This window comes from Lipophrys pholis, assembly GCF_963383615.2.
Source record: "Lipophrys pholis genome assembly, chromosome: 17".
NCBI classification, from domain to species: Eukaryota; Metazoa; Chordata; class Actinopteri; order Blenniiformes; family Blenniidae; genus Lipophrys; species Lipophrys pholis.
Window position 1 is genome coordinate 23,170,980 of NC_137643.1, and position 141,979 is coordinate 23,312,958.

General features: G+C 46.5%; 7 protein-coding genes across 12 annotated transcripts; 6 read left to right on the forward strand and 1 right to left on the reverse strand.

The window, feature by feature from the left end:
• The first annotated feature begins 1,815 nt into the window (after window positions 1-1,815).
• LOC308123072 (tenascin-R-like) lies at window positions 1,816-38,221 on the forward strand. 2 transcript variants are annotated; one of them, XM_080485330.1, is made up of 20 exons: window positions 1,858-1,874; window positions 5,740-6,025; window positions 7,191-7,248; window positions 7,333-7,557; window positions 7,967-9,148; window positions 13,727-13,842; window positions 18,991-19,144; window positions 20,011-20,280; window positions 21,497-25,750; window positions 28,318-28,440; window positions 29,897-30,040; window positions 31,294-31,413; window positions 32,774-32,926; window positions 33,814-33,956; window positions 35,745-35,877; window positions 36,012-36,163; window positions 36,829-36,925; window positions 37,161-37,316; window positions 37,459-37,622; window positions 37,741-38,221. In XM_080485330.1, the coding sequence occupies exons 2-20, from the start codon at window positions 5,891-5,893 to the stop codon at window positions 37,837-37,839; spliced, it is 7,878 nt and encodes a 2,625-aa protein (XP_080341456.1). In that variant the 5' UTR covers window positions 1,858-1,874; window positions 5,740-5,890; the 3' UTR covers window positions 37,840-38,221. The 2 variants fall into 2 exon arrangements, with proteins under 2 accessions (XP_080341457.1, XP_080341456.1); XM_080485331.1 differs by lacking the exon at window positions 21,497-25,750 and having other exon boundaries at window positions 1,816-1,874.
• A 4,381-nt stretch (window positions 38,222-42,602) lies between these two features.
• On the forward strand, window positions 42,603-48,287 carry LOC308122976 (LIM/homeobox protein Lhx9-like; the record flags this gene model as incomplete). The annotated part of the gene is made up of 7 exons (XM_080485159.1): window positions 42,603-42,755; window positions 45,797-45,996; window positions 46,187-46,295; window positions 46,520-46,676; window positions 46,735-47,096; window positions 47,181-47,408; window positions 47,898-48,287. 7 exons carry the CDS (start codon window positions 42,603-42,605, stop codon window positions 48,285-48,287), a joined length of 1,599 nt encoding a protein of 532 aa, XP_080341285.1.
• Window positions 48,288-54,331: 6,044 nt separating this feature from the next.
• Window positions 54,332-62,613, forward strand: LOC308123078 (patr class I histocompatibility antigen, alpha chain E-like). The gene is made up of 11 exons (XM_080485341.1): window positions 54,332-54,606; window positions 57,091-57,363; window positions 58,158-58,448; window positions 58,815-59,099; window positions 59,772-59,918; window positions 60,167-60,190; window positions 60,326-60,352; window positions 60,622-60,645; window positions 60,777-60,812; window positions 61,048-61,092; window positions 61,588-62,613. Exons 1-11 carry the CDS (start codon window positions 54,552-54,554, stop codon window positions 61,644-61,646), a joined length of 1,266 nt encoding a protein of 421 aa, XP_080341467.1. The 5' UTR covers window positions 54,332-54,551; the 3' UTR covers window positions 61,647-62,613.
• A 138-nt stretch (window positions 62,614-62,751) lies between these two features.
• LOC308123077 (uncharacterized protein) lies at window positions 62,752-67,805 on the reverse strand. 2 transcript variants are annotated; one of them, XM_080485339.1, is made up of 5 exons: window positions 67,426-67,805; window positions 65,212-65,540; window positions 65,031-65,111; window positions 64,756-64,912; window positions 62,752-64,649 (listed from the first exon to the last, which is right to left on the reverse strand). In XM_080485339.1, exons 2-5 carry the CDS (start codon window positions 65,524-65,526, stop codon window positions 63,343-63,345), a joined length of 1,860 nt encoding a protein of 619 aa, XP_080341465.1. In that variant the 5' UTR covers window positions 65,527-65,540; window positions 67,426-67,805; the 3' UTR covers window positions 62,752-63,342. The 2 variants fall into 2 exon arrangements, with proteins under 2 accessions (XP_080341465.1, XP_080341466.1); XM_080485340.1 differs by having other exon boundaries at window positions 65,212-65,529; window positions 67,426-67,793.
• A 6,125-nt stretch (window positions 67,806-73,930) lies between these two features.
• On the forward strand, window positions 73,931-78,486 carry mat2b (methionine adenosyltransferase 2 non-catalytic beta subunit methionine). Of its 4 annotated transcripts, none has more exons than XM_080485344.1 (8): window positions 73,931-74,178; window positions 74,285-74,439; window positions 75,364-75,573; window positions 75,853-75,967; window positions 77,406-77,558; window positions 77,665-77,858; window positions 77,943-78,056; window positions 78,146-78,486. In XM_080485344.1, the coding sequence occupies exons 2-8, from the start codon at window positions 74,410-74,412 to the stop codon at window positions 78,317-78,319; spliced, it is 990 nt and encodes a 329-aa protein (XP_080341470.1). In that variant the 5' UTR covers window positions 73,931-74,178; window positions 74,285-74,409; the 3' UTR covers window positions 78,320-78,486. The 4 variants fall into 4 exon arrangements, with proteins under 4 accessions (XP_080341470.1, XP_080341471.1, XP_080341468.1 ...); XM_080485345.1 differs by having other exon boundaries at window positions 74,064-74,178; window positions 74,359-74,439; XM_080485342.1 differs by lacking the exon at window positions 73,931-74,178 and having other exon boundaries at window positions 74,394-74,825.
• A 2,677-nt stretch (window positions 78,487-81,163) lies between these two features.
• LOC308123073 (ATPase family AAA domain-containing protein 2-like) lies at window positions 81,164-101,742 on the forward strand. Its single transcript, XM_080485332.1, has 28 exons — window positions 81,164-81,247; window positions 81,901-81,971; window positions 82,258-82,286; window positions 85,058-85,145; window positions 85,223-85,262; window positions 87,367-87,433; window positions 87,511-87,603; window positions 88,314-88,380; window positions 88,557-88,625; window positions 90,434-90,530; window positions 91,211-91,326; window positions 91,456-91,630; window positions 91,858-91,946; window positions 92,012-92,171; window positions 92,680-92,770; window positions 93,313-93,627; window positions 93,699-93,804; window positions 93,991-94,177; window positions 94,409-94,594; window positions 94,785-94,917; window positions 94,993-95,174; window positions 95,273-95,426; window positions 95,917-96,039; window positions 96,668-96,727; window positions 96,989-97,306; window positions 100,655-100,758; window positions 101,008-101,136; window positions 101,298-101,742. The coding sequence occupies exons 2-28, from the start codon at window positions 81,967-81,969 to the stop codon at window positions 101,328-101,330; spliced, it is 3,216 nt and encodes a 1,071-aa protein (XP_080341458.1). The 5' UTR covers window positions 81,164-81,247; window positions 81,901-81,966; the 3' UTR covers window positions 101,331-101,742.
• Window positions 101,743-103,107: 1,365 nt separating this feature from the next.
• On the forward strand, window positions 103,108-112,340 carry LOC308123103 (zinc fingers and homeoboxes protein 1-like). Its single transcript, XM_080485380.1, has 8 exons — window positions 103,108-103,394; window positions 104,051-104,371; window positions 104,564-105,205; window positions 105,384-105,510; window positions 105,628-106,842; window positions 107,768-107,899; window positions 110,022-110,415; window positions 110,760-112,340. The coding sequence occupies exons 2-7, from the start codon at window positions 104,106-104,108 to the stop codon at window positions 110,409-110,411; spliced, it is 2,772 nt and encodes a 923-aa protein (XP_080341506.1). The 5' UTR covers window positions 103,108-103,394; window positions 104,051-104,105; the 3' UTR covers window positions 110,412-110,415; window positions 110,760-112,340.
• Window positions 112,341-141,979: the final 29,639 nt, after the last annotated feature.

Consider the following 141,979-nt stretch of genomic DNA (forward strand, 5'->3'; position numbering starts at 1 on the left):
CTACCCACCGCCTATTTACCTACCTACCTACCTACCTACCTACCTACCTACCTACCCACCACCTACCTACCCACCGTCTACCTACAGTACCTACCTACCTACCGACCTACCACCTACCTACCAACCACCTATTTACCTACCTACCGACCTACCGACCTACCACCTACCTACCCACCACCTATTTACCTACCTACCTACCTACCTACCTACCTACCTACCTACCTACCTACCTACCTACCTACCTACCTACCTACAGTACCTACCTGCCTACCTACCCACCCACCACCTACCTACCCACCGCCTACCTACCTACCTACCTACCTACCTACCTACCTACCTACCTACCTACCTACCTACCTACCTACCTACCTACCTACCTACCGACCTACCACCTACCTACCCACCACCTATTTACCATACTACCTACCTACCTACCTACCTACCTACCTACCTACCTAACTAACTATCTACCTGGGCCAGATGAGTTGATAGGTGATCCTTTGTGTTGTGGTGTCAGGTGAACACTACTAGTAAATAACTGATTCTCAAAGCAAAAAGCAGATGAGAAGCTGGACTTGGATGCAAATGAGTTTTATTCCCAACAACAGGCGAAGCTCAGAGTCTCCGACCGGTCCAAAACTGATTTTTCTTTGTGTGACATTGCCTTTTATACATTTTCTGGTTCATCTCACCACCACATACAACCACCCATTTGTATTTTGGAACACCCGTCACACATCCGGAAATAATCGTGTCCATAGAAAGTCCCGTTTGGGGGTCTCCTGCCACAATTATTGCTGTTACAGGTATTTTAATTTTTAATGGTATCTCATTTGAAGGCATCTCTGGAACTCCCCGCTCCTGTTAGGTTTCTACTCGTTTATTCCCATCATGTGGCCTATCTAACTGTTTGTCACACAACATGTGTTTTTTAACCAACAAACCACATTTCAGGGGCCTCTTCCCCCTGCAGGCTCACACCTGTTCATCCCATGGCCATTTCTGTCCTTCCAGGCCCTGCTGTCTCAACCCTATGATAATCTCTAGATTCACAAAAACACTTCATGCTTTTTATTTTCCCCAACACTACCGACCTACCTACCCACCTACTTACCTACTCACCTACTTACCTACTCACCTACCCACCTACTCACCTACCTGTCTACCCACCTACCTACCCACCTACCTACCTACCTACCTACCTGCCTACCTACCTACCTACCTACCTACCTACCTACCTACCTACCTACCTACCTACCTACCTACCTACCTACCTACCTACCTACCCACCTACCTGTCTACCCACCTACCTACCCATCTACCCACCTACCTACCTACCTACCCACCTACCCACCTACCTACCTACCTACCTACCTACCTACCTACCTACCCACCTACCCACCTACCCACCTACCCACCTACCTGTCTACCCACCTACCTACCTACCTACCTACCTACCCACCTACCCACCTACCCACCCACCATTCGTCCGCCCACCCGCAGCTCTGAGAAAACAGACACCTATCAAACCACTGCACGAGGTTCCAGACCCCCGACAGAGTGGTGCTCCAAGAAGACAGAGACCTTCAGACCACCGCATGACGTTCCAGGCCCCCGTGTTCCCTCTCAAAAAAACATCCACCATTCAGATGTTTTCCATGCAATCCTCCGCCCAGCGGGGACCAGTAAAACTCACAGAATTACATCAGAGACGGCGAGAGGGAGGAAAAATTCTTCAAGTATGAGAAAACTTTATTGCTCTCCTCCTCCTCCTCCTCTTTCTTTTTCCTCCCTCCTCTTCATCCCTCCATCTCTGCGTCTTGTCCTGCTGGTCAGTTGCTCCTTGCTTCAGAGGAAACCGCTCGTCCACTCAGGTAAGATGCTCCTTCAGCCTCTTTAATCACTTTCATTCATTCATCTGGAGGACGTCTGATGTTTTTCCTCGTGCTGCATCACTGTGTTTGGAGCTGAGAAATGTGTTATTCTTCTGAACGGAGTCTCATCTGCAGTGTTTGTGATTTCATCAGCGTTCACTCTTTCATCACGCGCACTTTGCATGTTTTCCCTGTGAATATTGTGGAAGTGTGAATATTTTTGTGTTTCTTACCGTCAGCTGTGAAAAAAACATTTAGTGATTTTTGCTTAAAATTAATTATCATATAGATGTAGCTTGTAAAACAATCATTTAATGTGATTGCATCTCTGAATGTGCAAAGATCTGTTGTTTATATTATTGAATATCAGAGTGAATTCTTGAGATATTTGGAAGTTTCTTGTGGATTTGGTCCAGTTTGTGGGTGTTTTTAATCTTCAATGACACAAACAATCAGAGAAACCAAAGAACTTAACGCAGAACTCCAATAAGAAACAACACAAAATTCATTTTGAACTCATCATCTTTCAAAATCAGAGAAGAAATAAAGTGAATTTAAAGAGCAGTCAGAAAATGTATAAAAACAGAAAACATTCCAAGAAGGATTTTTCCAGTCGTCTCAGAGTTTCATGTTTCTGATGCTGAAAGATAAACTGAATGTTTTCACTGTTTATTGGCTAAACTCTTCAGAACACGAAATTTTAAGATAAAAGATGAAGGAGGGAGGATGAAGACGGAGGATGAAGGAGGGAGGATGAAGACGGAGGATGAAGGAGGGAGGATAAAAACGGGAGGATGAAGGAAGGAGGATGAAGGAGGGAGGATGAAGGCGGAGGATGAAGGAGGGAGGATGAAGGAGGGAGGATGAAGACGGGAGGATGAAGGAAGGAGGCTGAAGGAAGGAGGCTGAAGGAAGGAGGATGAAGGAAGGAGGATGAAGGAGGGAGGATGAAGGAAGGAGGATGAAGGAAGGAGGATGAAGACGGGAGGATGAAGGAGGGAGGATGAAGGAGGGAGGATGAAGGAAGGAGGATGAAGGAAGGAGGATGAAGGAGGGAGGATGAAGGAAGGAGGATGAAGGAAGGAGGATGAAGGAAGGAGGATGAAGGAGGGAGGATGAAGGAAGGAGGATGAAGGAAGGAGGATGAAGACGGGAGGATGAAGGAGGGAGGATGAAGGAGGGAGGATGAAGGAAGGAGGATGAAGGAGGGAGGATGAAGGAAGGAGGATGAAGGAGGGAGGATGAAGGAAGGAGGATGAAGGAAGGAGGATGAAGGAGGGAGGATGAAGGAAGGAGGATGAAGGAAGGAGGATGAAGGAGGGAGGATGAAGGAAGGAGGATGAAGGAGGGAGGATGAAGGACGAAAGCTTCAACTTCTCATAAACACCAAGAAACCAACAGAACATCAACACGAGCTGAGAAAAATTATTGTTTCTGATGAATTCACTGTAAACTCAACCTCAAACAACAAATTTTCCTCCTCTGAACCTGGTTCTGCAGGTTTCCCCTCCTCTGAGTCTGGTTCCACAGGCTCCTCCTCTGATTCTGTTTCTGCTGGTTCTTCCTCCTACTCTGGTTGTACAGGTTCCTCCTCCTCTGAGTCTGGTTCTGCAGGTTCCTCCTCCTCCGAGTCTGGTTCTGCAGGTTGCCCCTCCTCTGATTCTGTTTCTGCTGGTGCCTCCTCCTCTGATTCTGTTTCTGCTGGTGCCTCCTCCTCCTCCTCTGGTTCTACAGGTTCCTCCTCCTCTCAGTCTGGTTCTGCAGGCTCCTCCTCCTCTCAGTCTGGTTCAGCAGGTTGCCCCTCCTCCGATTCTGTTTCTGCTGGTGCCTCCTCCTCTGAGTCTGGTTCTGCAGGTTCCTCCTCCTCTCAGTCTGGTTCTGCAGGTTGCCCCCCCTCTGATTCTGTTTCTGCTGGTTCTTCCTCCTCTGATTCTGTTTCTGCAGGTTCCTGCACCCCTATGTCTGTTTCTGCCAGTTCCTCCTCTGATTCTGTTTCTACAGGTTCCTCCTCTCAGTCTGGTTCTGCAGGTTCCTCCTCTAGTCTGGTTCTGCAGGTTTCTCCTCTCAGTCTGGTTCTTGAATTCTGAATTCACCTATTTTGGCTCTGTTGTCTGAGTCTGTACGGCTGCACGTCTGGTTCTGCTCCTTACCTGGTCACACTGGTTCATTAGTGGAACCGCTGTCCGTTCTCATCTGAGGGTTTCTCCTCCAGAGTGTCTGGAGGAGCTCCGTGTGTCTGAACATCTGAACATCTGAACATCGACGCGTCACAACTGAAAATGAAGGGAGAAAAAAAAGAGTGGCGAGCCGAGCAGACACTGAAGCGTCTTTGTTGGGAGAGTCTGAGGCCTCCTGAGGTCCAGCTGGAGCAGCTGCCAGACTGGTATTTACAAGAACGGACTGCTGAGGAGGAGGAGGAGGAGGAAGAGGAAGATGAGATCAGGATCTGGATCATTTTGAATCTTTCTGGATCAGTGGGGATCTTTCTGGATCTGAGTCAGCTGTTGCTCAGTAGCAGGAGGAAGTGTCTGTCCTGCTCATCTGATGGGCGTTTTGGACACTTTTATCTTTTGAAGCTCCTCCAGAGAAACATCTGTAGATGTTGCAGGAATGTGATTTTAATTCTTTTAAGATCACAAACATGAAGGTTTGGAGGTTTTTATTATGTAAACACGCGACGAACAGGCTTCTAGTTTATCCAGCGTTCGAACGTCCACGTCTGAATTCGATTCTCTCTTCGAGGGTTCTTTAGAGGATGCTAACAGACGGTGAGCAGCGCTTATTCAACGTTAGCATTAGCATTAGCTTGAACCAAAGTACTTAGCTGATGGTCATGCTAGCAGTTTATTTTGCGAGATTGACGGAGGTGAAATGTTGTTAGCTTCGCCAATGAAAGTTGGAGTGACGGTTTTGTTTTCGTTTGCGTGTATTTATTGGTTTGTGTGAATGTATGTTGCCAACTTTTCGCAAAAACTGTTGACCCCAACATTTTCAGAGATGATTTGCGTTCATCTCAAGATGGTTTCATAAATATTTGAGAGTGATTGGGTCAAAGGTCAAGATCTAGGTCACGAAAAATTCCAAAATATATTATATATATATATATATATATATATATTTGTCATAATGCGGTCAGTTTTTAAAAGTTCCTCCACCAGAATCCACACGGAGAAAACCAAAATATTTAGACCCCGGTTTTAGTTGTTGATGTACATCTCTAATACGTTGTCGATACCTTTATGAAGGAAATTCCTCATTACACTCATACAAACACGTATTTCCAGCATTTAAAATTTGCATAACATACCAGGCTTGTTGGCATCTTCGCGTTGTTCATCCCATGTTTGTTCATCAGTGTCAAATGGAGGGAGTGGTGTGGTGGATCAAATAACCTTGTAATCCTTTGGTTTCTATGGTGACAAATATGGCGTTGACGACACGCTCATAAGCTGCTAACGGCTAACAGACTCATTAACTTCTAATGGCTAATGGATTCGTAAACTGCTAAAGGCTAACATGTAAGTTGCTCATGGGCTCCTAAGCTGCTAACGGTTAACGGACTCTTAAACTGCTAACAGCTAATGGACTCATTTGCTGCTAACGGAATTGTAAACTGCTAGCTGCTAATGGTCTCGTAAACTGCTAACATCTAATGGACTCGTAAAATGCTAATGGTTAACAGACTCTCAAGCTGCTAACAGACTCATAAACCACTAACGGCTAATGGACTCGTAAAATGCTAATAGCTAACAGACTCTCAAGCTGCTAATGGACTCGTAACGGCCGCAGTCGCAGCGCAATACGGCCAAAGCAGAATTTGCTAAGGAGATACGAGACGAGTAACTATGTGACTGTGTCTCTTGAGGAGGACGAAGCTGAGAGGACGTAGACGACATCGGCCAGCAGCTCCGTCAGGTGGCAGCTCTGTCAGAACTTCACCTGCTGCTTCTCCAGAAACCTCCTGGATAGAACCCCTTGGACCGCTCCGGAGCACGAGACCCGGTCGGAGTCCAGCGATGGTTCCCGTCATCACTCCGCTGCTCCTCGCCCTCCTGCTGCCCCGCCCGGCCCTACCCAGCCCATCAGCCTCCACAGGGTTAGAGCTCAGAGGTCAAAGGTCACCCAGAGACACCCAGCAGAACTCCATCAAGGTGACTCATTTTGGGGCTCAGCACTTTAGTTACATTATCGACCAGTTATTACATTTTGGGTTTTATGACACCATATTTTATTACAGCTCGGGTCATTGTTACATTTTGGGTCGTTGTTATGTATCAGGCTCTTACGGCAAATTTTTAAATCATTTGAACAACTTAAACAGGAATTTAATTGACCAAATAATGATTTCTATAGATACTTACAGTTGAGACATTACCTTCAGAAACATGACGAAAGGGAAAGAATAAGCAAAGAACCAACCAAAGTTGAAGAATTGTTCATGTTATTTACAGACGATGGCTCAAAAAAGGACTTATTTCAAAACTATATAAAGAACTACAATATGAATCCAATGATAATAATATAGATGTTAAGGAAAGATGGGAGCTGCAAGCAAATGTTATAATAACTGATGATGACTGGGAAGAGACATTCTGATCTGGACACAAATTAACCAACAGTCCAACATTGTGGGAGTTCGAGTGGAAAGTGACGATGCACTACTTTAATCTACCACCTCAAAATATAGTACAACACCAGAATTATTTTGGAGGAATTGTGGGATGGTGGGTGACTTCACGCACATACTCTGGGATCGCCCAGTGATCATAGACTTTTGGAAATCAGTGAAACCTGGCGCAGTAAAAACTGTTGTTTTTATGGAAAAAACTACTGCAAGACTGCAACTGAAACTAGAGAAATTTGAGAGAAGATGGAAACCAAAATTTCTTTTCTTTTCTTTTCTTTTCTTTTCTTTTCTTTTCTTGCTATTCTATATTTTAATGTATTTGGTTGCCAACATCTGTTTGAGTTTTGTAATTACACTCTTCTATTCTGTTTGACTATTTGAGAAAAGTCAGAACTCAGTGAACGTCTATGATGTCAGTTTAAAATATATGTGATTGTGACGTTGGATTTATCTCTAACTTTACTGATAGGTTGTATGTAGCAGTATAGGTAATGGGATTTCTATTGTGTTGATTATAAATTGATTTTTATAGTACATCTTCATTTGTTTATATTGACTATATAAAAACTGAAAAAAATATCTATATATACTATATATCGAACATTCCACAGAGATGTTCTCAGATGTGAGGAGAAGAGAGCATAGAATACCCCGGACTAAAGCTCTGTGTCTGTGTTTCCTGTGTTCAGGTGATCATTTCAGAAGGTTGCTCCTCTGCAGGAGACTCTTCTGATTCCAGCCAAGCAGGTAAAGATCCGTCTGCAGAATAGTCCTGATGTGAGGTTTGTGCTGTGAGTCTGGACGTCAGCTGCTCGCTGCTGCTCCTCACAGGTAAAGAGATCGACCTTTCACCCGGATCTCCCCTGGTCCTCACGCACAAGATCAAGCTGGTCCAGTCCGGTCCGGGGTCCGGGTCCGGGTCCGGGCCATGTGGCTGTGAGGCCGACTTTGCCGCCCTCCGAGAGCGTGTGGAGAATCTGGAGCGGGAGGTGTCGGCGCTGAGGGAGAAATGTGGAGGACCTGAAGGAAACTGCTGCACCTCCAAGGAGAGCAAAGGTGAATTTGCTGCCGGCAGATGAAACCTTTCTATGACTGTTCAGGAGGAAACGTTTGTACGACTGTTCAGGAGGTACTCAGCCTCCATTGTGGATTTACGAGATTTTTAACACGTAAAACCTTTAAAAGGAGTTTAAAAACTCAATGCAGTGAGAGTTTCAGCTGGTGGAGACCGAAAACAGATAAATGAAGGAAAACATTCAACCCAGACTGTAAAAACACTGTGTTGCTCTGCAGCTGATTGTTCCAACAGCAAACATGAGGACAGAAAGTAACAAACTCAAATCAGAAATCAGATGAAACATTGAAAAGACATCAAATAAACATTTAAAGATGACCAGCATGAGATTGGAGATGTTCAGGATCGTCCAAGGTGAATCGTTTTCTCTTATCGTCTTCGTCTTTTCAGGCGCCGGCTGCTCCATCAAACCGGATCCTGGCGATTGTCCGAACGAGTGCAGCGACCAGGGCCGCTGCGTGGACAGCCGCTGCGTCTGCTTCCCTGGGTTCACTGGGCCGGACTGCAGCGAGTCCAACTGCCCCGGGAACTGCAACAACAGGGGGCGCTGCGTGAACGGACAGTGCCTGTGTGACCCCGGCTTCATCGGCGACGACTGCTCCTCGACCACCTGCCCTGACAGCTGCGGAGCTCACGGCCGCTGTGTGGACGGCAGGTGTGTGTGTGATGCCGGGTTCTCGGGTCCCAGCTGCTCGGACGAGTCCTGCCCCGGGAACTGCAACAGAAGGGGGCGCTGCGTCAACGGTCATTGCGTCTGCAACCCCGGATTCACCGGACCCAACTGCTCAACCAAGGCCTGTCCAGATAACTGCAACGACCGCGGCCGCTGCATTAACGGTAAATGTGTGTGCGATAGCGGGTTCTCCGGCGCCGACTGCTCCGACGAGTCCTGCCCTGGGAACTGCAACAACAGGGGGCGCTGCGTTAACGGGCAGTGTGTCTGCAAGGATGGGTTCATCGGAGCCGACTGCTCCGAACAAACGTGTCCAGATAACTGCAACGACCGCGGCCGCTGCGTTAACGGTAAATGTGTGTGCGATAGCGGGTTCTCCGGGGCCGACTGCTCCGACAAGTCCTGCCCTGGGAACTGCAACAACAGGGGGCGCTGCATTAACGGGCAGTGTGTCTGCAAGAATGGGTTCATCGGAGCCGACTGCTCCGAACAAACGTGTCCAGATAACTGCAACGACCGCGGCCGCTGCGTTAACGGTAAATGTGTGTGCGATAGCGGGTTCTCCGGGGCCGACTGCTCCGACGAGTCCTGCCCCGGGAACTGCAACAACAGGGGGCGCTGCGTTAACGGGCAGTGCGTCTGCGATGACGGGTTCACCGGAAAGGACTGCTCGGAGAAAGCTTGTCCGAACAACTGCAGCAACCGCGGGAAGTGTGAGAACGGGAAGTGTGTCTGCGAGGTTGGGTTCTCCGGACCGGACTGCGCATCTAGAGGCTGTCCCAACAACTGCAACGGGAGGGGGCGCTGCATCAAGGGGAGCTGCGTGTGCCGGCGGAGCTTCACTGGACCAGACTGCAGCCAGTGTCAGGACGGGAGGACCGGACCCAACTGTGACACCGGTGAGTCAGAAAGACCCAAAACACCACAAAGGCTTCAGATCTTTGTTTTTCTCATACAGCTTTGATTAGAACAATAACAAGCAAAAACACAATAACTTTCATAATTTCTGCTGATGATACTTCAATGTACGATACATCCAAAAATCTCTTTCGCCACTGAGTCATTGAGATATCATACGGAAGCTTCCGCTGGTGGACTACGATGATCTTGGCTGCAGCTTCCTCCGTGAGGGAAAGACGACGATCATCACGTAGTGGGTGTTCAGCAGGCAGTGTCCTTCCATTTAGACCTGAAAGAGTATAAGGCCCCGTTACACCTGGACAGGTGGGGACCGGAGAGGACAGGTCTCCTGTTCATCCCAAGAAAAAGCAAAGAGTACATTTGAATTGAAGAAAAGAAAATCATGTAACTTTTTTTCCTTCTGATGAATTCAAGATAAACTCAGCAGTTTGACTCAGTTTCTTTCCAGGAAGGATTCTTCTTTTGGCTTGGATGACTTTATTTCCACGTTTCTATTTGCTTTAACTTGCACGTTCCCATCTTGCCTCCTGAAACTCACTCCTGCCTCCACCCTGATGCTACTGGAGGGTGCTGTGTGTCAATGTTTCAACCTTTCACACACTCCTGCCTCAACCTTGATGGTGTCATTAGCACCGCAGCCACTGGAGGGTGCTGTTTCTCTTTCATCTGTGTGACGTTTCAAACGGACGTGGTGTTTGAACCTTTGTCTCTCAGCAGCAGCGCAGCTTTTGTTTTGCTTCCGTCGGTGTGGTGTGAGAGCAGAGCTCTGGATCCAGATGCTCTGGTGTTTTCTCTTCATCCAGGACGATTCAAACACGCGACAGCAGACAGATTCTCATGACTCATTCTTCATGTATTTCACTGATCTCAGTGTTTCTCCAAACCTTAACTTCATTAAACACAATGTTTGAGCTGCTTCTCACCGTCTGCATTCCTGTTCCCACTGGCGGTGGTTGTTTTAGTTGTTGTTGTTTCTGCTGTTGTCATTGTGACTTCTGCTGCTGTTGTTTTGGTTGTTGTTGTAGTTGCGGTTTTTGCTGTTGTTACTGCTGTCTCTTTGTTATCATTGTTGTTGTTGTTGTTGTTGTTGTTGTTGTGGTGGTGGTGGTGGTGGTTGTTGTGGCTGTGGTTGTGGTTGTGGTTGTGGTTGTGGTTGTGGTTGTGGTTGTTGTGGTTGTGGTTGTGGTTGTGGTTGTGGTTGTGGTTGTGGTTGTGGTTGTGGTTGTGGCTGCGGTTGTGGCTGCGGTTGTAGTTGTTAGGGTTTTGTTGTTATTAGCAGTGTTTATACAATTTTTCGTCGTTCAGGATGTTTTTGTTGATGCAAGCTACGATCTTGTGAACGACGTTGGACTTTTGTTGTTTCTGGTGTAACTTCAAGCGGTTTTGTTTGCAGGGTTGTTGTTGATGTTGCTTGTAATGCTTTGTTGTTGATAGCATGGTTGTTTGTGTTGTGGTTTGTGTTGTTAAGGAGCTGCTGTGACACCGTTGAGGAAATATTTTCATTATGAGGCCGAAATCCAGAAACTCTCCCAACCGCTGACTCATGGTGTTTGTGCGTGTGTGCGTGCGTGCTAACGATTCTCTTTCTGTGAAGAAAAAGAGTCAGAAATCAATTTTCCACAATACTTTTTCTTTTTTAGTGTCTCTGATCCTCATCAACAAGAAAGTAAAACTAAGTACCATTCATGTTTAAAAATTAGTTGTTGTCATTACATTTAAACATCCATCCATCCATCCATCCATCCATCCATCCATCCATCCTTTTTCTCACTTAAGGGGTCTTGTGGCAGTATGGAGAGCTAAGAAATCCAAGCATCTCTGTCCCCTGCAACTTCCTCCAGCTCTTCTGGAGGAACTCCGAGGCACTCCCAGACCAAGCCAGAGATATAGAGGCCGTTTTCCAATTCTTAGAACGCCAGTGTGTACTCGCATACGTCATGAGTAACTACTTGCAGGGCGGCCCGTGGAAGTGCGGATCCCCTCCTCTATCTCTTGGCAAATGCATTATGGGTCATTTGTCTTCCCAAGCCTACACAGGTCCAGTGTCGATGCATCCTCGATAAAGTGGGCAGAGCGAAAATACATCCGGGTATTCCATGCGTACTCGGTGAGAAAAGGCCTTAGTATTGGGTCAGTACTTGGTCTCCCACTAATGTACTGTTTCACGGGTACATGGCCTATCTCTCCAGAGTCCTGGGCTGACCTCGGCGCTTCTTTCCAGTTGGACTTGCCTGGTAGCCCTCTAAAGGGAGGCCACCAGGGGGCATCCTAATCAGATGAAACACCTCAACTGGCTCCTCTCAATGCAGCGGAGCAGCAGTTTGACTTTGAGTCTCTCCTGGATGCCTGAGCTTCTCACTCTGTTATGAAGAGTGACGCCTCCACCCCACAGAGAAAACTCATTTTCGGTACTTGTACCTGTGATCTCATTCTTTTGTTCATGACCCAGAGTTCATGACCACTGGCGAAGGGGATGTTGACCGACCGTTAATCGGGAGCTTGGCTTTATAGCTCAGCTCCCACTTCACCACAACGGTCCAGTACAGTGACTGCATTACTGTAGCCACCTGTCTGAACCTGTGGCTGATCTCACAATCCCTCATCCCATCATTCACGATAAAAACCCTGAGATACTTAAACTCCTCCACCTTGGGAAGGTCCAACCCCCCTACCTGGAGAGGGCATGCTATCCTTTTCCATGAGAAGACCATGGACTCAGATTTGGAGGTGCTGGTCCGCATCCCAACCGCTTCACATGCAGCTGTGAACCGTTCCAGTGAGCGCTGGAGGCTCTCATGCGCCGCCGCCAGAAGGACAACGTCATCTGCAAGGAGCAGAAGCATCACCCTCCGGCCCCCCCACATGATGCCCTCCTGCACCTGGCTGCGCCTTGACACCCTGTCCATGAATATCATGAACAAAAGGGGTGACAAGGCAGAGCCCTGGCGGAGTCCAATGCCCACCATGAAGTCTGTCTTAATGCCAATATACGGACGCAGCTCCTACACTGGGAGTACAAAACCGGATTGCCCGCAGCAGTGGTGCTCCATACTCTCTTAGCACCTCCCACGAGACATCTCGAGGGACACGATCAATAATCATGGATTGGCAAACTCCCATGCCCTTTTAATAATCTATGAGAGTGGGAAGAGCTGCTCCGTTGTTCCACGGCCAGGATGGAATCCGCATTGCTCCTCCTTTACCTGAGGTTCGACTATCGGTCGGACTCTCTTTTCAAGTACCCCCCCATAGACTTACCCAGGGAGGCTGAGAAGTGTGATGCCCCGATAATTGGCACATGGGGACCACCACCACGGTCTGCCAGTCAGATGGTACTGTACCCGAGGTCCATGCGATCCTGTAGAGGCATATTAACCAGGACAGCCCCACAATATCCAGGGCAGCTCAAGGTGTATCTCGTCCACTCCAGGGGCCTTGCCACCAAGGAGTTCTTTGACCACCCTGGTGACTTCCACCAGGGAAATGGACAAGTCCTCACCGGAGATCTCAGGCCCCGCCTCCTGTAAGGAAAGCATGTCCAGTTGGTTCAGTAAATCTTCAAGTGTTCCTTTCACAAGTGGAGGATGTGCTCATTGGTGGTCAGAAGATGTCCATTCTTGCTGTGCACAATGTGAGATCGACCCCTCCGACCCCTCCTGAGCATCCAAATGGTGCCCCAAAACCTCTTTGAGGCCAACCAAAAAGGCCTCTCTGTGGCCTCACTGAACTCCTCCCATTCTGCAGACTCTGCTTCCGCAAACGCTGCAGCTGCAGCCCTCTTCGCCTGCCGATACCTGTCTGCCGAGTCCAGTTCCCCTGAGCTAACCAGGTTCTAAAGGCCTCCTTCTTCAGCTTGATAGCTTTCCGGACCACTGGTGTTCATCAGTGTGTCCTTGGGTTTCTGTCATGTCAGGCACCGACGAACTTCCGGCCACAGCTGCACATATCCGCCTCCACAATGGAGGTGTTGCTCATTCACTGTGCGTTTGGGTCTGCCAGGTCTGGCCCACAGTCTTCCCTGCCACCTGCTCCAACTCACCGCCAGGTGGTGGTCAGTTGACGGCTCTTCACCGCTCTTCACTCGAGTGCCCAGAGGCCTGTACTATGACACTGGATTTTCTCTTTTGGAGATAACTTCAAGGACTAACCGTACTACAACGCTCATTCACTTCTCACTGGGCTCAATCACCCCCGCAACTTAAGCTGAATGACTAACCTGCTCCAGAGCAGGTTACGTTCTCGATAAGATGACAGTGAGTGCTTCACCTCCTGACCAATCAGATCTCTTGGAAAATGACCTGCCCATTTTTAATGATCAAAAAAGTGCACCTCTGTGTTTCAGTCACTTTCGTGTTTCAAACCATTTCCTCCATGTTTTAGGCAGTGTCCTCTTTTTTGAGTCAGTTTCTCAGTGTTTCAGTTTCCTCTGTGTTTCAGTCAGTTAATCTTTATTCAGTATTCTCTGTGTTTCAATGAATTTCCTCTGTTTCTCAGACCATTTCCTATGCGTTTCAGTCAGGTTCCTCTGTGTTTCAGTCAGTTTCTCTGTGTTTCAGTCATGTCGGGAGTTTCTCAGCTGAGTCCCCAGGATGTCACAGAGACGTCGGTCAAGCTGGTCTGGACGCCGCCTGCCGTTCTGTACGACACTTATCAAATTACCTTCACGAGCCAGGTAAGTTCGTCTGCGCTTCAGACTGTGTCACTAGATTTTATCCACGCTTCACTGTCATGACTGGAAACGCTCCTGTTGCTCTGTATTGACAGGAAACGCTACTGTTGCCCTGACATGACAGTCAATGCTGCTGTTGCTCTGCAGTGACTGGAAACGTTCCTGTTGCTCTGTCGTGACAGGAAACGCTGCTGTTGCTCTCTATTGACAGGAAACACTCCTGTTGCTCTGTCGTGACAGGAAACGCTGCTGTTGCTCTCTATTGACAGGAAACACTCCTGTTGCTCTGTCGTGACAGGAAACGCTGCTGTTGCTCTGTATTGACAATAAACGCTGCTGTTGCTCTGCAGTGACTGGAAACGCCCCTGTTGCTCTGTAATGATAGTAGAAACACAGTAGAAAACGTTCCTCTTGTTACTCAGGTTTGTTCGTCACCGTAAATTTTTAAGATTTACCAGCTTTCTACTGTATTGACTTTAAACTTTCCCATATTTCTTTGCTATAGCTATAAGAATAATTTACAAGCTCCAGAAAATGAGTTAATCAAATCAAAAGAAGCACAAGGAGACCTGGAAGACCTGGAGGACCTGGAGAACCTGAGGGGTACAGGTCTGAACCAGGTCCTGTTCTCACGATCTTCAGTCAGTTTGAAAAGAGTCAGTAGAGAAAATGAAATCTGCAGGCGAGTCGTAAAAACAAGCGTCGACCTGAAATGACTCGATGGTCCGACTGGTTTAGAACTCAAACCGACGTCTGAACCTTACAAAGTGTTTCTGTGTCTTCGGACCGTTTGAGCCTCAGTGAGTCTCTGAAGCTCGTTCAGACGAGTGAAGCAAACTGATCAGAAGTCACGTCGAGAGGCCGGCGTGGCGACGAGTGAAAACAAAAACCACCAAAGAAGAACTGCGTTTCATCATGAAGATACCAGCAAAAATCATTTCCTGTGTGTATTCTCCTAGTGTCACAACTTTATTTAATTTCCTCTACGGAGCTTTTAATTGTGACGTGTGCGTGAGTGAGTGTGTGTGTGTGTGTGTGTGTGTGTGTGTGTGTGTGTGTGTGTGTGTGTGTGTGTGTGTGTGTGTGTGTGTGTGTGTGTGTGTGTGTGTGTGTGTGTGTGTGTGTGTGTGTGTGTGTGTGTGTGTGTGTGTGTGTGTGTGTGTGTGTGTGTGTGGTCTTATAGCCTTGACTTCAGGCATGTGCGATTAATCTGCAACATTAAAGAAAAGGGAGATTACTGATTGTGTTGGTATTTGAGTTCTCACACACACACACACACACACACACACACACACACACACACACACACACACACACACACACACACACACACACACACACACACACACACACACACACACACACGCACGCACGCACAATAATCCAATGATGTCATCAAGGGAGTGGGACCGAACTGTTTTTTGAATACAAAGAGAGAAACATGATGATGATGATGATGATGATGATGATGATGATGATGACGATGATGATGAGGAGGAGGAGGAGGAGGATGTTGACGACCCTCTCATGCCGTTCAATAAAGTCAGCTTGCTGAAAACAAACAGAGTTCAGAGACAGTGCAGGCGAACAGGGAAAACTCCAGAGGTCCAGAAGAAGATGCAGATGTGGGGGATGGATGCTTGTTGGTATGGAAACCTGTAAACACGGCAAAAACATGGCTGCTGCCAATGATGACATCACTGCTCACCACAGCTGCTGCACAGAGAGAGACGGAGAGATGGAGAGTGGAGAAATGGAGGATGGAGAGATGGAGGATGGAGGGATGGAAGACAGAGAGATGGGGGACGGAGGGATGAGGATGATAGCAGGGGGATGGAGAGATGGAGGATGAGAGATGGACGATGGGGTGATAGGGGATGGAGAAATGGAGGATGGAAGACAGTCCTGCAGCCACTCAGCGGAGCAATGACCAGCACAAGCCGAGCTTCTCAGAACTAAATCTAAAATTGAAAAACATTGAAATTGTGATGAGAACTATTTACTGAAATGTATAAGAAAGATGGAATCAGACCAAACTCCTGCAGCAGGAGTTCACGTTACAGTGACCTCTAGTGGGCAAAGTGATCGTGAAGCAGCTGTGTGGTGTTTAACCGTTCAAGGTTATTTAGTCTTTCTTCATTAAAATGTTGCTGTGATCATCTGATGAAGGAATGAACGAGCCAACGGCTCCAACTGAAGTCAAGAATCCCTGTCTGGTTCTCATCTCGTCGCTCTGGTCTCCCTCATCTATCCCAAAAACTCTACTTCCAGAAATGTTTCTATGTTTTCATGTGTGTTGTTTTTCAACCCTCATACTAAATAAATACATGTTGTCTACTTATTAGTTCATATGACATTAGTTTAAATCCTTCAGTGTTTGGGTTTCCTATATGTCCCTGAATGCCCCACGTACTGGGTCTTTTTTTAGGACCTTATTTCATGATGTCACCATCATTGACGTGGAAATGGGTGAGAGCGTTTTTGACACCAGGACACCAGCAGATCCGTCACCCGGCAACCAGAAGTAGCCACTAGAATAGCAACCAATGTAGCAACTAGATAGCAACCAGCATAGCAACCAGCATAGCAACCGGCAGACTCCCATGATCAAACTTGATGCACTGACGAGATTGGCCAGCAGAGGGCACCAACAGCTCCACTGCACAGCTCCGGAAAATAACCTCACGTCCTCACGAGAAACAGCTGCGTCCACGTGACCAGTGTTGCCACGGTTACCTTGAAAAAGTAATCTGATTACTAGTTTCTCCTTTAAATATAATTTAGTTACTTTACTGATTACTTGTTTTAATGGTGACTAAGTTAGATTACAAGTAACTTTTTAGTTACCTTCAACAGATGCAGACACCGCCCCACCGTCTCAAAATATAAAGTAAAACTTGTTTTGCCACAAAGTGAGTTCTTCCCCTGCCTGACCTCCTGCTGATACATGTTTAACCTCTGACCTTCATTCTTTGTTGTATTTATATCTGAGTCACAGTTTTATTATCACATTTTTACTGTTACTGTTATTTATTTACCCGGTGACGTAGTTGTAGTCTGTTGTTGCATTATTTATCTATTTATGTATTTCTATATATGAACTATCTGCTCTATATGACCTTTTAATTACCCCCCTCCGGAACAAATAAAGTATTTGATTGATTGATTGATTGATTGATTGACTGATTGACTGATTGATTGACTGATTGACTGATTGATTGATTGATTGATTGATTGATTGATTGATTGATTGATTGATTGAAAAAGAAAACAATTACAAAAACAGTTCAACATCTCTGCAGTTGCGTTATTGTTGCATTGATATGGTTTAGTGTTGACATTTCTGGGTTCCAATTCTTTTGTGACACCTGTTGATCTGTGATTGGCTGAGAGTGGAGAGGGGGCGGGTCAGGTCGGACTGCACGCAACGAGCATGCGTGTCAGTTTTCTAGTGGAAAGGAGTAGCAGCCGGTTCAGTTTAATAATAAAGCCGCTTTACAGACAAGAAAGTCCTCCTGTTGGATGCTACAACAGTAAAGCACAGTGACTTGGAGAAGTAAGTTTAATCTGATTACTGTTTTGGAAATAGTAACGCGTTAGATTACTTGTTACCAGGGGCGACTGGTCATTGGGGGCCATGGGGGCTGAGCGCCACCCAGTGTCATCAGAAAGGACTGCATGTAAAGTATGCTATTAATTCTTTAAGAATATCTACAGTATTTTCTTGTCTGAATAAATCTTCCTCCTATATAGCCCATAAGTACTATGTGAGGACTGTCCTCCCTGGTTCTTGGTCTCCTCTTGCGGTTACATTACATTACATTAGTGTAGCTCGCCCCTCTCTCACCATGCAGTGTGTATTACATTAGTGTAGCTCGCCCCTCTCTCACCATGCAGTGTGTATTACATTAGTGTAGCTCGCCCCTGTCTCACCGTGCAGTGTGTATTACATTAGTGTAGCTCGCCCCTCTCTCACCATGCAGTGTGTATTACATTAGTGTAGCTCGCCCCTCTCTCACCATGCAGTGTGTATTACATTAGTGTAGCTCGCCCCTCTCTCACCGTGCAGTGTGTATTACATTAGTGTAGCTCGCCCCTCTCTCACCATGCAGTGTGTATTACATTAGTGTAGCTTGCCCCTCTCTCACCATGCAGTGTGTATTGCATTAGTGTAGCTCGCCCCTCTCTCACCATGCAGTGTGTATTGCATTAGTGTAGCTCGCCCCTCTCTCACCATGCAGTGTGTATTGGATGCAGTAAAGTGTTCATGCTCAGGCTGTGGCTCCGTTCATTCAGTTCACGTGATTTTAATTCCTCATGGGGCTTGAAGCCCGAAGCCCCACTAACAACGTCATTAGATGCTCAGAGCTGATTGGCTGGTGCTGATTGAGGCGGAGCTTCACAGAACCGGAGCGAGTCGTCATTAATACCAGCTTGTTAGCAGCTAAAGCTAACAAACAGTTAAGAATCAAAATATATTAGTTTGATTATTTATGAGAATGAGTTTGAAAGGCTTCGTTTAGCAGAAACAATTAAAGTAAGTAGTGTGACACGGTGAGGAATACTTTTTAAGAATCTCATCAATTTGCACCTTTTCCATTGGTCGAGTGGCAGAGTTGTCGTCATTGAAACATTATGACCTGGTTCAAACCTCATCATTGATGTGTTTTTTAATTAAATTTTATTTATTTATTTTTCTTTTGATCGCCTTTTTCCAAGGCTCAACATTGACTTGTGACACCATGAAACCTACTCAAAATGCTGCAGTACATATGATAGGCAAATAGGGGGCCCTGTAAGTCTGCCATAGAAATACACCAAAACTGCAGAAGAAGACACGGTGCATGAAGAAATCCTGGTATTGGAGAAATCATGCTCTGGCCTTATTAAAGCGACATGCATCAGTAGCTTCTGCAGCTCCATCTGGAGCAGGTAGTCCGTCGTTGTTGTTGACAGGCCATTCATGGACCTGAACCCCCCCCCCCCCCCCCCCCCCCCCCCCCCCCCCCCCCCCCCCCCCCCCCCCCCCCCCCCCCCCCCCCCCCCCCCCCCCCCCCCCCCCAACATTCAGTTTTTGTTAGTGTCCTGCTAAACCACTCACTGAGTCTGTTCTGTCTCTCTCTCCCTCTCTCTGTGGTTCTGACCCGACAGAAGGAGAGCGACCATCTGATCCCGGTCCAGGTGGACGGCGGCCTGTCGTCCTTCACTCAGACAGGTCTGGCAGCGGGCCAGGAGTACAGTGTCAGCATGGTGGGCGAGCTGGACGGGCGGAGAGGAGCAGAGACCTCCACCACTTTCAGGACCCGTGAGATTAATCCTGCGTTCTTAATCCTAATCCGACCTGCAGCTGGATTCCTCACAGACCCAAAAGGCCAGAGTTGTAAACCAATGTCTCGTCATTTGATTTGAACTTTGTCAGATATTAGCAGTCATTAAACGGTTGGAAAACACAGAAACAATGCATTCAGAATTAAACAAATATGGAAATCATAATTTTTTTTAAATCAAATATATTTGAAAGGAAATGTTAAAAAATGGTTGAATGGTTGGTTGGTTGGTTAGTTGGTCAGTTGGTTGATTAGTTGTTCGTTTGGCTGGTCTGTTGGTCAGTTCATTGTTTGGTTTGTTAGTTTATTTTGAAGGTGCCAACTTCAATCTTTTATCGTACGTGGTTCATGCTCGCGGGAGCTTCACCCATTTTTTCTAATATTAACAATCACCATCATTTGACAGAGCAAGAAAGAAATACAAAGAATTAATACAAAGACAGCGACTCCTGCAGAGCAGCATCTGTAGTTTGAAACCGTGTTTGATAATTCATGTTGATTTTAATTGAGACATACATTCATATCAAGCAGAATTACGACCGATCGCCTGGCGATCCACAGCAGTCCTGCGTCTGGCTGTCTTCTTCTCAGGAAGATGAACTGGCCACCCCAGAGCCGAGAGCCTGCTGGGCGGCTCTGAAGGGGAACATCGTCCGTCAGCTGTGGCAGATACAGGAAGTGGAGAGTTTTATCTTCAGATGCAAAATGTGTCTGTGCCATGTTGGTACATGTGAGCAGTTCAGGTCTCCAAACTTGCAGCGAGAATGAAACATCCGCTGTTCCTCCAGACGAAGTTTGAGTCTAGAAAACCTCAAAACTGAAACTCCTTGAACTGTTCCCGCAGTCATCGCTGGCCCCTCCAACCTCCATGTGGTCAAGACCACCTCCACCTCCGCCGTGGTGCAGTGGGAGGAGTCCCGGGCCGTTATTGACAGGTACCTGTTGACGGTCACACCCAGCGACGGACGGGGGAGGAGCCAGGAAATCACCGTCCCCTTCGGACAAAACTCCGCCCACATCCAGCAGCTGGAGGCGGGGCGCGAGTACGACGTGCTGCTCGTGGCGGAAGGAAGCGAGGGTCGCAGCGAGCCGGCCGCCACGCAGGTGGTTCCTGGTGAGTGGAAACCAGATTAGATGTTAGGTCACCTCTGAGGCGGGTCAGACACGTTAGTGGAAACTTTTTCCTCAAATTCTCAGGTTTCTCTCAAAATGTGTTCAAATTATTCGTGCTCATTACATGAGCGAAATATTAACCATGTATCTTCTCTAGTTTTGTGCCTATTAAGGCGGTGTGTTGTTAAAAGTGGGCCTGGTTTTAAAGGGTTTTAAGGGGGCGTGGTCAGTTTGTGCCAACTCTTCATCCTGGATTTTTTTCAATTATGAAGACTTTTAAATAAGCTCCTTCCACATTAGAATATCAACAGGGTTGAAGCTTTTAGCTTCTTCAAAATTGTTTTAATCGTGCAATTGACGGATCCTTCAAATAGTCAAGAGTTTAATAAAGTCTGGAGTTACAGATGGAGAAATGAGAGAAAGATAATTGTCAAGACTTAGTTTTTTACACGACCCTGGAAGCATCACAGCCTCTGCTGCCACATATCCGATGGATATGACTGATATATCGTCAATCTTTCCAAGATCTGATGTGATTTAGTGTGAAGACGAAGAGGCTGACCACAGGAAGTGTTTTCATCTTTACTCAGATGTCTTGTTGCTGTATTTTATCTCATCTGGGAAACATTTTAGGAGTTCAAGAGAGCTTTTAATGTCAGTTTGACCATGTAAGACATCCAGCACAAAGAGTCTGATAGGAGCATGTTGTGTAGACGCTCCGAGTTTCTCAGGAGTTGATTGTTTTGCGTGCTGGTTGTTGCCGTCAGTGGGATGTTTCCGGTTCTGGCTCCGTGCAGGTGAGATCAGCCTCAGCACTGCCATGAATCTTTCAAACACCTCATCATCCACAGATTTAAAACACATTTAAGTGCAGCTCAACTCCACAATGAATGTTAATTTGCTGAAGTGCTGCCCAAGACCCTCCACAGGCGAACTAACGAACTGAGCTAACACGTGTGGTTTTCCTCTCTGCAGTGACGCCGTCGCCATGCTGCTCCAACAAAAACATCTATTACTTTTTAATTTGCTCCTCACAGGTGCTGCACGGACTCCACTGCTCTCGCCTTGTTTCAAACAAAATGTCGTGAATGAGATTTCCATTACCATGAATACTAAACATGTTTTCCTCCTCTGTTAGATGAGACCTCGTCTGGATTACAGCAGCCTGAGATAATCTTAGTGTTTAATGCAAATGCTCGCTCCCTTCACACCTTCAGGAGTGACATTACCCAGGCTCACCACGGCGGCTTTGACCCTGCCGATCACACAAGCACCCGGCCTGGACGGAGACTCGAACCCTCAATTGGAGGTTCCTAAGTTTGACCATCAGGGGAGGAAGACCAAGGACCTGGGCTCTGTCAGGAACAAAGTCCCTCTGACATCACGAGCTAAAACTCTCATCAGCAAAGCAATGGCAGTGAACGGCACCAAACTCAGAGTCACAGGAAGACCCTTGCTGCCGGGGAAGCCAAAGGTCACTGGACTTTCCCGTTTCAGCTCCGTCAGAGGCGGTACAGATGGGAGACCATCAGGACCCCCGCAGAAAGGCTCAGCTGCAGCACAGAGGACGGGACAAATGGTACCTGAACAATCTAAACCAGGTGTGCTCACAGTCGGACCCTCGGCGAGAGACCTGAGCGCATCGAGCTCTGACAGGAGAGATGACAAAACTCCAGCCACAGTGCCAGAGAATGATTCAGAGACAAACAGGCAGAGCAGCTCCGAGGGACCAACTGGCTCCAAAGAGCAACCAGATGTTGGCACGGCGAGTCGCGGAAATGACACGGATCCGGCCGTCGCTGAGCCAACCGGTCCGGCTGGAAGCCAACAAAAGAAATGTATGAATAAAATCAAAGTGACCCACCTCAGATTACCAGTGAAGGACAGAAGCAGCAGGTTGAGAGACAGGGGAACAGGGCTGCAGGGAAGCACACTGAACCCAGACCCTGCAGCGCCTCCTTCTGGAGACCTTGATCCTTTACATAAACTCCTCACAGACACGTTTGAAAATCTGAATGTCACAACGTTTTCTATCCACCTGTCCAAAGCATCAAACCTCTCACATGATGAAAACATTGTGAAGAAGCAGCTTTTAGGCGGTTTGATTCCTCTGTCTTCATTCTCATCCTCCTCGTCGCATTCATCCCCCGCAGAGTCTTCGTCATCAGAATCGTCAGAGTTTTCATCACTTTCAACAGTGGCACCATCCTCCTCACCTTCATCATCCGTCCCAGACAACCTGGATTCACCTGGAAACCATAAATTAAATGTTGAAGACAGCAAAAGTAAGACTGACAGAAAACAACCAACACTCTCAGTGGATGGCGGGGTTCCGCCAAAACATGGATTGGAACGTCGTCCACATCCAAACTTTGATTCGACAGTTCCTCATCCCTTCCCTCCTCGTCTAAACCCAGAAACCCAAACTGAGTCTCCAACGCCTCTGTCTGGATCAGAGGAGTCATCCTCAGATGAGGTGGTGGCATCAGTGAATTATCCAAGTGAGAACAAAGAGGGGGCAGCAATGCCCACACTGTCAGGAGTCAAACAGAACATTATGTTGACAGACAGAGAACAAGCTCCAGGTCGACGTCCTCCACAACGTGGACACCCACGTCAGCCCTCTCTTCATGTCGCACCTCTACAAAATCGAACCCAACCGATCCGCCGGCCTTTCACTCGCCCTTCTCGACCTTTAAATCCAGAAACAGAGACCAAGAAAGAGTCTTTGTCTGTCACATCATCTCCTTTGATATCGACGGGCTCACGTTCATCTGATACCGGACTGGAGACTAAGGAGAATGAAGGAACTATTGGCGGAAGTGTATCCGTTGATTTCAATCAGACTCGGAAAGAAAAGTTACCTCCTTCACATCCTCCATATAGGAGAACTGGCATCATCCGACGGCCTCAACTTATAGATGGATCTGCTCAAAACCGCACAAAGTTAAGATTTCCACAAAGGGGTCCAATACGCAAACTAGTCCCAAACACAAGGCTCAATGTCGGCAATAGATCTGGTCCCGGAGGTCCACCCAGCCAACAAGGAAGGGATAGTCTCAGGGAAAACCCAGCTGCCAGTGTCGGACGACCAAGCAATGAGTTAGAAAAAGAAACTATGACCATTAAAGTTCAAGACAGACAAACTTCAAGTCGACTTAATCCAGGATTCTCAAGACCAGTCACACCTGCAGAGGGACATCCACCAACAAGAACTATTACAGGAGAGCATCACACTCCGACACATGAACACGACTCTAGAATCAGATCAGAAACTGAAGAGTTAGGTCGGGAGTACAATGAAAGGATTAATGCCACAGGTTCTGACACACTAAACGAAAGCTTAGTTCCACAGGAAAATACTGGCACGACAGTTGAGGGAGGGCCAACAGCAGATGAACCTCATTCAAGAGCCTTAATACCATCAAGACCTGATGATTTAAAACAGAGAGAAGATGAAGAAAGTGTCACAACAAATACCAATATCAATGTCAAACATAGCACAGCTGGCGGTGGACTAACACTCAAAAAGGAAAATTCTAAAACCTCAAGACCGATTACTCCTCCAATGAGTCGACCGCCAACAAAAACTATCATTGAAGAGCATGACATTCAGACAGGTAGCCATGGCACTAGAGTCAGACCAGAAACGATCTCCTTATATACAGGCGGTGGTGACGAAACTACCAACAAAGACAGTCCCAACCCTAGAAAACACACTGACACTACAGGCAAAAGAAGACCCAGACTCAATACCCCTGCTTCAAGAACCTCAAGTCCAGTCAGACCAATAAACCAGAAACCACCACCAAGGACAGGGACAGGAGAACATCCTTCTCAAAAAGACAGTAATTCCAGTAGAGTCGAACCAGAAACTACTGCCTCAGATTTAGAGCATAAAGAAGAAACTCTTAGCAAAGAGACTGACGATGCGAATGAAAACACAGGTACTGTAATCAGAGGTCCACCAACTCTCAAACAACCCGATTCAAGACCAGCTACACCATTAAATAGACAACCACAAACAACATTAAGAGAAGGAGAGAATCACAATTCACGAGGCAGCCATGACACTGGAGGCAGATCAGAAACCAGCGCTGTAGAGGCAGAAGGCAGTAAAGAAACGGGTGAGAATGTTGTTGCTGGTAAAAACCCTGGAACTATAATCGCAGGTCGACCAGTCTCCCAAAAACCAAATTCAAGGCACATAAGACCAGTTCTACCTCCAAGGAGGGTACCACCAACAAGAGCAAGAACAGAACAGCATCCCACGCAGATTAAGAGCCATGACTCCACAGGCAGACCAGACTCTAGCATGCTCGATGGTAGCAAACAAAATACACCAAAAGACAGCGTAGATAACCGACAGAGCACAGACACTACAGTTGAGGAACCAAATTCAAAACCATTTACACCCCCAAAGAGGCTTCCACCAACAATAACAAGAACACCAGAGCATTACACACATGCAGAAACTCAATATACTGGAGTCAGATTAGAAACCAGTGCCTCAGTCCCTGGAGGCAGTGAAGGAATGATACCAGAAGAGAATATTGATGCGGGTAAAAACCCTGCCACTAGAATCAAAGATAAACCAAAGATCAAAAAACCCAATTCAAGACCCTCAAGACCAGTCATACCTTCAAAAAGACAACCACCAACAAGAGCAAGAGTAGGAGAGCGTCATAGTCAGACCATTGGCCAAGACACTAGAGTCAGACCAGAGTCCAGCCAGTTAGCAGAAACTATTACTACAAGTCCTGATTCATCAAACCAGCTTACCAATGGTGGTAAAGTTACAGGGTCTGTAGTTAGAGGGCGACCAACCCTGAAACAAACTGATTCCAGGGCCTTTCGACCAGGACCAGTCACCAGTCCAAAGAGAACTACAACCGGGGTGCTTCAGACCCCGGTGCGACACTACGTCACCCCAAACGGAGGTCGTCCCCGCTCAAACCATACCACAAAAAGGCCAATCCATCGTAAAAACGCAACGAGTCCAGCGTCAGACGTTTCCACTCACGGAGTCATCAGGGAGCCTCTGGATTTTGTGGGTGTGACCAACCGATCGTCTGACGGATTCACGCTGGTTTGGGACTCCCCAGAAGGGAAGTACAAAAACTTTGTTGTGACACGAAAAGAGGCGGGAAAAAATGAAGAGCCAAGTGAAAGAAAAGAAGAGTCGGGGGACATTGTCCACGCAGCAAAGAAGAAGCATCAACCGTCCGAACAACGAGGTACCGAACATGATAACAGAGTACCTGAAGGTTCTGTCACTGAAGGTCCAACGATCCCAACTGGTTCCGTACACAAACTAAACGAAAGTGACCAAAGCCTCAAGACCATGGTGCCCGGTTCCGCTCGCTCCTTCCAGTTCCAGGACCTCCTCCCAAAGACAGAGTACACCCTGACTTTACTGGGGAAGGGTCCTGGGATTCTGTCCAGACTGCACAAGCTTGTCATCAGTACAGGTACAAACGTCTGTGACGGAGCGCCATCACTCCCTCCTCCACAGTCCTGCGTTCAGTGTTGTCTGGTCCCCGTCACAAAACTTCTTGGTTTTGTCTTTTTGTCTCAGTTCATTCACAGAAAAAAAACATCCTAGCTTTTTCTTTTCGCTGCTTTTTTTCCCACGAGTCAATCAAAGACGTGTTTAGCTGTTAACTAATATCTGTCCTGAGCTGTCTGAGAACGTTTGTTCTCTACAAACTTTACAGGCTGCATTTTCGTGTTTTAACCTCATTTCAGTGATTTTATTGAGAGCTGTGTTAACGCTGTGTTTGTGCACCCATTGTTACCATGAATATGTGAAATAGTCATATTCATGAGTCAAATCATGATCATTCTACGCAGCCAGTTATTTTTTATGTCAAACCTCAGATGTGTTAACAGTTATTTAGGTTTGTAGCTTTGGGGGGAAGGTAAAAATGCCGTCAGGTCGATATTTACATTATGAACAAAAACAAGAAATGGAAGCGGATGAAAACATTTTAAATGTCCTGGATTCACTCAAAGACAAGTTCAGTTCCAATGACGTTCTAATAGTCTACTTTTAAAGTTTATATGAGCAGAAAAGAAAACGCTCAAGTAGCAGTTTTGTTTTAATTCTAACGTTCATAAGATCACAGAAAGATGTTTGATTTCTCTGTTTGATTATAGACAAAAGTCAAAATCTGTGCGTCCAGGACTTAAAAAATCATGATCTTTTTCAATTAAATTCAGAATAAACTCTAGATTTGAAACTTTTGATGGTAGAAGAAGATTTGTCTGCTCAGGTTACAACCCAGGGTTGTGCTTTGTGGATGTTGATTTGTGTAGTTTGTCACCAGCAGTGGGGTTTTCAGTCTGTCCAGCAGGGTTTCATGGGCTGCTGAGTTGGCATTAAAAGCGACAGTAACAACGAAAGCTCCTTCACTTCGATTCATTTCATTCACTGCTCTCTGGTCTTCTCCCATTCAGGGTAAGCTAACTGCCAGCTTCACTGACCCCTTCACCCCTTCACCTCTCCCCCCGACCAGGGTAAGACCACCACTGGTCTCTGTTCGTTCAGTCTGTCCTCACCCTCCGCGTTCAGACAAACCTCAACCTCAAACACTCAAAACGACAACGTCTTCAGATAAGCCAGGAGTCGATAAACAACACAGGTAACAGAACAGGTCCTTCACTTCGTATCATAAAATGAAACGGTCTAATTAAAGTCTGTTAATGTCGTCGAAGGATCCATGTTTGGAGGATTTCAGAGTGTAATCTCCTCCCTGATAGTGAGAGACCTGATTGGCTGCTGAATTGCCGCTGTAGCTCAGGCCCTGCCATTTCCCATCAACCTGCCACCGCACAGCACAGCTGGTAACAGGGCCGCCGCTGGGCTGATGGCTATTTGATTGACAGGTTGAACGTTACCGCTGGTTCTCTTAGACAGTTGGCATTAGCATGATTTAGCCAGATGCAGCATGCTGATGCTCGCCATGTTATGAAAACGGTCGCCGTTCACACAACAGCGTTTCTGGTGAAAACTTTGTTTTTGTGCCTCGTATTAGAAAGATTTCCCGTTTACACAGCGACTTTCTGGAAACAATGTCGGTTCCCATGGGAAATGGTAGAAACAATGAAAACCATGTAGTTTCCATGTTGGGTCACTAGATGTCACCGTTGGTTGTCTTTGTACTGAAACCACACACACACACACACACACAGGCAGCAGAGAACAATTTCCCCCGTCGTCACGGCGACGGAGCCCGAGCATTTCCCAACAGTCTCGTCTTTGCCCGTTTACACAGAGATGTGAGTCGGAGCATTTTTAGTGACACTCTGTTATTGTATAAACAGATACCCAAAAAAAACTACGAAGGTTTTGTGGTTTGAAGTGGTTGTCCTGTGAAACGGCCCAAGGCCAGTTCCCCGAGGTTCCAGTTGAAGAAGTTATCACCTCCTACTGGACTCAAACAGGAACTGCAGGTACACGTCGCACATGTTTCTGGACTAAATAATAATCCTCGCTGATATATTTCAGATTGAAACATCGGTGTTAAGCGTTCTTAAGATTAGTACACATGAAGAGTAATTCCCCATTTATTCCCTTTGAGCAGAACATCTTCGTAAAACCGTCAGCGACGTCTTTACTGTTTAAACTCTCCATCCACTCAAACACTGTGACGCTCTCCTTCCAATTCTCACCATTTGTTAATAATCTGAGTGTTTGGTGTTTATTTATTCATGTGTTTCTGTCTCTTTGATTCCCGCCACGCTTTGATTTGCAGGACTGAGCGAGCGGCTCGTCTGCTGCTGCCAGGAGCCGTCGTCTCAACACGCTGTCTGTATATGACTGTATACTGTATATATGTCTGCTCTGTACATATATACACACTGGAGCACTAATAGCAAACGTGTGAATGAATAAATCAGAACGTCCTCGCCCTCTGTGTCCATCGTCAACCTCCTCTCTGTCCAGTGCTTCTCTCCTCTTCGCGTTCGATCTGTGTCCGCCGATCCTCGTCGTGTTGTCAGAGCTTCACCTCGACTCTGTGCTCGTCTTCTTCAGGCCCCGAGCCTCCGACCAACATCGTCTTCAGCAAAGTGACGGAAAACTCTCTCACGGTGTCGTGGACCAAACCAAAGAGTCCTGTCAGTGGGTTCAAGGTCACGTACACTCACGCAGACGAAGGTGAGGAAGAAACGATTCCCATCGTCTGATTGGCGAGACGTTGAAAGACGGGAGCAATGAGACACATGTTACCTCTACTCCAAATATCGATGAATGAATACTGGTCATTTTATTCCCATCTGAATCCGATATTTACTGTAATTACAGGATTAGTTATATTTTAAATCTACCACCTGCATGTTGATATATTGAACCTAAAGAAGTGACAGGCAGTTGGTTCTGTTCATTGAAAGAGTTTCTATTACTCTCATATAATCTGGTGGTTTGACCTCTTGAACACAAACTGTGATGCTTCATCAATTCTGAGGCAGATGTTTTCTGGATCACAGAGCATCTTTCTCCTAACATCCACATTATAGAGCATCTTCCTCCTCTTACGCCCAGATTACAGAGCACCTTCCTCCTCTATCACCCAGATTATAGAGCAACTTCCTCCTAACATCCACATTATAGAGCATCTTCCTCCTCTTACACCCAGATTTTGGAGCATCTTCCTCCCCTAGAATCCAGATTATAGAGCATCCTCCTCCTCTATCACCCAGATTATAGAGCATCTTCCTCCCCTAACATCCAGACGATAGAGCATCGTCCTCCTCTAACACCCAGATTGTAGAGCATCTCCCCCTAACATCCAGATTATAGAGCATCTTTCTCCTAACATCCACATTATAGAGCATCTTCCTCCTCTTACACCCAGATTTTAGAGCATCTTCCTCCTCTAGAATCCAGATTATAGAGCATCTTCCTCCTCTAACATCCAGATGATAGAGCATCTTCCTCCTCTAACATCCAGATTTTATAGCGTCTTCCTCCTCTAAAATCCAGATTATAGAGCATCTTCCTCCCCTAACATCCAGACGATAGAGCATCTTCCTCCTCTAACACGCAGATTCTAGAGCATCTTCCCCCTAACATCCAGATTACAGAGCACCTTCCTCCTCTATCACCCAGATTATAGAGCACCTTCCTCCTCTATCACCCAGATTATAGAGCATCTTCCTCCTCTAACATCCGGATTATAGAGCATCTTACTCCTCTAACACACAGATTATAGAGCATCTCCCCCTAACATCCAGATTACAGAGCACCTTCCTCCTCTATCACCCAGATTATAGAGCATATTCCTCCTCTAACATCCGGATTATAGAGCATCTTCCTCCTCTAACACCCAGATTGTACAGCATCTTCCTCCTCCAACATCTAGATTATAGAGCATCTTCCTCCTCTAACTCCCAGATTATAGGGCATCTACCTCCTCTAACATCAAGATTATAGAGCATCTTCCTCCCCTCACACCCAGATTATAGAGCATCTGCCTCCTTTATCATCCAGATTATAGAGGTGGATGTTGGCCATTTGTTGAGGGAAGTTAACCATTTGCGGTGGATTTTGAAGGTTGGCGGTGGATGTTGACCTTCGATAATGGAAGTTGTCCGTGGTGGTGGTCTGGGTGCAGGTGAGCCGGTCTCGGTCTCCATGGACTCCGCGGACTCCTCTCTGGAACTCTCTCAGCTCGCTCCTGGTTCTTCGTACGAAGTCGCCGTCGTCTCGACACTCGGCCTGGACGAGAGCGACCCCATCAACGACTTCGTCACGACACGTGAGTCCCATGATGTCACAGTCCTTCAAAGTCTTTCAAAAACCTACTTTTGAAGTAACTGATTACTATTATACCATTACTCACTCAGTTTAGTTAGTGAAGCCTTGCCAGGTATTTAGTTATTTTGCAATAATAAAGCAAGTAATCAGTAACTAAACATGTACTGAGCAACACAATAATAACTCCAACAGGAAGTGAGTTACTTTGTTTGTCATAACTAGTAGAATGAATCTACTACTAATAAAGAATTAACTATTAACTGTAATCCACACCTCAGTAAAATGGAAATTACTTCTCCAAGTTATCAGTTATTGAAGGTAAGTAGCCCCTCAACTTCATTACCTTTAAAAGAAAAAAAATAGTAACTTCAAGCAATACAAAGTGATTTCACCAGGTAATTAGTTACTTTGTTTGCATTAATTTAGAGAGTGACTCTTAAATAAGTAACTGATAACTTCAATAAAGTACCAAAACAATGCAATAACTTCACCGGGAAATTAGGTACTTTCTCTGCAGTAATTCGTGAAAGTAAAGGGAGTCCCTTACTTCTGAAAGAAGTAACTAGTAACTTTAATGACAGTGATATAGCAGTGGAGATGATTGCGGGTAAAACTTTCAGAGAGTTTGCGGGAGAAAATAATCAGTTTTTCTCTTATAAAGTAAAATAAAGCAGAGTAGAGTAAAGTAGATGTAGAGTAAAGTAGATGTAGAGTAAAGTAGATGTAGAGTAAACCAAAGTGCCCGCCTGGCCGTGTCTTCTTTACTTCTGGCTTCAGACTCAAGTCTCATGCTCAGTTTAACGGCTGCAGCAGCTGGAGGATCTGGAAGTATCCGTGTGTTTCCTCTCTGGAGTCCCTCCTGGAAATGTTTCAGGTCCCCGGGTAGTTTCACTGCCACTCTGCCCCCTGGTGGACACTGTCATTGTTTCTCGTTCGAAACATGTTTTAAGGATTGGCAAGGCCAGACAAGGTCTGACTTTTGATCCCACATGGGAAATTCAGTCAGGATAGTATATATATATATATATATATATATATATATATATATATATATATATAAAATATATACCTGGAAATACAGGGGGAAATGTATGGTGTAAAATACTCATAGCAGTATTAATATTTACAGTATTATGAGTACCAGGACATTGGTATTCACACAGTTTCTTACTTTTTGGTCTCTCCTGGTCCGCCCTGGTCCCTCCTGGTCCCTCCTGGTCCCTCCTGGTCCCTCCTGGTCCCTCCTGGTCTCAGGTCCTGATCCGCCCACAGACCTGCGAGCCATAAACGTATCCGACTCATCAGCGCTGTTACTGTGGCGTCCGGCGCTGGCAGCGGTGGATAAGTACGCCATTGTCTACGGTGCAGGGACAGGTACACAAAAATGTATTCTCCTTTTTTAAACTCACTGTCTGTTTCTCAACTTTAGATTTCACAGTTTTCTGGACCAATTCAAACCAAAGTGACTCTGACAAACGCCTCAGTTTAAATGAAATCAAACGGATTCAACTCAAACTGAACTTGTCTGGTTGTGTTTAATTTCTTTATTTTTCTGCAATTATTTACTTCAACCTTTCCTTGATTTTCACTTCATATGGTGTTTATTTTGTATGAATTGGTGAGATTTTTGCTATTTGCTTCTTTTTTTGTTGTAAAAAATCTGAATTAATTCTCTGGCTGTCTTACCTCTTTGACCTTGTTTTTAATTGTAGAAGGTCCAAATTGTGATGAGTCAGAAAAAACCTGAATGTGATAAAAAAAAACTACAGTTTTGCTCTCCTGTGATCTGAATCTGTCCAAAGCTGGTTCAATATTCTAAAACCACATTAACGACGGTCCAGCACTGTCGAGTCGCTCTCAGTTCAGATTCCACATAAAGAACATTAGTACTGATCTGCAGCTAGAATCTTGTGATACATGTCTGTCTTTTTTGGATAAATGTCCTATACTAGTTATTATCTTTATCAAACTAAATTCATTATAGTTATTTGGCTCCTGGTTCCTGCTGGTTGGTTTAATTTCTTCTTCTGGGTGTGATCAGTGATGTTAACACGGTGATTAAAAGATGCCCACATGTGAAGCTCACATAAAGAATACTGTTTGACATCGATAATTTTAAATAAATTATCTTTGGGTCTTTCTTCTTACCACGTAAACACGGCGCCACGTCCACATGAGGATTATCTATGAAGCATCCTATCAGTGATACCCGACATGGATTTATTGGTATCGGCTCATAAAGAAGATCATATCTCGGCCACGTTAGCATCATGCTATGTCGCTATCAATGACATAGCTAGCTTTCACCGCTACATTATCGCGACTGTGTTACTGTTGTCTCGTGTTCACTTACGAGTTTCAGTGTCGTGTTATGATTTGTCCTTGTGGACAAATAAGGAATTGCACAGTGTGGAGACAGCCAAACTAGATGTGAGTTCAAGTTCTTATATCCAATCACAATGTTGGGTTTTGAGCACAAAGTAAAATATAAACAAATCTGCCCATGCCTAAATTTCTTTCCGCTGAAATTGAAACCAGTTAAAATATAATTTAAAATTCAGTTTGGTGATTGTAAGAAAGAAAAAGTCTATTTAAGAAATAACTTCCTTTATTGTGGGCCAGTGATGTCTGACATGTCTGAAACCTAACGAATGTTATAAAAACAAATTAAACTTCATATTGAAGCAGTGACCGATAGTTCTCAGCTGTGGCTGGTTTGTTTTTGTTGGTGTAGACTCCGAGTTAAGGATCACGGTGTCAGGAAATGCAGCGGAGCAGCAGCTCAGCAATCTGGAAGGTTCCACCACCTACACCGTCACCATAACCAGCCAGCTGGGTGACCTGGACAGCTCCCCGGCCTCCACCAGCTTCACCACCACCAGCAGTGGTGAGCTTCTTCCTGAAAGACACTGCGGGTGGACAATCAGATGTGCAGTACCATCAGTGACCTCGAGGGGTGCATAACATACAATAAAGGAAAACCTACTCGGCCGACATCTTGTGAACTATAAATGTTGTGTTTCTACACTCACCAGAGAGATCAACAAGCAGTTTTTTATTCAGTATGGTTCACCTCTACAGCGGTCTCCGTAATGTTTGTTTATGTAAGGCGTCCCACTAAGACATAAAAACAAACACTCTCACACACACGTGTAACATTAAGTCTGAAGGAATAAAGTTCACGTATTTGTGTAAAATCAGAGTACGTGTTAGAAATGAGCTGAAAACACTGAAGCATGTCCGATTGCAGTGGCTCCTAATATGTGGTCCAGGGTCCCAGGAGAGAGATGCCAGATGCTGCATGCCGGCCTTTTATGTGTTAGCTTAGCGCAAAGAAAAAACAAGAACAAGAACACCTTCTAGAATCTGCAAGCCCTATTTACTTTAGTTTTTAAAGCATTTGTAGAAACTATGTTAGGAAAGTTTTGATGACACAAACAACAAAATGCTAGCTAGCAGCATTAGCTAGCAAAAGCATTAATGGTTCTCCACACAGAAATGAAACATCCAACAGGGTAATGAACGTTTCTTCTCTTGACTTCTCTTGTAATGGTTAATGCATTTTTTAAATGCATTTTGTGAATTTTTCAACTCTTCAACATTTATTTCAGTTTTTTTCATACGTAGAGGATTCTTTTCGAGACTAAACAAAACCTGTTTTTGTGTGTTAGTTATTTTATCTGTCATATATATTCAAATATATATTTACATATAGTGTTTCACCATCCGTATCAAGTGGATTCATTTTGTCTGAGCTGTGGTTCTGGTTTTCAGGTTCTGGAAATGATGGCAGTGAGTCTCTGGACCTCCAGGCCTCCAACGTGACCCCTCGTACCGCCACGTTGTCATGGAAACCACCGTCGCAGCCCGTGGACAAATACAGACTGACATACCAGACCGACGGACAGGAAGTGAAGGTTTGTTTCCTGAAAATAAAACAGGAAAACTACTGGTCAAGTATCAAGATTTCTTATAGTGTGACAGGTACTCAAGTTATCTGAGTTTGTCTAAAAAAAAAACTCAACCAGAGTTGAGTCTCTTTTGTAAATTAATATACAAAGTATTAAGTGTGGTGCAGGTTTAGCAGAGCAACAGCTGGTTTAGCAGAGCAGCAGGTTCAACAGAGCAACAAGTTTAGCAGTGCAACAGGTTTAGCAGAGCAGCAGGTTCAATAGAGCAGCAGGTTTAATAGAGCAGCCGGTTCAGTAGAGCATCCGTTTTAGCAGAGCAGCAGCAGGTTTAATAGAGTCGCTGGTTTAGCAGAGCAGCAGCAGGTTTAGCAGGGCAGCAGGTTTAACAGAGCAGCAGCAGGGTCTTCAGCAGCAGCAGGTTTAGCAGAGCAGCGGCCAGTTCATCAGAGCAGCAGCAGGTTCATCATAGCAGCAGCAGGTTTAGCAGAGCAGCAGGTTTAATAGAGCAGCAGGTTTACCAGAGCAACAGCCGGTTCATCAGAGCAGCAGCAGGTTTGATAGAGCCGCTGGTTTAGCAGAGCAGCAGCAGGTTTAGCAGGGCAGCAGGTTTAGTAGAGCAGCAGGTTTAACAGAGCAGCAGCAGTATCAGCGGCAGGTTTAGCAGAGCAGCAGCTGGTTCTTCAAAGCAGCAGCAGCTTTAGCAAAGCAGCAGCAGGTTTCGCAGAGCAGCAGACAGTTCATTAGAGCAGCAGCAGGTTTAGCAGAGCAGCAGGTTCAGCAGAGCAGTAGGTTTAGCAGAGCAGCAGCTGGTTCATCGGAGCAGCAACAGCTTTAGCGAAGCAGCAGCAGGTTCATCAGAGCAGCAGCAGGTTCAGCAGAGCAGTAGGTTTAGCAGAGCAGCAGCCGGTTCATCAGAGCAGCAGCAGAGCAGCAGGTTTAGCAGAGCAGCAGCTGGTTCATCAGAGCAGCAGCAGAGCAGCAGGTTCAGCAGAGCAGCAGCAGGTTCAGCAGAGCAGCAGGTTCAGCAGAGCAGCAGGTTTAGCAGAGCAGCAGCTGGTTCATCGGAGCAGCAACAGCTTTAGCAAAGAAGCAGCAGGTTTAGCAGAGCAGCAGGTTCATCAGAGCAGCAGCAGGTTCAGCAGAGGAGCAGCAGGTTTAGCAGAGCAGCAGCAGGTTCAGCAGAGCAGTAGGTTTAGCAGAGCAGCAGCCGGTTCATCAGAGCAGCAGTAGAGCAGCAGGTTTAGCAGAGCAGCAGCTGGTTCATCAGAGCAGCAACAGCTTTAGCAAAGCAGCAGCAGGTTTAGCAGAGCAGCAGGTTTAGCAGAGCAGCAGGTTTATCAGAGCAGCAGCAGGTTCATCAGAGCAGCAACAGCTTTAGCAAAGCAGCAGCAGGTTTAGCAGAGCAGCAGGTTTAGCAGAGCAGCAGCTGGTTCATCAGAGCAGCAACAGCTTTAGCAGAGCAGCAGCAGGTTCAGCAGAGTAGTAGGTTTAGCAGAGCAGCAGCTGGTTCATCAGAGCAGCAGCAGGTTTAGCAGAGCAGCAGCTTCAGCAGAGCAGCAGCAGGTTCAGCAGAGCAGTAGGTTTAACAGAGCAGCAGGTTTAGCAGAGCAACAGCAGGTTCAGCAGAGCAGCAGCAGGTTCAGCAGAGCAGTAGGTTTAGCAGAGCAGCAGCCAGTTCATCAGAGCAGCAGCCGGTTCATCAGAGCAGCAGCAGGTCAAGCAGAGCAGCTGTCTGAAATATTTTGACACCTGCATGTATTTGCCCCTCTGGGGGTCTCCATGGTTTCTGGACAGGAGATCTTGGTGGACGCGTCTCTGACGGAGTTCAGCCTGAGCAGACTTCATCCAGGGGCGTCGTACTCAGCTCAGCTGCAGGCCGAGCGACGAGGAGCAGTCGTGACTGAGACCTCCACCCACTTCACCACCGGTACTCTGACCCCCCTTTCCCTCACCTCCTGCACCCCATCACCTCCCTGCCCCCCAGGCCCCCTGTGGTTCACACCCTCACCTCCGGCTCCCCCTCACCTTCTGTCGTCCCCCTCACCTCATCTTTCCCCCCAGGCCCCCTGCGGTTCCCCTTCCCCTCCGACTGCTCTCAGGAGCTCCTCAACGGCATCGTCTCGTCAGGAGAGGTGGAGATTTTCCCTCGAGGGAAACTGGAGGCGTCAGCGACGGTTTACTGTGACATGGAGACGGACGGCGGCGGCTGGACGGTACGCTTTACCCCCCACTTGGCCGTGTGTTCGATTCCCCTCAAACACTTTCCTCTCAAACCTCAGAGTCTGGATACCATCACACCAAGCATCAAACCACTTTTAATCCAGAATAAAACCAGATTTAGTCCAGAATAAAACCTGCATCAATCCACTTTTAATCCAGAATAAAACCAGATTTAGTCCAGAATAAAACCTGCATCAATCCACATTTAATCCAGAATAAAACCAGATTTAGTCCAGAATAAAACCTGCATCAATCTACGTTTAATCCAGAATAAAACCAGATTTAGTCCAGAATAAAACCTGCATCAATCTACGTTTAATCCGGACTAAAACCAGATTTAGTCCAGAATAAAACCTGCATCAATCCACATTTAATCCAGAATAAAACCAGATTTAATCCAGAATAAAACCTGCATCAATCCACATTTAATCCAGAATAAAACCAGATTTAATCCAGAATAAAACTAGATTTAATCCAAAATAAAACCAGCATGAATTAACATTTAATCCAGAATAAAACCAGCATGAATCCAGATTAAGATGGTTTAATTTGGGTGTTAGACTGACAGTGTTGTTCTTTTCCCTCCCTGCTAACGATCTTCCGTATGTTTTTGACGTCTCTGGTGTTTCTGATCTTCCGATGTTTCCGATGTTTCCAGGTATTCCAGCGGAGGAAGGACGGCTCCGAGGATTTCTTCAGAGGATGGAAGGATTACGTCCGAGGGTTTGGAGATGTGAACGGAGAGTTCTGGCTCGGTGAGACAAAACAAACATAAAAAACATCCAAATATCATAATTCTTGTGTGAAAAATACGCAGTTGTAGAAAATATCACGAAATCTAAAAAGCTCTGAAACTGTCGGATGTAATTTAAAGATGAAACTGAACGAGGATTTGAAGCTGAATTAAATATAGTTTCTTCCTTATTTCTCATTTCTTCTGTATAAAACGTGTGATTCAAAACGTGGACACTGGTCTGGGTTTGTGCTCAGGTCTGGACAGTCTGCACAACCTGACCTCCGCGACCCCGATGACCCTGCGGGTGGACCTGCGGGACGCCGACGAGGCGGCGTTCGCTCAGTACTCCACCTTCCAGGTGGGGAGGAGGAACTACAGGCTGACGGTGGCCGGATACAGCGGCACGGCCGGTGAGTCGACCTCTCACACATCGACGTCTCCCGGCGGGAGCAAGACGCTCGTGATCGGTTACCGTAGCTCTACGTTCGTCACTCCCACACAGTAACTGTCAGTGACTGTTACCGAGGGTCCCTGGTTTCATTTTCCCCTCAGGCGACTCCTTCAGCTACCACAACAACCGGATCTTCTCCACCAGAGACCGAGACCCGGCCACCTTCATCACGCGCTGCGCCATGTCGTACCGCGGAGGCTGGTGGTACAAGAACTGCCACGAGGCAAACCTCAACGGGCTGTACGGCATCAGCGTCCGGCACCAGGTGAAGCCATAGGACGGAGTCTCGGTGCTCTGGAGAACATCTGGAGAACAGTTCCTCTGGTTTAACCCGCTGGTTACCAGTAGTTAGGCTCCTGTTTGACCTTTGACCTCTTCCTCAGGGTGTCGTCTGGACCTCCTGGAAAGGAAAAGAGTTTTCGATCCCGTTCACCGAGATGAAGATGAGGCCGACGGCCTTCAGGCCTCCGGCCAGAGGATGAGCCGTTCCGCCGTGACGATGATGGACTTCTGAAACACACACGCACGCACACGCACACGCACACACACACACACACACACACACACACACACACACACACACACGCACACACACACACACACACACACACGGCAGTGTCTCGGCGCACATGAACAACACACTGGACAGACACACATTGTCCCAGAGAGCCTGGTTCTGCTCCGAGGAGAGACGGAGATGTTTTGTTCACATGCAGTCAGTTTGTTTGACCGTCCAGCTTCATTCTTCATGTTAACACCGTTCATAACACACACACACACACACACACACACACACACACACACACACACACACACACACACACACACACACACACACACACACACACACACACACACACACACACACAGTCCAGCTTCAGAAGTTTAGTTAAAGTTCTTAAACAGGTTCTAATTCCTCTAAAAACATCTCAGGCCTCAGAAAAAGTGTCTCCCAACGGGTGCAAATAGATTCAAAGTCAGAGTGTGAAAAATGAACTACTGCACAAGTAAAACAAAGAAAAAACCCTCCCAACGTTGAAGGTAAAGCTCACAGAGTTTAAAGTGAAATGTTAAAACGAGTCTGTTCCAGATAGGAACTGGACACAAGATGAAGGTCTGTGTGGCGAAGTCACAGAGTGACAAGTTAGATGAAGAGATGCCTGATGGATGAACGAGTCGCTGCAGGATGTCCGAGCTGCAGGATGTCCGAGCTGCAGGATGTCCGAGCTGCAGGATGTCCGAGCTGCAGGATGTCCGAGCTGCAGGATGTCCGAGCTGCAGGATGTCCGAGCTGCAGGATGTCCGAGCTGCAGTCTGCAGCCGCTGCGTTCACACCGAGCTTCAAATCCAACAACAACAGATAAAACAGTGAATTTAGGTGGATTATTAAACGTTTTATTAAACTGTGGATCTGCTTTTATTACAATGTGGAAATAAATCTGTTGTTTCAGAGCTGCGTCTCTTTTGTCTGAATGAAGTCGAATCATCTTGTCCTGATGATTGATTATTGATCCAGGTGATGATGTCACTGAAAAAAGGGGTCATATAATCTAATGCATTACTATTTCAAAACCAGTAAACAGGTTACTTATCTTACTTACTATTGTAGCTTTACTATTGTAGCTTTACTATTGTAGTGTTACTTTTGTAACGTTACTATTGTAGCGTTACAATTGTAGCGTTACTATTGTGGCGTTACTATTGTGGCGTTACTATTGTAGCATTACTATAGTAGCGTTACTATAGTAGCTTTACTATAGTAGAGTTACCATTGTAGCGTTACCACTGTAATGTTACTATTGTAGCATCACCATTGTAGCATTACTATTGTAGCATTACTATTGTAGCGTTACTATTGTGGCGTTACAATTGTAGCGTTACTATTGTAGCGTTACTATTGTGGCGTTACAATTGTAGCGTTACTATTGTAGCGTTACAATTGTAGCGGTACAATTGTAACGTTACCATTGTAGCGTTACTATTTTAGCGTTACCACTGTAGCGTTACTATTGTAGTGTTACTACTGTAACATTTCCATTGTAGCGTTACTATTGTAGCATTACCACTGTAGTATTACTATTGTAGCGTTACAATTGTAACGTTACTATTGTAGCTTTACTATTATAGCGTTACTATTGTAACGTTACCATTGTAGCATTACCACTGTAGCATTACTATTGTAGCGTTACAATTGTAACGTTACCATTGTAGCGTTACTATTTTAGCGTTACCACTGTAGCGTTACTATTGTAGTGTTACTACTGTAACATTTCCATTGTAGTGTTACTATTGTAGCATTACCACTGTAGCGTTACCACTGTAGCTTTACCATTGTAGCGTTACTATTGTAGCATTACCACTGTAACGTTACCATTGTAGCGTTACTATTGTAGCGATACTATTGTAGCGTCCAGCAGGACGAGTTTCTTGTCTGTAAAGCCGCTACATTACTGAAGAGAACAGACAGAGATGAACCGGGTTGCTCCTCCATTCCTTCTCCTCCAACCAGGTACAGAAACACAGGCAGTCCATCTCGTCACGCCCCTGACCCGCCCCCTTCTCCACTCTCAGCCAATCACAGACCACCTCACTCTAATGGTGCGTTCAAGTACCATAAAATAATAGGAAGCTACAATACATCATCATTGAATCATTACAACAAGAAAACAATTGCAGAGATTGTCTTTGGTTAAAAGACATATTGCCACCCCCAGCAGCTTTTGAAAGTAACTAAAAAAGTTTGATGTAATCTAACTTTATTACTTTTAAAAGCAAGTAATCAGTAAAGTAACTAAGTTACTTTTTAAAGGAGTAACGAGGTATCAGTAATCATTACAATCAGATTTGGTCATGTGACTTTGCTTCAGCCTGTGCATGAATGTGAAAACTATCAGTATGTGACAATTCATGTGTGAAGAAACTCTCCAAGAAAAGTCTCAAACTCTCAAACCATCACCTGTTACACACACACACACACACACACACACACACCACAATCACCAGTGGTGCCTGAGCGCCCCCTGGTGGTGATTAAGAACCAGGCAGCAGAGAAACCGATCCCATCCAGAATGTCAGTGTTATTCTGATCAATCAGTTTATTGATCGCAGGCAGTGTTGCCACAGTTACCTTGGAAAAGTAATCCAATTCACCCCTTTAAAAGTTAAAGTTAAAGTAACTTAGTTACTTTACTGATTACTTGTTTCTGAAAGTAACTAAGTTAGATTACAAGTTACTTTTTAGTTGATGTCTGTTGTTGCATCTAATTGTTTATTTGCACTCCCTTCTCTAAGCTACCATATAATTGCCCCTGGGTATTTAATTAAGTCTTTCATTGATTGATTGATTGGAAAAAGGGGCGGGGCTTCCTGCCAATATATCTTTTTACTCAGGAAAATTACAAAAACAGTGTAACATCCCTGCGGTTGTGTTGTTGTTGCAACAACAAGGTTTATTGATTCTGCTTGTTAGCTCCGATTCTTTTGTGTCGCCTGTTAGAGTGAGTTGGCCTGTGATTGGCTGAGAGTGGAGAAGGGGGCGGGTCAGGTGAGCGTGTGGAGCATGGTGCGGAAATTGCCTCTGTGTGTGTGTGTGTGTGTGTGTGTGTGTGTGTGTGTGTGTGTGTGTGTGTGTGTGTGTGTGTGTGTGTGTGTGTGTGTGTGTGTGTGTGTGTGTGTGTGTGTGTGTGTGTGTGTGGAGGAGAACAAAGGAGCAGCCCGGTTCTGTTTAATAATAAAGTGGTTTTACAGACAAGAAACTCATCCTGCGTGATGCTACATTAGTTAACGCACAGTGACTTGGACAAGTAACTTTAATCTGATTATTGGTTTAGAAATAGTAACACGTTAGATTAGTCGTTAATGAAAAGGTGGTCATATGAGAGTAACGCGTTAATGGCTTCACTGCATGTGACACCATGAAACCTACTCAAAATGATGCAGCACATATGATAGGCCAATAGGGGGCCCGGGCAGGTGGGATCACACTCTTCTCACTGCAGAAACACACAATAACTGTGTTACCATGGAAACGTGGAACCGACTGCAGCTCAGCAGGTTCCACCAAAACAGGTGGACAATTCCAACCCACACTCACATGCTACGTGTTCCATGCTACAGGACATCAACAGTCGCCAGGTAACCTCAGACTTTAACTTCTCAGACCACACCCCTGCTAAGGCTCCATTGAGGCCACGCCCCCCCTAAAGAGCCCCCCCCCCCCCCCCCCCCCCCCCCCCCCTCATGTCCCCACACCCGCACCCCTCATGTCCTCCCCCTTCTGCCTCTGTTTCTTGGTAATTGGTCCCCGGGCTGCTGCCAGGCAGGCGTCCAATCACATGTCTCCTCACCTCCTCAGGGCCATCCTGTTTACAGGTGAGTGAGAGGGCTGTCACCTGGGGGACGAGGGGGGAAGGGGGAGGGGGGCACATGGCATTCTGGGAAAGTGATTGGTGGTGGAGGAGGAGAAGGTGGGGGGGGGGGGGCAGAAGTAGGAGAGCACAGGAGAGCTGCTGCCAGGAGAGGTGAACCGTAGAGGAGCGAAGGACTCGAGAAAGACAGTCAGACCTCCTCCTGCTCTTCTTCTCCTCCTCCTTTGGTTGTTAAGGCTCTCAGGGCAGGTATCCATCCAGGAGCTGCTAAATACTCTGGTAAGCTGTGTGTGTGTGTGTGTGTGTGTGTGTGTGTGTGTGTGTGTGTGTGTGTGTGTGTGTGTGTGTGTGTGAGAGAGAGAGAGAGAGAGAGAGAGAGAGAGAGAGAGAGAGAGAGAGAGAGAGAGAGAAAGTCCGGCTTCAAACTGGTTCCCATAAGAGAAAGAACTCTGTTCCATCCACCTTCATTACTTCAGTGTTTGTTAAGTTGTCACCAGTCAAAAAGTTAAACCGTCACAAGGAAATGTTTTTTGTTTTTTGTCTTGCATGTGATGGTCAATCAACTGTCGACGTGTAGATTTCACAGGAGCTCGCTACCCTCTGACACTGGTTTTTTGCATCTGTCCATGTTATTTCCCACTTAGTCCCACTTAGTTGATCCAACTAAGTCATGGGTGAGGTTTGGACGTGTCCTTCACTCCAGACCTGTCCGTCTTTCGTGACCCTCTCAGGAGCATGTGCTCCGGAGGCCCTTCCACCAAGACAAGGTCACAGTCCAGGAAGGGTCATTTTGTGCAGCAGGCTCTTTTCAGGACGTTAACGAGGCGTCTGATTACCGAGCCTGATAATCGGCACTTCTCCTCCTCAGGACAACCATGATGGCGCCAGATGACGACGTCTTTCAGGAGCTGCTGTACAGCGGAGCACTTGGTGACCCGGCGGAGGAGGTGCTGGAGGAAGTGCTGGGTGACCAGGTGGAGGAGGTTTCGGAGGAGGTGCCAGAGGAGGTGGAGGCCGAAGCTGAAGGCCATGTGATTATTAACGCAGCTTTGGTTTTTACCTTCTTTCCCTGCAGCTTCACCTGTTTGTGTCCGAGTCAGTTTGTTTACCGTATTGTCTGGACTAGACGTCCCACTTTAAGGATCAGAACATTAAAGCGCACTCCGGTGTCACAAAGCCGGTCGGTGCCGGTGTCGCACCACTGGTTGTGACGGCTGCAACATCCGCATGGAGGCAGAGATCGAGGACGCAATGCGAGGACAGACACCGGGGCTCGGGGCTCGGGGCTCGGGGCTCGGGGCTCGGGGCTCGGGGCTCGGGGCTCGGGTCTCGGGTCTCGGGGCTCGGGGCTCGGGGCTCGGGGCTCGGGGCTCGGGGCTCGGGGCTCGGGGCTCGGGGCTCAGACCAGCTCCTGCGTCCCTGCGTACCAGCGCACCGGCAGATTCCAGCGTTGGGGAGCTCCGGGGCGGCACACGGCGGTTCAAGCATCGGAGCACCGGCCAGCGACGCAATGTGACGCAACGAGTGGACTCGGTAGAGCATCGATTACGGCCGTAGCGTCTGCTCCAGAGTCCCGGTCTCCGTCCTGCCTCGCGTCTGCTCTTTCTGGACCAACATGAAAGTTGCGCAGCAAAAAAACTAAACAAAAAAAACCAACCAGTGCAAAGCTGAATATGTTAACAACAGAGGATTCATACAGCCGACATGTTAAAATATTGAGGGCGTGTAGTAAATCACTGACCAATCAGCAAACGGCTCCTCAAAACTGGACCCATTACATGGTCCTGAGTACCCATACAGAGCGGGGGCAGAAGAACGTCCACCTTTGGAGCGGTATTTTCCAGAAAATCTCAAATTCTTGCGGTGGAAACCCGAACCGTAACGGACAATACCAGTCCATGCGGCGGAAACACGCCTAAAGCGTACCCAGACCGAACTCTGTGGTGCGTTCCCACCACAGAGAGTACAGTTAAAATGTAGGCTGAGCGACGCAGGTATGTGACGTCATTATGCAACAGTACTCACGGGGCCAAGGCGGATGTTGCGGCTGCAGCTCAGGCATCGGAGCGAAGCCATGAGCCTCCGTTCTTTATGACACAGCTTGAATCTCCTCCTCTCCTGTTATGGAGAGGAGTGCCTGCACCTCGTTGGAACACCAGGGGGCAGTGTAGCGCCGACATTTCAATAAACTAAACAACCAGTGAGTACAAACCAGCGTATGTGAACAACAACAGGTTTACATGAGATATTTATATATTGCAGCTTGTCCAGAGTGACGATCGTCACTGACCAATAAGCAGGCAGCTGAGTTGTAGCTCCTCCTTATGGAACCATACAGATGTGCTAGCGACCTCTACAGAGGGGTGACAAAAAATCATAACCATTGGGTAGTCAGTAGGGATGCACAAAAACCCAAACTGTACTGCACCGGCACGTACTGCGTATTGTTGATTATCCAGCTCCATCAGCTGCTGTTGCAGAAACTTTGGTGAAATTCTTCCTCAGCTTTTTAGCTCACGACTAACCTTTAGTGTTTCTTTCATCATGGTAACATTTTCTTTTCTTCTTCGCAAGGTTCTAACTCTGAACCCTTTCTGTTTTTACTTTGAAATTCTGCTGGAGAAATGCTCCTTTCTGGAGAAATATTTCTGTCCTGTAGCAGCTTCCTGTGTTCATGCAGAGACATCTAGTGGTCACAGATAGTATTTACCAGTATTTCTATATATAAGCCTCCTGGTGCTACTTTATCTCCTTTGATGCAGTAAATCACCACATTTTGTTAAATGGACTTCAAAGCTGGGTAGAACTCTCTGGCACTGTTCTTAACTGGTTCACCGCCTATTTTATGGAAGTACGGATACTTGCTCCTCGAGAACTCGTAAAATCATGTGTGGAGTTCCACAAGGTTCAATTTTAGGCCCAACGCTCTGCAGTTGTGTTATTTTTGAAACAATTCAATGATGATGTTCTGTTGGTTCCGATTATTTGATGGTACTTGAACGCTAAGAGTGGAGAACGGGGACATGTTAGAGCCTGATACGTCACAACGCCACAAATTGTAACGACGACCCAAATTTCTATCAAATATAATGTAATTAAACCCGAAATGGAATAACTGGTCAATAATGGAATAAGATGCTGAGCCCAAAACCTAAAAACTTTTTAATATTACATATTGGGGCAGGCAAAACTGTTTTTCCCCAAATACTTTAATAATTGGATTGCATCTTAAAGTGACCCAAGGATTTCATGGATTGGACTTGAACTTGACCGACTTCAATTTGATTAACACTGAAAGAATGACATGTGTTTATACATATATCTATATACAGTTTATGGTATTTATGTGTGATTGCTGTTGCCCAAGTCATTAATAGTCCTCTGTTGTCCATGGTCTGTAATCTATTTCTCCAATCATCAGTACAAAGTATAACATTAAACATATGAAATCTTTTTACATTATTGACCAGTTATTACATTTTGTGTTTTATGAAATGTTTTTACTTACATTTCAGGCTCAGCACTTTTGAGAAATGATCTACCAGTTATTACATTTCAGGTTTTATTACATTATATTTGATAACAATTTGGGTCGTTGTTACATATCGGGCTTTAACAGGGCAGGTCAGGTGGGCGAGCGTGAGGAGACGGACTGTGTGTGTGTGTGTGTGTGTGTGTGTGTGTGTGTGTGTGTGTGTGTGTGTGTGTGTGTGTGTGTGTGTGTGTGTGTGTGTGTGTGTGTGTTACTTAAATTTTTAAAGCATGTGACGCACTTTGTGCTACAAAAACTATATGAAAAGTGCTATAGAAATAAAGTTTGATTTGATTTGAGCAGCCAAACTATTTTAAAAAGTGGGACACATAGTCCAGACACTACGGTACTCATTCTACCGACTCATCATATGCGTGTTTCGAGACATGTGTGTTACACTCAGGTGTGACTTATATTCCAGAAAATATCTTTTCTCATTCAGCCTGCTGACTGGAGGCCATGTTATGTAACACTTGTAGTAGTTAGAAATTAGATTTTATAAATATTCTTGCTTTGAAGCCTTTCTTCTCTCGGACTCAGGCTAATGTGGTGTCCGTCCAGCAGCCAATGGCGTGCACTGGCTGCGGCGAGTTGGTGTGCGACCGTTTCTTCCTGCTGGTGGCGGGGAGTGTGTGGCACAGCACCTGCCTGCGCTGCAGCTGCTGTCGGTGTGAGCTGCAGAGCCAGCCGTCGCTGTTCTGGAGGGACGGACGCATCTACTGCCAGCAGGACTACTGCAGGTCAGATGACTCAGACCCGTCGTACCGGTCAGACGAGTCAGACGACCTCACAAACATCGTCCAGGGCGTCCATCCCGTGTGCTGTAGACGCGGTCGTATATATCAGTCTTAAGAGGCTACGAACTGTCTGATGTACTGTATACGTAGCATCCTGGAACCTTAACGCCGCTCTACTTTTGTCCCCCGGCAGGATGTTCGGAGGTGGTCAATGTGCTCGCTGTTTCCAGCCAATCCCGGCCTCCGATCTGGTCATGAGGTCCGGCGAACTGACCTTCCACCCTCAGTGCTTCTCCTGCCAGGTTCTCCCCAAAACTCCTGAATAAACAACGACGAAACACAAGCAGAACAATGCTAATGGAACCGTCACAGAGCTGATGCTAAAGCTAACGGTTAACTGCAGTGCTCTCACAGTTTTCACCTTAACGAGTGACCGTCTCACTGAGTAACTGTAATGAGTTACTCACTGTAATCAGTACTTGACGTCGTCTTCATGATGCTGATTGTACTTCCTGGTGTGTTGCAGGAGTGTGACGTGACATTGATGCCGGGGAACCTGTACTGCATGCAAGGACCACACCTGTACTGTCAGTCCCACTACCAGGCCGAGCTGAGCGTCCCACTGCAGCATGACCTCCAACCCCGAGCTGAGCTCGGAGACGGTGAGTCCCGGTTCAGAGAAGGTGAGTCCCGGTTCAGAGACAGTGAGTCCCGGCTCAGAGACGGTGAGTCCCGGTTCAGAGACGCTGAGTCCCGGTTCAGACATGTTGAGTCCCAGTTCAGAGACGCTGAGTCCCGGTTCAGAGACGCTGAGTCCCGGTTCAGACATGTTGAGTCCCGGTTCAGAGACGGTGAGTCCCGGTTCAGAGACGTTGAGTCCCGGTTCAGACATGTTGAGTCCCGGTTCAGAGACGGTGAGTCCCGGTTCAGAGACGTTGAGTCCCGGTTCAGACATGTTGAGTCCCGGCTCAGAGACGGTGAGTCCCGGTTCAGAGACGTTGAGTCCCGGTTCAGAGAAGGTGAGTCCCGGCTCAGACATGTTGAGTCCCAGTTCAGAGACGGTGAGTCCCGGTTCAGACATGTTGAGTCCCAGTTCAGAGACGGTGAGTCCCGGCTCATCCAGGGACACCGCTGGACCAGGCCCACAGCTGCTAACAGACCTCTCCTGAATGTGAGTGACAGGTCAGAACCCGGCCTCGGGGGACGGGGACGAATCCGTCAGCAGTCCGGAGCCGCGTTTGGATGACATGCTGGCCGGTGGGCGGAGCCGCAGGCGGACCAAGCGGATCAGGACCTGTTTCCGCAGCGAGCAGCTGAGGGCGCTGGAGTCCTATTTTGCTCAGAAACACAACCCAGACGGCAAAGACTGGACCTGCCTGGCACACAAGACCGGCCTCCCCAAGAGAGTCCTGCAGGTACACCCATGGAATCGAACCTGAGACCAATGAAAAACACCCAGAATAAGAAGTGACTCTGCGATGGAGTGCTTCTGATCTGTGGCCTCGTTTACACAATGTTTCAAGTGAAAACATCGTTTTCACGTTTTTCTTTCAGAGAAGTTTTCCGTTTTGACGGCAACATTCTGAAAGCGATGTCTCTTTCTACAGAAACGACAGAACCTCTGAAAGCAATGTCTTTTCTATGTTGTCTTGTGGTTCACTCCGTCTCGTGTCTCTTTCTGTGTCTTTGTGTCTTTGATCTGTTTTTTTAGCTGTTGGTTGTATGGTGACTTTTTGTCTCTTTTGTTGTGAGTCTTTCACAGGTCAGTGCCATCATCTGTGTGTGTGTGTGTGTGTGTGTGTGTGTGTGTGTGTGTGTGTGTGTGTGTGTGTGTGTGTGTGTGTGTGTGTGTGTGTGTGTGTGTGTGTGTGTGTGTGTGTGTGTGTGTGTCTTGTGCCCCTCAGGTGTGGTTTCAGAACGCCCGGGCTAAACTGCGGCGCTCCCTCAGCTCAGACGACTCTCAGGTCAACTCGCCCTCCGGTCCTCTGAGAGCGGTAACCGTGGCGACCAGCTCCCCGCCCGACCTGGTTCCATCCCCCCAGGACCAATCGCATGCCTTCCCCACCAGCACCATCGACCAGGTGCAGCTGTCCCTGCTCACGGCGCCGCTGGGCGAGCCGCCCGCCAACCACCTGCCGCTGCTCTTTCAGAGCCCCGCCTACTTCCTGGACAACAACTCCCAGGATGCACCGCGGCGCATCGCCTCCCTGGAGGACTGTGTGGAGGAAGGAGCAGGAGGAGGAGGAGGTGGAGCAGGAGCAGAGGGTGACCCGTTGAGCCATGTCTACTGTTAGAAATCAGAAAGAAGGACCGGCACCTCAGACTCTGAGACTTTGCTTAGACCACAATGTTTCCAGTGACGACACATCTTCTTTGCTTTTTTGTCCCTGAAAAGTTTTGTGCTTACTCGGCAACATGTTGGAAATGATGTAGCATTCATGTTGGTCCACTAGTTGATGCTGTTGGTTGATTTTGTAATGAAACCACACACACATGCAGCAGAGAGCAATGGGCTCTAAACATCAAGAACAGACGACCAAGTTGGATTGTTATTACGGTGACTGTCAAAATAAAACTACCAAGTCCCAGGAGAATATGGACTGGGAGTCATGACATGACGGAGGAAACACTGTTGTGATTGTCTCTACTGAGCATGTGCACAACTACGGCCGAGGTGACCAGGAGCAGAGATTCCCTCGTTTCCACGGCAACAGAGCCCCCAGAGTTTTTAAAAAAGTTCTACCTTGGAAGGCATTTCCAAAAGGTCGTGTTAGAAAGAGCCATTAGAAAGATTCATCAAAACGCCCCAGAGCTTCAGACGGCTCAGAGCTTAGAGAAAAGAAGCACTTTCACTACATGTCCCTCCTTCGTGTTGATGATTCTATTCAAACAAACAGTCTTCATGGTTTTCACTCCTCTCAGCCTCTCGGAGGAGAGGTTTACCTTTTGACCAACAGGTTCTCAGAGTGAAGCAGTGGAGTGAATATTTGACAGTTTAGTCCGAAAATCTGTCAATAAAGTTTGTCAAACTCACGAAAGAGCTGAAAGTATCCTTTATGAATAAATGTACTCAGATACCCAAAGCAGACACAAAAGGACTGTCTCCAGTGGTGTGTCTCTCAGAGTGAGCCTCTGGAGACGAAGACCAGCAGGAGACACGGCGTCCAGAATGAGCAGAGACCCTGATTCCAACCTTCTGAATGACATTCTTGTGGCTGCGAGACGACCTTCTCATCCTGTCTCCTCATGAATCAATTCGACAATCATTCATCAGCAGCAGCGGTAATTGGAGCTCGTTTCTCTGCTCCAGGAATGAAGCTGTGACATCAGGACAGGGTGGGAGGTGGGAGGTGGGTGATGGAGGGTGGGGTGGGGGGTGGGGGTTGGGGGGGGGTTTAAAGGGGTCAGATGCAGCGGGCGGAGAGAAGAAGCAGAGAGGCGGCGGACACGGTAAGACTGACAACGTGTCTCACTTTGAGTTATCCAGTGTTTGTTTTTGAAGCTGTGAGACACTTTGGTCACCAGTGAAGAACTAAATAGATAAACTTTGATTGATGATTTATTGATTGATCGTTACTGCAGGCATTTAAAATGATTCTGAGTTAAATTCATGCATTTCAACATTTCCTTCAATGATGATAATGATTTTAATTGTTATTTTCAGCACTTAAAATATTTACATTTTCAGAACATTATTATTATTATCATTATTATTATTATTATTATTATTATTATTATTATTATTATTATTATCATTATTATTATTATTATTATTATTATTATTATTATTATTATTATTATTATTATCATTGTTGTTGTTGTTGTTGTTGTTGATGAATATCTAAGTATCTTTATTACATTTTCTTTATTTTTCATACTTCCTGCAATGATTTATTTTTTTTTTTTAACTTAACTGAACTCGAACTGTTTGATAGTGAAGATGATAAAAGTTTGAATCTTTGGCTATAAATTACTTTTATTAGTTAGTTGAAGACAATTGAAATTCATGATTTGCACAATTTGAAAAATGATGGGGAATAAAATATTAATTAATTTGGTCACTTTTTTTTTTTTTTAACTATTTAACATTATTTTTCCGTAACTTCAAATTTTAAAACTATTATTATAATAATAATAATAATAATTATTATTGTTTCAAAATGATAATAATAATAATAATTATCATTATTATTATTATTATTATTATTATTATTATTATTATTGTTGTTATTATTATTATTATTATTATATTATGAGGAGGAGGAAGAGGAGGAGGAGGAGGAAATGGCCATAAACAAAGTAAATTTTTCTTGAAGGTAATAAAATGTGATTGCTTCATTTCAGATGAGTTGCTTTCTTCATCTCGGGGCCTCCCAGCTCACGCCCCTCCTCCTCACCCTCCTCCTGCCTCCTCCTTTACCCTCCCTGCCTCACCCCCCCACCCTTCTGCCCACCGAGGACTCCCCCGACCTGGACTCCACCCTCACCCGTCTCCATGCCGACCCCGAGGCCTGGCCCCGGTGGCTGCAGGAGGAGGGGGGGGTGGAGCCACTGCTCAGGGCCCAGAGAGGAGACCTGAGCGTCCAGCCGTTGTCCCCCTTTCCCGGGGGGGAAAGCCTACACTACCAGGAGGGGGGGGAGGGGGAGGAGGGCTGGAGAAGGAACGAAGCCCTCACCTCCATGGCGGGGGGGCTGCAGGCCGCCGGCCGCGAGAAGGGGGGGTTCGTGTTCCGTTTCGGAAGGACCCAGTGGACTGATGGAGGGGGGAGGAGGAGTGAGGAGGAGGAGGACGACGACGAAGAGGAGGAGGAGGAGGAAGTCACGTGGAGGGGGGTGAGAGGATGACACTGTGAGGAGGTGGATGGGGGGGGTCCACCTTTCAGTGGACTGCTGAAGTATCTGAACTTTGAAGACTAGTGAAGATTCTGTGAAGGAGAGCGACGACAGATTTGTTCTGTTCATCTTCAAAGCTTCATTTATTTAGCAGATTTTCTCTGAATCACGTTTCCTTATTCCAAAGTCTTTTATTTGTGTAAATGCAGAATCGAGACACTTGGCTGTTTTTGTCCACTTTTATTGAACCAAATGTGCAATAAACATCACAAACAGATGGTGGCGCTGAAGACGCTTCTGTGTGACAATCATCAATCATTCTTCTTCCACTCCACCTTGTGTTATTCCGTCACGGAAAATCAATAAAATACGTTTGTAATGTGACAAAATGTGGAAACGTTCAAGATCGTTCAGGGTCGATACTTTACTTTTGAAAGACACTACAGTGTGGAGAGTAGAGGTTCTAAGACGGAACCCTGTGGAACTCCAAGTTTAACTTTAGTCTGATGAGTTGTTAACATGGAGGATGTGGAACCTGATTAATCTGACTGATCCAGTTTAGCACTGTATCTTTAATCCTGATGAAATGTATAGTGTAGTATCACTGCTCTGAGCAATACTATCAAACAAGACAAGAACAGAGGCCAGAAGCAGTCCAATCCTCTACCTGTTGGTTCTATAGACCGTTGAGGGTTTCTGGGACGTCAGTCAGCCGCACTCGACTCGGTCAGTCACTCGGCTCGGCTCGGCTCGGCTCGGCTCGGCTCAATCGGTCCCGTTGGCTGCGTGGCTCAGCTCGGCCCAGGCCCTTCGAGCAATGGCTGTTGTTTGCTTCTACCGTATTTCATTGCTTTTCCACAGGAACACAGAAACGGCAGAAACTCTGAAAACGATGTCATTTTCATGTTGTCTTGTTTGTAGTTCACTTCGTCTCGTGTCTCTTTTTGTGTCTTCGTGTAGTTTCTCTTTGTGTCTTCGTGTAGTTACTCTTTGTGTCTTCGTGTATTTTCTCTTTGTGTCTTTGTGTAGTTTCTCTTTGTGTCTTCGTGTAGTTTCTCTTTGTGTCTTCGTGTAGTTACTCTTTGTGTCTTCGTGTATTTTCTCTTTGTGTCTTTGTGTAGTTTCTCTTTGTGTCTCTGTGTAGTTTCTCTTTGTGTCTTCGTGTAGTTACTCTTTGTGTCTCTGTGTAGTTTCTCTTTGTGTCTTCGTGTAGTTTCTCTTTGTGTCTTTGTGTAGTTTCTCTTTGTGTCTCTGTGTAGTTTCTCTTTGTGTCTTCGTGTAGTTTCTCTTTGTGTCTCTGTGTAGTTTCTCTTTGTGTCTTCGTGTAGTTACTCTTTGTGTCTCTGTGTAGTTACTCTTTGTGTCTTTGTGTAGTTTCTCTTTGTGTCTCTGTGTAGTTACTCTTTGTGTCTTTGTGTAGTTTCTCTTTGTGTCTTCGTGTAGTTTCTCTTTGTGTCTTCGTGTAGTTTCTCTTTGTGTCTTCGTGTAGTTTCTCTTTGTGTCTCTGTGTAGTTACTCTTTGTGTCTTCGTGTAGTTTCTCTTTGTGTCTCTGTGTAGTTTCTCTTTGTGTATTCGTGTAGTTTCTCTTTGTGTCTCTGTCTTTCACAGGTCAGTGCCATCATCTGTGTGTGTGTGTGTGTGTGTGTGTGTGTGTGTGTGTGTGTGTGTGTGTGTGTGTGTGTGTGTGTGTGTGTGTGTGTGTGTCACATGAGTAGACAAACCATAAATAAATTAATCTTAATCTAGCTGAACTTGTTGGTACTTTTTCATTTGAGTTATATTCCTTCCACGCTTCAGTCCACGCTTTCATTTTTTTGGTTTCTATGGTTGAATCATGATGTTTGTCTTCGTTTTCACTGAAGTTATGTTTCCTCTTCTCCAGTCTAGATCAGGACAAACTCCAGACACACACACACACACACACACACACACACACACACACACACACACACACACACACACACACACACACACACACACACACACACACACACACACACACACACACACACACACACACACTGCTAAAACCACCACAGGTTTTCAGAGTACTCTCACCGATTAGTCCTTGATGACCTCAGTCTGAGACTTTGCGGTCTGGAACTAGTCAATCTGAAGTTAAACCTCATCTCAGAAAACCACTGGATTTGGATTAATTTAGACCAGATTATCTTAATCCTGATTTTATTTAAACCCTGAACCCTGAAAGTGTTGTTTGTCGTGTTCTCCACAAGGAGGCAATGAAACCACAACTTCCTCTTCTTCTGCACCAGAACTTCACACTGACAGTTTCATGGCGGATTTACGTGGTTTTCTACTGAAATCAGCCCCATCGTGACAGTTAATTAAACTGTCGGGTCGGCCAGCAAGGCTTTAGGATTCTATCCATGCTTTGGACATTTTGCATTCACTTAGTTTTATTCCTATTAAAAGAGCATGGGTTTTGTATTTGTTTTTATAGAAAACCTCTTGAAGCTGATGAATTGAAATACCCTGTTAAAGTTCACATCATTCTTTAACATGCTGTTAAAGTTTACATTATTCAACAATCTGGCCCCAACTTTTCCTTTTCTGTTTGTCTTTCTCTAGATTGGATTTTTGATTTTTGCACGTGTTGTTAGGCAATTTTGTCTTTTAAGTAAAGCCTTTATTTTTATACATGGTATAAATACTATTCATTTCTTTTATTTCCATTTGTTTGAATTTCTATTTTGTTTTTCTATTTTTCGTTTATTTTTTTTATTTCTTTTGTTGTTTTTATATTGATTTCCATCCATTTTCTTCTCTATTATTAGTTACTACTTTTCATTATTTTATTTCAGTTTTTAATGTTTTCTTCCTTTTTTCCATGATTTATTTCTTACACGTTGACGCTCCTTCATATTCAAATATCAACGGTAAACAACACTGATAAAAAACACTTCCGGTTAACGAACTGCTCTGATGTAGTCTGCCTAGCAACAGTCAGCTCTTCAGCTGATTGGCTGCCGCCCCTCTAACACATTTTAAACATTCTCCGACTTGAGTGTTTTTCTTCTTTAATATCATCGTATATACACAGATTACCTACATTAGATATTATTATTAGCTCAGCCTCAGTGACGTTTGAATGAATGAATTATATATGAATAATATATCTGCTTTTCTGCAGTTTTCTTTTCAGCTTTTCTTTTTCTGGTGTGTTTCATGGTTATTTTAGCGAAGTGGTGATATAATACTGATCTATTCTGTACAGAAAGTTTTAATACAGAGTTGGACCTGGAATCACATCAGCTGGAAACTCATTTATGTTCTTCAGTGCTTCAGCTAAAACTTCATATTCTACTGCAAAGCGATAAAAGCTCAGCAAGGAGTCGGTAAATGTCATATTCGAGACATGAAGTAATTAATCAGTGTCAAACAAAACATGAATGATAAAACATTAGGACACAAAAATGACCAAGAAGATCTGCAATGGCGTGAAGAATCCAAGATGTCATAAGGTGGGATGAAAAACATCCCAACAGATGGGTAAGTTTGTGCGTCAGTGGTCAGTGAACGCAGCACCACTCTGTTTTCCCACAGACCGTGAACGCACACCGTATACACAAACAGGAAATTATTGTGACCGACCACTGAACGCCTCGCCCGACTAAACTTCGCCCGACGAGTCGGTCCTCAGCGCGGTGCTACCCGGTTCCACCTGGTCCGCAGAGCAGCCCCGAGTCCGGCTGGAGGATTAAACATGTCCGGCTACATTCTGCTGGTCCTGTTTGGGACGACCGTGACGGTAAACTGCGGTAAGTTCAGTTTTCTTCTTAGTCCGAGGAAAACGAAAGTAAGAACCTGTGACGTCTCTGAAATTCAGCCTTGTTTTTTTATTGTTTTTATCACGAAGTCTTCGTGTTTATTGAGTGTTACTAAATTATTCCGAGTTTCTTTTAAACTCCTGGGAATGTTTCTCCGTAAGTAACAGCGAATTGCCCCATGTGGGATTAATAAGGTTTGATTTAACCTCAACACAAAGACATTCTGACTTTAAAAACTTCTTTATTGAGACTTCATCTTCAAATTGGCAGGAATATGTATGTTTTTGTCACATTTTACTGTTAAAACTGGATATTTATCAAGCGAACCACGTCAAAGGGAAGTCTGATGACCGCAGGGGTTTGATTATACGTGTTTATTACATGTGTTATTACGGGTGTAGTAAAACTGGTGTCAAAGTCTCGTATCAAGTTTTTATCCAAATTTTAATGAAACGTATTGAGTATTAAATTTAATAACGCATGACAGAAAATACTCTAAATGTCTTTTAAAAAATAAAAAGCAGAAAAGGGTAAAATATTGTAGTTATTTTACTAAATCAGAAAGGTGAGATTATTTTAATACTCTTTAATTTTACGTGTCTTATTTTGTTTAATCAAATCTTCACGAAAATATGAAGAAAAACAGTTAATAAAGTCATTTGAGCACATACAATTTAGAGTATTGAATTTTGAATTTAAAATTAAATTTGAATTTAAAGTAAACAAACTCCTTCCGGTTGGTTTTTAGTTATAATTAAATCCCTTTATGGATTTCTAGAGGACAAAAATTACAAACCTTTTGAAATTCTGAGTTTCAGTTGGTATAAAATCTTTCTATCACTTTGCAGTGAGAATCTGTTGGTCAGGTTAATGCTTTTAAGACTTTGGTTGTTTTTTTTTTGTTTTTTTTAAACCAAATTTATAATCAAATCACTTAAAAATATTCATGCAGAATGAAAAATGTTTTTGATGTGTTTACAAAAACGACAGATTCAGTGATTAAATGTAAAGAAACTAAATAACTAAAACATAATAGAAAAGAGTTGGACACGTGATCTCAATGTCAACACTCGCATTGTGTGCGCGCGCAACCAATTGTGAGACTGCTCGACGTCTAACTGGTGATTTGTCTGTATGTTCAGCATTTCAAGCTGAAAACATACTTTTTTAATTATGAACATTTTTGCACGCATTGACAACTCTCTGTACACGTTGACCAATCTATTTACATGTACATATTCTAATACAGATCTTTTTTTTTTACACATTTGAAAACCTAATTACAGACAGACACATTTTCGAGACAACTTTTGCAGACTCAGGTTCACATTGACAAATAATTTGACATATTGACAACTCTCACTTCAGACAGACAGATTAAAATGCAGACAGATAACCTTCCATACATGCTACGACAATCATGCCCCCGTAGCTTTCCTCCTTGTGTTTCTACCTTCTGGTTTTTGGATTTTAGTTTCGCTTTCTGACTTCTGCCTGGATCCCATTTTTGTTGTTTAGAAACTTTAAATAAACTCTTTTTTTAATCTAATCAGTTTGTGACACTCGGTGTTGAAAATAAATTGAACTATTATTATTATTATTATTATTATTATTATTGTTATTATTATTATTATTATTATTATTATTATTATTATTATTATTAACAGTTTACAGATCATGGACTATTTAAACATCTAAAATCTGTAAAAACAGTGTAAAGTAATATGCAGTCATCCTGTAAATTGAAGCTCTGACTTCATGAAAAGCTTCTTTAAAACAGTTTCTGCAGTTTCCTCTGAGAAGTTTAGTGAGCAAAGAGGCGGAGGTGTTGCACCGCGGGACGCTGATGTTGACCGGCAACATTTCTAAAATAGTTTTCACATGATCTGGCTCAGATTTTACCTCAACTGCAAACTCTCACTGTGTTTTTTTCTCTTTCACTCTTGGAGTTAAAAAAACTAAACAATAACAAGACTTGTCAGGACGCACGTTGACTCGCTGGAGTTCGTTTATCACAGAAGTACGATGTATTTACTGGATCAGATTTCACCCTGAAAGACATGGATGAAAGGATGGATGAAAGGATGGATGAAAGGATGGATGAACAAATGAACTACAGCAGTTCATCAACTAATATTTTGACAGTCACGTCATCGACTCCATAAAGGACGCCGTCACTACTAACTATGTGTTATTCAGTTAGCTGCCATCAAAGTTTCCACAGTATCGTTAGTATTCTATCATGAATGAATGAATTGTTGCTAACAGGTAAAAAGTGTACGTTTGAGACGCTGTCCACGGAGCGGTGTTGCTGCGGCGTGTGAGTCCACCCGACGTGTCGACCAGATCCTGAGTTTTATCAGAGGAAGCCTTTGACTCTTCTAGACGATTCTTTTTACGTAGATGATTCCTCGAGACGATTCCTCTTGACGCTTCTTCCCGACGGTTCTTCTAACTTGCTAACTGTGTTTTCAGAGGTTCACTCGCTGACCTACATCTACACGGCTTTGTCCAAACCGGTGGGCCTGCCGGGGATCCACGAGTTCACGGCCATGGGTCTGCTGGACAACAAGATGATCGACTACTTCGACAACGACAACCAGAATAAGGTTCCCAAACAGGACTGGATGAAGGAGAAACTCCCAGATGACTACTGGGTGAAGGGCACACAGTCGCGTCGCAGCAAGCAGCAGTGGTTTAAGGTCAACATCGACATCCTGATAAAACGGATGAACCAGAGTGATTCCGGTAAGCAGGACGCTCAGCACAACGTCTTCGATCCAGGAACACTGTCTATCTGACCAGCATCACCTCAAGTAGTTCGGTCTCCCTGGTCTGACATGTCAAACTTCATCTTAAAAACTGTGAAAAAAGCCTCAAAACCAAAGTCTTGATCAAGTTTTTTTTTAACCTGAAGGTGCAAATAAAACCAACAAGTTCATCAGAGCTTTATATTTCGGTTCATACGAGACGTTGAAGTTCTTCACCGTGTTGGTCGTTTGGAGATTCAGATGTTTTTTGGAGGCATTCAAAGACATTCAGTCAATCGGTTGTTTTGACTCTTGGGGAAACTTTTGAGGACAGTTTGTTGAGCGAATGGGGTCTTTGTGAGATGTTGTGTTTCAGGATTGTCTCCGGTCGGTCCTTCATGATTTCAGGCGTGTTGGAGAAGTGTTCATCAGCACTTCAGATTATTGGAGCTCTGGCTTTTCTTTGAGCCGCCGCAGCTTTTAACAAGCTTTTTGGAACAATTCTAAGAATCAGTTGTTGTTTTCATAGTTGACAAATTGAAGAGGGACATCTTCTGGTGTCAGATGTAGCTTACGAGGTGTTTGAGGACAGTTCAGGCTGAATTTGGCTCAGACGTTCCGGTCCTGAGGACTGGCTGGTTGGTCTTCCCATGTGTGTACTCAAACGCAGCAGTTACTTTCCTGAGCGGTCATTCACCTTGACCTTGTAGTGACTGTGCAGTGCCTTCACTCCATTTAAAGTTTGTCACTGTGGCAGCTCTGAACAGCTCCGTCTGCGTTTGCTTCCCTCAGACGTCCACGTCCTGCAATGGCTGCACGGCTGCGTTGGTGAAACGCAGCCCGACGGCTCACTGAGGTTCGTGCGCGGTATGGACATGTACAACTACGACGGGAACGACTTCCTGTCCTTTGACGACGTGAACCAGGTGTGGGTGGCGCCCACCCAGGCGGCTGAGCCCACCAAGAGGAAGTGGGACGACGTGCAGGTGCTGAAGGAGTACACCAAAGGCTACCTGGAGAAGGAGTGCATGGACTGGCTGTCCAAGTTCGTCACGTACGGAGAGAAGCAGCTGAAAGGCTCCTGTACGTGAGGTTTCCACACCAGGGTCTGCATGCATCCCCACAAACACACATCCATAACTACTACGGGCACTATCAAGTCAGAGCAAAGTCACAAAATGACTTGCCATTATGTTACGGCTATGGTAGTCGAACATCTACGATCCGACTCACTGTCACTACATCAGTGCATGTTAGCCTTTACATTAGGCCCTCGGCCCTTAATAAAAACAAGGTGTTCTATGCTGTTCATTGGTGTGAACAGGTTCATAGATCATGAAAAACAGTAGACCTCAGCAAATAAAGGCTCATGTTAAAGGCCCCCGAATACTCCCAAATGTACTCTGTTTTGGTGAGATAACTGTCGTTTGTGGTTTGTTCTTTTCCCAGCACCCCCAAAGGTGTTCCTGTACGCCACGCCGGCCAAAGTGGAGTCCAACGTGGTTCTGAGGTGCATGGCCACCGGGTTCTACCCCAAAGACATTGTCCTACAAATCAAAAGGAACGGACGCATCCTCGAGCACGCCGACGGCGTGGAGACGACGGGAATCCGGCCCAATGAGGACAACACCTTCCAGAGGAGAGACTTTGTGGAGATCTTAAAATCCGACAAGTCAGATTACACCTGTCAAGTCATCCACAAGATATCGGGAATCAACGTTGAGATGCGTTGGGGTATAAACTTAGTTTCTCTCTTTGTCACATTTCAAACACAAATAGCTGATGGTGAACACGTTCCTTCTGCTGCTTCCCTGAAATCACTTAGGATGTAAACAGAGTGTAACCAGAAGACTGAGATCTGCACTTGATTTCACAGTCTGCCTCAAACATCCATCACTTCCTCACTTTGGGAAGCTCAAACTCATAAAACCAAGAAAACACTTTCTTTGTTGGCAGCCAGGTGGCAGCGTTAGGTTTTTTTCTCAGACAGAAGTCAGAAAACAGGAAGTCCAGCCAAAACGTGCAATTCCATTAGCACATCCAGCAAACAAGCTGGACACCCAGATCTCTGAGTGTCCCTGAACGCCTCTGAGCTGCTGCTAAACAGCCTAATTCTGTCCTTCTGCATGATGCTTATTGTTGGGGGCGGAGCTTACAAAGTTCACACAATCTATTGGCTGCAGATACGGCCCCTCATGCAGGTTAAATCATCACTTCTGTGAAACAAGCTCACTTATCGTGAAAATCCTCCAGTCATCATTATTTTAATTGGGACTTATTTGAAGCGATGAAGATTATTAACATTAACATTTTGATTATATCAGATGGAAAAACTGGGGATTGTATTTGTACTTGTCTTGAGGTCTACAGGAGAGATGTGACTCATGAGGATGTTCTCTGTTCCAGATCACAATGTTCTGGATGAGGATGGAGCGTCTAATGGAATCATTATTGGTATCGTGCTGGGCGTCGTCATTTTTGGTTTGGTCGTTCTGGGCCTGGTCGTTCTGGCCGTTCGGCATCGGCAGGGAAAAGGGTTCAGCCCGAGTTCTGGTAGGTTTTGTTGCGATGAGCAGCAATTTGGTTGTTTCGTCCACATCTGTATCGTCCCGTCAAGGTTCTCACACGCACACACACACACACACACACACACACACACACACACACGCAGCTAATTTCTTTGAGTTTTAACCCTTCGTGTTTGGGACTGAACACGTACACGCCTCATCAACTCCCGACTGTGATTTCTAAAAACGGTTGCAGACCTCATGATCTCTAAAATCTGTCTTCTCTGTTTACAGGAAAGAAAACAACCATCACCAGAGGTATTGTTCACGTCTATGGATCTCTCTGCTCTGCATGTTGATTTTACCTTCAATCTTCCAAAGTTACTGTTTTAATGTCCCGTCTTAACGTTTGTTGTTCATGGTGACCTCTGACCCCGGATTGTTTTGTTACAGCTGCAGACCCTTTAATCCCTATTCCTGGTGAGTAAAATGTTCAGAACTCAGATCGAAGATCAAACTAATGTCGATTCACTGGAAGTATGTCGGTAAACATGCTAATGCTAACTGACAGGCACAGTGACGTTAACGTGCTCTCCAACGTGTGTGTGTGTGTGTGTGTGTGTGTGTGTGTGTGTGTGTGTGTGTGTGTGTGTGTGTGTGTGTGTGTGTGTGTGTGTGTGTGTGTGTGTGTGTGTGTGTGTGTGTGTGTGTGTGTGTGTGTGTGTGTGTGTGTGTGTGTGTGTTTTCAGACCCAATGGTGGCTCAGCCTCACGGTAAGTTTCTTTCCACTACATACAGAAAAACGTGGAGATGAACAGGTTGTTGTCGTGAGGCCTTCTGACGTGTTTGTGTGTGCGTGTGTGTGTGTTTGTGTGTGTGTGTGTGTTTGTGTGTGTGTGTGCAGGTGGAGCTGAGCAGCCTCTGATGACTGCATTGGGCAGTGAGTATCTTGGTGGTCTTAACTCATGAACGTCCCCAGATCTTCTGGGTTGAACATCTGTGACATGAAATCCAATAACAATATTTTTGTAATGTGACAAAATGTGGAAGAGTTCAAGGTGGATCAATCCTTTTTAAACACATTGATCAGAATGAGTAGCTTATGAGTTCTGTGCGTTCTGCTGATTCACTCCAGTGACGACGTCAAGTGTAAGATGTCGTTTTGTTCCTCACAGGTTCCAAAGATTCTCTGGGTGGCAAATCAGACTCTGGAGTTTCCGGTAAGTATCAAACCTTTAAATACCTGGAAATAAGACGACTTCCCAAAGTCAACGATCTCTGACACATTCTAGATCTGACACGTTTTAGAACTCTGACATGTTCTAGATCTCTAGCATGCTCTAGATCTGACACGTTCTAGTACTCCAACACATTCTAGGACTCCCAACACGTTCCAGATATGACATGGTCTTGAACTCTATCACGTTCTAGAACTCTGACGCTTTCTAGAACTCTTAACACATTCAAGTACTTGAACATGTTCTAGATCTGACACGGTCTAAAACTCGATCACTTACTAGAACTCTGACATGTTCAAGAACTCTGAACACGTTCTAGATCTGACACATTCTATAACTCTTAACATGTTCTAGAACTGCCATAAGTTCCAGACTTCCAGAAGATTACAATCGTCTGCATTGCAATGGGCTAAGTTTGATAAAACAAGGAAAACGACTACCGGAGAACATGAGTGGTGACTCTGTTGATCTTTACAGCTGATGGGTCGGGCCCGGAAGCCTCGGATCCTGAGAACCAATCGCAGAACTCCAAGTGAAGTGGAAGACCCGGACCGTTGGAGGCGGAGACATATGGGGAACATGTACAGAACCGTAGAATCCCGCGGCGCATCACGGGTTAAACTGTCTCCAACAGGACATAAAAGATTTTTCTAGAAAACATGAAATACACATCTGGCTAAATCTTGCTAATGCTTCTTGGCGAGTGAACACAGGCGCTGACGTTGCAATATAACGTGCTAATGTGTGCTAGCACACGTTAGCACGTCATATTGCATTTCAACGCAGGAATCCTTGGAGGTGATGGGTTTTTCTTTGTAGTTTTAACTCAGAATAAAGTAGTTTGGCACAAGAGTCAGAGCTGTGAACGTGACGCTTGTCAATGTCTTGCAGCTGTTTTCAGCCTGTGGATTTCATCTTGAATTTTAATCAGTTACAAGTAAAAGTAATCTTCACACCGCTCCTCCCCCCGGCCCCACCAAGAGTGAAAGTAACTCAAAGTTGAATCTGAATGTAATCCATTACTTCCTTTGTGATTTAGGAAAATTTTGTTTAATTGCACTTTAGTATGAGTAAACATACTTAAAAAAAAAATCAATGTGGACACATGCATTAAAAAAAGCATTAACAAATATTAAATTACATAAGCTAAACTGTACTCAAGTATATATACATACAAGTATGAGTAACAAAAATACTTCTCGCAATATCACAGTGTTTGTTATTTGTTGCTTCCACCTGTTTGTCAAGTGAATTACTTTATCAAAGTTCTACTGAGTTTTCATAAAAAATATCTATTGTATCTCAGTGAAACCATGTTTGGAGCTTTTTTGATTTGTTTGTGAGTTTCTTCTTGGATGGAACTGCTTTGTATTAAATCATTTTGCTTTTGAAGTGCGCAACATGCATTTGTGGGATGGGCAGTGAGGCCAGCGATCTCTCAGCTCAGCTTTGGTTGTTGGTGGAATCAATTTGAGTGTCCGAATAAAAACCACTCCAGAATGATTTACTCTCCGTTGTGTTTGTTGTGCTCATGTTTATCTTCGTCCGGCGAGCGGCGTGCGTCGGCGTACGTCTTCTAAAGCGATTAATCCTCCTCAGCCTGCCAGGCTACACTCGGGGCAAAGAGGCAAACATCCATTTAATGAGGCAATGGTGAAATAACTTTATTCACAACGTTAAAGGAAAAAGTCACTGCTTGAGGACTCAAAGTTTCTTAGATAAATGTGCAAAAAGTGAGAAAATGTTTTTGTGTCATGTTTCTTGCAAGAATCTCTCTCTGGCCGTTTTCCAGTACCCATACTCGTCCATACTTGTGCTCTCGTGTACCCGTGAAACGTCATCAGTGGGAGACCAAGTACTGAACCAATTCTTAGGCCGTTTCTCACCGAGTACACATGGAATACCTGGATGTGTTCTCGCTCCGCCCACTTCATCGAGGATGCATCGACACCGGACCTGTGTAGGCTTGGCAAGACAAATTACCCATAATGCATTTGGCAAGCGATAGAGGAGGAGATCCACAGTTCCGAGGACGCCCTGCAAGTAGTTACTCATGACGTGTACGAGTACGCACTGGCGTTCTAAGAATTGGAAAACGGCCTCTATCTTCTCTCTGTTGCTTCATGAATAGAAATGAATTAAATAAAATTTAAATAATGTGTAAACAAAACCTAACAGGTGACATCGGTGTGTAAACAAACAAACTCAGAGCGTGAAAACCACAATGTGACGTCACACTGCGTTGGCTGTGATGTCTTCGGGGTGCGTCGGGTGTGATGTCATCACAGCCAGGGGCTGGAGGGGGTACAGGGAGGACACGCCCACCCGTGGATGGAGGTGCATCATGGAGAACATGGTGTGGTTAGCACCTCCCAACTGCAGAATGACGGGGTTCATCACTGTGTGGGCGGGGCTGAGCGCGGTGGGAGCAGGGTGAGCATAGCTGACAGGGTACAGACTACTGCTGGGGGCGGAGACTGCACCAGGTATGACCACCTGGACAAACTGTCCTGTCTCTGGATCCAGCAGCATCTTCACCCGGGGCTGCGGTGGCGGTTCCATGTAGAAGCACTGCCGACTCTTATGGTCGACCATCAGACGAGGCGCGGAGCCAAAAGGGGCTCCAGGTGTTGCGGCAGACCCTGTAACATCAACACCAAAGTCCCCGCCCATCTGTGCAGGTAAGAAACCCTGGAAGCTGCACAGCAGTGGGTGCTGGTGTGGTTGGAGTAGCGCTGTGGTGGTCTCTGCTGGTCTGGGGCCGTCCTGGTCTCCTGTGGTCCTGGTCCCGATCCCGGTCCTGGTCCGGTCTGGTGGGCCTGAGAGGGTTTCTGTCAGCCGCTCGTAGTTCCGGAGGACAGGAACAGGAAGCTGCGTGGGGACGTAACTCTGCTGGCCACGGACACAACCGACCGTACGCAGGTGAGGCGGCGGGGCAGCGGCGTAGAAGCCGGTCTGCTGGGGGACCACACCTAGGATAGACCTCTGCTCATGGACACAGGCAGCCGGCCGAGGCTGCACCGACCCAGGTGAACCAGCTGGGCCCGGAGCCACACTGCGTTTTGATTGGCTCCACCCTGTGAGCTCACTGGTATTAGCTGGCATCCTCGAACCTGACGCCATGTTGGTGACATCATCACCGTTACCTCTTCTGATTGGCTCACTGCCTCGTCTCTGCAACGTGTCAGGAGGCTTCCTGCCGTGTGATTGGGTGACCCTCCTGACGTCACCTTTAGCCCGGGTGGCCTGCTGGTAGGTCGGGGGCGGGCTGTCCTTCCGACCAATCACCTGTGAGCTGGTTGGAACTGGAAGGCTGGAGGTGGTCTTCAGAAGACTCCTCACATCCCTCACCTGGTGGACTGGACCCCCCTGCCGGCTGGACCGCGGCAGGACAGGTGAGCTCTTCAGGTTAGGGGCGGAGCTCTTCTCCACCTGCATCCTCTTTGAAAGCACGTTCTTAATGAGGCTCGACGCCTGTTTGGTCTTTGTTTCGTCCAGAGATAATGATTTCTGCAGTCGCCGTCCTCCAGACACGGACCCTGAAACCACAAGAACCAGATCAGACCATCAGACAGAGTCGGTCAATCACTGCTCTCGTGCTCTGCAGCTGAACAGCGGCGGAACTTGTATTCCAGGTGCTCATACCTTGACGAGTCCCTCCCACCATGCCGATGACATCACTGCTGCTCGTCAGTTGCAAAGAGGCTGGCATACTGTGTTGCCGTAGCAACAAATCAGAGCGAGGACAGACAGTTGAAAGGTCACTGTTAGCTCCGCCCAGTTCAGCAGGTGCATGTTTCACCTGTACAGGTAGAAACACATACGGGTGAACAGAGCAACAGGGAAAGAGAGAGACAGATTAAAGAGCGACGGGAGAGACAGGAAACCAGACAGACAGTCGAGCTGACAGTAGACCACACCTGCTCTGAGACGTTCTTCTTCTTCAGCTGAATTTGCCGTTTGGGAACCATCTTTGGCCCCACCCCCTCGGGTCCTCTCAACTATGCCACAGGTGAAATGTGAAAAACATCAGAATCAAAAAGAACTGCTGCGTTAGTGAAGACCCACCAATATCCTCCCGAACCAGAGGGTTGTTTCTACCTGTGTCGCCATGGTAACATCAATGCACTCGAAGCCGCTCTCTGGATCCGACTCCTCGTCTTCTGATTGGAGGATGACAGATGGCGAGAAGTGGAGTGAGAGGTCTTCCTCTGACCAGTCGCTCATGTTGTCATCATTGTCCTCGTCTTTGTCAGAGCGACAGGTGGAGCAGATGTCCAGGTAACCTGCCTCACACGGTGGAGAAGCTTTTTCCTCCGAGAGCTGCTGAGGCAGCAGATCCACCTCAGGACATCGGTGAGCGCTGAGGAAGACCTGCCTCGCCCCTCCTCCTCCTCCTCTTCCTCCTCGGCTCATCGTCTGACAGGAAACTGGAAACATCAGTTTGGACGTAGCAAGCAGGAGACAGGAAGTGGGATATAGGGAACAGGAAGTTGGAGTCAGGAAGGAGGAAATAGGAGACGGAAAAACTAAATACGACACTGGGAAAAGAAAGTACAAAACAAGAGATAAGAAGTAGGAAACAGGAAGTAATAAATTGGAGATAGGAAGTGGGAAATAGGACTCAAGAAGTAGGAAAACAGAAGTAAAAAATAGGAGACGGGAAGTCAGAAACAAGAGTCCAGATGTGGGAGACAGGAAACCGAAGACTGGAAATACTAAGTAGGACACTGGAGATAGGAAGTACGAAGCAGAAAACAAGAGGTAGGGAACAGGAAGTCAGAAATAGGAGACAGGAAGTATGAAACACGAATTAGGGAAGAGGAAGTCAGACATAGGAGACAGGAAGTAGGGAACAAGAAGTCAGACATAGTGGACAGGAAGATAGGAGACAGGAAGTAGGGAATAGGACGTCAGACATAGGAGACAGGAAGTAGGGAACAAGAAGTCAGACACAGGAGACACGAAGTAGGGAACCGGAAGTCAGAAATAGGACACAGGAAGTAGGGACCAGAGAGTACGAAACACGGGGTACATCCGAATAGTCCCTCCTTTCTGTTTTTCTTATCCACTCTTCCACAACCCTGTGGATGAAGTCACAGGGTTAACGAAAGGCGTTAGGAGGCTTCCTAGGAGGAAAGGCGATCATGTTGTGTTGACGATCTGACCACACTTTCACAAGGTGACGTAATAATAAGCTGACGGTGGCGATGGTTAGTGATGGTTAGTGATGGTTAGTGATGGTTAGTGATGTCTGTTGTGGTGAAAAAATGACAAATTTCTGAAAATGGACTACAAAAAGCAAATTTATAACACTTTCCTGTGTGCCTCTAACTGCTGATATAATCTCAAATATCACGAGGTTTGAATTTAAGTCAAGGGAAAAGAGGCCACCAGGTGAATAAAGAACCAATCAGAGTGAGAACAGGCTGCACAAAAAGTTACTGTGTTGGTTTTAAAACATCCACATAACATTCCTAGTTGGGATCTGGTTCTAGATTATTTAAAGTTGTTCAAGGCAGATTATTGCTTTGGGAACTTAACATGATCTGTGTTGAGTCATGGTGAGTTTCCCAGAACGCTCCGATGAGCGGGTCCCTTTAAATGTTGTCGCCGCAAGGAACTGTGGGGGAACATGATCTGGTCTCCTTTGGTAAGGAAGCATCAGTGTTTCCTCGACTAAAGGAGGTTCTAAAGGAAGCATCAGTGGTTCCTAAGCTAAAGGAGGTTCTAAAGGAAGCATCAGTGGTTCCTCGGCTAAAGGAGGTTCTAAAGGAAGCAACAAGCCTCCTTTCCTTTGCTTTTTGAGAATTCAGACAGTCCTTATCATGGCCGCCACACAAAACACTTCCGGGGTGAAGGAGAAGTCGATAGTTCAGGAGTTAGGAGGGACAATTCAGACGTACCCGAGAAGTATGGAACAGGAAGTACAAAACAGGAAGTAGAAAACGAGAGACTAAAAGGCAGATACAATTTTTACTTCAAACCACAAACATTTCAAAACTGAACTTTGTTCGAAGCTGCTGCAGATGTTTGAGAACAAACAGTAAATGAAAAGTCTGTAATCCAGAATGTCTATTAATGGTTGGAATCATAAATCTGAGCCTTTGGTGGAATTCAGTGTTTAAGACATTTTAGTTTTGTGACTGAACATCAAACTAATACTGATGACAGATGCGAATACTTCTGATTACTCATATTTATCATGCGTCGTATTGATCTTGTGGTAGATTTTAACACGTACAGGAGTATTTCGACAATCGTGTTGATATTGATGAATAGAAATCATTTTTTAGATTTAGATTAGACTTTTACCACAAATGGTATCGAATCCACTTCACAACATTCTGGAGCAAGTTCACATCTCGGCTCTCATCCTGGTCCGGGTCCTGGTAGGGCTGAGACCAAGTGGTCCTGGTCCTGGTAGAGCTGAGACCAGTGGTCCTGTTCCTGGTAGAGCTGAGACCAGTGGTTCTGGTCCTGGTAGAGCTGGGACCAGTGGTCCTGTTAGAGCTGAGACCAGTGGTCCGGGTCCTGCTCTAGAATCCAGGTAGTTGAAAGTATTCCAAGTTTTCTGGTTCAGGAAAATTCTGGTCCTGGAGTGGTCAGCCGGTTCAAACAACAACATGAGATAGAGAGAGCGAGAGAGAGAGAGCGAGAGAGAGTGTCCAACAAGAGAGAGTGATACTGACAGACTGCAGGTCCAGAGGGAGGGCGAGAGAGAGAGAGAGTGACAGAGAGAGGTGGTGTCAGACTGCAGGTTTCTATTTTCAGAGGTGACTGACAGACGAGGCTGCAGCTCTCTCTCCCTGTTTATCTGAACCTCGCTCAGCCCCTGAGACCCCAAAGACCACCAGTAGTAACTGTAACTTCATTTATCACAAGTAACTGTAACTATTGATCATCACCTGTAACTGTAACTGTCAATTATCATCAGTCTTCTGGGTGTGAACCAGAGCTGGACTCCAGAGCTGGACTCCAGAGAAAAGAAACGATAGATGAGATAACAGACGGAGAGACTTTACAACAGAACAAATCACAAACATTAACCCCGATCCCCCACAGACCCCCAATCTGCCAAAATAAAAAGTGGTTAAATAAATTATAGAGTCAGCAAATATTTCTGACTTGGATCGTGACAGAGAAAGGAGCTGGAAGTTGGGTTATGTGTGCAGCGGGGTAGAGGGAGAGACAAATGAAGCGTAGAGCACCTCTCATATAAAGTGGAGACAATAGCAGAAGCTTGGTTTGGGGGGGGGGGGGGTTGTGAAGGATTCCAGGAAAGGCCCCCCTCATCTTTTGAAATGTCACATTGAAATTGCCGATTGAGCAGCGAATCTTCTCATGTTTTCGACAGGACATAATCTCCCTGAGCCACTGAGTAGAAGTGGGCGGAGCAGCATCCCTCCATCGAGTGATAGCATACGGGGGCTTGCTCAAAGTCGGGTGGGTGTCTTCGTCTCCAGTGGTGACAAAGAGCGACCAAAGGATTTGGTTCCAAATTGAGGTTGAGGATCAGGTAAAGAGTTTGAAATACAGCCTTCCAGTATTTTTCCAGGCAGGGACAAAAGCAGAACATGTGTCTAGAGGTCCAACATCTGTCACATTGAGGGTTTGACCTTGGAAAGATGGGCTCTAATGAACAACCTTAAACTGGAACAGGCAATGGCGAGCACGAAGGGAAGCCGAATTAACTAACCTAAGGATGGAATCCAACGTGTGACTCGAAATTGACCAGTTCAAGTCTTGTCCCCAAGATGTTTTCATTTTGTCAAATGAGACCTGTCTTATGTTGGCCAGCTTGTCATATATAATGGATATTAAGCCTTTTTGTGATGGATGCAGACTCAGAAGTACGTCAGTTGCATTTAGGTCAGGGGTCCTCGGGAGGTTTGGTATCAAAGTATCGGCAGGTCAAACTTCTCTGAGAGTTGTTTGAATGAACCAAAGCATGCGATGCCTGTTAAAGGCAAAATTATATATATTGGAAACCTCAGTTTAACTTTTCCCTTTTGTTGTGCAAAAGTTCATGAAAAGTGCCGACAAACTCTGTCGGAACTTTTGCGACACAGATTCAGCCGAGAACCTACGAAACTGACACCTGCTGCAAAGTCTGTGTTCCAAGAAGTACTGTCGTACTGTGTGTATCCTGTTTCACCTATGTCAGCAAGATTAAATAAAGATGCAAGTTTGCAAATCTTACTGCAAAAGGGGGAATTTCACCCACTGAGCCCCCTGAATCTCACCGTTTGACCTTTGTCGCCGACGCCGATCCAGGGCAGGTACAAATGTTTGCCGCCCAGTAATAAAAAACGGAAATTAGGCAGCGTCATTCCTAGTTTCATCTTTTTATTGGGTGAGATCTTGGGGATATCCAATAGTTGAGGAGGTTTTTCATCAAGGTATTTTCCAGTGGACATTTAGAGGTATGTAGAGACGAGAGCAGAAATCCCCGAAAGTGTCAAGTGATCAAAAGTAAACTTGCTGTCCTCCATTTTGACCTTTTGCAATCAGCTGTTTTGCTTTGAGTCTTCTCAACCGATTGGCCAACATCCTGCCAGATTATTTCTTTCACTTCAGTCGACCTGTACTCATCAAAAGTGGGCATTTAATCTGATGTGTCAAGAGGAGGCCAGATTTAGTTTCTAGCTCCACACACTTTTTATACAGTTCTTGGTTTCCGTTGAGCATATCTAAGGTCCACTTCTTTAATCTGATTGGCAGGTTCTTGTCGCTCTACATTGGCCTTTTTTCCTGATATTTACAGAATAAGGAATGATTTGTCCCCTGAGGAAAACGTTCATGTTATCCCAGACTACCAAGCTCGAGGTTTCAGACGAGGAATTGGTGTTAAAGAAAAAGGTTATTTGCTCCTCCGTACTTTTGAGAAAACCCTTGTCTGACAGTAGAGTCAAGTTAAAATCGCCAATATCTTCTCGCTGGAGTGATGCCAGGAAGAGCCAGTGATAGTATTATAGGGGCATGATCTGATATCACTATACTCTTATAGTCACAAGAATTAACTGGCGACAGCAGCTGGTTATCAACTAGAAAATAGTCAATCCTCAAAGTTGTGTGGTGGACATGAGAGAAGAAGGAGTACTCTCTTCGGTGAGGGTGAAGACAACGCCACACAGCAGAAATGCCATAGTTAAATAAAAGATTCTGAATCGAAGAGGCAGACTTGCTCATTATACCAGGGTTAGAGGAGGAGCGATCGAGCACAGGATCCAACTGGCGGTTAAAAACTCCACAAAGTAAGAGAGCGTGTGAGAACCAGCTCCGGCAAAAAAGAAAAGAAAAGCATAAAACATCCCCACATCATTACATCACCTTTATTGTACAGATGATCTTTGCCGTCCACACCTCACAGCCCAGTGGGGGTTTTTGAATTTCCCCACTCTGGGACCCGCGTTACAAAAAAAGCTTTCGGGCTTCTAAAACGCCGCCTCTTGTGGTGATGATGGGCTAAAAACAGCTTGTTTACGTGAATGGGCGTTCTCATGTCGGCAGCCCCTCTGTCTACGGCTCCAAAATGTTGAGGATGTAAACACTCCCAAAATAACAGCAGACCAGTGTTGGTGGAACACAAAACAAAAACCACAGCAAAGGAATAAAAAAAACATCGGCTGGAGGTTTAACGGAGTACACTGTAGTGTGGATGTTAAATTGTAATTTACGAGTAAGGATGAAACGAGATGGAACCAGCAAGTAGAAAGTAAATGTTATAGCCTTTTATTCTGATGATTTTTATTTTATTTGTTTGACTGGATTAAAGAAGAGATATACTCTGTTAGAGTGATTTTATATATAGTTGCCATATCCGTGCTTAATTATATTCATGTTCAAGTTCAGTTTTATTCCTTGTGTTCTTTCTTAGCAGCGCCGCTGAGGCGCTGCTCACTAATCATATGTTCTGAGCAGGTCAACCTGACCGAGGCTGATAAGCAGGATGAGCCGCGTTATCCACACAGCTGCCTTCTCGACGGCCCATGAGCGGGGGATGTCCTTTGATTGTACTCATAGTTGATAAAACTGTTAAAGCTCACAGAATGTTTGTTTCTATGATGTGTATCCTGTAAACCCTCCCCTTTGTTGAATGGAATAAAAACGCAGGAGAAATGGCCTGGGAGCAGAGTGGATAGGAGGTGTACTTGGGCACACTCCGAGCCATTTCTCCTCGCGAGTAATCAAAGCTCATTTCTTGTTGTCTTCTTCTTTCTTGCAGATTTAATAAATGTCCGTAGCTTAAACCTGACATACTCACAGAACTGCATCTCGGGTGTGTGTGTGTGTGTGTGTGTGTGTGTGTGTGTGTGTGTGTGTGTGTGTGTGTGTGTGTGTGTGTGTGTGTGTGTGTGTGTGTGTGTGTGATGTAATTATAATCTTAAAAATGTAAGGTCCATCACACTGTTCTGTAAAGCCTTGTAATTCAGTGTATTTTTCGAAAATATTTCCATTTCATTGCAAGTAAGAGTTGCTTCATGATGAAAATTTAGTTCAACACAAGTGCACCATTATACAATACGTCTTTAATTATAATTTCAGAATCTATATTTCAAATACGTGTTAACAGATATAAAAACCTTAAAAATGAAATAAAAACATAAAATATTAGATTCATAATACAGAATTAAAAATGAACTTTCTTATAACACTATCATCTGTTTTTCAAAGAAACATGACCGACCCCGGAACATGAATAAACCCTGAGCAGTGCACTGGCCTCTGCCTCTTTGTTTATGACAATATCATTGTCCGCAGACATGAGGATTCCTTCCTCAGTGCTCATGAGCATGAATGCCTCACGTTTCGTCTGAACCTGTTTTTAATCAAATGTACTGTTGAGAAACCTCTCATATATTGGAAGTACTGCTTGATTGTTCACACACTGTTAGAGCAGCTCAGCTGTTCCTTCCATAGTGACGGGATCAGTCCCCTCATCACCACTGGCTCTGCTTCTCACACAAAATCACTTTTTTAAAATGATCTACATTCTCAGCACAAATCCCCCCTTTTTACAAAGTTCTGGTCAGTTTCATTAATGTAGAGCTGAATCATCTAGAATCTCAGGACATTTCTCATGTAGAGCAGGTCTCCATCCTGCTCTTCATTATATTGAATATAATAATCTGATCTATCCTGAGATCAGTCCGACCTGCTTGGTGCTGCTGGATCTGCTTTCTGAGGAAATAAAAGACAAAGTTTACCAGTTATGTGGTGTTTCATTATACTATTATTCAAATTATATAATTTCATGTTATATTCCACAAAGCCACAGAATTCATCAACTTGATAATTAATTGGTTTGGAGGCAAAGTTAAACATCTTACCTGTTCCATCATCATTTCCTGTTTCCTGTTTCAGAACCTCAGCTTCCTCATCGACGGCCACAAAGTCACCCCCTCCTCACCTGTACACAGCCTCGGCTTCATAACGGACTCCTCCCTCTCATTTCAATCTCACGACAAACATATTACTAAAACATCCTTCGCCCGTCTATGAAATATCACCCGCCTCCACCTCCACCCCTCCCTCTCCCAGACCACAGCTGAACTACTCATCCACGCCTTCCTCACCTCCAGACTTCATTATTGCAATAGTCTTCTTTATGGACTCCCCACCACTCATTTACATGAACTACAACACCTCCAGAACTCCACTGCCCGCCTCCTCACTCACACCCGGTCCTGAGAACTCATCACCCCCGTCCTCCAGCAGCTCCACCGGCTCCCTGTGCAATATCACATTCCATATAAGCTCCTCCTCCTCCTCACCTACCAGTCCCTCCATAGCCTGGCCCCTCCCTACCTCACTGACCTCCGACAACACCGTCCCACCCACCGCCTCCGCTCTCACACCCACTGAGCATCGGACCCTGGGGGGCCGAGCCTTCGCTGCCGCTCGGCCCTCTGGAACTCTGGAACTCTGGAACTCACTCCCTCAACCCATCAGGAGCACAGACTCATCACAGAACGTCACATCACTCCTCAAACCTCCCCTGTTCAGACTTGCTTTTCCTTAACCTCTTCAATTCCTTATCTATGTGTCGCTCCTATGTCGAGCGGAAGAGTTTACAAAAAAAGCACTATACTACTTCAAATACTGTTCTAAAACAGTAATCAGATTACCATTACTTTCCCGCAAGCGGGCCGTATTATTAAACTGTGATTTTGTCTTGAGACTGTCTCGTAACACTGACGTATGAGCGATGCAACGTCAGTGTAAACAACAGAGTGTGTAGTGATCGACAACATGGAGCTGCAGCGTTTAACGCCCCAAAATACCCTCATCATCAACACTAACCAGAACAGGAACATTAGTTAACGCCTGATTGTTGGAAGAAGAGAAAGACAAAAACATCACAGCATACGTGTTGTCTCACTGGGGAAAAAGTGTGACCCCGAAGATATTAGTCCAATTGATTGTATTCGTTATGGAAAAAGGGGCAAAAGGTGTCCCTGAACACGAATCAATACAGTGGCGTGAAAAAGTATTTGCTCCCTTCCCGATTTCTTACTTTTTTGCAGGTTTTCCACACTTCAATGTTTCAGATCATCAAACGAAGTTAAACATTAGTCAAAGATAACTAGTAAACACCAAATACAGTTTTTAAATGAAGGGTGTTATTAATGAGGAAGAAAAAAATCCAACGCTACATGGCCATGTGTGAAAAAGTGTTTGCACCCACAAACGGTGCTGTGAACCCTCTCCAGTGTGTGTGTGTGTGTGTGTGTGTGTAGACTTCCGGAAACACATGAAGAGCAGAAGGATCCACGCCCTTCTCCTCCGTGACGTCATAGGGTTGCCAAATAGGGACGAGTCGTCAGTCGTCGTTTAGTTGAGATGCGATGCGTGTGTGTCTCTCTCTCTCTCTCTCTCTCTCTCTCTCTCTCTCTCTCTCTCTCTCTCTCTCTCTCTCTCTCTCTCTCTCTCTCTCTCTCTCTCTCTCTCTCTCACACACACACACACACACACACACACACACACACACACACACACACACACACACACACGGGATGATATCTGGAGTGATTTGGATCCAGAACTGGTTCTTCTGATGTGCAGGTGAACGTGATAGCCGCGAGACTACAGAAACATTTTAATGTTTTTTATTTCTACCAGAATTATTCCTCCGATGTGACCCGGGATGTTTGGTTCCATTTACTCACAGTCTTTCACGAAGAACGTCCAGTGTGCTTCTGAATGTTTTGGGCTGAAACTGATCAGATCTGGCAACCCTGACAGCTCCCACTCATCAGCCGGTCGGTAGTGGTTTTGCTGGTCTCTGCTGGACTGATGCCTGGGTTTCAGTCGGCAGGTCTTCAGGTAAAATCTGATTTAATTTCTGAATGAGAGAATCTCCCTTTCTCTCTCTCACACACACACACACACGACGTGTTTCCAGGTCTCAGTCCGGGTCCAGGTCCCCCCTGTGTATCAGGTGTGATCCGGGTCTAGGTGTTAGCCTGGATGCTAACAGTTAGCATCAGCGCGACAGCCGCTTTACGGCAAACAGCCGCTTTACGACAAACAGCCGATCGGACCGGAAGAATAGTGCGCAACTAGACAACCTGATCCACAAATCCGAGCCAGTTCCGGGCCGTCGGTTCTGATCCTCAGACCCGATTCACGCCTGGACCAGAGACGAGATGAGCTGCGCAGGCGCACACCTGAGGATCGAGTTCAGTCCGGGACACGTGCACCTAGTCCAGGTAAACACCTGAGACCTGTTCGTCCGGGTAAACACCTGAGGATCCAGAGCGCGTGCAGTTAGTCCGGGTATGACAGTAAGACTCAGTTCAGTTCAGAGTTCATTGATCCGACAAGGGACCATTCAGTCATTCATTTGTCGGTTCCCAGTATTCTTTTACATTCATGCAGGAGTCTGTCAGGAGTTAAGGAATCAGCATGGGACATAAAATACAGAACAAGGCGGTAAAAAACTGTAGTTGGAAGAATTACAAAATAAATAGGATAAAAACAAATGTCTTCTAGGTAAATTTATTGAAAATCGTTTTAAAAAGTCATTCAAACTGTGGATGTGTTTCAAGTTCAAGAGGGAATTGTTCTTTGGGGAACTTTATAAGATCTGGCTGAAGGCTGAAGAGGGAGTTCCTCAGACAGAACGCTGTCTGGTCGGCTGATGAGTCGTTTTGCTTTCTCAGCTTGTTCCTCCAGAGTGAGTCCAGGTCCCTCAGGTATTAGTAGTATTACTCTGGTACTGACTCTGGTACTGGTCCTGTCCTCCAGGACGACCAGGAGGAGGAGGAGGAGGAGGTCCCGGCTCCGAGGGTTCTGGTCACCGGAGCGACGGGCCTGCTGGGCCGGGCGGTGCTCAGAGAGTTCCAAAATGGTGGCTGGTCAGCGACGGGGACCGGGTTCAGGAGAGCCAGGCCCCGCCTCCTCCGCTGCGACCTGACTGACGAAGACGCCGTGAGAGGACTGATCCAGGAGTACAAGGTACCTCACAGAGCAGCTCACACCTCATCAGACTGTCTGCTGCTCACCTCTCGCTCTCACACACATCTGTCCCTCCCTCTCCTGTCTCACCTCTCTCTCGCACACACATCTGTCCCTCCCTCTCCTGTCTCACCTCTCTCTCTCACACACATCTGTCCCTCCCTCTCCTGTCTCACCTCTCTCTCGCACACACATCTGTCCCTCCCTCTCCTGTCTCACCTCTCTCTCGCACACACATCTGTCCCTCCCTCTCCTGTCTCACCTCTCTCTCTCACACAGCCTGATGTGATAGTCCACTGTGCGGCTGAGAGACGGCCAGATGTTGTGGAGCGACACACTGAAGCAGCCGTTAACCTGAATGTACACGCAACCAGCACGCTGGCAAAGGAGGCAGGTCAGTGATGACATCACATCATGACATCACCACACAACGACATGCATGACATTATGACATCACCACACAACTACATGACATCACCACACAACGACATGACATCACCACACAACGACATGACATCACATTATGACATCACCACACAATGTCATGACATCACATTATGACATCACTACACGTCATGACATCACATTATGACATCACCACACAACGACATGACATCACATTATGACATCACATTATGACATCACTACACAACGACATGACATCGTATCATGACATCACCACACAACGACATGACATCACCACACAACGTGATGACATCACATTATGACATCACCACACAACGTGATGACATCACATTATGACATCACCACACAACGACATGACATCACCACACAACGACATGACATCACGTCATGACATCACGTCATGACATCACATTATGACATCACCCACAACGTGATGACATCACATTATGACATCACCACACAACGTGATGACATCACCACACAACGACATGACATCACCACACAACGACATGACATCACGTCATGACATCACATTATGACATCACGTCATGACATCACATTATGACATCACCCACAACGTGATGACATCACATTATGACATCACCACACAAGGTGATGACATCACATTATGACATCACCACACAATGACACAACATCACATTATGACATCACGTCATGACATCACATTATGACATCACCACACAACGTCATGACATCGCATCATGACATCACCACACAACGATATGACATCACATCATGACATCACCACACAACGTGATGACATCACATTATGACATCACCACACAACGTGATGACATCACCCACAACGACATGACATCACATTATGACATCACCACACAATGTCATGACATCACATTATGACATCACCACACAACGACATGACATCACATTATGACATCACTACACAACAACATGACATCGTATCATGACATCACCACACGGCTGCGCAAGATGGAGCCGTGACTGGTTGGGTTTTGTCAGGCTCTTAATTAATGCTTTTCTTTTTTTTGATTGCATTTTTTCCCCCATTAACAAAATACAATTATATGTATACATATCCATGAATGTATGAAACCTTACAAACATACCATCTACGTTCAGGATATTGACGTAGTTAATAATCCCCCAGGTTTAATTTTATTTGTTCATTTCTCCTTTCTCTTTCTCTCTCGTTTCCTGGTTCATATTGCACTTGCTGTTATACTTAAGTACAATAAGTATATGTTGATTGTAACGGTTTTTGTGATTTTTCTGTAATATCACAAGGTGCAATAAAGTTTATTGGAAAAAAAGACATCAACACACAATGTCATGACATCACCACATCACCTCGTGTTGCTCTGAAGAGAAACACAGACAAAGTGTATCTGTCTGTCTGTCTGCAGCGGCGTGTGGCTGCCTCTTCATCTACATCAGTACAGACTACGTGTTTGATGGGAGGAATCCTCCGTACGGAGAAGACGACTCTCCAAATCCTCTCAATGTTTATGGAAGAAGCAAACTGGAAGGAGAGAGGGAGGCTCTGAGACGCTGTCCAGGTCTGTATGTCTGTGTGACCTGTCTGTGTGACCTGTATGTCTGTGTGACCTGTCTGTGTGACCTGTCTGTCACCTGTATGTCTGTGTGACCTGTCTGTCCCATCAGGTGCGGTGGTGCTGCGGGTGCCGGTGCTGTTCGGGGAGGTGGAGTGGGTGATGGAGAGTGCAGTGACATCTCTGTGGCTGAAGGTGGAGTCTTCAGAGGAGACCTGCACCCTGGACCACGTCCAGCAGAGGTTTCCCACCGACGTCCGAGACGTGGCCGCTGTCTGCCGCAAACTGTCCCAGAGAGCCAGACAGGTAACCTGTGTGACCACCCTGTGTGTCTGTCTCTCCACCCTCTCTCTGTCTGTCTCACCACCCTGTCTGTCTGGCTGTCTTCAGGACCCGTCCATCAGAGGAATATTTCATTTCTCAGCGAAGGAGCAGATGACCAAGTACGAGATGGGCGTGGCCATCGCTCAGGCCTTCAACCTGCCATCGCACCACCTGCTGCCTGTGAGTCCTGAAGACCACCTGACCTGTCTACCTGCCAGCCCTACGCTGTGCTCCTAACTGTCTCTCTGTCTCTGTCTGTCTATCTGCAGCTGACAGAGCAGCCAGCTGCATCCGCCTCTCGACCAATCAACAGCCAGCTGAACTGTTCTCGTCTGGAGATGCTGGACCTCGGAGTCGAACCCAAACCTTTCTCCTCTGCCATCACTGAATGTCTGTGGCCCTTCACCGCCGACAAGCGCTGGAGACAGACCGTCTTCCACTGAGACACACACACATACACTGAGACACACACACACACACACTGAGACACACACCGAGAGACACATACCGAGAGACAGACACGCACACCGAGAGACAGGTGCAGACAGACAGGCTCTTTGCGTGTATTTGATGTAAATGTTTGGTCTCATTAAAACTTTGTTGACTTTTGGATTTTTCGGACTCTTTTAGTTGAACTCTCGCGTGTGTGTGTGTGTGTGTGTGTGTGTGTGTGTGTGTGTGTGTGTGTGTGTGTGTGTGTGTGTGTGTGTGTGTGTGTGTGTGTGTGTGTGTGTGTGTTATTTTCCGTCCAAGCTGTAAAAAAGTAACTTGTGTATTTACAGATTAAACCGTCTCTTATGCGTGGAAAACATGGAACTGTAAAAGATTTTAGAGATGTTACAGAAATGATCTTACTTTTCTGTTTTAGTCTTAATTTATCTTAACTCAGTCGTAAAACATCCGAGAGATTTTTTTAGATTCTATTCAAACAATAAAGAATTGGATTTTGTTTCCATGACGATCAAACAGATGTTTACATTTGAATATTTAGATTTAAAAATGAGAGATTTGCTTCTTATGTCATCAAAATAATCCTGAGTAAAAAGTATTTAAATAGTGACTCCTGTGTGTGTGTGTGTGTGTGTATGATTAAATTGATATCCCGAAAGGCCGGCACACATTAGAGGATAATCGGGCCGATTTTAGTCCCGATCTCCCCCGGAGCATCAGGAGCACAGGCCCGGTCGTCAGACGTCTGCAAAAAAACTCGTGTCTGATTTTCCTGTGGGGCGTTAAGAAGCGATTGAGCCTGGTCCGAGACGCTTGGAAGGAGAGATCGGCGATAGTGAACATGTTCAATATTTGCGACAAGAAATCCTGTCGTGTGTGTTCTCCTGCGAGAGCAGCCGAGCAGCACGGTGTGTGACGTCACGTGTTCTGGCTGAAAGCAGCACTGTTGCTGCAGCCAGAGACTTGTTAATGCGTGACTTCACGAGATTATATGATATTAATTGGTGGGACAATAGAAGCGGACCTGAACGGCGTCGTGGTCACTCAGTCTCACTTCATTATTCCTTACTGCTCTTCTTTAACTTCATCGGTTTGCTGTTTGCCTGGTGTGAATGCATTTTGTGTTGGAATATTAAAGCCCGGTTTCCACAGTGCCCCTTGGTGCCGGTACGGGTCAGGTTGGAACCGGTTGTTGTGCGTTTCCACTGACTCAGAACCGTTACCAACCGGTACCATTGGGAACCATTTCTCGCTACCCCTCCACTTGGGGTACCAGGCACAATGTGCCGGATATGAGGGGGAGGAGCTTCAACACTGCCGTCTGCTCATTGGTCCGTGACGACCTGTTCTCCCAGCAAGCAGCCATTTCCAATCAGTTCTTCTGCAGCAATCAGGAAACTTTTTTGAAAATGTCCTCCCGTTATGGCGTCACATCCTGGATGATTACGCAACGATTCATAACCCCGCCTACATTTCAAACCAAAACCCGTGTAATGGAAACGCGGCACTGATATGGTCTGGTTACGAATAGCCGACCCCACCTGACCCGCACCGGTACCAAGGGGCACCGTGGAAACAAGGCTTATTTCCTCACTGTGACGGTAGAGTAGATGGGCGTTCCATAAATTCACGTTTCTGCAGTTCTGGCAGACGTGGCCATTACTACTCACCTCATTATTACAGATAAACTCTGGTGGGGCTAAACGGACTTGGGAACAAGTCAAGAACAAGAAAAGAAAATGTTCCTTCAACGCCCCAGTGACGAGGGCGGGAAACCAGCCAGTTCCGCCACTGCCTATATATAATGCTTGGTGGTTTGTGGTTTGCCGGATTGGAGCCTCTTGCAGGCTGGTCTTGGCCCACGGGCCTTATGTTTGAGCCACAGCAGCATGAGGCTGTCCGCTGTGTCAAGGGGTGTAAACAGTTAAAACCTCGCTCTTATCAGGTCTCCTTGTCCGAGGTTCCACTGTACACACATTTTGGACTGCTTTGCGCAAGCTGTGCGATATTCTTTTTTTTTAATTACTGTCCAAATGACGGCTGGAGCCTCGCTGCCTAAAACTGTGTCACAAACGCAAGTTTCATGCTTGGGCCATATTTGAGTATATTATTGGAATTTGCAGCGGGCCAATTAAAAATGAACCGCGAGGGGCGTGGTTTGGACACCCCCGGTATAGAGCTAGATGAATATTTGTAAGAATTATTTCTGATCTGGATCACAAGGAACTGTAACACGTAACCATGGCAACACAAAGTTACAGGGAGGATTACCCACAATCCTTTGCGCCGTCCGCCCTCAGGCCACAGCGGCTGCTGCAACACTAATTTTGTAGATATCTTATTAACATGCACACAAACAGACATATAAACGCGGCTGATTTTATAAACTCCTTGTTTATAAAACATTCATAACTTTTTTCGGAGGCTTTTTTTTCTTCAGTGGCCCTTAAACTCTTCCGTACATAACCTCTTTTCATTGATCAACGTATTGATTTGAAGACGTCATGAAGCACCGGGACGAAATTTCACGACGTCCACAGGCGGCAGTAGGGGTCTGAATCCGCGGTGTTTCTCGCTCCTCTGTCCGCTCATCAAGCCTCTTTCTGGGCGTGCTTCAGTCCGAGCAGGGCCGACCGAACACCCAGCGGGCGGCCATCGTGTCCCGGACGCCGCCGCGGGACTCCCGGGGGAGTTGAGTCCTGTTTCCGCCTCTTTTCCAGCCTCTTTCCGCCACTTCCGCCGTCAAACTCGGCCTCTGGCGTTACCATGGTAACACTCTCTGCGGGAGGGACACCGGGCACGCCCAGCGGGGGGGCGCGGCAACGCGCTCCGGGACATCCGAGAGTCGCCCGGTGCAGAGTGAGAAGCAGAGCCGCAGCACGGGTCGCTGGAGGCGGCCGCAGACGCCGAGACAGCCCGCGGTGAGTGCCCGCTCCACTCAGCACGGGTTTCCAGGTGTTTCCAGGTGTTTCCAAGAGATTGTCCTGGAGTTTTACTTTCTGACTCTTGGTAAATGAACAAAATCTCTTAAAGTTTAATTCGACCTCTAGAATTCTATAAAAGTCAAAGTGACACACCTGCTGTCCTTCATCGTGTGAAAGTACAAAAAAAATCCAACTGGTTTGTTTCTTATTCTTATTTAAGTATTTTCAATGTAAACTTTAGTTTTCAAGGGGACATTTAGTCATTTAATGTATTTTTTCATCTTTAAATAAAGGTGTGATGTTTTTTCTGAGTTTAATTTTATTTCCATTTGACTTGTTGCTTTTAATCCTTTTAAAACTCATTTAAAATCCTCCAGAAACAAACTCATCATAAAATCACTTAAAAGTTGAAAAACAAAAATCTCAAAATGAAAACTGAATCTTAAATTTAAAAAAGAGTTAGTGTTTATGTTGATGTTTACTATGTCTGGATCTGATGTGTGTGTGTGTGTGTGTGTGTGTGTGTTTGTGTGTGTGTGTGTGTGTGTGTGTGTGTGTGTGTGTGTGTGTGTGTGTGTGTGTGTGTGTGTGTGTGTGTGTGTGTGTGTGTGTGTGTGTGTGTGTGTGTGTGTGTGTGTGTGTGTGTTAAGGGTGTGAACACTGAGGAAGAGGAACTGAACCTCGTGGATGAAGATGATGGGTCGGTGAAGAGCGCCATGAGGTCAGAGTTTAAATAATCAGCTGAGAGATTTTCACAGTAAAGTAACTTTTGGCAGAAACACACCAGTAACTGATTACTTTGATATCTTAACAGTTACTGTTTGTCACAACTCCTCTTTACTCAGAGGAGTTGAGACACAGTCCTCCTTCAGATTCCATCCAGATTATAGAGCATCTTCCTCCACTAACTGATGTTATCTAGAACTTGTGTCTGGAGTCAGAGTCAGTTTGCTCACAGGATGTGAAATAATCCAGAAATGTCTGCTGACTCCTTCTTGTGTTGACAGTAAATCTCCAAGGCTTCAGAACTCTTCAGGTACGAATCCTTCTGCTCTGCTCCTCGACAACATCTGTAACATCCGTCACTTCCATCCTCACTCACTAAACTGTAACCCCCGTTAAAGCCAGGAAACCATCCAGTGTGTGTGACGGTGTGCTACAGGGTGTGACTGTGTTCTTCAATGTGTGTGGCGGTGTATTTCAGGGTGTGTGTGACGGTGTGTTTCAGTGTATGTGATGGTATGTTTCAATGTGTGTGACGGTGTATTTCAGGGTGTGTGTGACGGTGTGCTTCAATGGGTGTGTGTGATATGTGTGGCGGTGTAATTCAGTGTGTGAGAGATGGTGTTTTTCAGTGTACGCGTGTGTGTGACAGTATGTTTCAGTGTGTGTGACGGTGTATTCAAAGGTGTGTGTGATAGTGTGTTTCAGTGTTGTTGTGTGTAATGTGTGTGATGTGTGTGTGATGAGACGGTGTACTTCAGTGTATATGTGTGTGTGAGACTGTATTTCAGTGTATGTTTCAGTGTGTGGGACGGTGTATTTTAGGGTGTATGGCGGTGTATTTCAGTGTGTATGGCGGTGTATTTCAGGGGGTGTGATGTTGTGTTTCAGTAGGTGTGGCAGTGTGTTTCAGTGTGTATGGCGGTGTATTTCAGGGGGTGTGAAGTTGTTTCAGTGTGTATGGCGGTGTATTTCAGGGGCTGTGATGGTGTGTTTCAGTGTGTGTGGTGGTGTGTTTCAGTGTGTGTGGCAGTGTATTTCAGGGTGGTGTGTGATGGTGTGTTTCAGTGTGGGTGTATGTGATGTGTGTTTCAGTGTGTGTGGTGGTGTATTTCAGGCGGTGTGATGGTGTGTTTCAGTGTGTGTAGCAGTGTTTCAGTTTGTGTGGCGGTGTATTTCAGGGACTGTGATGGTGTGTTTCAGTGTGTGTGGCAGTGTATTTCAGGGTGGTGTGTGATGGTGTGTTTCAGTGTATGTGATGGTATGTTTCAATGTGTGTGACGGTGTATTCAAAGGTGTGTGTGATAGTGTGTTTCAGTGTTGTTGTGTGTGATGTGTGTGATGTGTGTGTGATGAGACGGTGTACTTCAGTGTATATGTGTGTGTGAGACTGTATTTCAGTGTATGTTTCAGTGTGTGGGACGGTGTATTTTAGGGTGTGTGTGATGGTGTGTTTCAGTGTGGGTGTGTGTGACGTGTGTTTCAGTGTGTGTGGCGGTGTATTTTAGGGTGTGTGTGATGGTGTGTTTCAGTGTGGGTGTGTGTGACGTGTGTTTCAGTGTGTGGGACGGTGTATTTTAGGGTGTGTGTGATGGTGTGTTTCAGTGTGGGTGTGTGTGACGTGTGTTTCAGTGTGTGTGGCGGTGTATTTCAGTGTGTATGGCGGCGTATTTCAGTGTGTATGGCGGTGTATTTCAGGGGGTGTGATGTTGTGTTTCAGTAGGTGTGGCAGTGTGTTTCAGTGTGTATGGCGGTGTATTTCAGGGGGTGTGAAGTTGTTTCAGTGTGTATGGCGGTGTATTTCAGTGTGTATGGCGGTGTATTTCAGGGGCTGTGATGGTGTGTTTCAGTGTGTGTGGCAGTGTGTTTCAGTGTGTATGGCGGTGTATTTCAGGGGGTGTGAAGTTGTTTCAGTGTGTATGGCGGTGTATTTCAGGGGCTGTGATGGTGTGTTTCAGTGTGTGTGGTGGTGTGTTTCAGTGTGTGTGGCAGTGTATTTCAGGGTGGTGTGTGATGGTGTGTTTCAGTGTGGGTGTATGTGATGTGTGTTTCAGTGTGTGTGGTGGTGTATTTCAGGCGGTGTGATGGTGTGTTTCAGTGTGTGTAGCAGTGTTTCAGTTTGTGTGGCGGTGTATTTCAGGGGGGGTGATATGTGTTTCAGTGTGTGTAGCAGTGTTTCAGTTTGTGTGGTGGTGTATGTCAGGGGTCTGATGTGTGTTTCAGTGTGTGTGGTGGTGTATTTCAGGGGCTGTGATGGTGTGTTTCAGTGTGTGTGGCAGTGTATTTCAGGGTGGTGTGTGATGGTGTGTTGCAGTGTGGGTGTATGTGATATGTGTTTCAGTTTGTGTGGTGGTGTATTTCAGGCGGTGTGATGATGTGTTTCAGTGTGTGTAGCAGTGTTTCAGTGTGTGTGGTGGTGTATTTCAGGGACTGTGATGGTGTGTTTCAGTGTGTGTGGCAGTGTATTTCAGGGTGGTGTGTGATGGTGTGTTGCAGTGTGGGTGTATGTGATATGTGTTTCAGTTTGTGTGGTGGTGTATTTCAGGGGGTGTGATGTGTGTTTCAGTGTGTGTAGCAGTGTATGTCAGGGGTCTGATGTTGTTTCAGTGTGTGTAGCAGTGTTTCAGTTTGTGTGGCGGTGTATTTCAGGGGGTGTGATGTGTGTTTCAGTGTGTGTGTGTGGCGGTGTAATACAGGGGGGGTGATGGTATGTTTCAGTGTGTGTGTGTGGCGGTGTAATACAGGGGGGGTGATGGTATGTTTCAGTGTGTGTGTGTGGCGGTGTAATACAGGGGGGGTGATGGTATGTTTCAGTGTGTGTGTGTGGCGGTGTAATACAGGGGGGGTGATGGTATGTTTCAGTGTGTGTGGCAGTGTTTTCAGGGTGTGTGGCAGTGTCTTTCAGGGGGTGTGATGTTGTTTCAGTGTGGGTGTAACGAGGTGTTTCAGTGTGTGTGTGTGTGTGACGGTGTGTTTTAGTGTGTGAAGCACTTAACGCATTTAAAGTCATTACTCGGTGACTTTGTCACATCATCCCGTCTGTTTTGGATTCTGAAGGTGTAAGTTTGGAAGTTGTGTCTGCAGGAGGAGGGTGGAGGAGGAGGAGCCGCCTGAGGAGGAGCTCCAGACCCAGCAGACCCACCAGCAGGTTCCAGGCCTCCAGCACCACAGAGTGAGAACAGCCTTCAGTGTGAAGCTCTGGGACGTTTAGTCTCCACGAGATTAACATGATAATCTGTGACTCTGCAGCTCGACTCGCTCGGCCCTGAAGAGGAGGAGCAGAGAGGAGGTGAGGACCTCCACAGGCCAAGTAACAAGCAACACGACAACAAGCGACACGACAACAAGCAACACGATAACAAGCAACGCAACAACACCATGAACCCCCACACCACCGCCAAACTTTACACTACAATCAGTCAAAGAAGAGCTGTAGACCTGGCAACCAAAGTACGGCTGGATTTATTGATCAGGTGATTGATCACGGCACCACGCTGGGATTCACTGAGCTCCCGAGAGACTCGTTCTTTCACTGATGTTTGTCGAAACCGTCTGCGTGACGAGGTGATTGAGCTGATGAACTCTGTAAATACAGAGTTTGGCAACAGGAAACTGAAACAAGGAGCGAGTGAAAGAGGTCTAGGCTTCAGGTGAACGTAGACTGACGTCTGTGTAGTGAACACGGAGGAACACAGGAAGCAGAGCAGAGTGAAGCTGCCGTCATTAAAGGGCCAGCAGCAGGGAAACGACAGCAGATGGATCAATAATGGGTTCATCAGCATACGGAAATACTTGACACTATTGTAGGACCCGATACACTTCCTGGTGGGACACCATGAGACAGGTGTCCCACACGGAAGTGGACCGGTGTAAGAACATCCTGCTGTCGACCAGAACAGGGGCTCCTGAACCAGAACAGACCCTCAGAGGGTCCCAGTCTTGTTGGCCTGTCCAGAAGTCTCATGGTTCAGAGTCAAAAGTCTTTTCCAGCCGTACGAGCCGTAGGACGTCACTGAGGAAGTGTCGCGTTGATGTGACGGCATCCTGAGAACAGACATGGCGAGTCTCCAGACCCAGAGAACTGCTACAGACTGTCCCCATCCTGGGACAGGTCTGACGGGTCTGTAGCAGTTCTCGCCCCTTGAAGAAGCCTGGTGGCGGCAGACGTCCAGTCCTGCTGGAACTCACTCGTTCAGAGAGATGGAGGAAACTCCTGGAGGAAGACGCTGCAGCGACGCTGACGCTATCGCATCCGCTGCAGCAGGTTTCTACAACCTGCAGTCAGAGACATAGCACACACGGCTGGGCGCTGCCTCTCTTATCAGAGGGGGGCCCTGCTGCACCCCCCCCCCCCCCCCCCCCCCCCCCACACACACACACACACACTACCACCACCACCCACCACCCCCCACCGCCACCTATCAGATGCCCCCGGCCCCCCTATCAGCTGCAGACACATTGGACTTGAGCTCAGCAGCAGACACAGAGCCGGTCGCTCTTGTTTTTGTGTCTCAGACTGTCACACCCTTCATGTCACATCACAGCTATTATTCTCTAACGCACGATAAAACATCCTTAATTATTGACGATGTACGAATTACCAATTTACACTGAAGTCTCAATCCGTCACTTATTTCGAACGTCCGGCAAATTCAAACATCCGAAGTGCTCCGTCAATCTGTCGATAAGTAACAGCAGAACAATATAATCAGGTTGCATAAAACGTGTGTGTGTGTGTGTGTGTGTGTGTGTGTGTGTGTGTGTGTGTGTGTGTGTGTGTGTGTGTGTGTGTGTGTGTGTGTGTGTGTGTGTGTGTGTGTGTGTGTGTGTGTGTTGAAATTGAAAAGGTATAAAAAAAGAATTATATATATATACATATATATTTATTTATTTTAAATTATAGTATGATTCGTATATCCGTCAGTCTGCTCCAGGGCAGCTGTGGCTACATATGTAGTTTACCACCATGGAGTCTGGACTGAATGAATAATACAATGTAAAGCATCTTTGAGTGTCCAGAAAAGCTCCATATAAAACCGATGGGTTACTATATGATAATGTATGATCTTAATTATGGAATGGTATTATACAAAATATGACAAATAAATACAGATACATTTGTTCTATCATATCATATTGTTGTATATCTATTTATCTTCATCAACACGTGATGTTTGACCTTTTCACAATTATATAGCCAATATACGTATATATACATACAGTATACCACATCTAAAGTCAGCATGTAGCACGTCTAAGATCCACATACAAGTTAATTGTGTGTGTGTGTGTGTGTGTGTGTGTGTGTGTGTGTGTGTGTGTGTGTGTGTGTGTGTGTGTGTGTGTGTGTGTGTGTTTCTGACGTAGTTTTTCTGTGTTTGGTCAACTTCCAGAAGATGAACTTCAGAGTCGAGAGTAAAACGTCTCCGAGGTCAACGAGTGACAGCGAGGACGGCGCTGGTTCGTAGACGTGTTGATGAAGAGATGATGATGGTGAGAAAAAGACGCCGTGAACGTTCGTCTCGTTGTGTTTTCAGGTGTGTTCAGCGATCGGCCAGTGAACAACAGTGACCAGAACGGTGACGCCAAACTGAGCCGAGCCTCGTCACTTTACCACGGACCGAGCAGCGGTAAGCACCGCATCCACTTCACAACATCACCACTTCTTCACAACATCACGTCATCACAATTTCACAACATCATCATATCACAACATCACGAGTTCATGACTTCATCACATCACATCATCACATAACTTCACAACTTCACCACTTCACAACACCACATCGCAACTTTATTACAACATCACATCACAACTTCACAACACCGCATTGAAACTTCATCAAACTTCACATCACAACATCACCACATCGCATCATATCGCAACTTCATCACAACTTCATCACAACTTCACATTACATCATCGTATCGCATCACAACTTCACATTACATCATCGTATCGCATCACAACTTCACAACATCACATCATGACATCATAACTTCACAAGATCATCTCATCACAACAATATCACAACTTCACAACTTCATCACAACTTTACATCACATCATCACAACATCATCACATCATCATCGTGACATCATGAAATCATCCTCATTATGAAGTCCTCATCACATCACATCAGTTTCACAACATCATCACATCACTTCATCACAACACAACATGATATCATCATCACATCACCACTTCATATCACATCATCATCATCGTCACATCATGACCTCATCATCATTATACTCATCATCACCACAAGTTGTATCCTCAATAGAAACGTCAGGAGCTCCTCTTTCCTCCATTCTCCTCTGTTCTGGTTCCATTCAGATCTTCTGAGATCAACCTTTCGGATCGGTACCTCGGGCCGGAACACCACCTGCAGAGGAGCGTACAGGTCAGGCCCACACCTTTGACCTTTGACCCGTACAGCCCAAGTTCCTCTAGTTTCTGTGGTGATGTAAAACTCTTTATCACACTGGGAGCTTGAATATTAAAGTAGCTGTCAGAACTTCACATCCTCCTCCTCCTCCTCCTCCTCCTCCTCCTCCTCCTCCTCCTCCTCCTCCACAGACCCACCAGGTGGCCCAACCAGACTGACGACGACGACTCTGAGGACAACGACGGAAACGCTGCTTACAGGTCAGAACATAGAAACTTTCACTTTACTTTTTTGATCGATACACATGAACTGATAATTTTAGATCGTGGCCATACCGCTTTGTGCATGCCCGGTCCCGTCAGATCTCAGAAGATAAGTGGGGTAGGGCCTGGTCAGTACCTGGATGGGAGACGGTGAGGGAACACCAGGAAGCCTGAGTGAATGCAGTAAGAAAGTGAGTGGTTGGTGGTGGTCGGAGGGGCCGACAGCACAGTTTGGCAGCCTCACCTCTGTCAGTCTGCCCCAGGGCAGCTGTGGCTACATCCTCAGCTTACCACCATCAAGTATGGAGTGAATGAATAATGCAATTGAAATGCAACTGAAAGTAATAAATCACTGGAAGTAATTTATGAAAAATTTTAATTATTAATGAAAGTAAAGTGTAATTTACTCATTAACAACTCCTAAACTAATTGAGTAATTACTTAAAGTTAATATATTATTGAAAATAATTTATTAATGAAAAATTAATTAATTTGATTAAATTCGTTATTTATTCATTAATAATAAAAGGGGCACCACCAGAATCTGGAAATAGCTAATACCAAATCAGTCTCATTTGGAAAAAGGTTTATTTAAGTTAGTTAAAATTTCTGTGTAAAATATAACAATCTTAAATAAAAGGGAAGGTGTGAGAGTCAAGCACAGACTTACAAACCAGTGATTTGTCAACAATAAATACACAATAATCACCAGGAATCGTTCAATTCAGCTATCAGGCGTTTATTATCAAAAATGTATTAATCCATAAATAATTCTGAAATCATTTCATAAATCAACACATCCAAGTAGCAAACGTCATCTAACACAGAGATCTAATCTACTAAACAGCAACACTATGTACAAAGAGTGTGGGTGTGTGTGTGTGTGTGGGGGGGGGGGGGGGTTTAGAGTGATGAGGGTGAATGGGTGTAATGACCTTGAATGTCCACCAGGTGGCAGCAGACGTTGGCAGGGCAATGTGAGTGGGTGTGGCAACCTCGAACGGACGCCAGAGCGAGGCAGATGTCGGGTTCAGTGTGGTGACCGTGACGACCACTAGGGGCGCGCGGTGGCACGCAGAGGGAGAGCGCAATGACTTGATGCGTCCACCAGGTGGACGTCAAGAGGGATTGAGATGACCCACGCGACCACTAGAGGCGTTTGGCTCGCTCTTTCTTGGGGCGCGGCGGTTGTTTAGCGACCAGATAAACAAGAAGCCCTGTGTGTGTCCTGCGTCTAGTTTGACGTGACTCTGTCATGGAGATGGGTGTGTTTTCGCGGGTCAGACTTTTAAACCTGTGCATCATGTTGAGGCACCCTGTGGTGCCAGGCTGCGTCTTACCCAATCTTCTTGGGCTGGTCTCAGGTTTCCAGACCATAGGTGTGGCGGAGTTGGTGGATCCCCCTGGTGGTGAGGTGCAGGGATGCAGCTTCCAGGGAGGGGTTGCCCAGGACCCCCTCGTGGGGGTCATGTGATAATGGCAAATTTTTCCAGTGCTGACCACGTTTCTTTGTTCTCAAAGAAACGTGCCCCCCCACCCCTTTGTCCGGAGGGGGGGAGCATGGAGGCCAGGCCTAACACAATGTAAGCGCTTTGAGTCTCCTTATAGACTAAAGATATAAACTATAGACTATAGAATATAGCGCTATATAAGAGTCATGCATTATTATTTATTAGATCAGAACTCACGAAAATCAAACAAGAGCTGATGTTTTACTGTTTAGTTCGTGTGTATGTGTGTGTGTGTGTGTGTGTGTGTGTGTGTGTGTGTGTGTGTGTGTGTGTGTGTGTGTGTGTGTGTTGCAGCTGTCGCCCTCTTGGTCTGCGTTCAGGAATCGTTCCCTCTCAGAAGTTGTCTAAAGAAGGACCAGCAGACATTGACCCGATGAACATCGACCGTTCTGTAAGTACACACTGTGGCCTCGTTTCCATGACAACGGTTAAAGGGAAAACATCATTCTTGTGTTTTCGTTTCTGAAAAGTTTCACGTTTACACAGCAACAATCGGAAAATGTCTGTTTCCATGGCAATAGCAGAAACTTTGAAAACGTTGTAACCACTAGTTAGTGCTGTTGTTTGCTTTTGTAATGAAACCACACACACACACATACACACACACACACACACACACACAGAATCCTAGGTAGCATGGTTTTTAATGCTTTTTAATGCTAATGCTATGCTGGTTAGCTTAGCTGATTAGCATGTGAGATGAGACCAGATCAGGGGCCCCTGGGTGATTTTCAGGTCACAGGTATTAGCCTAGCATGCTAGTTAGCATGATGACAAAGTTTGTTCAATTGAGCTGATATTTGGTGGGTGGCCTAAAAGGGGGGCTTGGGGCACGGATCACTAGCTAATTAGCTGGGTCCCGTACACCTTTGACCCCCCACCCACGGTTAGGGTTATGGGACCAACCCTAGCTGAAAGTGGCTTGCTTTGCTTTATCTAAACACCACCCCTCACCATCCATGCCCACTATAGATATTACTACTGGTAGTAGGGGGTATCGATCGGCAGCAGGAGGCAGGCACGACAAAATTTCCTCTGGAATTTTCTAGAACTCCTTCTCCTGCTCCTCAGGTGGGGTTTGACAGTATTGGAGGTCTAAGAGGTCACATCTCGGCTCTGAAGGAGATGGTGGTCTTTCCACTGCTTTACCCCGAAGTCTTTGATAACTTCAAGATTCAACCACCGAGGTGATCCACTTGGTCCTATATCAGGACTACACACACACACACACACACACACACACACACACACACACACACACACACACACACACACACACACTGAACTAACTTTGAATAACTTGCGTCTTTTTGCAGAGGATGTCTCTTCTACGGGCCTCCGGGGACGGGGAAGACGCTGGTCGCCCGTGCCCTCGCCAACGAGTGTAGCTACGGCAACAGGAGGGTTTCCTTCTTCATGAGGAAGGGTGCTGACTGCCTCAGCAAGTGGTTGGGCGAGTCGGAGTGGCAACTCAGGCTGCTGTTTGAGCAGGTAAGAGGTCACACCTGGTCACACCTGGTCACACCTGGTCACACCTGGTCACACCTGGTCACACCTGGTCACACCTATCCTTGTCTCTGTCGCTGTGTGTCCTTGTCTCTCTCTCTATGTCCTTGTCTCCCTCTCTGTGTCCTTGTCTCCCTCTCTGTGTCCTTGTCTCCCTCTCTGTGTCCTTGTGTCGCTCTCTGTGTCCTTCTCTCTGTCTCTGTGTCCCTCAGGCCTACCAGATGCGTCCCTCCATCATCTTCTTTGATGAGATTGACGGTCTGGCTCCGGTCCGTTCCAGTCGTCAGGATCAGATCCACAGGTGTGTTTCTTCTCAAACTGTGTGCGACGGCTCTGAGCCCGACACTTATTTTTGACCTCCCGCAGCTCCATTGTGTCCACGCTGCTGGCCCTGATGGACGGTCTGGACAGTCGGGGGGAAGTGGTGGTGATCGGAGCCACCAACCGGCTGGATTCCATCGACCCAGCTCTGCGACGACCCGGACGTTTCGACCGGGAGTTCCTGTTCGGACTGCCGGACCGAGAGGTGACTTTCAGTCTTTCATTCCATCTTTGTGACGTTTATTTCCTGTCTTTGGTCTGTGTGACATTGTTTACTTCCTGTCCTCGGTCTATGTGACATTGTTTACGTCCTGTCCGTGGTCTGTGTGACCTTGTTTACTTCCTGTCCTTGGTCTGTGTGACATTGTTTACTTCCTGTCCTTTTGTCTGTGTGACCTTGTTTACTTCCTGTCCTTGGTCTGTGTGACATTGTTTACTTCCTGTCCTTTTGTCTGTGTGACCTTGTTTACTTCCTGTCCTTGGTCTGTGTGACATTGTTTACTTCCTGTCCTTTTGTCTGTGTGACATTGTTTACTTCCTGTCCTTGGTCTGTGTGACGTTGTTTACTTCCCGTCCGTGGTCTGTGTGACATCGTTTACTTCCTGTCCTTGGTCTGTGTGACATTGTTTACTTCCTGTCCTCGGTCTGTGTGACATTGTTTATTTCCTGTCCTTGGTCTGTGTGACGTTGTTTACTTCCTGTCCTCGACGTAGTCTCGTAAAGAGATTCTGAAGATCTACACCCGGCAGTGGACACCTCGTCCATCGGAGGACTTCCTGGAGGAGCTCGCTGAGCGTTGTGTCGGTAAGAAGTCCTGGTGCAGCAGCCGATTTTAATCTGTGTATATTATCTTCATAGGATAAACTCTCGGGCCCGGTTTCACATTGAGGGATTAGATAAAACCAATACTAAACTAATCCGGTTTGAATTAATCCACACGCTCAATATACTGGAAATTACGGTACATTACAAATTAATTTATTATTTATTATTATTATTATTATTATTATTATTATTATTATTATTATTATTATTATTATTATTATTATTATTATTATTATTATTATTATTATTATTATTATTATCCAGTATCATTGATGTAATCAAGGTAATCCATTTTCATATCCATTGATGTGAAGTTAAACCTGCCTCAGACCAGGTTTAATTTAGGTCTTGATTTAGACCTGGATTAGTTCTAGTCTCCCTTCAAGAAAAGAGATTATTTAAATCAAGACCAGGACAAGTCTGAGACTATTTTAATCCACGTCTGAGAAAGCCATTTCAATAAATCCTGGTTTAAAATGTGATTTAGTCTAGAGCTAGGCTCTCATGGCGGTGTCCTTCAGGTTACTGCGGTGCTGACATCCGCGCCATGTGCACGGAGGCGGCGCTGTGTGCACTGCGGCGCCGTTACCCACAGATCTATGGCTCACCCCAGAAGCTATTGCTGGACATCTCCTCCATCACCGTCAGTGGTGAGGACTTTGCGGCGGCCATGATGAAGATGTTGCCGGCTTCCCGCCGCTCCAACACCTCTCCGGCCAAACCGCTGTCGGCAGTGGTCCACCCGCTGTTGGGAGATGCCCTGCGGGACGCCCTGCGGGCGTTGCAGCAGCTGTTTCCACACGCCGAACAGGGTATGAAGAGGACGATGGACCCAGGTGAGTTCATCTTCACCCCCACAGAGACGGGGACGCCGTCACACTCACGGACATTTTCATCTTCCTGTTAGATCTGACCTCCGGTGTCCATGATGTCGGCCTGATGTGTGCCGACAAGGGCGCCAATACCACGAGCATCTCAGAACCCAAAACCAGGAGCTTCCTGCAGTTCGCCAGGTGAGCCGCACGACACTTTAGTAGAAGGAAACACAACCTGTTGATATTTTGGGCATTTTTTCATACATAAAAAATATTTCTCTGTCTCTCCCTCTTTCTATCTCGCTCCCGCTGTCTGTCTGTCTCACTCTCTGTTGGTCTGTCTCCTTCTCTCTGTCTGTCTGTCTCTATGCTGACCCCTTATAGGAGCGCGGTCAAACAGCCGACATCTCACCGTCCCCGGATGCTCCTGGTTGGTCGTCCCGGTGCCGGTGAGACATCCCACATGGGTCCAGCCATCCTTCACGCTCTGGAGCGATTCTCTGTCCATAGTCTGGATTCTGCTGTGCTGTTTGGTGTCAGCAGCTCATCCCCAGAGGAAGTCTGTGCTCAGGTAAGAGTGCCGCAAATGTCGTCCTACACCCTGACAACAGTCGACCTACAACTCGACAACACTCAGCCTACATCCCTGACAACTATACTCCACCCAGACAACTGTCCTACACCCTGAAAACAGTCGTCCTACACCCAGACAACAACCAAGCTACACTCCTGCAGCCTCAATGGATATCACATCGTTAAAAGTTGTGTGTCCCGAGGTAATGTGGATCTTGTCCCTGGACAGATGTTCTTGGAGGCCAGACGGACATCTCCCAGCGTCCTCTACGTCCCCCACATCCAGCAGTGGTGGGTCACGTTAGGTCCGGCTCTGAGGGCCTCCTTCCTCAGCCTGCTGGACAGCATCCCGTCCTTCTCCCCGGTCCTGCTCCTCGCCACCTGCTGCGTCCCCCATGAGGACTTGGACCTCGAGGTGAGGACCCAGCCTGCAAGGAACCTGAAAACCTACAGAATGAACCATGGTCACAAGCCTCCTGTCACTTTTTAAAACTGCTGGGTTCTTCTGTGTTCTGCTGGGTTCTGCTCGGATTATAACAAAGGTGAAGTGACAGAATACGTGTGGAGAAAGCAGCAGATGGTGACTTGGACTCGATGTGTGTCAGATCCAGGGTCTATTCCGGGAGGAGTACGGAGAGGTCTACACGCTCGGGGTTCCGTCCCCGAAAGAGCGCACCGAGTTCTTCCAGGACCTCCTCCTGAAGCAGGTGGCTGAGCCCCCCCCAAAAAGGAAGTCCGGTTCGTCTCTACTCCTCCCAGCGGGTCTGATCCAGACTGGACCTCCTGCTAACATCTCCTCCTCCCACCCCTCAGAGACCCGGGTCCTGGAGGTCCTCCCCCTGGCACCCCCGCCTCGCCAGCTGTCGCAGCAGGAGCGCCTCCGTGTGGAGCAGATGGAGCAGACCGTGCTGCGAGAGCTTCGCCTCTTCCTCCGCAATGTGACGGAGCGCCTAAGTCTGGACCGGCGCTTCAGAGCCTTCAGCCAGCTGGAGGAGGTGGGGTGGGGGGGTCATTTGCTTTCTGCAACTGGATGAGAAGAAATTATTGGTCCATGTGGAGAGAGTAAAATCTGTCATCCCCTCCCCCCCTCCAGGACTCCCTCCAGCTGATCAAGAACCCCATGGATCTCTCCACACTGCTGACCAACATCGATGAGCACAAGTACACGACTGTGAGAGAGTTCATGTCGGACGCGGACCTGATCTGGAAGAACGTTCTGGAGTACAACCTGGACAACGATGCCCTGGGTGACACACACACACACACACACACACACACACACACACACACACACACACACACACACACACACACACACACACACACACACACACACACACACACACACACACACACACACACACACACACACACTCAGCACAGCTGAACATTATTTACTTGAAGGAAGATGCTCTACAATCTGGCTGTTAGCTCTTCAAAAGAGAAGCTAACTGTTTAGCATGCCAATGCTAATCACAGCTACTGGAGAAACAGGCTTCCTGTCGGGTGGAGTTAGTTTAGATTAACGAGGCTCCTTCTCCAGTACACTGGAGAAACCGTCCTTGACCTAATGCTAAAGCTAATATGTGAGTAGAGACCGCGACTTAATGAGTCTTCAGCTCCAAGTTTCATCAGAACTCCAGACTGAAACGTTCTTCCAGCTGTGAGGAGAAGATCATCTTTAGCTTTTAGAGCCTTCTGGAACAACCTCTGGCTGTTTCTGTGTATCTGCTCCAGATCGAAATGTCAGACACCAAGCGTGTGCCCTGAGGGACGCCGTCCGAGCTATCATCAGAGACGAGCTGGACCAGGACTTAGAGAGACTGTGTGAAGAGCTCAGAGAGGCCCGATCCAAGAGAGGTGAACCTGGTTCCAGACCAAGCTGCTTTCCTCCACTCACCACTCCATCTCCTGGAGAACCTCCTCTGTTCTCCTCCTCACATCTAAGCCTCGTTTCCACAGTGCCCCTTGGTGCCGGTACGGGTCAGGTCGGAACCGGTTGTTGTGCGTTTCCACTGACTCAGAACCGTTACCAACCGGTACCATTGGTAACCATTTCTTGCTACCCCTCCACTTGGGGTACCAGGCACAATGTGCCGGATATGAGGGGGAGGAGCTTCAACACTGCCGTCTGCTCATTGGTCCGTGACGACCGCTGTTCTCCCAGCAAGCAGCCATTTCCAATCAGTTCTTCTGCAGCAATCAGGTCACTTTTTTGAAAATGTCCTCCCGTTATGGCGTCACATCCTACGTGATTACACAACCGTTCATAACCCCGCCTACATTTCAAACCGAACCCCGTGTAATGGAAACGTGGCACTGATATGGGTCTGGTTACAGATAGCAGACCCCACCCGACCCCGGCACCGGCATCAAGGGGCACTGTGGAAACGAAGCTTTAGAGAACATATGTTGTGTAGCTGTACAGGATGAAGAGTCTGGTTTCTTCTCCTAATGGGTCAAAGTTCAAAACGTCTTTTTCCTTCAGGTCACGCGTTACAAGAAGAATCTTACAGATTCTCCAGAAGAAACCATCACGGATCCCAGCGTGAGACACACACACACACACACACACACACACACACACACACACACACACACACACACACACACACACACACACACACACACAATCAGAGGTTCTCTTCTTCTTCTGTTTAAATATTTAACCTGTTAAGAACCTTCGGATCAAATGAAGAGAAAGTGAAGCTTCAGGACTGGAAAAAAAGAGGTTCACCTGACCTCTGACCTCCTCCTCCTCCACCTCTTCTCCATTTCCCCTCTTCCTCTTTCTCACTCATTCATCCAGTACGGAAGAAAAAACGTAGGAAGTCCAAGTGGAGCACCGGCGTCCTCCCCAGACCCAAGAAGAAGAAAACCCCTGCTCCCCCCTCCCCCCCGACCTCCTGCTCCTCCCTCACCTCCTCCTCTGAGCTGAGTGCCTCTGGGAGCTCAGACAGCAGCGACGGGGAGGAGAGCCAGTCGGCGACCGCGGTCAATGGCCACGACTGTGATGTGAACGACATTTCCGGAGCCCGGAGCCGAGTTCTGATGAACGGGTATCACCGCCCCAAAGACCCCGCAAGGACGCTGCAGCTCCGCCTCCGCAACAGGACCCCCAACACAGGTCTGTATCGCCAAGAACAACTAGGTGCTGGTTTGGTGCCGGTGCTTAAGGCCCCTGCAGACTCCCATAAGAACCCATAAGAACAAGATGAAAAGTTGGGCCGTGACGTTTTTCGCCAGGAGAGTTCACACTGCGTGAAGAAGCAGTAGAACTCATAGGCCACACCCCCTCACAGCAGGCACACGTCTGTGAAGCAACGTTTTAACTTTTCAACGGTGCAGCTTATTTCTTGCTTCCAATGTTTTCAGAAATACATTTCGCTGAACTGTTTCGGTAATAAAAAAGTTTTTGTCTGAGCCGCCATGTTGGTCCATTTTTACCTGCAGGAGCTGACAGCTTTTAGCGATGCGTTCAGGTGCATCACGTAAATCTGCGGTCCAACATGCTAACGAGCTGTACAGTAGCGAGGTTACCAGCTAAACATGATTTAAACATGACTGATGGTCATTATCGAGCTGGAGAGTGCACGCGCAGCACACGGCAGTGCGGCACCGACATACTTCGGCCTGGATGGTTGGCACAGCCGAACCAAATTTCGTCATGACGTCATTTTGTTCAAGCAGGTCCCCAGAGTGCTGAACTTTCTTCTTGTTCTTATGGAGTATGAATCGGCCTTAAGTTGGTTCAAGTCTGGCTTCTCCTGAGAACTGGTTGCTTTTCCATCGTCAAGGAGCAGAGTGAGAGCCACATCTCGGTGGCACCGTGAAACGTCTGGGCCCGGTTGTTCCAAACTCGGTTATCTTTTAACCTGCCGCTAAATACATTTATCCGACCGTTAACTTTAACAGCGCTGATATCTTGTTCAAAATTCGGTTAACTTTAACCAGGTGTTATCTTGACGTTAAAGTTAACACACCTTGGGACCTCCGCTAACTATTTACCAGTGGTTAACTCTCACCATGGCGTTCACTGGCAGCGCTGCGTTCATGATACCAGTTCAACAAAGGAAGGACAGGGTGGAGCGAGGACTGAACTTTGATATAAGTCAATACTGGAATGAAGAGTTACGCCTCTACGGAGCCCCGGAGTGGCCATAGAGAAAATAATAATAATAATGTGTGGGAGTGAGATCATTAGTAACCTCAAATTAATAACTGGAGACACCGAGTTACTATCTCGTTCCCTTGTATTCTTCATTTTCATCAATGTCGCCTCCATCCCGTCATATTTGCTGTTATGGAGCTTTGAGATCAAATGATACTGACCACATTAGATCTTGGTGTTTTCTAACTAAACCATGTGAAATACAGACGTGTTAAACTCACCTTGGTCCAAAAAGAGAGGATCTAATTCTCATGTCTCTTTACCGTAAATAAATGAGCTTGGGGCTTATTTTTTCCAACATTTGGGCATTACATTGGGAATTTCTGCTCCTGTCACTTTAATTCTGGACGTGTCTGAATCAAATGCTTCAACATGGAGAAGAATGGAGGTGTAGAATGATAGAACGCTGCTCTACAGCCATTTCCATGGCAACCTAGGTAAACACTCTGATGAAAGTTCTCTTTCACATGAAGCCGTTAAAAGGCTCATTTTATGGCTAAAGAAATCCAAGCTTTCATTTCCAGTAGTTTGTAGTTTGTTTTTTTAATTGCCGATGAACCAAAAGTCTGGCTTCATTATAAAGAAGTTCTGTGGGGCGTCTCATAGCGGAGCGCAGCCTCATGCAGACCTCAGCCTGCGGTCATAACGCGATGCAAGACACGGAAGTGAAGTCAGTTACAATGAAAAGCTTGAAAAAAAACACAATGGAAAACTGGTTATAAATTCTAGATCCTTGGCAGCTGACCGTGTGACAGCACAACACCGGCTCCATCATCACTGCAATATTATTTGAGGTAATTAATCCGTGGCCACAAGTAAAGAATCTCGCGGCCACATGTTAAATTATCTCGTTCCTTCGCTTTATTAATTTGAGGTAACGACTTATTATCTCGTTCCCACTCGTTATTATTATTTTTCTCGAAGGCCACTCCGGGGCTACGTACAGTCCACTTTCTATAGCGTTCTCTCGGGTCAAAATGTTATAAAAAAGATGAGGCAACGTGACGCCTCGTCTGATCCTCCAGCTCAGTTTTCATCTTCCACTTTAACATCCTGGCAGCAGCGTAGTTCGTCATGGTTTATGGTAGTTTAATAGAGCAGATAAAAACACTGTGCTGCCTCCGCCACTATGTAATTTTCAGTAACCGGTAATGCTAAAGACAAAACACGGAAGAACGGAGACTTGGAAGTGGGCGGAGTCTTGGGCGGAGCCTTGGGCGGAGTCATCCCGTTAGCTAACGTCGCTGTCAAAGTTAACAGTGAGGTTATCACTGTTAACTCTGACAGCGATGTTAGCTAACGGGATGACTAACCATGTTTTGAACAACGCATATTTAACGGTCGATTAGCTAACAGCTGGTTAAAGATTTAACCGGCGGTTAGGGCTTAACCAGTGGTTAAAATAACCGAGTTTAGAACAACCAGGCCCAGTACGACACTGTAACACACCAGTACGTTACTGCGTTCACTGTATCGAACGCTAAAATCCTTATAAAAATGAACATCATGTACAACGCCACCGTGGCTCACTGGTGAAATGATTTCGAGGAGACTCGAGTCGAGACACAGTCCAGCGTCAAATCTTTCGAAATACGTTTAGTTTGTTCTAAAAACACAGTTTGTTTATTCTCTTTTCCACCCTGTGTACAAGCTGTTTACCCAACAATGCTCTAGTCTTTTCTAACTAGTCAGTCTAATTGAGGAGCTGGTGGAGACTCCACCGGTGGAGGCTCTGCTGGTGGAGGCTCTGCTGGTGGAGGCTCCGCTGGTGGAGATTCCACCGGTGGAGGCTCTGCTGGTGGAGACTCCGATGGTTTCCTGCTGGAGCCTGCGGGACTTCCTCAAACAGCTGCTTGTCTCTTCGGCTGCAGACCAGGTCCTGGTCCAGGTCTGGGCCTCAGTCCACTGCTGCTTTCACTTTGCTTCCAGAGCCAATTAAAATATGCGCCTCCAGCAGCTGACGTGTCGGAGCGTCGCTCTGGACCAGCAGACTTGATGCTCGCCAAGCAGCAGTTAGAGAGTCTGCAGCCGGAAACACAAACACCTGCTGCGTGCTCTGGCTTGGAACCAGACCTGGAACCAGACCTGGAACTGGACCTGGAACCGGTCCTGGAACCAGTTCAGTGAAAAAGGGGCAACTGTGGAGCTATCTGTCTGCCTGTCCTGCCCAGCTAACTGCCTCACTCACTGCCTTGCTAACTGCCTGACCCCCGCTAACTGCCCCGCCCGCTGACAGCTTCAACAGTAGGAACCACAAAGTCTCACTTTTGACCCCCCCCCCCCCAAAACACACACTCCCACCAGAGAGAACTGGAGCAGCTTTTGGGGAGCAGGTCCACAGAGGAATGAACTCCCAGGAGAAAGACAAGACTGAATGCCCCCTGCTGGTGGACCGCAACAAGCTGAGGGTCAGACACACACACACACACACACACACACACACACACACACACACACACACACACACACACACACACAGACACACACATGCGTGCACTGAAGCTCCTTATCTACACCCTGTACATTACGATAAAGAGGAGTATCCGGATTATTCAACTTTAAAGAAATAAATTAACACATACACAATATAGATGATGATGATGATGATGATGAAGGTGTGTTTGTTTGTAATGATGATGATAAAGGTGTGTCTCCAGGAGCTGCTGACTCGAGCTGTGACTCAGACTGAAGGTTTGGAGGTTGAACCTCTGGAGAAACTTTACGCCCTTCTGGCCCAGTGTATCTACAGACACCGAGAGGAGCACGACAAGACGGCACTTGTACAGGTACACACAAATACACAACGCACACACATACACACAGAGCCATGAGACACTGCCACCTGGTGGTCTGTGTGTGTGTTTTTATGTCTGTGTGTAGTTGTTGACAGTGTGTAGTTGTTGACAGTGTGTGATTGTTGACAGTGTGTGTCCTCTGTGTGTTCCAGGAGTTGAAGATGGAGATCGACTGTTTCCTCTGATTCTTTGAACATCAAAGTTAATAAAACTTTGGTTAGCCACAGGTTTTTCAGATGTTTACACTCTGTTGATTTCTTCTGTTTATTCCCCAAAAAATGTCTTGACTGGTTATTCAATTCAATTCAACTTTATTTATATAGCACCAAATTCAACAAAGTCATTTCTGAGCAGGTTTACAGAGAAAACCAGTAGATCCACACAAGCATGTCTAGGGGATGGAGAAATGGAAAAAAAATCCCATTTTTTTAGGAAGAAACCTGCAGAACCGATTTATTTATTGACAGGTTATTTATTGACTATTTAAAGGCTGTTTATTTGTGGAGAATTGATTGACTGGTTGTTTTGAATCACAATGGTATATTGTTCAGTGTTGTTTGATGGTGCAGTGTTTTAATAAAGTTGATTTTTAAGTGATTTGTTTTTACATTTTTTCTTGACGTGAATCAAATTTCCTCTCTCCCATTTCAACTTTTCTCCAGTTCAAAAGGTCAAAGATCACACATTTATTTTGATGTTTGTGCTTCTGTCTGGTGTGTTTTCTGTTCTTTCTGTTTCTACGCTTTGTTGCATGTTTTTTTGTCTTTTTGACCTCTCTTCAGTCTCTCTGGGACACTTTGTCCCCGGGACACTGTTTGTGACTGGAACGTGTTGCGTAACTCGATTCAGCACGCGCTGTCTCGGCCTACTTTCACTGGTGGTGACGTCATGACGTACACCAAAGAACCTCCTGCTCCCGACGTCAAATAAATAAAATACACGTGAGAAAATTATGGAATCACGTAGACTGACGTTTCCTACGGCCACTGAAGAAAAATATATATTCGGAAGCTAAAAAACCCCCCCAAAAAACACTCGTGCACTTCAGAAATAAAGTCGAAAACTTAAGTCAAGATTTTTTTTCGGAGTTAAAAAACAACAACAAAAAAAACCTTTGCACTTCATAAAAAGTAGAAAATCAAAGTTGAGATTTTTTTTTCACGGAGAAATAAAAAGTTTTTTGTTTTTTTACAAAGTCCGTCCATCCACATGTCAGCGCGTGTGACTGCTTCAAAATGCATTGCAGGTGGTTTAATGAAGTGGTGAAACGATGCTTCAGAACAGGATTTAGCTCATAAACACGGTGGAGTTACCAGAATTAGGACTTAAGAGACAGACCAGCCTGCAGCCTTGTTCTGTCGTGGACGTTCGTCGACTATGAAGGACAAAGACACGGATCCCGGGGTGCTTATAAAATGTGTTGTTATTAATCAAGGAAATCCTGTGTAAAATCACATGTCCATTTACAGTAAGCAACCCGATATAGTCCGAATTAAGTGACTTAATGTGACTTCGCATCCACGGGCAAATGACAGAAATCTGTTTTTTGAATTTCCACTTTTTCTAAGTTCCATGAAGGTTTTGCGTTTTATTTTTTTTACCTCCGGAAAAAAAAATCTCTACTTTAATTTTCGACTTTTTTTCTGAAGTCATGAGGTTTGTTTTTTTTTTAACCTCCGAAATTTTTTTTCTTTAGTGGCCCTAATACTCTTCCGTACGTTTCCAGATCACAGAAGAGCCTCCAAACTAAAAGCGTTTTGGATAATGGAATAATGAAACGAGTGAGCTCAAGACCTGAAATTATCTCAGTGGTTTTAAATGTGATTATATTCACATCATGTTGATAATAATTATCATCGTTAGAATATAGAAATATGTGGTGCATAACGTTTAGAGGGAGGCGCCGGGACTCGTGCTCTTATTGTCATGCACCGAACAGGAAGTTCTGCGCTCGGACCTTCCGGATGAAAATGGCCTTCTCCCTCTTCCTCTCCTCCGGCTCCGCTCCTCTCTTCCCGGAGCGCTGCTCTGCAGATTGCCGCTCTCATTAACACGGACCCCGGCCGGGGAGTGGGGGGCGATGCGAGCCGGAGCTGCGAGCTCCGTGCGGCGGTAGGAAGCTCCGTGTCCAGCCGAAGCTAATGGGAACCTCGGTGGCCGAAAGGCGGAAGACTGCGCAGCAACAGCCCGGAGAGGAGGCGCCGCGCGGCCGTTGGCCACATCCCGGGGCGCGGAACCCCGCGGAGCTGGTAAACACGGAGCCGGGGGCGGAGGGCGGAAGCTGGGCAGCCGGCTGTGGAGGAGCCTCCTGCGGCTGGAGGAGAACCGCGCCTCCTGCTGCATGCTAAGGCTAGCCGCTCCGCTTCCAGCCGGGTCTGTCAGAGAGACTCGACCGGAGCGGGGTGGTGTAGTGGGTGGTGGGGGGTGGGGTGGGGGGGTTCTGTCTCTGCCTCACCCCCACCCGTGTTTGGAGGTCCTTGGCGGGTTATAGTTCAAATGAGTTTTCAAAATCTGAGAGATGTAATAGAAATTGAAGGTTAAATATAAGTTCTCATTTTCCTCTTAAAAAGAAAGTGTGCAGCGTCTGTAACGTCCTCACACTGCATCTGGTCAATGAGTTTGATTTGGGGTCAGATGGACAGTGAAGTGTTGAAATGATTCTACTGGAGCTTTGAGGTCTGACGACTCCACAGAAACTTGAACTAACTGACAAACTTTATTTTGTGCTCTTTGAGTGGCGGAGTGTTTGGGTTGACGGAGTGTTTTGCTTGACGGAGTGTTGGAGTGATGGAGTGATGGACTGTTGGAGTGAAGTGATGGAGTGATGCAGTCAGATGAAGGTGTGGGACATGAAGCTGTAGATGTGACGCTCCTCCAGCGTGCTGACGTGTCTCTGTGGCCTCAGGACTCTTTCAGACTGTGACGACCCCTGATGACCTGAACGACCCTGAACTGACTGCATGGCGAGCAGGAGGAAGTCCACGACGCCCTGCATGGTGCCGGCCCGGGACAACCCGGACCCGGACGCGGCGGAGCCGGCGCCGCCTGAGGAGGGCCCCGGTGGGGGGGAGGACCTGAACATGGCGGAGGGGGGGTACGAGTGCAAATACTGCAGCTTCCAGACGTCGGAGCTGAACCTGTTCACCAGGCATGTGGACACGGAGCATCCTGATGTCGTGCTCAACACCTCCTACGTCTGCGTGGAGTGTCACTACCACACCAAGAGGTACCCCCCCCTGTGTGTGTGTGTGTGTGTGTGTGTGTGTGTGTGTGTGTGTGTGTGTGTGTGTGTGTGTGTGTGTGTGTGTGTGTGTGTGTGTGTGTGTGTGTGTGTGTGTGTGTGTGTGTGTGTGTGTGTGTGTGTGTGTGTGTGTGTGTGTTAGGTACACGTCTTTTACCCACAATGCTTTGCCCTCAGTTACGACACACTGCAGGCCCACAATGCTCGGCTGCACCCCGGCGAGGACAACTTCACCCACACGATGGTGAAGCGGAACAACGAGACGGTGTTCCAGCAGATGGTCAACGACCTGACCTTCGATGGCAGTTTCATAAAGATGGAGGCAGAGGAGGGAGAGGGAGCGGGGGTGGAGGAGGAGGCAGAGGAGGACACGGCGCGGACCGCCATCGCGCTCAGCAAGACTCCTATCATGAGGATCCGGAGTCGACCGGAGCCCAAGAAGTTCTCCACTATCAAGGCGAGTGCTGATGTGGTCATCAAGGTGGAGAGTGATGAGGATGAGGAGAACAAGGAGCCACCCACTCTGTCACCCGCCCCCACCGCGCCCGCCGCCGCCCCGCGGCTCCTCCCCCTGTCCGCCCCGGTGCAGGTCCAGGCCGTCTCGCAGAACCTCGTGGTCAACAGCTCCAACATGCTGCAGATCAAAGGCGGCAGTGGCGTGCTGCCTCCGGGAACGCTTGCTCAGGTTCTGTCGGCTCTGCAGAACCAGCAGAACCAGAACAGTCCGACACAGACGCAACTCCTCATCCCCATCAGCAGCATCCCCACCTACAACACCGCCATGGACAACAACGTCCTGCTGGCCAGCGCCTACAACAGGTAGGAACCACAGGAACGGCCAGGTTCCGCAGTGGAACCTGAATTACACTGAGCTCTGTGCAAATAACTACATTACCTCAGGTGGACATTGGGTTACAGTCTGTTTAGTTCAATTTCAAGAACCTTTATTACCCCACGGTGCAATTAATGGTGTGTGTGCATGTGTGTGTGTATGTAGGTTTCCCTACCCGTCGCTCTCAGAGATTTTGGGTTTGTCGTCACAGACGAAGTTCAGCGAGGAACAAATCAAAGTTTGGTTTTCTGCTCAGAGGCTGAAACACGGAGTGAGCTGGACACCGGAGGAGGTCTCTCTCACACACACACACACACACACACACACACACACACACACACACACACACACACACACACACACACACACACACACACGCTAGTACCTGAACCTGACGTCTGCTCTGCAGGTGGAGGAGGCCAGGAGGAAGAAGTTTAACGGCACGATTCAAACCGTCCCTCAGACCATCACAGTCATCCCCGCCAACATTGCCGCCACTGCCAACGGCTTGCAGTCCATCTTCCAGACGTGTCAGATTGTGGGCCAGCCGGGACTCGTCCTCACTCAGGTGGCCGGTAACGGCGCCACCGTCCCCGTGGCCTCGCCCATCACACTGACGGTTGCCGGCGTCCCCGGAAACCAGCCCAAAGCCGCCGAGCCGTCTGCCTCCGAGTCCAAGACCGAGCTGTCGGCGTCCTCCGCCGGCACGCCATTGGGCGTGGACGCGGCCTCGGCCGGCAAACCCAAGAAGTCCAAAGAGCAGCTGGCGGAGCTGAAGGCGAGCTACGGCCGCCGACAGTTCGCCACCGAGGCGGAGATCTCGCGGCTCATGCAGGTCACCAAACTGTCAAAACGAGCAATAAAGAAGTGGTTCAGCGACACGCGTTACAACCAGAGGAACTCCAAGGACCACCACAGCCTGCTGCTCAGTGAGGCGTCTGGCAGAGCGGCGTCCGGCAGGGCGGCGGCGACTGCCGCCCGAGCAGCAAGGAGCAACAGCGCTGGCCTGAACGATGGTGCTGTCGCCGATGGCGCCGCTACAATCATCATAGACTCCAGTGACGAAACGGGCGAATCCTCGCCGACGTCCGGGGGCGTTCCAGGCTCGTCCGGCTCCACTCTCGAACGCCGCATTAAGTTCCGCCACGCCTTCCCCGACTTCACGCCGCAGAGGTTCAAGGAGAAGACGGCAGAGCAGCTCCTCCTCCTGGAGTCCAGCTTCCAGAAGTCCGACACGCCATCAGACGAGGAGCTCAGCCGCCTGCGGACCGAGACCAAGCTGACACGGCGCGAGGTGGACGCCTGGTTCACCGAGAAGAGGAAGACGCCTTCAGCATCCAAGAACAGCGATGGCGAGGGCGATGCGGGTAAGTCGCCGTCCTCGCCCTCTGAGCGACCGACACCTCCAACCGCGAGCAGGCGGTCGGTGAAGAGGACGCCGGAGCAGCTGACCATCCTGAAGAGAACCTTCATCCGCACGCAGTGGCCCACGCCTGAAGAGTACGACCAGATGGCGACGGAGAGCGGCCTGCCAAGGTCCTACATTGTCAACTGGTTCGGAGACACTCGCTACTCCTGGAAGAACAACAGCTTGAAGTGGTACTACCTCTACCAGATCGGAAAGGTGACGGCTTCTCCCCGCCACTCAAACCACGTAACAATTCAACAACATAACACAATAAAATAAACACTTGTGGTAGAGAGTCTCTTTGATGTCAGCTGATCAGTAGAGGCTTTTATCTTGACATATATAAATCAACAGGAACACCATGGCAGGAGGACACCCCACACAACACCCTCTTCACTCCTGGTTGCCCGCCCACAACCAATAAACCAAACGAAACTAGATTTATTAACTACATGAACTAAGGAACAAAAACAACACAATACAACCATGCACACTCTGCAAAAATAATATAACCCGAAACATTATCTAAAACAGGACTAACAGAAACTCCCATGATGCACTGCAGCAACCAGCTCCGTGATTGCTACAGTATTTCATTTGTAAAGATATGATATCTTAGAAGAATACTGTTTACACTGTTTATTTAATGCCTGATACCTGAAAGACCTTAGAGATAAAATAGCCATCATATTTCAGTGGTTTTTTGTGAGTTGATAGAAATGTAATTGATTGTGTGAGATGGGCAAATGATGTCACGTCATATTGATCGCAGGCTTGTGAATCGAATCGAAATCGTATCGTGACAGACTTTGTGATGTCGGCAGACATCGTATCGTCATCCAAACATATCGACATCGTATCGTGATGAAGCTGCTGATTCACACCTCAAGTAACAATGTAGCAACATACTGATTTCTTAACATGACATTGTAACAATTTAATATTTTAACATCGTAACATTTATATTTTAACATCGTAACATTTATATTTTGGTGTGAAGCTGTAAAAACTTATCTACAAATACCAAAACAAGTGAGTGTAAAATACCATCAGAACACGTGAGCTTTCACGCGACCGGTCATTAGTGTGAGCATCGTTAATCTCCAAACGACGGGTCAAGTCTGACTGTGTTGTCCTGCAGGTGGACGAGGCACTGAACGGAGGAGCCAAGAGCCACAAGAAGTCTAGGAAACGCTTCCGTGGCTGGTCCAGGAGGACACGCCGGCCATATCCCTGCAAACGCTCTCCTCCAGAGGGCGCCGTCGCAATCAAGGTCTGTGTGACGTCTGAAAAGGAACGAGAAAGATGCTAAGCTAACACACACAAGTCTACTCCGGAGTGTCAGAATCGGGGTCTGTCGGCAAATAAGAGTCGCTTTTTGGACGTTCGTGTCTGTGGACTGTTCCCAAACGTAGGGAGTCTCTCGTGAGACATTAGTCTCAGAAGTCTGAATCAGTGAGAGAACCGTGGAAGTCTCGGTAAAGCCTCTGTCTCACTGCGCAGTATGTGCCGGGACCAGACGGTACGTGATGAGTTTTCGTGTGCTTCCGCTGACAATTTGTGGCTGGTACTGAAAGAACCGTACCCAATCGGTACGGTTCCATCACAAGGAGCTACAAAGCAGCTGCACTCTGCTGATTGGTCAGCTGCAATATTTAAATATCTCCTCGGCTGTATAATCGCTGTTGTTCACACACTCCACTTTGTGCTCACTGGTTGATTAGTGAACTGGGTTTATTGAAATGTGGGCGCTACACTGCCCCCTGGAGTTTAGACGAGGTGCAGACGTTCCCCTCTATGACAGGAGAGGAGGAGACTCAGCGGGGGCTGGATGCTGCTGTTGACAAAGAGAAAGTTTTCTAGGCTGTGTGACCGAGAACCTGGCTTTGCTCCGACGCCTGAGCAGCACCGCAACTAATGTGTTCCGCTGGTCCTGGTTTACCGTCACGAGATGACCTCATATACTTGCAGCATTACGTGGCGTTCACAACCCGCCTACATCTTCAGGGGACTCTGTGGTGGAACCAGGCAACAGGGTGGGGTCTGGGTGCTCCTTGCTGTAATGTGCAGTACTGTATCATACGGTAGAGTACAGTATGATACAGTACTATACCGTATTGTATTGTACAATACAATACGGTAGAGTATTGTACTCTACCGTATTGTACTGTACCATACTATACTGTACCATACTCTACTGTACTGCACTGTATCATACTCTCTTGCCTCACAGCCAGAAGGTCCCAGTGCAAATCCCGGGCTGGAGTGCAGGAACCTTTTTGTGTGTCTGCCCTCTCCGTGTGTGCGGTTTTCCTCCGGTACTCTGATAGTCCACACAGCCTGCACCGTGACTCTGCACCTGAGCTACACCCCCAAAATCCACCCCCCCCCCCGAGCGCCGCGCTGTGTGGCTGCTGAACAACGGCTTATTTGGTGATGAAATTTCCCGTGGGAGGACTCATGAGGGAGTTTTAATAAATTAACTCTGTTGTCAGTCTGTCCTGTGTAGTGAATGTCTGCTCCAACGAGCCGACAGCATAGACATATGCTAGTAGATCACTCACTATATGTGTAGAGCCTCTAGTCTACACCATATATGCGCACAGTGGCGCAGTGGTTAGCACACTCGCCTCACAGCAAGAAGTTTGTGGGTTCAAATACAGGGCCTTTCTGTGTGGAGTTTGCATGTTCTCCCCGTGTGCGTGTGGTCTTGAGATTGTTAATCTCAATGTGATTCTCCAGGGTAAATGAAATATAGTAGACGATCTACTAGAGTATGTCTACTGTGTTGACTAGATAGAGTAGTAGAGGTCTACTACTATATGTCTATTTTATCCTTCTGTGTTGAGAAAAACCCTGCAATATGAAAACCAAGAGACTTTTCAACATTCCTCTCCAGTCTCCGACCTCCCAGAGAGCTGACTCTTATTTTTTTAAGGGAAACATTATATGGTGTCATCGGCACTTTAAGTTCGTAAGTTTGAGTCACAGTAGACATTGGTGTCTGTGGATGTTTGAGTCTGTCCCTCAATCTTCAGGGTTCAGCCTTTCAGAGGTTTGACGTCCTCCCAGAGACTCCACCTCTGAGAGACTCTGCCGTCCTCACGGAGACTCCACCTCTGAGAGACTCTGACGTCCTCACAGAGACTCTGAGTCTTTCAGGGATTAGAGTCTCTGATTGTAATCTAACGGCTGATTGTAATGAGCAGCTCGTCATCTGGCTTTGTGCTGAATGTGGTGATGAACCATCAGGACATTCAGGCGTGTTAAAGAAGGGAGACATGGAAAACATGCAGAGCCCTCCAGGATCTGAGTTTGAGATTTCTGGTCTATGTAGATGTTGGTCCCTGTAAACGTCAGTCTGTCAGGAGGTGGTTGACATGTCTGTCCCGCAGGTGAAGCCGGGGAAGTCCTTTCTGAAGGATTACTACGTCAAGCATGGCTTCCTGAGCGAGAGCGACCTCGACGAGCTGGTCACCAAATCCAGCATGAGCTACCAGCAGGTCAGGGACTGGTTCTCCGAGACCGCCCGGAGGGCCGACGATGGCAAGAAGCTGTTCAGTGATGAGGAGGACCAGGAGGACAGAGAGGACCAGGCAGAGGAGGGCGAGGTGGAGGACATGGAGGAAGAGGAGGCTGCGGGCCAGCAGGCCCACAGCGACAGAGAGATGGAGGTAAAGGAGCAAGGAGACGAAGAGGACGATGTCCAGGACGGGTGCTGGGACGAGGTCCAGGAGGAGGAGTCTGCAGGCGTCAGCCAATCACAGCCCGAGGAGCAGACGTGAACAGGTGAGTTTATGAAATCCTCGGAAATAAATAGTTTCTTTAAAACCCTGAAAATACTGAAAAGATCCAGAAGTTACAGCTGAAAACTTCAGACGTCTGGAAACTCTTATACTCTTATACTAATAGCGACCAGGCTAATTCCTTTAGCTTCCTGTCTCGGCAGTGAGGACTCGCTTTCCCCGAACCTTATCTAGAACCAGCTTCATGTTTACTCTGACACACGGTTCCTTCAGGAACCGTCTAGGACAGGGGGGTCTGAAACCACATAGGGACAAATAGACTGTTTTATATATATATACCTATACCAATGCTTTACCAATTTCCTGTTTAATGTTTTTGCTCTACAGATCTGACTTTTCTCAGAGCGATTCGGGACCTAACGACAGCCGCCGGACGCCCCACCCCCCCCGGACCGGACACCCCCCCCGGACGGGCCGACCCGCCGGACGACCCCACCGACCCGCCTGTCACCCCCCCGGACGGGCCGCCGGACGCCCCCCTGGCCCGGACCCCAGACGGGCCGCCGGATGCCATGCCCCCGGACGGCCGGGCCGGCAGACGCTCGTTCATGCTAACAGACATTCGTGCTAACAGCGAGAGCCGCTGACATAACTCTCCAGGCTTTTATTTGGGGGACAATGACCGAAATCTTATTTTTGACCTTTTGGGTCTTTTTTTTTTTTTTTTTTTTTTTAACAAAAAAATTAAGAAAAAAATTGTTTGTATGAGTAAATAAAAAATCCGAAACATTTCTACTAGGCATTTTCAAAATAAAACAGGAACCGTCTGAAATCCTGAAACATTCAGAAGAACATTTTTTTTGGGGGGGTTTTCTGTGATAATTGGACCGAATCAATCAGTACCATTCTGCTTTAATCTGAATGTTTTGTATTTGTTCCAGGTGACTTCCTGTTGAGTCTGTGCCGCTCTTATTATGCTCTCACCGGGTCGTTCTGGTCCAGTTCTTTTGCGGAACCGACTGAGAAAATCCACTTTTTAACTCTCAAACTGTTTGACCTGTGAGCCCAGTGAAACCTGTCAGAGTTGTGAGTGTCCCACAGTGCCACCTGGTGGTACACGATCATGTTACAGCACTTTGTTGATTGTTAGCTTCAAATTCCAGGAAAGAGGAAGTATTTTTTATCAAGGACTTTGTTTTGTAGGTTGAATTGGTGAAACTAGACCAGGAACCAGATCCAGATCAGTCCTGTAATACCTCTGTGTACCAGCAGAGGGTGCAGTAAGTCAAGCTCGCCGCTCACACATTAAACTGCAAATCAGAAAAAGTGTCGCAAAACACTTGAACGTTTGTTGACGTGATTAAAAAAGATCAAAACGTTGGATGCAGTCTGAACCGGCCGGTTGAAAGGCATTCTGGGAAATGGAGCACAAAGAGAAAGAACGTCCAGATTCTAAAAGTGAATTTTTCTTCAATTGACACTGCGTTTGTCTACAAACGGTCGTTTTTCCCACTTTGTCTGTTGGCTTCACATTTACTCCTCAATGGGACTCCAACCCACACGCAGGTTTTGGCTCGTGGGCTCGACTTCAGGAAAACAGAAACTTTACCTCAGCGTCGCAGGTTTCTCCAGGACTCCTTTGTTTGTTTCCAGGACTTCTTTTACTGTATGCATGAAAAACTCACTTTAAGAAGACGACGTAGTTCTTAGCGTTTATTTCCTCGATACGGGTGAACAACGACAAGCTTCAGGTTTTCCAGCAGTTAGAGATTTTAAGCACTTCGCTCCGTTCCTGCAGGACTTTTAACTTTTTAACGTTTCATAAGAAGAAAAGCTTTTCTTTCTGTGGCACGTCGGACGTTTGAGCGCGCCGCCACGCTTTATGCTACTTTATTTATTTATTATATTGGGACTCATATCTTTTTTTTTTTTTTTGACTGAGCAAAAAAATTAAAAGGTGAAATAATGAAAGTTGTTTGGTTTCAGTTGTATTGATGTTTTTGTTCTAAATGTGATTTACGTCATGGCGCTCAGGAACCAACGCGTCCTATAGAACGACGTGTCATACATAGTATGACAAATATGAAATGCAGATCTGCCGACCTCGTCAAATTGTTTTTGAGTACCACTTGTGTTGTACGGCCTTTTTTCTCAAACTTTTGCAACTCCATTGCTTCAGTCATTTCTCCATTCACTGGCTAGAAATTGGTTATAAAAAAACAATAAAACCTATATTTTTGATAACAATACTTTAAATAAAGAAAATATAGACATTTTGCGCTCAACAGAAAACCAAAAAATGCTATGTCCTTATCATGACAGCCTTTCAATGGAGCACAGAAACACTTTCAAAACATGAAAATACTGTTAACAAACCAAGGTAACCGTCCATCCATCCATCATCCGTCCATCCATCCATCTTCTGTTGTCAGTCTGAGCACCGTCACCCAGATCACATTACACCATTAAGAACCTTCCTGCAGGTGGTGAGCCCCCCGGGAAGGTGGTGCCCCACGTGGGACTTGAACCATCTACCTGGAGATTAAGAGTCTCGTGCTCTTACCAACTGAGCTCGCCGGGGGACCAAGGTAACTATACCATTTACATTTTTTTATTTTGTTGACCAGGGCGGTGGTTGCAAAAGTTGGTATACAAGTTTAAACTGTATAAATAATCACATTCCTCCTTATATACAGGGTGACTATCTGCAATGGGTATATATATAAAGGCTAGAACACACACACACACACCGCTGCCTCCTCTTTCTCTTGTTCTTTGACGATGCATCGGGGTCATCAGGGGAACATGATCGATAGATTTGGTAAAAAACAACAAGCAAACCTTTTTTTTTTTTTCTTCTTTTGTTCACTTTGACTTCGGCTCGAATGTTCCCACAGTGAAAGTAACGTTACGCGTAATATTTCACATTTACCAAAAGCTGGCAGGTACACACACACACACACACGCGCGCTATAGGTTCGATAGGCTCGTTATTCTCCGCTTTCCGACAGTGATTGGCTGAAACTGCCTCACCACGCTGCTGCGCCGCATTGTCAGACACGAGTACCGCGCGTGCACACTCGCCACAGAACTCGCAGCTTTTTGCGTAGTTTAGAGGGGCGAGTCGTACCGCCGTATTTAGATGTCAAATTGCGTACTTGCTACGCAAGATGCGTACAGGTTGGCAGGTTTGGAAATAAAAATAAGGACACGTCCGATAACGGACAGGTATGTGAGACATGTTAGTTTTACTCTACTGATGATGTGTTGTTGTGTTAGTAAACCTGCTTTTACCTTCCTTATTAATCAAAATCCATCATTTTCTCAATTCTCCAAATTCCAAATGGTGACAATGTTGAAAATTATGAATTTCAATTTAAAAAAACAAATTGTGGTAAGACAAATAGTGAAAATAACAAAAATTTAGAAAGGATTTTCTAAGACCTCCAAATGGTGAAAACTGAGAAAATGATAGAGTTGGATGATTAAAAAAAAAATACCTCCAAATGATGAAAATGATTGATCTCAATACAAAATGATGGTAAGGCCACCCCCAAAATGGTGGAAATTATGAAAACTGTTAAAGTGATGGATTCGATTAAAAATAAATAAATAAAAAAAAGCCTCCAAAAGGTGAAAATTGAAAAAAAAAAAATGGGATTTTGAAATTGAAATTTTCAAAAATTAAGAAAAAAAAGATGTCACCATTATAGGCTGGGCACGTTTCCTCTGAGAACAAAGAAACATCTGGTGACCGCATTGTTAGAATCTCCATTAGTCACGGGACCACCAGCAGGGGGCCCCGCAACCCCTCCAGTAAGCTGCACCACTGCACTCCAACAGCAGGGGGATCCACCGACTCCGTCCACCAGAAGAAGCGGGACGCCGCGGAACACCGGAGCCTCCTCCAAACCGATTGGTCAAGACAGCAGGACACCAGTACAGGACTTCCCGGTATAGAACCCGGGCCACGAACCCCCACCCACCTCCAACATGAATCTGCTTCCTGACAACTTTGTAAGGAGACACAAGGAGACACGTGTCAACCCACGAGGACCGGGACGGAATCTTAACTCGCTGGCCAAGTGGAAAAGCACTTTTCTTTTTCCTTTTTTTTTTTTTCTTCTTTCTTCACCTGGATCCACGGAGCGCCGCGGAAAGCTCCCCTGCCTGCCAACCTGAACCTCGCTTCTTCACACCTCACAAGAAGCGCCTGATCCCTCACGGGACCTCCTCGCGTTTTTCACGCCGCGAAACGCAACTCAGGTTTTTCTTTTCTCCGGGACGCCAGAGAGACGCGGCCGCACATGGATGGATTTCCCCCGGTCACGGGAGCATGTCTCACCCTCGTCCAACCCAAGCAAGAGGCTTAGCGTCTGGGCAGGAAAGCAGAATAACGTGGTATTGATGTTTGGTTTATTTTGTGCTTGTGGAGCTCCGGGACGCCGGTCCCTTCCGGGTTATATTTGTGCCAGAATTCTGAGCGAGCAGTGGGGAAAATTTAAGCGCAAGAAACGAAATTGTGCGAGCGCACAAAAAAATCCAAATTGCGTGAATAAAAACTTGAGATTGAGCGATCCAGAAGGATTTCTGCGCTCAGTCTCTCCACACGCTCGTGCAGATTCTTCCTCTGCGCGCAGGCAGACGGCAGCTCAGCCCGGGGGACTACTTTTCACAGGTGAGGTGGGACATTATTATTGTTTGAATTTTGCTAATAGAAACTTATTGTTCTGTATTTCTGTCAACCAGTGAACCGGTAGCAGCAGCGGCTTTGTTTACAGCCTGTTCACCGACTATTAGTCCAACTGAGACTTTATAAATCACATGTTCCACAACACAGACTTACATCAAACTGATTAAAGAATACTAGGAAATAACAGCCACGGGAAACCCGGTTTGCTCTAGGCAGCCCTCACCAGTCGTACATGAAGCCCGGTGACGTCACGCTATCCCACAAAGAGTGCGCAGAACGCCTCCAGTGGCCACGTGGGTCATCGCAACCTCTCGGTGCACCGCCGCCCGGCAGACGCATCAAGTCATTGTGTTCTCTCTCGTCGCATCGCCGCACGCCCCTGGTGGCTGCGTGAGTCTTTGCACTCTCAATGTACCACCACCCAGTGGACGCACATGTCCTGCGCCCTCTAGCGGCCGTCACGGTCATCACACTGAACCTGACGTCTGCCTCCCTCTGGTGGACGTTTGAGGTCATTAAACCAATTCACACTCAACCACACTGACCCGCCGACGTCTGCCTCCCTCTGGTGGACCTACGAGGTCATTACACCCACATTCCGATTTAAACTTACACACACTGTACATAGTGTTTGCTGTTTACTAGATTAGATCTCCGTGTTAGATGACGTTTGATAATTAGATGTGTTGACTTATAAAATGATTCCAGAATTATTTACGAATTAATGCATTTTTGTTGATAAACCACTGTTAGCTGAATTGAACGACTCCTAGTAATTATCGTGTATTAATTGTTGACATTCGCTGGTTTGTAACAGTCTGTGCTCTCACACCTTCTCTTTTATTTAAGATTGTTATATTTTACACAGAAATAGTCACTATTACATTACATTCACACAGGCAGCTTGGGGTTCAGTGTCTTGCCCAAGGACACTTCGGCATGTGGGCAGGCAGAGATGGGAATCGAACCTGCAAGACGACTGCTCTACCAACCGAGCCATGCCATACTATAACAGAACATGTCTTACTATAACACATTGATGTTAAAATTGAGGTTTTGTGGCTCCTTAAACATCTTTTACTTTACATTTCTGTGTTAACGCACCATGTTATTCATGTTTCGGTGGAGGCAGCCGTTCATGGAAGAACTGATCAGCAGTCAATCACTGCATCAATAATAACCTTCAACTTTAAAAACATACAGTTCTTCTCTGTTCGTGTCCTCGTTGACCTTCAGCACCAGGACCACCCGACTGCTGCTCCTCCCCCTCCTGCTCCTCTTCCTCGTCTTTCTCCCCCTCCTTTTGCTCCTCCTCTTCACAGTGATTTCTTTTTACGCCCGGTTGTCCTGAGAAAGTGATCAGATTTGTGAGAGCTGCAGAGGGGGAGCTGCTCCTCCGGCAGGGGGCGCTGCAGCCTCACGCAGCAGCACCTGCTTCCCACTGTACATCACGTGAAGCCTCTTGCCGTTAGTCACACATCATCCACCTCCCTGGAAGTTCAGTGGCTGGAGGAGGAACCACAGGAACTCCACTCAGCGCACGAGGAGTCTGAGGCCACTGGGGGGGGGGGGGGGCGTTTAAGGACGACGAGAACCCTTTCACTACTGACCTACTTACACACACACACACACACACACACACACACACACACGCTGAGGGGTAAATCAGCTTTTAATACTTTTCTCTCTCAGAACAAAAGCAGCACCGGGTCTCTGGACTGTGGTGGTGTAACCCCACCCCCCCCCCCCCCCCCCCCCCGCCCCCCCCCCCCAATCCCCCCCACCCCCCCGCCCCCCCCCTTGTTTTAAAGTTTGACGGGCTCATTTGACTACTCTCTTGTTTGTCGTACTTATAAATAGATTTTAATTGCAGTCTCTGTGTTCACGGCCTAATCTGCAGTTTCTCTTTGTCTCCAACAAACAGATTAACGTTTGGCTCCGCCCAAAAACAGACGCCGCTATTCTACAAGGAAACATCGAGTTCCAGCAGAGAAACGGTTCCTGCTTCAGTTCGAGATGTTCAATCAAAAGTACGGGATTATGTGCAGGATTGACTCTGGAAGTCTTCTTCCCTCCAGTAAATAAAGAGCCAATCATTCTGACACTCGGTGAAGTTCAAAATATAAAACCACCCAACAGTCGACTGGTTACTGTGGTTACCACAGGTTACTGATGGTTAGCATGGTAACTTCAGGTTAGTGCTGGTTACCATGGTAACTACAGGTTACTGATGGTTATCACAGTAACTACAGGTTACTGCTGGTTACCGTGGTGACCACAGGGTACTGCTGTGACTCTGAAGGAAACAGTTACTCTGTAGGAAGCAGTTACTCTATAGGAAACAGTTATTCTATAGGAAACAGTTACTCTGTAGGAAGCAGTTACTCTATAAGAAACAGTTACTCTATAGGAAACAGTTACTCTGTGGGAAGCAGTTACTCTGTAGGAAACAGTTACTCTGTAGGAAGCAGTTACTCTATAAGAAACAGTTACTCTATAGGAAACAGTTACTCTGTGGGAAGCAGTTACTCTGTAGGAAACAGTTACTCTGTAGGAAGCAGTTACTCTATAAGAAACAGTTACTCTATAGGAAACAGTTACTCTGAAGGAAACAGTTACTCTATAGGAAACAGTTACTCTGAAGGAAGCAGTTACTCTGAAGGAAACAGTTACTCTATAGGAAACAGTTACTCTGAAGGAAGCAGTTACTCTGAAGGAAACAGTTATTCTATAGGAAACAGTTACTCTAAAGGAAACAGTTACTCTGAAGGAAGCAGTTACTTTCTAAGAAACAGTTACTCAGTTAACAGTTACTCTATAGGAAACAGTTACTCAGACCACAGGATCATTTCATGTCTCGGTTTATTTCAGACTTTCATCATCGAGGCGTCACCGTGTCTTTACAGAGACCTGGTCCCAGATCCATCAATCTGAACCAGACCCTGAACAAGAACCTGACCAGACCCTGAACCAGAAGAACCTGAACCAGACCCTGAACAAGAACCTGAACCAGAACCTGAACAAGAACCTAAACAGACCCTGAACCAGAACCTGAACCAGAACCTGAACCAGACCTCCTCCTTGTGACACAATGAAATCTAATCAAACTGAAGTAGTACCAGACCATTTGGTGGTGCTGTAATGCTGCTACAGAAATACAACAAAACCAGAGAAGAAGACACAGAGCATGAAGAAATCCTGGGGTGCGTCTTAATAGTTCCTCCTGTCTCCTTTCCTATCCACTTCTCCTTAACCCCAGAAGTGTTTAAGTGGCGGCCATGATAAAGAGCGCTGGAATTCTCACTAAGCAAAAGAAAGGAGGCTCAATGCTTCTTTTAGAACCTCCTTTAGTCGAGGAAACACTGATGCTTCCTTTAGAACCTCTTTAGCCGAGGAAACACTGATGCTTCCTTTAGAACCTCTTTAGTCGAGGAAACACTGATGCTTCCTTTAGAACCTCTTTAGTCGAGGAAACACTGATGCTTCCTTTAGAACCTCTTTAGTCGAGGAAACACTGATGCTTCCTTTAGAACCTCTTTAGTCGAGGAAACACTGATGCTTCCTTTAGAACCTCTTTAGTCGAGGAAACACTGATGCTTCCTTTAGAACCTCTTTTAGTCGAGGAACCACTGATACTTCCTTACCAAAGGAGACCACCTCATGTTCCCCCACAGTTCCTTGCGGTGACAACATTTAAAGGGACCCGCTCATCGGAGCGTTCAGGGAAACTCACCATGACTCAACACAGATCATGTTAAGTTCCCAAAGCAATAATCTGCCTTGAACAACTTTAAATAATCTAGAACCAGATCCCAACTAGGAATGTTATGTGGATGTTTTAAAACCAACACAGTAACTTTTTGTGCAGCCTGTTCTCACTCTGATTGGTTCTTTATTCACTTGGCAGCTGCTTCACTTTAGTTCCTCGTAGCCTGGAGCCTCTTTTCCTTTGAGTTACATTCAGACTTTGTGATATTTGAGATTAAATCAGCAGTCAGAAGGGGAAAGTAGTAGAAATGTACTTTTTGTAGTCGTTTCAGACAATTTGTAGTTTTTTCACCAAGACAGACGTCATTATCTTCACCGCCGTCAAATTATTATTACATCACCCAGTGGAAGTGGGGTCGGATCGTCAAGACAACATGATCGCCTTTCCCTTTAAGGAGTCTCCTAACACCTTCTCTTATCTCCTTTAAGAAGTCTCCTAACACCTTTCCTTAACTCCTTTAAGAAGTCTCCTAACACCTTCTCTTAACTCCTTTAAGAAGTCTCCTAACACCTTCTCTTAACTCCTTTAAGAAGCCTCCTAACACCTTTCCTTGACTCCTTTTGGAAGCCTCCTAACACCTTTCCTTAACTCCTTTTGGAAGCCTCCTAACACCTTTCCTTATCTCCTTTAGGAATTCTCCTAACACCTTTCCTTATCTTCTTTAAGAAGCCTCCTAACACCTTTCCTTATCTCCTTTAAGAAGCCTCCTAACACCTTTCCTTATCTCCTTTAGGAATTCTCCTAACACCTTTCCTTAACTCCTTTTGGAAGCCTCCTAACACCTTTCCTTATCTCCTTTAGGAATTCTCCTAACACCTTTCCTTATCTTCTTTAAGAAGCCTCCTAACACCTTTCCTTATCTCCTTTAGGAATTCTCCTAACACCTTTCCTTATCTTCTTTAAGAAGCCTCCTAACACCTTTCCTTATCTCCTTCAAGAAGCCTCCTAACACCTTTCCTTAACTCCTTTAGGAAGCCTCCTAACACCTTTCCTTATCTACTTTAGGAAGCCTCCTAACACCTTTCACTAACTCCTTTAAGAAGTCTCCTAACACCTTCTCTTATCTCCTTTAGTTTTCCGCTAATGTGCATCTTGTCTGTGACACGTCAAAGGAGAGGCGGGTTTTTCTAACTCCTTCACTCTGGAACTCGTTTTTAGAAACACGTGTTTTCAGGCTCCTAAATCATGGTGTGGACGATAAGACAGAAACGACCGGGCCTGAGGTGCAGGAAATCAATTATGCACTCAAAACACCTGTGTGTGTGTGTGTGTGTGTGTGTGTGTGTGTGTGTGTGTGTGTGTGTGTGTGTGTGTGTGTGTGTGTGTGTGTGTGTGTTTGCTGGTCGGCACGTGAGCTTGATACCTTCAACACGTCGATAAATCAACAGAACAATAAACAAGCTCCTTCAATCAACATGAAGCTCCTGAGCCTGGTTCAATCCTACACACACACACACACACACACACACACACACACACACACACACACACACACACACACACACACACACACACACACACACACACACACACACACACACACACACACACACACACACACACACACACACACACACACACACACACACACACACACACACACATTTATTCATACACTTGATGATGGTGTTCAGATATTTCTGAACAGAAAACTGTCGGTGACACATTTGTATGTGACTGTTTCCACTTCCTGTTGACAACACGACGTCCCTGTTGGCTCCTCCTCCTCCTCCTACTCCTCCTACTCCTCCTCCTCCTACTCCTACTCCTCCTCCTCCTCCTCCTCCTCCTCCTACTCCTCCTCCTCCTCCTCCTACTCCTCCTCCTCCTCCTACTCCTACTCCTCCTCCTCCTCCTCCTCCTCCTCCTCCTCCTACTCCTCCTCCTCCTCCTCCTCCTCCTCCTCCTCCTCCTCCTACTCCTCCTATCGTCTCGACTGTCGCTCCTTTTCTCAGATCCAAACCTCTTAATTCCCCATTTTTTTCTTATCCCGTTTCAGTTTCCACCTCTCTTCCTTGCTGTATTCCACCTCTCCTCCCTCCTCCCTCCTCCCTCCTCCCCCCCCCCCCCCCCCCATCTCAGTGAAAGGAGGTCCGTTACACAATTGCATGGAGGCGATTGAGGTCTTGCTGCACAAAGACTGTATTCAAACCTCTGTGCTATTTTTCAGGAACCACGATCACACCTACCATCTGCTGTGTGTGTTTGATTGTTTCGAAACTTTTGAAACAATTGTGATGCGAGGATTTTTGGCCGTTTACACACACACACACACACACACACACACACACACACACACACACACACACACACACACACACACACACACACACACACACACACACACACACGGTCTATTTGGGTCAAAGCTGAAATGAAAGTGTTGCAGGAACAGACGTTTTCCATCAACACAGATTCTCTTTCAGCGTAGCTGCGTATGTGTATGTATAGGTGTGCGTGCGTGCGTGTGTGTGTGCGTGTGTGTGTGCGTGCGTGTGTGTGTGTGTGTGTGTGTGTGTGTGTGTGTGTGTGTGTGTGTGTGTGTGTGTGTGTGTCTGTGTGTTGCGGGGCCACGTGTTGGACGTGTGCGTCAGGTTCTCCCTCCTGTCTGCTGTCATGTTTCCTGTAAACCTTTATGTCTGTGAGAAGCATTAACCTATATTAACACGCCGGGCGCCGCTACACAAGCCGTCTGACTCCGCCTCTTCAAAGGAAGCGTCTGTCACATCCAACTACGCCAGCGTGTTTTCCTTTACGTTTCCCGCGTGCCGTCGGGTCACCCGGCACGATGCAGACTCCCCTGTGTAATGTGTGTGTGATGTGTGTATAAAGTGTGTGATGTGTGTATAAAGTGTATACACACACACACACACACACACACACGCGTGTGTGTGTGTGTGTGTGTGTGTGTGTGTGTGTGTGTGTGTGTGGAGAAGTTCTGAGCAGCGATTATCTTCATGTTATATAACGTGGCGAGCGCTGCAGCAGACGGTGAAACACAAACACTCGTCTGGGACGTACAGGGAGAGTCGAGCATCTGATTTACATCCTGAAGTCGCCTCCTCTTTTCTTACGTCTCACTCTGAGGAAACGCCGCTTCATGTGATCATCACGTCTGTCTGATCATCCACACGGCGCCGCGTTTAAGGAGTTTTTAAAAAAAAAAAAAACGAGTTCCAGAGTGGAGGAATTTGAAATCGCCGCCTCGGCTTTGACGTGACAGGATGCACATTAGCTGAAGACGATGATGTCATCGCCAAACATCTCGACCTGATAACCCCGCGGCCGTCTCTGTGATGTCATCGCCGTGTGTCTGTGATGACGTTTCAAGTATAAACTTCTTTGTGCTTCCGTTTTCAGAAAAGCTTCATGTTTACGTGGCAGTGTTTTGAAAATGAAGTCCATTTCCATGGGAATGGAGGAAACAATGAAAACCATGTAGTTCTCGTGTTGGTCCACTAGTGGGTGCTGTTGGTGGTTCTTGTAGTGAAACCACACACACACACACACATGCAGCAGAGGACAAGCCGCTGGTTTTTTTTCCTGCGGAGTCACCCCCACAGTCAGCCTGGTACCTGAACGCCTCATGGGGAGGCACAGCACAGATTCTCAAAAGACGAGTTTTGGTTGTGATTTCTACTCAAACGTTGTAAAATAATCAAACGACATCGGAAAAACTTGTATTTTCTCAAGTTGTGTTTTCACAGAAAGTACATCTGCCAGCCTGAGAATCCTGAGAATCACAGAACGATAAATGAGAGTTTAGCTCATGTTTGATAGCGGCCTGACGGCGAGCACTCAACCCCACCCGGGTTCTGACACCGACGGGCCGGCCGCTCCACCACTTCCACACCTCGTTACCTCAGGACGGTGTGAAGAAACACTTCTGCTCCACAAGGCTGCAAAACAAAAAAGCAGGAGGGAGAAGTGCCAGAAACACACGAGATCCACTTTACGCTTCATCTCGACGCTTTCTAGAGATCAAACCCAGAAAGGTTTTCATGTTTCACGAGCGACACGAGGTGCGGCCGCTCTTTGAGGAGAACTCTTTGGTGCGTTCTGCGCTGATCGGCCGGTTTCAAGCGGTTCTGAAACGAGCTCAACGCGCCTCAGGAGGGTGAACGTGAACGAGTGAAGCAGTGAACTTCACCAGCAGCTCTTCTGTTCTGGAAGTTGGTGAATTAAAGCTGAACTAATTCTGTTTTGTTTCCTTACAGACTCGAGCGGACGCCTGAAGACAGAGTGAACCGCAGTGTTCTGCTCCCCACACCTCTAGAAAAGCTGCGTCCGTCACGTTCTGGTGCTAAAACTCCACGTTGAAGGTTTGTTTGGAGCTGAAAGACGAGATGAGAGATAAACTAATAAAAGGAAAGAAAAATCCATCAAGAACCTGCATGAATGCTCTTTAGCACAGCCGAGGCCTGTAGTGTGTCCGAGTGTGAAGAAGGTGGATAGATCTAGAAAATCAAAGTCACGGGTATACAAACTCCAATTTTATTGGATATAAAAGAACAAACTGAGAGGATAAAAAAGAGCAGTAGATCCAGTAATTTGACACTGTACATTTGGGAAAAGGTCATGAGGAAATCTAATTTGCAAGGACAGAGGAGAATATTGAGTTGGGCGGCCGATGATCCAAAGTTCTTCCAGATCTGGACGATTCGAGGTTTAAAGGAAAGACTGAGGCAGGATTACTGCTCTCTGCACCGTCTTTAAACATGTCAAGAAAAAAGAGAGAAATATGGATGACAAGAACAAGATTTCTTTCAGATATTTTCAAAATTAATTATGAAAGAAACTACAATTGATTCTAAAACTGATCTGAAAGACATAAACCAACTGACGGTGGATAATAAGGGATAATAGAGAAAGATCAACTCTTTACCTTAAAATCAAATGAGAATCAGAGTTCAAACACCAATACTTCAGATGATGGAGCAAAGTGTTCATGACACGATGTTCTACGACCACCGACATGGAGGCAGTTTGGTCGGAAGAGTCTGACGAGGTTCTTCATAACTCCATAACTCCAGACGAAGAGCAGACGACTGAAAACCACCAGCTGGAGACTCTGTGGTGATCAGGAGGGAAACCACAACACGTGTGTTCTGCCGCCGTTCTAAATTATCTTGGAGTATTGAAAGTACAACGATTGATCATTTATTGACCTCCGACATACCAAACGACTGTGTTGTCACGTGTCTGGGAAAACGAGACGAGGACGTGCAGAACGAAGACGGGCGATAGCCGGTCCAAACTTCACTGCCAGAGAAAAGACTCTGACCAGGAACTAGAAACACCGAGCATGAAGTCAGGGTTCCAGATCGTCAAGGATATTTACTCGGTGGGAAAGATGAGCCATCACTTAAAACTCAAGGGACATACGTTTGACAATAAGGGGGAGACACCGAATGCCTCCAGCGAACGAGACACCAAGAACTAAACAGCCTCATTTAAAGGACTGAGAAAGAAAACTACCTCTGAGAAAGAAAACTACCTCTGAGAAAGAAAACTACCTCTGTGTTTATCACCGTTTGTGTTTGTTCCAAAAATAAAATTCAATTAAAAAAAAAAATAAGAAAATTACTGAGGAAATAAGGAGCATAGTTTCATATTTCAGGACAACGTTTTGAAAATGACGTAGGTGGCGGGTGGAGAGCTGGAACGTGACAAAACAAGTCTTTTTATTTTATTTTATACTCCGAATTCCAACAAACTAGAAAACAAAACCTTATTTTGTCTTTTTGATTCACCTGCAGTGTGATTGTTCTAATGATGAAGACCAGAGAATCTCACACACACACACACACACACACACACACACACACACACACACACACACACACACACACACACACACACACACACACACACACACACACACACACACACACAGTGTGTGTGATCACGGCAGAACGACGCTGCCGTCTCAGATAAAAAGAAATAAACCAGCCGACATCTGAAAACAGAAACAAGTTTAACGGGACGGAAGTTTGAACTTGACGAGCTGAAGCTTTCAGGAAACATGAAACAGTCTGATGCACACACTCAACCACAAAGACCTGTGTGTGTGTGTGTGTGTGTGTGTGTGTGTGTGTGTGTGTGTGTGTGTGTGTGTGTGTGTGTGTGTGTGTGTGTGTGTGTGTGTGTGTGTGTGTGTGTGTGTGTGTGTGTGTGTGTGTGTGTGTGTGTGTGTGTCACCTTTCTGTCACGAGGGTTTTTTCAGATATTCTGACAGATTAAGATGTTTAATCTTTGATTTCACCTCAGTTACATCAACTCCTCCCACCTCCTCATCCACTCTCTCTCTCCTCCCCCTCTTTGTTTCTCCCCCTCCCTTTGTCTACCTTTCTCCTCTTCCTCCTCCTCCTCCTGCTCCTCCTCCCCTCCCCCCAAGGTGGGAGCTCCAGGAGGTCAGGTGAATGTATTCTCGGTTGATTTCTGTTTCAATGTGTCATTTTATTCCTGGAAAGCTGGTTACTAGTTGTGTTTACACTGGTTTTAACTTGGTTTCTACCTGGTTACTAGTTGTGTTTACACTGGTTTTAACTTGGTTTCTAACCGGTTACTAGTTGTGTTTACACTGGTTTTAACTTGGTTTCTACCTGGTTACTAGTTGTGTTTACACTGGTTTTAACTTGGTTTCTAACCGGTTTCTAGTTGTGTTTACACAGGTTTTAACTTGGTTTCTAACCGGTTACTAGTTGTGTTTACACAGGTTTTAACTTGGTTTCTAACCGGTTACTAGTTGTGTTTACACTGGTTTTAACTTGGTTTCTAACCGGTTACTAGTTGTGTTTACACAGGTTTTAACTTGGTTTCTAACCGGTTACTAGTTGTGTTTACACAGGTTTTAACTTGGTTTCTAACCGGTTACTAGTTGTGTTTACACTGGTTTTAACTTGGTTTCTACCTGGTTACTAGTTGTGTTTACACTGGTTTTAACTTGGTTTCTAAACGGTTTCTAGTTGTGTTTACACAGGTTTTAACTTGGTTTCTAACCGGTTACTAGTTGTGTTTACACTGGTTTTAACTTGGTTTCTAACCGGTTTCTAGTTGTGTTTACACAGGTTTTAACTTGGTTTCTAACCGGTTACTAGTTGTGTTTACACAGGTTTTAACTTGGTTTCTAACCGGTTACTAGTTGTGTTTACACTGGTTTTAACTTGGTTTCTACCTGGTTACTAGTTGTGTTTACACTGGTTTTAACTTGGTTTCTAACCGGTTACTAGTTGTGTTTACACTGGTTTTAACTTGGTTTCTACCTGGTTACTAGTTGTGTTTACACTGGTTTTAACTTGGTTTCTAACCGGTTTCTAGTTGTGTTTACACAGGTTTTAACTTGGTTTCTAACCGGTTACTAGTTGTGTTTACACAGGTTTTAACTTGGTTTCTAACCGGTTACTAGTTGTGTTTACACAGGTTTTAACTTGGTTTCTAACCGGTTACTAGTTGTGTTTACACAGGTTTTAACTTGGTTTCTAACCGGTTACTAGTTGTGTTTACACTGGTTTTAACTTGGTTTCTACCTGGTTACTAGTTGTGTTTACACTGGTTTTAACTTGGTTTCTAAACGGTTTCTAGTTGTGTTTACACAGGTTTTAACTTGGTTTCTAACCGGTTACTAGTTGTGTTTACACTGGTTTTAACTTGGTTTCTAACCGGTTTCTAGTTGTGTTTACACAGGTTTTAACTTGGTTTCTAACCGGTTACTAGTTGTGTTTACACAGGTTTTAACTTGGTTTCTAACCGGTTACTAGTTGTGTTTACACTGGTTTTAACTTGGTTTCTACCTGGTTACTAGTTGTGTTTACACTGGTTTTAACTTGGTTTCTAACCGGTTACTAGTTGTGTTTACACTGGTTTTAACTTGGTTTCTACCTGGTTACTAGTTGTGTTTACGCTGGTTTTAACTTGGTTTCTAACCGGTTTCCAGTTGTGTTTACACTGGTTTTAACCTGGTTTCTAACCGGTTACTAGTTGTGTTTACACTGGTTTTAACTTGGTTTCTAACCGGTTTCTAGTTGTGTTTACACTGGTTTTAACTTGGTTTCTAACCGGTTTCTAGTTGTGTTTACACAGGTTTTAACTTGGTTTCTAACCGGTTACTAGTTGTGTTTACACTGGTTTTAACCTGGTTTCTAAACGGTTTCTAGTTGTGTTTACACTGGTTTTAACTTGGTTTCTAACCGGTTACTAGTTGTGTTTACACTGGTTTTAACCTGGTTTCTAACCGGTTACTAGTTGTGTTTACACAGGTTTTAACTTGGTTTCTAACCGGTTACTAGTTGTGTTTACACTGGTTTTAACCTGGTTTCTCAACGGTTTCTAGTTGTGTTTACACTGGTTTTAACTTGGTTTCTAACCGGTTACTAGTTGTGTTTACACTGGTTTTAACCTGGTTTCTAACCGGTTACTAGTTGTGTTTACACTGGTTTTAACTTGGTTTCTAACTGGTTACTAGTTGTGTTTACACTGGTTTTAACCTGGTTTCTAAACGGTTACTAGTTGTGTTTACACTGGTTTTAACTTGGTTTCTAAACGGTTTCTAGTTGTGTTTACACTGGTTTTAACCTGGTTTCAAAATGGTTTCTAAACGGTTTCTTGTTGTGTTGACACACATTTTAACCATTAATCAGTAACTTTTTCATCCCTGATGACTGTTTCCCTTCGCCTACTTCTTCATCCCTTGTCATCCGTGAAGTTGCACTACCGCCATCTGCTGGTTCCAGCGAGTCCGTCCCACTCCTACCGGTGTGTGTGTGTGTGTGTGTGTGTGTGTGTGTGTGTGTGTGTGTGTGTGTGTGTGTGTGTGTGTGTGTGTGTGTGTGTGTGTGTGTGTGTGTGTGTGTGTGTGTGAGAGTGAGTGTGTGTGTGTGTGTGTGTGTGTGTGTGTGTGTGTGTGTGTGTGTGTGTGTGTGTGTGTGTGTGTGTGTGTGTGTGTGTGTGTGTGTGTGATCATGTGATTCTTGCCTGTTTATTGTAGACGTTTGTGTGATTTTGTGAGTTTGTGTGTCAGGATGAGAGGTGGTGGTTCTCCACCACATAGAACTTGAATCAATTGAAGAAACGTCTTCATGTTTCCTCTTTTGGGATCGAAGTGGAAAATCGTTTTCCGTTAAAAAGTTCTGAGTGGAAATGAATTCCTGATGATCAAGTTTGTGTTTGGGACTTTGGGCTGACGTCCTCTAGCGTGAAGGATTTCAGCTTCTCCAGTGACCTGAAGTTTGTTTTTTGTCGTCGTTTTTGTTGTTGGGTTCTGGTGCGTTCTGGGTCTCTTACGGAACTCAGACACACTGCTGACATCACTGCCGGTGGTCAGAACTCTGGAATCAATCCAGTTTGATGTTTGCAGAGGAAATATTGTCTCGCTCTCTCACATTCCATGGTTTTATGTTCTACTGAAGAACTGCAGCTCCTTTTGCTTCTAATGGATGTTTCTTTCTTTAGTTTCACAGATGAAGATTAGATCTGTTCCTGTGGCTTGGGCTGGTTGTGGCTGCGCCCTGGAACAGCAGGATGTCTATTGCAACAGCACATCATCAGCAGGGTCACACTGGCCCTCTCATGGCGGTCCGAACCGGCTCACGTTCCCCGTTAGGGAATGAGAAGGACACAAACATCCGAGGATGAAAAAGCGTCGCTGCTGTGGACGCTCGGCCGCCACAGGCCAGTTGTCCTGTGGTCCCTGTCCCGGCGCCTCCTGCCCGGAGCCCGGAGAGTCAGAGGAGCTCCTTGAGCTTCCTCAAGCTGCTCTTTAGCAGCAGAGAAGTGACTCGATCTCATCACCTCTCATCCGTCTGCCTCACCGATTGAGTCACCGAGTCTTCAGAAGCGAGAGCTTTTTCAGGTTTTTCTTTCAGATGCAGGCTCCTGATTGTCAAACACCAAAGATCCAAACCTGCGGCGCCGCGGCGAGCTAATGCTGAGCGCCGCCTGGGCTCTGCTCCACCGAAGCTTTTCAATGTTTCACTGCACATCAGCTTTGAAAACACTTTGAAAGGGAACTTGAACTGTGACCCTGAGTTCTTCCTGTGAGCTCGTGGCCCATTCAGCCGCACTCTAATTATTCTTCACAGTATTTTCTTCCTCTGTTGGATCCTTAAACTTAGAATACCGCCACACGTTTACCATCAGCACCGCAAGCAGCCGATCCAACCTCTGCACTAACCAGCTTTAGAATGGTTCAGCTCCTCCTCGCCTTCAAACAAAAACCTCCCGGATGCCGTCGACGACTCGCCGCCGCCGCGCCGCCGCACCGCCGCGCTTCAGCTCCAAACATTCACTGGCTGCTTTGTCTCGAGTCTCTGAAGCTTTTTGAGACGCTGGACTGAGAGTATCGTCCTCCTCCAACGTCCAGATGATCTCACTCCCAATTAATATGAATATTATCAATAATTTATAATATTAACACAGGACAGTACAAGGAACTTTACCAAGTAACTTATTACTTGGGATGTAATTGTTATTTCATAAGAAAGTAACTAGATTAAGTCCTCCCTGATTTACAGCTTTGTGTTTGTACAGCAGCAACATTTTCAAACATTTTGACACTGAAAACATTAAAATATGTTGAATCTCATTTTCTTCACACGCCAACATGCTTGTTAAAATATCAGAAAGTCTTTTTAAAGGTGTGACACTGAAACGTGCTGCGCATCGTTGTCATCGGTGAATAAACCGGCAGGAACCAAGGCCACAGCAAAGCTCGGCTCGCTGATGTTCCTGAGGTGGAAGAAGAATTCAGAGGACAAGAGGTGGAAAACAGACACAGCGCTGGATGGAGGAGGAGCCAGGAAGAGCCAGGAGGAGCCAGGAAGAGCCAGGAAGAGCCAGGAGGAGTGAGGAGGAACAAGGAGGAGCCAGGAGGAGTGAAGTGGAGCAAGGAAGAGTGAGGAGCAGCAACGACGAATGAGGAGGAGCGAGGAGGAGTGAGGAGCAGCGAGGAGGAACAATGAGGAGTGAGGAGCAGCAACGACGAATGACGAGGAGTGAAGAGGAGCGTGGAGGTGCAAGGAGGTGCCAGGAGGAGCCAAGAGGAACAAGGAGGCGCGTGGCGCAGCTAGGTGGAACGAGGAGGAACAAGGAGGAGCGACTAGGAGCAAGGAGGGGTGAAGTGGATCAAGGAGCAAGTAGTTTTGAGGAGGAGCAAGGAGGAGTGAGGAGCAGTGAGGAGGAACAAGGAGGAGCGAGGAGGAATGAGGAGGAGTGAGAAAGAGCAAGGAGGAATGAGGAGGAGAGGGTAGAAGCGAGGTGGAGCGAGGAGCAACGAGGAGGAGTGAAGAGGAGCGAGGAGCAGCAAGGAGGAGCCGGGGCGAGCAAGGAGGAGCCAGGAGGAGTGAAGAGGAGCGAGGGCGAGCGAGGAGGAGCAAGGAGGAATGAAGAGGAGTGTGGAGGAGTGAGGAGCAGCGAAGAAGAACGAGTAGGAGTGAAGAGGAGCGAGGAGGAGCAAAGGAGCGAAGAGCAGCAAGAAGGAGCGAGGAGGTTTGTGGAGGAGCGAGGAGACAGAAAGACGAGCAGAACAAACCTTCTGAAAGGTTCAGGTTCTCATGGTTCCAGGTCACCAAGGCTGCGGCGAGACGAAGGACTTGGTTCAGACTGAGTTCACAGAATCCCACTTTGGTTCTGGATCGCTGGTTAATTGTGGAGAAAATATGAAGCAGCTTCAATATTCTGGCGCAAAACATCAGAAGTTCTCCCAGGACGTCCTCGTGTCCTCGTGTCCTCATGTCCTCATGTCCTCGAATGAAGCAACAGAACTTTGAATGAGACTAAGATCAAGAAAAAGGATCTAAAGATGTTAGAGAGAAAAAACCATTGACAGTTAAAACTCTGACAGTGAAACCAGAAACAACAGCGGTGAGGCAGAACCGCGGTTCTCAAACCAAACAAGTTAAACTGCAGTCGATTCAGACCCTCATGAAACTGTTTAAAATAAGGTCTGTAATCCAACTCTACAAGAAATGCTCAAAGCCCACGACTTGACTCTAAAACTACTGAAAGTGTCTGATTGAACTGAACTTATGGTGACGAAGAGACAATGAGACGAAGTGATGATGAGACGATGAGACGAAGTGACAAAGTGATGATGAGACAAAGTGACGACGAGACGAAGTGACGACGAGACGATGTGACGACGAGACGATGTGACGACGAGACAAAGTGACGACGAGACAAAGTGACGACGAGACGAAGTGACGACGAGACGAAGTGACGACGAGACGATGTGACGACGAGACAAAGTGACGACGAGACGAAGTGACGACGAGACGAAGTGACGACGAGACGAAGTGACGACGAGACGAAGTGACGACGAGACGATGTGACGACGAGACGAAGTGACGACGAGACGAAGTGACGACGAGACGATGTGACGACGAGACAAAGTGACGACGAGACAAAGTGACGACGAGACGAAGTGACGACGAGACGAAGTGACGACGAGACGAAGTGACGACGAGACGAAGTGACGACGAGACGAAGTGACGACGAGACGAAGTGACGACGAGACGAAGTGACGACGAGACGATGTGACGACGAGACGAAGTGACGACGAGACGAAGTGACGACGAGACGAAGTGACGACGAGACGATGTGACGACGAGACGAAGTGACGACGAGACGATGTGACGACGAGACGAAGTGACGACGAGACGAAGTGACGACGAGACAAAGTGACGACGAGACGAAGTGACGACGAGACGAAGTGACGACGAGACAAAGTGACGACGAGACGAAGTGACGACGAGACAAAGTGACGACGAGACGAAGTGACGACGAGACAAAGTGACAAAGTGACGACGAGACAAAGTGACGACGAGACGAAGTGACGACGAGACGAAGTGACGACGAGACGAAGTGACGACGAGACGAAGTGACGACGAGACGAAGTGATGATGAGACGAAGTGACGATGAGACAAAGTGACGATGAGACAAAGTGACAAAGTGACAAAGGGACGATGAGACGAAGTGACACAGTGACGATGAGACGAAGTGATGAAGTGACGATGAGACGAAGCTGCGAGGATCAGCTGATCTGAGCCGAAGCTCTTTGAAGCTTTTGTGGTCGTTTGGCGAAGCGTCGCTGTTCCTCCCCCGGCTGCTCGTGAGGCTCAGGCTGTTCACACTCCCGTCACGCTGCAGAATTCTGGGTTATTTTCAGGATCTGTTGATGAGTCCACATCTGCTCAGCACCGCGGCGCCGCAGCCGATCCCGAGGTCGCTCAAGGTCGCAGCTTGTGGTTCCGTTATGTCATCTGACAAAGAACATACAGTATCTGTGTGTGTGTGTGTGTGTGTGTGTGTGTGTGTGTGTGTGTGTGTGTGTGTGTGTGTGTGTGTGTGTGTGTTATGGAAGTTTGGCGTGACCTCCTTGTTGCCGTGACGACTGCAGGCTTTCCCAGAGGCCTCGTGGTGTTGAAGGCCATCTTTGTTGAGTTCCAGAGAAACTACATCATGTACAGTCACACAGTAAATGATCTGCCACTTAGCAATATTTAAAATCTCATCTTTAGACACAATGAACAATTTGTCTTGTTTATAAAATTATTTACTTATTTTCAATCCTTGATTTCACGGCGCGATCTTGAATTTAAACGTCTTATTTCAGGGCATTTCATCCAGTAAAGTTTACTTGCAGCACTAGACTCTAGTTTTATGTCGTTTTATCCTCAAGTTATGTTTTATATTTGGGCTGTTTCTGTTTTAGTTTTTTGTAAATCAAAGCACTGTGGTATAGTTCACCTGAGGAGTGTGAGCGAGGCTTTATGGAATTTATTTATTTATTTTGTATTTTCCAGAGCAATGCATACATGCATGTTATTGTCAGTATTCATCTCAAGCGAATGACAGCAGAAATACATGAAATATAAAACATTTAAACCAATTTCACTTTGACACTAATAAAGAACCTCATTCAACAATTTCCAGGCAAATTCCCTCCATGTGTGGGAAGCAGTACATTTTTTGTGTTTCACAGTAGTTTCACCGTTCCTCTTTTCTTATTTCAAGGTTTCCCTCTTTCTCCCTTTTGTTTTTTTTTATAAAGTCGGATTTTGTTTTGTCAAGAAAAACTTTTTACAGTCTTGAAGTGGCACCTTGAGTTGATTCAGCTGAGGATTCCTTTTAGAACGGGTTCCTCCATATCTACTGGATGTTCTTTATCGTAGTCATCATAAGAATTATCTGTGAAAGTCGAGTTGTTCGAGGGAGAATTCTCTTCTTTCTTTTTTTTTGAGAGTCTGAAAGTCTTTCAGTTGTTTGTTGTTGAGCGTAATGGAAGTCATTTGTTTATCCATGTTTTCAATCTGGCTGAGTTGGTTCGGTCTAAAGTCTGGGTCGTGTGCACGCCATCCAATTATCCATAATCTGTCTTGCAGTTTATATTCTGATATAATTATGTTCCAAATATTGAAGTTGAAATTTTAGCCGCGGGTTGTTTTAGCTGGTTTATTATTCGGTCTCTTCCCTTGTTGCCCCGAACTGCTTGAACTGTGAGCTCCTTCGCTCTTCCTCGCTCCTCTTCACTTTCTGTCCATTTCAACTGGACGAGCCTGAAACAGAAACAGAAATCTGGGGGGAAATATTCATGTTAAGCCAGTCCCCCGGCTGGCTCAGTTGGTAGAGCATGAGACTCACAATCTCAGGGGTAGAGTGTTCGTGTCCCACGCTGGGCACCACCTTCCCCTGGGCTCACCACCTGCAGGAAGGTTCTTAATCGGTGCAATGTGATCTGGGTGACGGTGCTCAGACTGACCCCCCCGCGACCTGGAAACGGATAAGCGGAAGAAAATGAATGAATGAATATTCATGTTAACACGTTCTTTTCTCTGGATCGAGCTCATAAAGGGACGAGAGTTCCAGCTTGTTACGTCTGCTTTTCGCCTTATTTAGGTTATTTTATGGCCTTTTAATCCCATCTTAAGCTAAATCTATCCTCAAGTTCTTTTGTCGGGGAATAATTTAGTTTCAAAATTTGTGTTTTATGAATATTTAGTTTGGATCCTGCATATTTCCCAAAGTGTTCAATCATCAATGTGTCGTCTAGGTATAGCGCCACCTTGTGTTCATCATTAGCCATAGCAGTTCCTTTGATACTGCCCTTCTGCCTGAGCCATTGAGCCAGTCCTTACCTCGTGCCACGTTCTAGTTGAAGGGTTTTCGTCAGATACTCATTAATTTGAACTCAGGAAGTCGGTTTGTCGTCTAGAGAACCGATTCCTTTCATGACATTTTCTTGAAAAAACCAATTTATTTTCAGTACTCCATATTAAAAACCTCCAGCTTACCGAGTCGAAAGGCCTTCTAGGCTTTATGGACTTCAATGAGTAGTCGTATTGGTAAGTAACTAAATGTTAGTACTCGTACTTGTGTTATCTGTGCATCTGCAGTTTTTTTATTGAGACAGTTACCGTGAAGCGGGAGTGAAGGGTCTCCTGGAGGATCCACAGGACCAATACAAACCTTTACATCCAGACACTAACCAGATGAAAAACGACTGGCAGCTCCTTTATTCCCCTCCCTCCTGGCGGAAGCGAGAAGCTGAAGTGATAATTTGTTGTGTTTTAATTCAGGTGTTAGTTGAGATGAAGTGTTGACAGCGTTGTGATCTGGCAGCTCACGCTTCATTTAAAAAAAAACAACAAAAAAAAAAACTGCCACTTCAGCGCAGAACGACGTCCTCCAGCCGTTTGTGATGCCGTTAAAAAAAAACGGGAGATGAGCTGAATTGTTTGTTTCCCTGCAGAACGGGACCAGTTTGATCTGAAAGTCCACGTTAGGAAACCAAAACGACGCCGCGGCAAAGGAGGCGACGCGTCTGTGCAGTCTGAGGCAAAACAGCTCGTCTCCACCAAACCGGCAAACATGAACAGAGTCACGCTTTTCTGCCAATTTTGATGCCGTTGCTTCATGTAAATCAGTCGTTAAAGCTCATTATCGGCAGTATTGTGATTGTTTGTGCTTCCAGATGTTCCAGCTGCAGGCCGACACTCGGGGGATTTACAGCCGGCATTAAAATGGTTAATAGTGTCTGAGTGCCGCCGTCCAGGTGGAGCTGCAGCCTCCAACGCAGATCATGGAGTGATTCATCAAACGGCCTGGACGTCCAAATCGTCTCAAAGAAAACAAAGAAAATCGTCTGGACAAGGAGGTCTGTGTCGTAAGGAGGAAGGAGGACTGCAGCGCCCCCTATTGGAAGTCATGTACCCTCCAGTTCTACAACTACTGTAGTATCTGGAGTAATAGTCATTTTGAAAATGTTGTATTTGACGACTGCTGCAGCTTAAATGAAGAAGTGACTTATATATCAGAATATACGATACAAACATCGGTGACCACCAGATGTCACTGTGGGACCACAGGAAGCTGCTACAGTCCCACAGAAGAACCGACGTCAATGTTGGACAACTGAAGAGCAAGAAAAACGTCTCCAGGAAGAAAAACGTCTCCAGGAAGAAAAACGTCTCCAGAAAGAAAAACGTCTCCAGGAAGAAAAACGTCTCCAGAAAGAAAAACTTTTGAAGTAAGTAATCAACAAAGCAATTGAGCGACTTTTGAATGAAGTAACTGGAAAATTTAACTCGTTACTTTTCTTTAGTAACTGGCACAACACTGAAGATGACAAACAATGAGACGAGACAACAAGACGACGAAAAGACAAAAAATGATGAGATGATGAGACGAGGCGGGGAGATGAGACAAGACGAGACGAGGTGAGGAGACGAGACGATGCAAGGAGATGAGACAAGACGAGACGAGGCGAGGAGACGAGACGATGCAAGGAGATGAGACGAGGCGAAGAGGCGAGACGAGGCGAGGAGACGAGGCGATACGAGTGGACAAGACAAGCCGAGGCGAGGAGACGAGACGATGCAAGGAGACGAGACGAGGCGAGGAGACGAGACGATGCGAGGAGACGAGACGGTGCGAGGAGATGAGACGAGACGAGGAAATGAGACGAGACGAAGAGACGAGACGAGGCGAGGAGACGAGACGAGGCGATGCAAGGAGAAGAGACGATGCAAGGAGATGAGACGAGTCGAGGAGACGAGGCGATACAAGTGGACAAGACAAGCCGAGGCGAGGAGACGAGACGATGCAAGGAGACGAGGCGAAGAGACGAGACGAGGCGGAGACGAGACGATGCGAGGAGACGAGACGGTGCGAGGAGATGAGACGAGACGAGGAAATGAGACGAGGAAATGAGACGAGGAGATGAGACGAAGAGACGAGACGAGGCGAGGAGACGAGACGGTGCGAGGGGACGAGACGGTGCGAGGGGACGAGACGAGGCGAAGAGATGAGACGAGGCGATGCAAGGAGACGAGACGATGCAAGGAGACGAGACAAGATGATGTGAGGAGATGAGTCGAGGAGACGAGACGATGCGAGGAGGCAAGTTCACAGACTCGTCAAACCTTTTTGTTTTGAAACCAAGCCACCGGGACAGACGAGGTTCATTGGACAAACGATACCCGAGGAGTTAATTGCTGATTTGCTTCCGTTTCCCAGTAAAAGAACATTTTGAAGTTGCTCCATAAATAGCTGATTCTAAAGTTGATTGTCTGCTTTGTGTTTCTGAGAACATTCATGTTTTGTCTCCTTTTCTTCTCTCAGTTCTTCCTCCTCGTTCTGTTGTTCCCTGCCACCTTTCATCTTCTTCCTCCTCTTTCTTTCTCTTGCTTCCACCAGATTTGAGATTTTAAGATATTGGTGGCATCGCTCAGCAAGAGCAAAACTCTTTTGGAGTAAATATTGACACGGGCCAACTGCACGTCTCGACTGCCAGGGTGTCTGTGCTCACACCTGGACCAGGTCTGAGCCCAGACCAGGAGCTGGATTTACACGTTTGTTCTGGACCCATTTGGTTTTTCTTCACTCGTATCCAGAACAGAGTCTCTGCAGCTTCACGCAGGCGGTGGAAACGGCAGATTCCTGATCATTCAGGACGGTTTGATCCACTGTTTGATCGACCCTCGGCGGTCCTGATCCGTCTGACCGACCCTCGGCGGTCCTGATCCGACACCGTGGTTCCGCCGTTTCAGCGTTTCAGCTCGTCAGACTCCCTGATGTCCTGCAGCCAAAGCTGCGCCGTGACGCCGTCAGCGTTTCATTGTCAAGCCGCTCCGACAGCTCGCCGGATAATTGTTTGTTTTGACACCGTCATGAATTAGCTGCTTTCTGTGGAACTTATTTTTGGAGGAGGAGATGAAAGCAGGTTGTGAGGAGGTCACGTTGTGAGATTCCTCTTATCACAAGAAAACACACAAACACAGAAGAGATGAAAACACAATGAAACAAAGAAACTGGAGACGAGAGCTTCGATTGTTCACTTCACACCGACACCGGATCCACACACTGACTTTACACAGGACTGGACTGGATTTGGTTTAAATCTGTGTGTGTGTGTGTGTGTGTGTGTGTGTGTGTGTGTGTGTGTGTGTGTGTGTGTGTGTGTGTGTGTGTGTGAGAGAGAGAGAGAGAGAGAAAGTGAGAGAGGGTGAGAGAGAGTGAGAGAGAGTGAGCGAGCACGCGCAAGAGAGAGCGAGAGTGAGAGCGAGAGAGCACGATAGAGAGTGGGAGAGAGCGAGAGAGAGTGAGAGAGCAAGATAGAGTGAGAGAGAGCAAGAGAGAGAGAGAGAGAGAGTGAGAGAGAGAGAGAGAGAGAGGATTTAAGCAGACTAATATTAAAGATGAGCTGAATTCCCCATAAAGCTTCAGAAAGCAGACGAAGGTGATTTTCCTCATTGAAATGAGACTCGCCGTTGAGACGAGACTCATTCTGACTCGTTACGACGCAGCGGAGGAGGAGAAAGTCTTTCTCACTCTGCAGAGTGGCGTAGCGGCGTAGCGGCGCTCTGAACTGGCAGGAAGTTGAAAGGAGACGTTTGCTTTTGTTTGCTTGCCGCTTTGTGAATCGGGGATCACAACAGAAACAATAATCTTTCCTTAAACTCCGGCTCTGCTCCACTGCTGCTGGATCGCCCATGACGGAGCAGAACAACGTGACGGAGGCTTTAACAGGCTTCTGTCTGCGGTGGCGGTGGCGGCTCCACCGTTTGACCAATAAACCGTGACGCTTTGCCAAACCTTCAGATCTGGTTGGACCCGTCGATCTGGTTGGACCCGAGGAGCAGCTCTTAATGCCACCGTGGATCTGCACCGGGAGCCGGCGGAGGGCCATGGCGTCACCAGGAGGAGGGCGTGGCCCTCCGCCACCTGGAGGAGGGCGTGGCCCTCCGCCACCAGGAGGAGGGCGTGGCCCTCCGCCACCAGGAGGAGGGCGTGGCCCTCCGCCACCTGGAGGAGGGCGTCACACTCCGCCACCGGGAGGGCGTGGCCCTCCGCCACTAGGAAGAGGGTGTGGCGCTTCGCCGCCGGGAGGGCATGACACTCCCCCACCGGGAGGGCGTGACACATTCACCACCAGGAGGAGGGCGTGGCGCTCCCCCACCAGGAGGTAATTAACTAAAGGTTGAGACCAAACACAGAAAGTCACCAGCAGGCCTCACTCACTGATTGAGATGTTCTCACCTGCAGCCAGCAAATGTTCGACCCCAGCAGAGGGACGCTGCCCCGCCTACACTCCACTTATGTCCTGCCCAGGCCCCGAGGGGCTAATCAGGAGGACCGGGACAATGTTCGGGTTGCTCGGGCCGGCGTTCACTTTTTTTTCTCTCAGCAGTGGGTTGATCCCATGCTGTTCCCGCTGTTCCTGGGACGCCCCCGCCTCCCTCCACTGGCAGCTTCTCTTTTTTGCAGACGCACCCTGATGACGTAACACGTCCGTGCCCTCGGTCAGTGGGTTTGAAAGATGGATAGAAAGAACAAGGTGGAGCAGCGAAGGCTGGAATTATAAAGAGGAAAGTTCTGGAATCAGATGCAACAAAGTGGCAACTTGTTCATTAAAACCAGCTTCACGGTTAGAAACAGGAAATGACGATGGAACAGGTAAGATGTTTAACTTTGCCTCCAAACCACTGTTTTAATTTAATTATCAAGTTGATGAATTCTGTGGCTTTGTGGAATATAACATGTAATTATATAATTTGAATAATAGTATAATGAAACACCACATAACTGGTAAACTTTGTCTTTTATTTCCTCAGAAAGCAGATCCAGCAGCACCAAGCAGGTCGGACTGATCTCAGGATAGATCAGATTATTATATTCAATATAATGAAGAGCAGGATGGAGACCTGCTCTACATGAGAAATGTCCTGAGATTCTAGATGATTCAGCTCTACATTAATGAAACTGACCTGAACTTTGTAAAAAAGGGGGGATTTGTGCTGAGAATGTAGATCATTTTTAAAAAGTGATTTAGTGTGAGAAGCAGAGCCAGTGGTGATGAGGGGACTGATCCCGTCACTATGGAGGGAACAGCTGAGCTGCTCTAACAGTGTGTGAACAATCAAGCAGTACTTCCAATATATGAGAAGTTCCTCAACATTACATTTGATTAAAAACAGGTTCAGAAGAAACGTGCTCATGCTCATGAGCACTGAGGAAGGAATCCTCATGTCTGCGGACAATGATATTGTCATAAACAAAGAGGCAGAGGCCAGTGCACTGCTCAGGGTTTATTCATGTTCTGGGGTTGGTCATGTTTCTTTGAAAAACAGATGAAAGTTCATTTTTAATTCTGTATTATGAATCTAATATTTTATGTTTTTATTTCATAAAGAAGGTTTGGATATCTGTTAATACGTATTTGAAATATAGATTCTGAAATTATAAAAAAAAAAAAAAGATGTATTGTATAATGGTGCACTTGTGTTGAGGTAAGAAACTCCAGGGCTGAAAGTGAGTCGCACTCCGGCCCTGGTTCTGCCTCAAACTGGAAATATTTTGATTCTCAGGATGCAACTCCGAGAAGACCTGGGAACCTTTTCTGACACACTTCCTCATCCAAACAGCAGAACATAGTATATTATTGATCCCAACGTCGTTTCTCTGTGGGTGGTGTGTGTGTGTGTGTGTGTGTGTGTGTGTGTGTGTGTGTGTGTGGTGGGGGGGATATGTCAAACCTCAGAGTGTGACACGTGACATGAATCTGTCCTGTCTGGGGAATATATCTGTAAACTGTTGATGAAAACATTTGAAAATGAAACGTCCCCGTCTGCTGAGCGCCTGGAGCTCGCTCTGCGAGCCGCCGCTCTGCGAGCCGCCGCTCTGCGAGCCGCCGCTCTGCGAGCCGCCGCTCTGCGAGCCGCCGCTCTGCAAGCCGCTGCAGGTTCGCTTGGCGTCCAGAAGAAACATCTGCAACAAACCGAGACCCATCCTCATGAGAACGCCGTTTATCGTCACTGCGTCGTTTCTCCCCACTGGTCCTCACAACAACGTCGTTTCACTGAACCACATCATTAATGGCAAATCAGCCAATGTGTTGAGAACGGCTGCCAGAGCGCAGACATTTAACGGTGCTAACAGGACAATGTCATCTGCAACCAGCAGAGACGACACCTCCTCACCTCAGCAACCCCCCACCACCACCCCCACCACCTGGTGTGTGAGGAGGTGGAGTGAAGAAGCCAAAGAGGCTCTGAGGGAAAGGTTTTCGTACTGTGTCCGCCTCATGGAGCTGACCGGCGAGCCCAGCTGTGCCACGGACTACCTGAACGTCTGTGTAGAGAACATAGCGCCTGCCAGGAAGGTAACGACCCGAGGACCAGCAGTGGGCGAATGAACAGTAACAACTAACACTTTCCTGGATCCGTTAACGCAGGAGACAGGAAGTCCTCTGTCGTGGTGCTGAAGCCTTCAGGACCCGGAGAGGTCCGAGGAAACCTTCCTAGAGCACAATCAGTGTGACCAGTACCTGAACACTGCCATGCTGGAGAACAAGTCGCCCAAAAATAAATGCATATATTTCTATCTTAAGTTATTATTGTATTTAACTTGCATAAAGTTGCTCTTTTTAATAAATAAAATGAAATTTGTGGAGAGGCATGGTTTTTTACATAATCGACAGGGACTTTGTTCAGTGTTCAACGAAAACCTTTATGTAAGCACTTTTTGATAGAATCAGTTGATATTTTATTCATAGATTCTTAATCTTAAACACATCAGGAGCATGTTTTTATACCATCACACCAACCTAAATAGATAAACTGCACTTCTGCAGTAGTTATTGAAGCGTGTTTAAATGACACGTCTACATATAAATTACAGATATACCCCAGAGGTATAAAGAAATGCCATCAAGCAGCAGCAGGTCAAAACAGGATGACTGCCTCAGTATAAAGAAAAATCACAAGCTGTCTGATCAAACTTATTCGCCGGTCTCCTCAGGTGTGTGGACTTCTGTACAGCGCGAGCATTGTGGGGGAATGTATGCAGTGACGCAGTGACGTGGCAAAAGTCCAGGTTCTGAACTCGCTCTGAACTCGCACACCTGGAGAACCCAGGATGTTCTGTGAGGGTCGTGACTTCTCCAGCACGGTCAACACCGTCCAGCCGTCTCTGCTGCGGCGGAAGTTGAGGGAGCGGGCATCGACAGCGCCCTGGACCATCGACTACTCCACCGCCAGACTGCAGTATGTGAGGCTTGATCTCTGATGTGATAGTTGGCAGTACAGGAGTTCCTCAGGGCACCATGCTCTCTCCCTCCCTCTTCTCCCTCTACACCTCCACCTCCACCTCCACCTCACCAAGCCAGTGAGCAGCCGGTGTACTGCACTTCTTGAATCCAGGATTCCTCCATTCTGGTTGGAACTGTTCTGTATGAGTCTGCATGACCTTCCTGTTCTTACCCGTCTAGTCCAACTAGATAAGATCAGCGGTCACGGTTGGTCTGCGGCCACGCCCATTCTCACACCGTCCCGATATGAGCAGAACTTTTAAAAACCTGCTCAGTTTGTGAGTCAGAGACGGGAGGAGAAGAGGAGAGTCAACAACGTGTTGGCAGGAAGTCTGCAAACACACCTGCTCGCTCTGAAACGCTGCCGACGCCTTGCCAAGCTCCGTCTGACGTACCTCCGTCAGTCGCAGGTTTGAGTGAGGCGAAATTCAGGAGAATCGGGGATGAAGCATCAGTTCTGGCCCTGGATTGGACTTTCTGTCACTTCACTCCATCAAACCAACGATCCGGCAGCAGTTCACCAACTGTCACGTCTGAAAGTCTCACTTTGCACTTTAAAATC

Excerpts from the sequence above, each read along its gene's own strand:
- LOC308123073 (XM_080485332.1), top strand. Across the intron at positions 87,604-88,313 it reads TTACCACGGACCGAGCAGCG|ATCTTCTGAGATCAACCTTT; the intron begins GTAAGCACCGCA and ends GGTTCCATTCAG. Across the intron at positions 94,595-94,784 it reads ATGAGGACTTGGACCTCGAG|ATCCAGGGTCTATTCCGGGA; the intron begins GTGAGGACCCAG and ends GATGTGTGTCAG.
- LOC308123077 (XM_080485339.1), bottom strand. The coding sequence starts at position 65,526 with ATGAGCCGAGGAGGAAGAGGAGGAGGAGGAGGGGCGAGGCAGGTCTTC. Across the intron at positions 65,112-65,211 it reads ATGTTACCATGGCGACACAG|TTGAGAGGACCCGAGGGGGT; the intron begins GTAGAAACAACC and ends CCTGTGGCATAG. Across the intron at positions 64,913-65,030 it reads AGAAGAACGTCTCAGAGCAG|GTGAAACATGCACCTGCTGA; the intron begins GTGTGGTCTACT and ends CTACCTGTACAG.
- LOC308123078 (XM_080485341.1), top strand. The coding sequence starts at position 54,552 with ATGTCCGGCTACATTCTGCTGGTCCTGTTTGGGACGACCGTGACGGTA. Across the intron at positions 59,919-60,166 it reads AGGGTTCAGCCCGAGTTCTG|GAAAGAAAACAACCATCACC; the intron begins GTAGGTTTTGTT and ends CTCTGTTTACAG. Across the intron at positions 60,191-60,325 it reads GAAAACAACCATCACCAGAG|CTGCAGACCCTTTAATCCCT; the intron begins GTATTGTTCACG and ends GTTTTGTTACAG.
- LOC308123072 (XM_080485330.1), top strand. The coding sequence starts at position 5,891 with ATGGTTCCCGTCATCACTCCGCTGCTCCTCGCCCTCCTGCTGCCCCGC. Across the intron at positions 7,558-7,966 it reads CACCTCCAAGGAGAGCAAAG|GCGCCGGCTGCTCCATCAAA; the intron begins GTGAATTTGCTG and ends TCGTCTTTTCAG. Across the intron at positions 31,414-32,773 it reads TGTCTACGGTGCAGGGACAG|ACTCCGAGTTAAGGATCACG; the intron begins GTACACAAAAAT and ends TTGTTGGTGTAG.
- mat2b (XM_080485342.1), top strand. The coding sequence starts at position 74,763 with ATGAGCTGCGCAGGCGCACACCTGAGGATCGAGTTCAGTCCGGGACAC. Across the intron at positions 74,826-75,363 it reads GACACGTGCACCTAGTCCAG|GACGACCAGGAGGAGGAGGA; the intron begins GTAAACACCTGA and ends CCTGTCCTCCAG. Across the intron at positions 75,574-75,852 it reads GACTGATCCAGGAGTACAAG|CCTGATGTGATAGTCCACTG; the intron begins GTACCTCACAGA and ends TCTCTCACACAG.
- LOC308123103 (XM_080485380.1), top strand. The coding sequence starts at position 104,106 with ATGGCGAGCAGGAGGAAGTCCACGACGCCCTGCATGGTGCCGGCCCGG. Across the intron at positions 105,511-105,627 it reads TGAGCTGGACACCGGAGGAG|GTGGAGGAGGCCAGGAGGAA; the intron begins GTCTCTCTCACA and ends TCTGCTCTGCAG. Across the intron at positions 107,900-110,021 it reads AGGGCGCCGTCGCAATCAAG|GTGAAGCCGGGGAAGTCCTT; the intron begins GTCTGTGTGACG and ends TCTGTCCCGCAG.